This window comes from Oncorhynchus nerka, linkage group LG27, assembly GCF_034236695.1.
Source record: "Oncorhynchus nerka isolate Pitt River linkage group LG27, Oner_Uvic_2.0, whole genome shotgun sequence".
Taxonomy (NCBI): domain Eukaryota; kingdom Metazoa; phylum Chordata; class Actinopteri; order Salmoniformes; family Salmonidae; genus Oncorhynchus; species Oncorhynchus nerka.
In genome coordinates this window covers 40,347,461-40,478,778 of record NC_088422.1, presented here as the reverse complement: position 1 = coordinate 40,478,778, position 131,318 = coordinate 40,347,461, and the positions used below count along the sequence as shown (strand labels likewise).

Genomic DNA, 131,318 nt, shown 5'->3' with positions numbered 1-131,318 from the left:
AACATGGGTCAGCATCCATGTGGAACGCTTTCGACACCATGTAGAGTCCATGCCCTGACAAAATGTGGCTGTTCTGGGGTGCAACTCAATATTAGGAAGGTGATCCTAATGTTTAGTATACTCAAGTGTATACAGGGTTGTCTTGCTAGCAGTCTAGGCCTGAAAGAATATCATAGGTTATATACAGGACTGTCTGCTAGCAGTCTAGACCTGAGAAAATATCACAGGTTATGTACAGGTCTGTCTGCTAGCAGTCTAGACCTGAGAAAATATCACAGGTTATATACAGGTCTGTCTGCTAGCAGTCTAGACCTGAGAGAATATCACAGCCAGTGGTGGAAAAAGTACCCAACTATCATACTTGAGTAAAAGTAAAGATACCTTAATAGAAAATGAAAAAGTAAAAAGTCAAAGTCAAAGTCACCCAGTAAAATTCTACTTGCGTAAAAGTCTAAAAGTATTTGGTTTAAAATATACTTAAGTATCAAACGTAAATGTTATTGCTAAAATGTACTTAAGTATCAAAAGTAAAAGTATAAGTAAATATATTATAAATATAAGTAAATTCCTTACATAAAGTAAACCAGAAACCACCAATTTCTTGTTTAAATTTTTTTTTTACGGATAGCCAGGGGCACACACTATAAGCAAAAACTAAAGCAGGAAGCACCAGTGACTCGGTCAATAAGAACCCATCTCTCTGTTTCAGAGGGGTTGGGTTAAATGCGCAAGACACATTTCAGTTGAAGGCATTCAGTTGTACAACTGACTAGGTATCCCCCTTTTCCTAAGAAAGTGGTCAGATGAAGAAGCTACAGGACTGTTTTGCTTGCACAGACCAGAATATGTTCCAGGATTCTTCCGATGACATTGAGGAGTACACCACATCAGTCACTGGCTTCATCAATAATTGCATCGATGACATCGTCCCCACAGTATACCATACGTACATACCCCAACCAGAAGCCATGGATTACAGGCTACATCCACACTGAGCTAAAGGGTAGAGCTGTCGTTTTCAAGGAACTTATAAGAAATCCCACCTGCCCCCTGACAAACCATGAAACAGGCAAAGCGTCAATACAGGACTAAAATTGAATCATACTACACCGGCTCTGAAGCTCGTTGGATTTGGCATTACAGACTACAAAGGGAAGCACGAGCTGCCCAGTGACACGAGCCTACCAGACGAGCTAAATTACTTCTATGCTCACTTCGAGGCAAGTAACACTGAAACATGCATGATAGCATCAGATGTTCCGGATGACTGTGTGATCACGCTCTCCGTAGCCGATGTGAGTAAGACCTTTAAACAGGTCAACATTCACAAGGCCGCTGGGCCAGACGGATTCCCAGGACGCGTACTCCGAGCATGCGCTGACCAACTTGCAAGTGTCTTCACTGACATTTTCAACCTCTCCCTGACTGACTCTGTAATATCAGCATGTTTCAAGCAGACCACCATAGTCCCTGTGCTCAAGAACCCTAAGGTAACCTGCCTGCCTGAATGACCACCGAACCGTAGCACTCACGTCGGTAGTCGTGAAGTGCTTTGAAAGGCTGATCATGGCTCACATCAACACCATTATCCCAGAAACCCAAGACCCACTCCAATTTGCATACCGCCCCAACAGAGCCACAGATGATGCAATCTATACGACACTCAACACTGCCCTTTCCCACCTGGACAAAAGGAACACCAATGTGAGAATGCTATTCATTGACTACAGCTCAGCGTTCAACACCATAGTGCCCTCAAAGCTCATCACTAAGGTAAGGACCCTGGGACTAAACACCTGCCCCTGCAACTGGATCCTGGACTTTCTGACGGGCCGACCCCAGGTGGTAACAACACATCCACCATAGTGATCCTCAACACAGAGGCCCCTCAGGGGTGCGTGCTCAGTTCCCTCCTGTGCTCCCTGTTCACTCATGGCTGCATGGCCAGGCACGACTCCAACACCATCATCAAGTTAGCCGAAGACACAACAGTGGTAGGCCTGATCACCGACAATGATAAGACAGCCTACAGGGAGGAGGTCAGAGACCTGGCCGTGTGGTGCCAGGACAACAACCTTTCCCTCAACGTGAACAAGACAAAGAAGATGATTGTGGACTACAGGATAATAGAGGACCAAGAACACCCCCATTCTCATTGAAGGGGCTGTAGTGGAGCAGGTTGAGAGCATCAAGTTCCTTGGTGTCCAAAAACATCACCAAAAACTATCAAGGCTTCTAAACAGCTTCTACTGCCAAGCTCCTGAACAGCTAATCAAAGGGCTACACAGACCCCTATTTTACGCTGCTGCTACACTCTGTTAATTATCTATGCATAGACACTTTAACTTTACCTACATGTACATATTACCTCAATTACTTCAACTAACATTTCTCTGTATTGATACCCCCTGTATATAGCCTGCTATTGTTATTTTACTGCTGCTGTTTAATTATTTATTACTTTTATTTTAAATTTTTATCTATTTTATCTATCTAACACTTTTTTTCTTAAAACATCTTAAAGCATTGTTGGTTTAAGGGCTTGTAAGTAAGAATTTCACTGTAAGGTCTAATAAACTTGAAGTATTCAGCCCATGTGACAAGTAAAATTTGATTTGAGAACACAGTGGCCTCCATCATTCTCAAATGGAAGAAGTTTGGAACAACCAAGACTCTTCCTAGAGCTGGCCACCCGGCCTAAATGAGGAATCGAGGGAGAAGGGCTTTAGTCGGGGAGGTGACCAAGAACTCAATGGTTATTCTGACAGAGCTCCAGAGCTCCTCTGTGGAGTTGTGGAGATGGGAGAACCTTCCAGAAGGACAACGACCCTAAGCATACAGCCAAGACAATGCAGGAGTGGCTTCGGGACAAGTCTCTGAATGTCCGTGAGTGGCCCAGCCAGAGCCCGGACTTGAACCCAATCAAACAACTCTGGAGAGACCTGAAAATAGTTGTGGAGCGTGTTGTGGAAATTTTCTGTATTTACCAAATCATGAGAGCAAACCACACACAAGTCAGAGTTAGTTATCACAAAGTCCATCTTTAATTATATGAGCTCCATCACAACCCTGTGACTCTCAGAGAATTCAGTGTATATCAATTAATTCTCTGAGAGTCCCTTACACATTGCAACTGAGATCCTTTATAGCAAAGACACACATAGCCAGACAGCATTAGGCATAATTTATCATTCAGCTTTGTCTCCTAAACTATGCCCTTTTCTCAAACTCAGAACCCAGCAAATCCTCCATCAACAGCCATATATCAAATCCATCCTATCTTGACAAGATCACAGAGACACATTGACTGGCACACAGACATTGTGGAGCCAAGAGATACACGCTTGACCTCTCCCCTCTCTCCGGCCCAAGTAACTTAATCTTGACAGAGACCAGATACTGCAACCCCGCCACAGTATTACAAAAATAAACATTCTGATGAGAAGTGACTTACAAACATATGATGAATATAAAACATCTTACCTATGTTACCAACTAATTCTGATTATTCTCCAACAAGCGACGCTCCCCATTCGACCTGACAGAGCTTAAGAGGATCTGCAGAGAAGAATGGGAGAAACTCCGCAAATACAGATGTGCCAAGCTTGTAGCGTCATTCCCAAGTAGAGTCGAGGCTGTAATTGCTGCCAAAGGTGCTTCAACAAAGTACTGAGTAAAGGTTCTGAATACTTATGTGAATGTGATATTTAAAAAAAAATATATATATATAAATTAGCAAAAATGTCTAAAAACCTGTTTTTGCTTTGTCATTATGGGTTATTGTGTTTAGATTGATGAGGGTGGGAAAACATTTGAATCCATTTTAAAATAAGGCTGTAACATAACAAAATGTGGAAAAAGTCAAGGGGTCTGAATACTTTCTAAATGCACTGTATATGAGCTTGTTTCAGATCTCCATCCCTGACCTAATTCATCAAGTTAGGTCTGACTACTAGGCTACTATTCATTCAACATGCTTTGTTGTCATTGGTGAATGGACTATTATCACATAATTAGCAGCCTACTGTTGACATACAGGCATGTCAAGAGGACAGATGAAGGAATGATTAAGACTGTTAAAGATTAGTAGGCATAACATAACTTTCTGTGAAGGACGGAATTAGCGGAAACAGCTCTCTCTGCCACTTCTATTTCCATCCATTAAGTTTGTAGTGGCAAGTTATAAAATAGTAACCACTTATTTCATTTAAATACACCCTCCAACTGGTTGCTTATTACTGTTCCTCAAAGATGGCAACTCAGCGCAAATGCCCATTAAATCTAAAGGAAACAGTCAGTGGTGGTATTGAATTTATTTTAAAAGTTTGGAATTCAGCAAACAAAGAAAGGCATGCAACTACAGAGGACAAGGTGGGCGTTTAATAATTGTACTTTTAAGTATTGATCGGTGTCGCTCATTCAGCCGACAGAAACTTTCAACCGGTTTTCCCCATTAAGCAGTGAGTCTGAGGCTGAGCCTTCTCTTGTCTCTACTCCTCCCGTTACGGGGTCTGAGACACCGAAGCTTCCCACCATTAGCTCTGACAAATTGAAAACCCTAGTCATTGGCGACTTCATTACCCGCAGTATTAGACTTAAAACGAATCATCCAGCGATCATAAACTGTTTACCAGGGGCAGGGCTACCAACGTTAAGGCTAATCTGAAGATGGTGCTGGCTAAAGCTAAAACTGGCGAGTGTAGAGTATAGAGATATTGTTATCCACATCGGCACCAACGATGTTAGGATGAAACAGTTAGAGGTCACCAAGCGCAACATAGCTTCAGCGTGTAAATCAGCTAGAAAGATGTGTCGGCATCGAGTAATTGTCTCTCTCCCCCTCCCAAATCAAATCAAATCCAATTTTATTTGTCACATACACATGGTTAGCAGATGTTAATGCGAGTGTAGCGAAATGCTTGTGCTTCTAGTTCCGACAATGCAGTAATAACCAACGAGTAATCTAGCTAACAATTCCAAAACTACTACCTTATACACACAAGTGTAAAGGGATAAAGAATATGTACATAAAGATATATGAATGAGTGATGGTACAGAGCGGCATAGGCAAGATCCAGTAGATGGTATCGAGTACAGTATATACATATGAGATGAGTATGTAAACAAAGTGGCATAGTTTAAAGTGGCTAGTGATACATGTATTACATAAAGATGCAGTAGATGATATAGAGTACAGTATATACGTATACATATGAGATAAATAATGCAGGGTATGTAAACATTATATTAAGTAGCATTGTTTAAAGTGGCTAGTGATATATTTTACATCAATTCACATCAATTCCCATTATTAAAGTGGCTGGAGTTGAGTCAGTGTGTTGGCAGCAGCCACTCAATGTTAGTGGTGGCTGTTTAACAGTCTGATGGCCTTGAGATAGAAGCTGCTAGGGGGAGTGATGAGCTCTACAGCAGTCTCACAACTCAATCGCTGGTTGAAAACTGTTTTCTGCCCCTCCCAAAAGATAGAATTTGTAGATAATTGGCCCTCTTTCTGGGACTTTTTCTGGGACTCACCCACAAACAGGACCAAGCCTGGCCTGCTGAGGAGTGACAGACTCCATCCTAGTCTGGAGGGGTGCTCTCATCTTATCTACCAACATAGACAGGGCTCTAACTCCTCTAGCTCCACAATGAAATAGGGCGCAGGCCAGGCAGCAGGCTGTTAGCCAGCCTGCCAGCTTAGTGGAGTCTGCCACTAGCACAGTCAGTGTAGTCAGCTCAGCTATTCCCATTGAGACCGTGTCTGTGCCTCGACCTAGGTTGGGCAAAACTAAACATGGCAGTGTTCGCCTTAGCAATCTCACTAGGATAAAGACCTCCTCCATTCCTGCCATTATTGAAAGAGAACGTGATACCTCACAGCTCAAAATAGGGCTACTTAATGTTAGATCTCTTACTTCAAAGGCAGTTATAGTCAATAACTAATCACTAATCATAATATTGATGTGATTGACCTGACTGAAACATGGCTTAAGCCTGATGAATTTACTGTGTTAAATGAGGCCTCACCTCCTGGTTACACTAGTGACCATATCCCCCGTGCATGCCGCAAAGGCGGAGGTGTTGCTAACATTTACGATACCAAATTTCAATTTACAAAAAATAAATGAAATTTTCGTCTTTTGAGCTTCTAGTCATGAAATCTATGCAGCCTACTCAATCACTTTTTTATAGCTCCTGTTTACAGGCTTCCTGGGCCATATAGCGTTCCTCATTGAAATCCCTGAATTCCTATCGGTGTCATGTTATGTCTTGTCCCTGTGCTTTCCCTTCTCTTCGTTTCCCCCTGCTGGTCGTATTAGGTTACTCTCTCTCTCTCTCGTTCCGTTCCTGCTCCCAGCTGTTCCTCATTCTCCTAACGACCTCGTTTACTCTCTCACACCTGTCCCCTCTTTTGCCCTCTGATTATTGAGGATTATGTTTTCCCTGTTTGGACATTAAAAGACTCTGTTTCTGTTGAATCGCTGTTGGGTCCTCACTCATCTGCATAACAATCGGACCTTGTAGTCATAGCAGATAATATTCACATTTTTGGTGACTTTAATATTCACATGAAAAAGTCCACAGACCCACCCCAAAAGGCTTTCGGAGCCATCATCAGTCAAACGACCACCCCTCATCACTGTCAAACGCTCCCTAAAACACTTCTGTGAGCAGGCCTTTCTAATCGACCTGGCCCGGGTATCCTGGAAGGACATTGACCTCATCCCGTCAGTTGAGGATGCCTGGTCATTCTTTAAAAGTAACTTCCTCACCATTTTAGATAAGCATGCTCCGTTCAAAAAATGCAGAACTAAGAACAGATATAGCCCTTGGTTCACTCCAGACCTGACTGCCCTCGACCAGCACAAAAACATCCTGTGGCGGATTGCAATAGCATCGAACAGTCCCCGCGATATGCAACTGTTCAGGGAAGTCAGGAACCAATACACGCAGTCAGTCAGGAAAGCTAAGACCAGCTTCTTCAGGCAGAAGTTTGCATCCTGTAGCTCCAACTCCAAAAAGTTCTGGGACACTGTGAAGTCCATGGAGAACAAGAGCACCTCCTCCCAGCTGCCCACTGCACTGAGGCTAGGTAACACGGTCACCACCGATAAATCCATGATGATTATCGAAAACTTCAACAAGCATTTCTCAACGGCTGGCCATGTCTTCCTCCTGGCTACTTCAACCTCGGCCAACAGCTCCGCCCCCCCGCAGCTACTCGCCCAAGCCTCTCCAGGTTCTCCTTTACCCAAATCCAGATAGCAGATGTTCTGAAAGAGCTGCAAAACCTGGACCCGTACAAATCAGCTGGGCTTGACAGTCTGGACCCTCTATTTCTGAAACTATCCGCCGCCATTGTCGCAACCCCTATTACCAGCCTGTTCAACCTCTCTTTCATATCGTCTGAGATCCCCAAGGACTGTAAAGCTGCCGCAGTCATCCCCCTCTCCAAAGGGGGAGATACCCTGGACCCAAACTGTTACAGACCTATATCCATCCTGCCCTGCCTATCTAAGGTCTTCGAAAGCCAAGTCAACAAACAGGTCACTGACCATCTCGAATCCCACTGTACCTTCTCCGCTGTGCAATCTGGTTTCCGAGCCGGTCATGGGTGCACCTCAGCCACGCTCAAGGTACTAAACGATATCATAACCGCCATCGATAAAAGACAGTACTGTGCAGCCGTCTTCATCGAACTTGCCAAGGCTTTCGACTCGGTCAATCACCATATTCTTATCGGCAGACTCAGTAGCCTCGGTTTTTCGGATGACTGCCTTGCCTGGTTCACCAATTACTTTGCAGACAGAGTTCAGTGTGTCAAATCGGAGGGCATGCTGTCCGGTCCTCTGGAAGTCTCTATGGGGGTGCCACAGGGTTCAATCCTTGGGCCGACTCTTTTTTTCTGTATATATCAATGATGTTGCTCTTGCTGCGGGCGATTCCCTGATCCACCTCTACGCAGACGACACCATTCTATATACTTCCGGCCGTCGTTGGACACTGTGCTATCTAACCTCCAAACAAGCTTCAATGCCATACAACACTCCTTCCGTGGCCTCCAACTGCTCTTAAACGCTAGTAAAACCAAATGCATGCTTTTCAACCGTTCGCTGCCTGCACCCGCACGCCTGACCAGCATCACCACCCTGGATGGTTCCAACCTTGAATATGTGGACATCTATAAGTACCTAGGTGTCTGGCTAGACTGTAAATTCTCCTTCCAGACTCATATCAAACATCTCCAATCGAAAATCAAATCAAGAGTCGGCTTTCTATTCCGCAACAAAGCCTCCTTCACTCACGCCGCCAAACTTACCCTAGTAAAACTGACTATCCTACCGATCCTCGACTTCGGCGATGTCATCTACAAAATTGCTTCCAACACTCTACTCAGCAAACTGGATGCAGTTTATCACAGTGCCATCCGTTTTGTCACTAAATCACCTTATACCACCCACCACTGCGACTTGTACGCTCTAGTCGGCTGGTCCTCGCTACATATTCGTCGCCAGACCCACTGGCTCCAGGTCATCTACAAGTCCATGCTAGGTAAAGCTCCGCCTTATCTCAGTTCACTGGTCACGATGGCAACACCCATCCGTAGCACGCGCTCCAGCAGGTGTATCTCACTGATCATCCCTAAAGCCAACACCTCATTTGGCCGCCTTTCGTTCCAGTTCTCTGCTGCCTGTGACTGGAACGAATTGCAAAAATCCCTGAAGTTGGAGACTTTTATCTCCCTCACCAACTTCAAACATCTGCTATCTGAGCAGCTAACCGATCGCTGCAGCTGTACATAGTCTATCGGCAAATAGCCCACCCATTTTTACCTACCTCATCCCCATACTGTTTTTATTTATTTACTTTTCTGCTCTTTTGCACACCAATATCTCTACCTGTACATAACCATCTGATCATTTATCACTCCAGTGTTAATCTGCAAAATTGTAATTATTCGCCTACCTCATGCCTTTTGCACACAATGTATATAGACTCTCTTTTTTTTCTACTGTGTTATTGACTTGTTAATTGTTTACTCCATGTGTAACTCTGTGTTGTCTGTTCACACTGCTATGCTTTATCTTGGCCAGGTCGCAGTTGCAAATGAGAACTTGTTCTCAACTAGCCTACCTGGTTAAATAAAGGTGAAATAAAAAAAATATATAAAAAAATCATCGACTCAGTGGGTTTTGTCCAACATGTCTCTGGACCTACTCACTGTCACAGAGTCATACTCTGGACCTAGTTTTGTCCCATGGAATAAATGTTGTGGATCTTAATATTTTTCCTCAAAATCCAGGACTATCGGACCACCATTTTATTACGTTTGCAATTGCTACAAATAATCTGCTCAGACCCCAACCAAGGAGCATCAAAAGTCATGCTATAAATTCACAGACAACACAAAGATTCCTTGATGCCCTTCCAGACACCCTCCTCCTACCCAAGGATGTCAGAGGACAAAAATCAGTTAACCACCTAACTGAGGAACTCAATTTAACCTTGCACAATACCCTAGATGCAGTTGCACCCCTATAAACTAAAAACATTTCTCATAAGAAACTAGCTCCCTGGTATACAGAAAATACCCAAGCTCTGAAGCAAGCTTCCAGACTATTGGAACGGAAATGGCGCCACACCAAACTGGAAGTCTAGCTTGGAAAGACAGTACCATGCAGTATCGAAGAACCCTCACTGCTGCTCGATCATCCTATTTTTCCAACTTAATTGAGGGAAATAAGAACAATCCAAAATGTATGTTTGATACTGTCTCAAAGCTAACTAAAAAGCAGCATTCCCCATGTGAGGATGGCTTTCACTTCAGCAGTAATAAATTCATGAACTTCTTTGAGGAAAATATCATGATTATTAGAAAGCAAATTATGGACTCCTCTTTAAATTGATTTCAAGGTTTTACTGCTAACCTACAAAGCATTACATGAGCTTGCTTCTACCTATCTCTCTGATTTGGTCCTGCCGTACATACCTACACGTACGCTACGGTCACAAGATGCAGGCCTCCTAATTGTCCCTAGAATTTCTAAGCAAACAGCTGGAGGCAGGGCTTTCTCATATAGAGCTCCATTTTTATGGAATGGTCTGCCTACCCATGTGAGAGACGCAGACTCGGTCTCAACCTTTAAGTCTTTACTGAAGACTCATCTCTTCAGTGGGTCCTATGATTGAGTGTAGTCTGGCCCAGGAGTGTGAAGGTGAACGGAAAGGCTCTGGAGCAACGAACCGCCCTTGCTGTCTCTGCCTGGCCGGTTCCCCTCTTTCGACTGGGATTCTCTGCCTCAAACCCTATTACAGGGGCTGAGTCACTGGCTTACTGGTGCTCTTTCATGCCGTCCCTAGGAAGGGTGCGTCACTTGAGTGGATTGAGTCACTGATGTGATCTTCCTGTCTGGGTTGGCGCCCCACCTTTGGTTGTGCCGTGGCGGAGATCTTTGTGGGCTATACTCGGGCCTTGTCTCAGGATGGTAAGTTGGTGGTTGAAGATATCTCTCTACTGGTGTGGGGGCTGTGCTTTGGCAAAGTGAGTGGGGTTATATCCTTCCTGTTTGGTCCCGGGGCTATCATCAGATGGGGCCACAGTGTCTCCTGACCCCTCCTGTCTCAGCCTACAGTATTTATGCTGCAGTAGTTTATGTGTCAGGGGGCTGGGGTCAGTTTGTTATATCTGGAGTACTTCTCCTGTCTTATGCGGTGTCCTGTGTGAATTTAAGTATGCTCTCACTAATTCTCTCTTTCTTTCTCTCTCTCGGAGGACCTGAGCCCTAGGACCATGCCTCAGGACTACCTGGCATGAGGACTCCTTGCTGTCCCCAGTCCACCTGGCCGTGTTGCTGCTCCAGTTTCAACTGTTCTGCCTGCGGCTATGGAATCCTGACCTGTTCACCGGACATGCTACCTGTCCCAGACATGCTGTTTTCAACTCTCTAGAGACAGCAGGAGTGGTAGAGATACTCTTAATGATCGGCTATGAAAAGACAACTGACATTTACTCCTGAGGTGCTGACTTGTTGCACCCTCGACAACTACTGTGATTCTTATTATTTGACCATGCTGGTCATTTATGAACATTTGAACATCTTGGCCATGTTCTGTTATAATCTCCACCCGGCACAGCCAGAAGAGGACTGGCCACCCCTCATAGCCTGGTTCCTCTCTAGGTTTCTTCCTAGGTTTTGGCCTTTCTAGGGAGTTTTTCCTAGCCACTGTGCTTCTACACCTGCATTGCTTGCTGTTTGGGGTTTTAGGCTGGGTTTCTGTACAGCACTTTGAGATATCAGCTAATGTACGAAGGGCTATATAAATAAATTTGATTTGATTTGATGTAGTGTGAATCGATATAGTCGGTGCTAGATTCCACAAAGCCAGGTTTCGGCTCTACGCCGTTGGTTAAGTTCCATCACCATGGAGTGGAGTTTAGTCCGCTAGCCCACAGGTAGAGTTTGTGTGTTGATATTGAGCCTGCAGCTACACTCACTCTCATTTGTTCCTTGGTGTTTACCATTCGTCTTCACAATAACCTTTCTTCACAATTACCTTCCAGTTCTCTGTGTGAACATAAAGTCCTTTGTTTCCTCATCTGAATTTAGCTACGTTAGAGATAATTGGGAGCAAGGACACACCTTTTTCATGTCACCCATCAATTCACGTTCGGGGGTCCTTATTACTCCAGCACTCTCTTCCAAGCTTTTCATAGTGATGTATTTTACGTGTGGTCATATCTGATATGTTACAATGTTACAGTAGATAACACATCCGACTTACAACAGAATGAGGCACTTAAAATAAAAAGTGGTGTAAAGTACTTCAGTAAAAATACTTTAAAGTACTACTTAAGTAGTTTATTTTTTAGGTATCTGTACTTTACTTTACAATTTATATTGTTGACAACTTATAATTTTACTCCACTACATTCCTAAAGAAAATAATTGTACTTTTTACTCCATACATTTTCCCTGACATCCAAAAGTACATTTTCAATGCTTAGCAGGACAGGAAAATGGTTTAATTCACTCACGTATCAAGAGAACATCCCTGGTCATCCCTAATGCCTCTGATCTGGAGGACTGACTAAACACAAATGCTTTGTTTGTAAATGATGTCTGTGTGTTGTAGTGTGCCCCTGGCTATCCGTAAAATATCTGTCTGATATGCTAATTATAAGCAATTTGAAATTATTTATACTTTTACTTTTGATATTTAAGTATATTTAAAACCAAATACTTTTGGACTTTTACTCGAGTAGTATTTTTCTGGGTGACTCACTTTTACTTGAGTCATATTCTATTAAGGTATCTTTACTTTTACTCAAGTATGATAATTGGGTACCTTTTTCATTACTGAAAATAAATTACAATGTGTATCGTTAATTAATTGAATCCCACGTACACATTTTTTTATTTAGCAGACACTCTTATCCAGAGCGATTTAGTGCATTCATCTTAAAGAAAGTTCACCTATGTACCTAACCAAATCGTTGTTAGATATATTTACTTGAGGTTTATGGTCTCAGGTAATGGTTACACAATGCCGTCGGGGGTACGCCAAATAAAAATGTGATTCACATAAAAATAAAAATAAAGTCCAATTATATTTTCCAACGGGGCTATACATTTGGATGAGGTTTTTTTCTTGCCTGAGTAGCCTCGTTTCACTGCCAAAAATCAAATTAAACCATCTAGTGGTCAGCGAAATAACAACACAATGTCAAATACAGGTAGCCTAGTCAAATAATTAACATCCAATCACATGAACCATTACTCTCTCGCGGGAATTCCATTAACAGTCAGTATGTAGCCAAATGTAGCTGCTGCTCATTCCGTTTGCTTGGAAATTGATAAATGGTTTAAAAAATGTAAGGCCCGCATCCATAGAGACACATACCAGCTCTACTGGTAGTACTGCTACTACCAGTAGTACTACACCTCCACCTGTCGACGAAACAAGTTGTTCTGCTTCCACGAGTACATCCAATGTTAGCAAGAGTAATTCTACATGTGTTGTTAGCCCAGCTAGCATGGACACTGACAGTTGTGAATCTGATGCAGCCGAAGAGCTACTGCCCCCTTACCCGGGAAAGCACCGAACAACAGACAGGGATGTTGGTCCATCGAAGAGGTGTAAATATGATGAGAACTACATTGATTTGGTGTTCGCTTATATTGGGAGAGTGCCTTTCCTCAGCCAAAGTGTGTTATATGTGAAAAAGTACTATCTCACAACTCGATGAAACCTTCTCTCTTGTGGAGACATTTAGAAACAAAACATGACAATTTGAAAAATAAGGGAATTAAGAATTAAGACGACTTCTGTGTAGTAAGACTTGTAAAAGCAACAAATACAATGAATAAGAAGGGGCTAGAAGTGTCTTATATGGTGAGCTACCAAGTGGCTAGGACAGGCAAGCCCCATACTATTGTGGAGGACTTAATTCTTCCTGCTGCCGGATGAGTCATACCTGGCACAGCTCCAGGTATATGTCTGTTAAGTTTATGGGGGTGAATTAAGGAAGACATCCTCTTCTGCAAACCACTGGAAACCAGGACAACATGAGAGGATATTTTTAACGTACTGGACAGCTTTGTGATACCAAATGGACTTTGGTGGTCAAGATGTTTTGGTATCTGGTGCAAAAGCCATGACAGGGAGACATAGTGGAGTGGTAACGCGTGTGCAAGCAGTTGCTCCTGACGTCACTTGGGTACACTGCAGAATCCACCAAGAGGCTCTTGCTGCCAAGGGAATGCCTGACGGCTTGAAAGACGTTTTGGATACTACAGTGAAAATGGTTAACTTTGTTAAAGCAAGGCACCTGAACTCTCCTGTATTTTCTGCACTATGCAAAGATTTGGGCAGCGACCATGTAACGCTTTTACAACACACAGTGTGCAGTTTATCAAGGGGCAAAGTATTGACACTTTTTTGTTAATTGAGAGACGAGCTTAAAGTTTTCTTTACTGACCTTAATTTTCACTTGTCTGACCACTCGCATGATGACGAGTTTCTCACACGACTGGCCTATCTGGGTGATGTTTTTTCTCGCCTGAATGATCTGAATCTAGGATTCCAGGGACTCTCCACAACTATATTCAATGTACGGGACAAAATTGAGGCTATGATTAAGAAGTTGGAGCTCTTCTCTGTCTGCATTAACAAGGACAACACACAGGTCTTTCCATCATTTTATGATGTTTTGTGTGCGCAAATGAACTCAAGCTTACGGACAATGTCAAATGTGATATAGCGAAGCACCTGAGTGAGTTGGGTGCACAATTACGCAGGTACTTTTCCAAACAGATGACACAAACAACTGGATTCGTTATCCCTTTCATGCCCTGCCTCCAGTCCACTTACTGATATCTGAACAAGACAGCCTCATTGAAATTGCAACAAGTGGTTCTGTGAAAATTGAATTTAATCAGAAGCCACTGCCAGATTTCTGGATTAGTCTGCGCTCAGCATATCCTGCCTTGGTAAATTGCGCTGTTAAGACACTGATACCCTTTGCAACCACATACCTATGTGAGAGTGGATTCTCAGCCCTCACTAGAATGAAAACTAAATACAGGCACAGACTGTGTGGAAAATGATTTAAGACTGAGACTCTCTCCAATACAACCCAACATTGCAGAGTTATGTGCATCCTTTCAAAGCACACTGTTCTCATTAACTTGTGGTGAGATATTCACAATTGTCAATTAACAAATAAGGTTTTATATGTAAGATGGTGAAATAAAGAGCAGAATTATTGATTATTATTATATTATTGTTTGTGCCCTGGTCCTATAAGAGCTCTTTGTCACTTCCCACGAGTCGAGTTGTGGCAAAAACTCACACTCATTCTTATGTTTAATAAATGTATCGTAGATGCTAGAGGGGGTACGCAGCTGGAGGTTGAATGTTTGAAGGGTTACGGGACTATAAACAGTTTGGGAACCACTGAGCAAGAGCAATTGAGCTTGGCTGAAAACTGTACTAATAATGTTAGCCACTAGAGGTCACGAGTGCTGTAATATATTTTTGGGGAAATAGAAGCTACAGTTATCACATCAGAAAAAGAGTGCATACTTAAAATATGTCCTGGACTAGAGTATACCGTATGTCATGTTTTTTCTCTGGCTGCATTTATATATCCTTTATCTACAGGTCTAACTCAGGTCCACAAAAAAAATAATGTTTGTGTTAAAACAGCATGAAATATGTGTGTTTTGCAATGAAGCACATAAATTACATTTATTTTTTTTCTTGGACATTTAGGCTCTATCATCATTCGTAGTCTCTCTCATAGACTAAAATACAAATGGGAGATAAGTGAGTGGATCGCTGAACGTTAAATTAATGACATAACCCATTTTTGGGGGCTTTGCCAGGAGGAGCCGGTCTGAACCTGATATGAGTTTATCACCGTAAAAGTCACATCATGACTGAGGAATAGGAGACCGTTTATGTATAACACTATAAATATATGGTATAAAAATGTTATTCAACATTATCTCTACATGATAGCTTAGTGTCCTAAACATTTCACACTCTGGCCAACTACACTTGGCTTTAAACTTTGAGTTATAAATAGCTAATCCTTTAATACCTGCATCATGGATTACCTAGTTTATCTTGCCGCTCCTTTTATTCTGTCCTGTCCAAGCAGAAGACAGGGAACACAACCAGAATACCGAGGAGGCTATATCCAAAAGCTGAACCTGGGCCGGTATTAATATAGCTTCTCAGAGTAAGAGTGCTGATCTTAAATCAGTTTAGCCTTTTAGATCATAATGAATAAAATTGCTTTGACAGAGGGGACCTCATCTTAGATCAGCACTCCTACTCTGAGACCCTAAATACAGGCCCTAAAACTCCCAGTCACCCCTTAGTCTGATCAGAGCTAGATCAGATATTTCCCTCTGCCACATGAACATGCGTTTGGAATATGATCATATCGTATAGCATTAGTCGAATGCATGACCTATAAGGCATCATGACAATGTCTATTTGCATTCATGTTTACGTGTACATCTGTGTGCTCAAGACATGCCAAACCGGTTGCTGGTATTTCTGAGTTGCATGAGCAATGCTTTATTAGTAGAAGGGAAAGAGCAATAGAGTCAATTGATATACAAACCTTGAAATATCTAGAAACATCATAATATTTACTGACCTTTTCTACACTCATATAAAAGGCACATTTTATTGAAAGTGTTTGTTTGAATTGTGTCCAATATGAAAAGTGTGAGGGCTGTAATCAGTACCGACGGCCTTTTGCAATGGCTTTGTTTATGTTAATTTAATGGTGATATAATGTGGCACTGTGTGTGTTTGGAAGGAACGCAGTATTGACAAGGGCTGCTTCTGACATGGCACTCTATTCCCTCGTGCACTCCCATAGGGTTTCGACAAGTAGTCATAGGAGGGAAAGTTTCAGATGGATGGAGAGGAATACAATAGATGGATGGAGAGATACAATGATGAGAATTGGCAGAATGACCAGTACACGGCCTGACCACTGCGTAGGTACTGACAAAGAGATACTTCAGCCAGTAGGTTTGAGTTGCTCTGGTGTGACAATAGTGGCTGTTGGTGTGGCATTTCTTCTGGACAATAGCTGCTATGCAGCAGCAGTTTGGAGTTAGATCCCAATGTTCTGACCTTGTGATCTGTTTTATTGTATCCAACTCAGAGATTCTATGAGTAGCACTGTCTGAGTCACACCATTATCTGAAGGTTATGTCTGTAGTCCATGCTGAAATATCAAGATCACAAAAAACTTTCTGAATTGAAATATAACTGACCCCAACACTCATCCTCTGAGACAGTAGCTTACTATTGTTCTAATAGAGAAGAATCCTCAGATCACTGTAATGCCTAGTCATTCAGCATCATGGAACGTGCAGATGTGAACCAGGGTCCTGAGATCTTGTCAGTATGAGTTCAGTTGTTACTTGTTGCAGAAAATGACTGACCTTGACTTGGTGCATATAATACATCAAACACACACACCTGAATGGGCTACATAATTGAATGTGGCACCTGAATGGGCTACAGCATGTGCTAAATTGGATATATTGCTACATTGTTGTTGAAATAATTCTCTCCTCCCTGTCAATTTCCTGCCTTAAATTGTATTCTTCCCCCATACAGTTTTTCTTCCTATGATGAGATTTTTTCCTTCTTCTGGCAGTTCATGAATGTAAGAAATGTGAATTGTCAGTCATTACAGGAACATCATGTCAATAGATGGAACTGCTCCATGAAATCAGTTTAATCTGTATTACAAACCAAACTCACTCCTGTTTTATATACATACGATTATAGATGTATCTCTATGATAAGATATACTCATATTATATATATATATTTTTTTTTAAGTTAAAAGTTGATCTGAGAGATCAAATATGTAAGGACATCTTGTGTTTAATTATAGTATTCATCATTATGATAATTTGCTTATCGTTAGACAAGAAGAGAAGCCCCACCTTCCTCGTGGCCAATCGCCAGCAATGACGCGAAGAATATTAAGAATTACTTGTTCGAAGTAGGTGGAAGTTATCGATGTGACTTCTGCAGCCTTCATCTCTATAAAGTTGTCATTACGAAGGCCAGATAAGATTTTGTTCGACGTTATGATTAGTTGCCGACAACTTTAACGAACAAGCCATATAGGAAATAATTACATTGACATAGCTAGCTAACTAACTAAGAGGTAGAGAAGGACATTTACAACGACGATGATAGCCTCTCATCTTCTGGCTTACTACTTCACGGAGCTCCACCATGACAAAGTTCAACAAGTAAGTGCATCGAAAACATAGCTACATGTCTTTGCTCTTTTTATGTTATAAAGGCACATATTTTCCAAGTGATATTGGCCGTTGACCGGTTAGCTAGCACTCGAAAGAAGAGGCTAGGTTACTTGAAGTACGCCACACGTGTCGTGTGATGACTCGGATCATATTGGCATTGCGTCAGTGGAGCGTCTAGCTAGTTTCCATTGTGTCGAATTTCCTCTAAGGAGTGGTAGTTAATTAGTTTTCTTTTCCGTCAAATGCCCCACAATGTCTATCCAAACGAACTAAATTAAAGTTGAAGACACTGACAAGATATGCCCAAGTATTAACTTTTACTGATTTGTTTAAATTGCAATAATTGCGCATCTTCTTGTTTCCGCATTTCAATGCAATGCCAGAGCGAAAGCCGTCGGCCCTGTCCATGGATGGGCAGGGATTCCAAGATATAACAGCACTGACCTAGCAATGTTTTGAGAAATAGACGGTTGGCATATCGGTTTAGCTTGGCTGAACCTGAAACGTAAGACTGTCTACATCACTGACCTAAACAGGACTATCAACATAATTAGACAGGATGCATGCACACTTATCTTTACATCAGTAGTAGGATAAATGGTTGTGAAAATGAGCCTATCATGAAGTGCTTCTACGTAGGTCCAGCCTGGTCTCATAGACTAGACGTAACATGGTAAACGTAAATCCAGAAAAGATGAGTATATGTTACATTTGGTATGGTTAAATAAGACAGATTGTTACTTATTAAGTAGGTTGGTTGGTCGGTCGGAGTGCGAGTAAGAAACTCATCACGGACAACTTTTGCATTTGAGCTAATTAACAACTTTTCAACTAATTACTACTTTTTAGATCCTTTGCAACTACTTAGCATGTTAGCTAACCATAACCCTTTTAGTGAACCCTTCTCCTAGTCCTAACCCTTTAACCTAACTCCTAAACTTAACCCTAACCCCTAGCTTGGTTAACGTTAGTCAGTTAGCTAGAATTCCAAACATTTATGGTTTCCAAATTCATAACATATTGTAAGTTTTGTTAATATGTATGTATGTGTGTGTGTACATGTGTGTGTATATTATACATATACACACACAAATTGTAATTAATAACATATCATACAAAATGGGTGATGGACATCCACAAATTAATACATACCATATGAAAGGTAACATATACTAATTGCTGGATCGAATCCTCGAACTGACAAGGTAAACATTTGTCATTTTGTCCCCGAGCAAGGCAGTTAACCCACTGCGTCAACGACGTGGATGTCGATTAAGGCAGGCCTCCCCCCGCACTTCTCTGATTCAGAGGCGTTGGGTTAAATGCGGGAGACTCATTTCAGATGAAGGCATTCAGTTGACTGACTAGGTATCCCCCTTTGCCTAAAAGTAATGTCTTGGGTTTACGTACAGAATATTACAAAATGCTTTGAGACCAGGTTGGTAACTTATCTTTTGTTCACCCTTCTCCATCTCACTCACCTTAGGTTTAGGTTCACTACCCCCCACACACACACACACACACACACACACCCTCTTAGCTGTGCTGCATATGTGGCAAGGGCAGCATCTATGAGAGCTTTGTGTTGCTTGAAGCAGGACAGGGCTATTTTGTGTGAAATCTAATATGGGTCGCATACACGTGTTTAGCAGATGTTTTTGAGGGTGTAGCAAAATGCTTATGTTCCTAGCTCCAACAGTGCAGTAATATATAACAATACATTTTAAAAGTAAAGAATGGAATTAAAAAATATAGGAATATTAGGATGAGCAATGTTGTAGTCTGGAGTATAAATAGAGTTGAAGTTGGAAGTTTACATACACCTTAGCCAAATACATTTAAACTTGAGGTCGACCAATTATGTTTTTTCAATGCCGATTCCGAGTATTGGAGGACCAAAATTTTTTTTATTTTTTATTTTATTTGTAATAATGACATTTACAACAATACTGAATGAACCCTTATTTGAATTTAGTACATCAATAAAATCAGTTTAGCCTCAAATAAAATGAAACATGTTCAATTTGGTTTAAATAATGCAAAAACAAAGTGTTGGAGAAGAAAGTAAAAGTGCACTATGTGCCATGTAAAAAACGAACGTTTAAGTTCCTTGCTCAGAACATGAGAACATATGAAAGCTGGTGGTGCCTTTTAACAGGAGTCTTCAATATTCCCAGGTAAGAAATTTTAGGTTGTAGTTATTATAGGAATTATAGGACAATTTCTCTATACGATTTGTATTCCATATACCTTTGACTATTGGATGTTCTTATAGGCACTTTAGTATTGCCAGTGTAACAGTATAGCTTCCATCCCTCTCCTCGCCGCTACCTGGGCTCGAACCAGGAACACATCTACAACAGCCACCCTCGAAGCAGCGTTACCCATGCAGAGCAAGGGGAACAACTACTCCGTCTCAGAGCGAGTGACGTTTGAAACGCTATTAGCGTGCACCCCGCTAACTAGCTAGCCATTTCAAATCGGTTACACCAGCCTAATCTCGGGATTTGATAGGCTTCAAGTCATAAACAGCTCAATGCTTGAAGCATAGCTAAGAGCTGCTGGCAAAACACACGAAAGTGCTGTTTGAATGAATGCTTACGAGCCTGCTGGTGCCTACCATCTGTCAGACTGCTCTATCAAGTCATTTACTTAATTATAACATAATAACACACAGAAATACGAGCCTTAGATGATTAATATGGTCGAATCCTGAAACTATCACCTAGAAAACAAAACGTTTATTCTTTCAGTGAAATACGGAACCGTTCCGTATTTTATCTAATAGATGGCATCCCAAAGTCTAAATATTGCTGTTACATTGCACAACCTTCAATGTTGTGTCATAATTACGTAAAATTTTGGCAAATTAGTTCGCAGTGAGCCAGCCGGCCCAAACTGTTGCATATACCCTGATTGAGAGAAGAGAGAAGTGACACAATTTCACCTGGTTAATATTGCCTGCTAACCTGGATTTCTTTTAGCTAAATATGCAGGTTTAAAAATAAATACTTCTGTGTATTGATTTTAAGAAAGGCATTGATGTTTATGGTTAGGTACACGTTGGAGCAACGACAGTCCTTTTTCGCGAATGCGCACCGCATCGATTAAATGCAACGCAGGACACGCTATATAAACTAGTAGTATCATCAACCATGTGTAGTTATAACTAGTGATTGTTTTTTATAAGATAAGTTTAATGCTAGCTAGCAACATACCTTGGCTTCTTACTGCATTCGCGTAACAGGCAGGCTCCTCGTGAGGCTGGTGGTTAAAGCATTGGACTAGTTAACCGTAAGGTTGCAAGATTGAATCCCTGAGCTGACAAGATAAAAATCTGTCGTTCTGCCCCTGAACAAGGCAGTTAACCCACCGTTCCTAGGCCGTCAATGATAATAAGAATGTGTTCTTAACTGATTAAATAAATCGGCATCCAATAATACCGATTTCCGATTGTCATGAAAACTTGAAATCGGCCCAAATTAATCGGCCATTCCGATTAATCAGTCGACCTCTGTCAACTAAGTGTATGTAAACTTCTGACCCACTGGAATTGTGAAACAGTGAAATAATATGTCTGTAAACAATTGTTGGAAAAATGACTTGTGTCATGCACAAAGTAGATGTCCTAACCGACTTGCCAAAACTATAGTTTGTTAATTAACAAGACATTTGTGGAGTGGTTGAAAAACTATTTTTAATGACTCCAACCTAAGTGTATGTGAACTTTTGTCTTCAACTATGTGTATGTATGTGATGTATAGACATGCACCGAATGTGGATAGAATATATAGTATATCTGAAGAATAAGTGGATAGAATCGTATATGTACAGCAATAGGTTAATAGATGGCCTTGACTAGAATACAGTATACTATTAGATTGCCTGTAGATTTTCATGTCTGTCTGTAATTGAGTATTGACTTGGCTGGGATGCTCTTGAAAAAGAGATTTCAAATCTCAATTAGCCCTTCCTGGTTAAATAAAGGTTAAGAAGAAATGTGTAAAACAGTATGTAAACGTTATTAGTGACCAGCGTTCCATGTCAATGTATTAGAGTAGAGTTAGACCGATTAATCGGAATGGCCGATTAATTAGGGCCGATTTCAAGTTTTCATAACAATCAGACATCGGTATTTTTGGCCACCGATTTGCCGTTTTAAATTTAAATATATTTTTTTTATACCTTTATTTAACTAGGCAAGTCAGTTAAGAACACATTCTTATTTTCAATGACGACCTAGGAACGGTGGGTTAACTGCCTTGTTCAGGGGCAGAATGACAGATTTTCACCTTGTCGGCTCGGGGGATCCAATCTTGCAACCTTACAGTTAACTAGTCCAACGCAATAACGACCTGCCTCTCTCTCGTTGCACTCCACAAGGAGACTTTTTTTTTAAACCAGGAAGGGCTCATTGAGATTAAAATCTCTTTTTCAAGAGCGCCCTGGCCAAGATAGTCAGCACCAAGTCATTACAAAAAAAATAGACAGACAACATGAAAAACTACAAGTAATCTAGTAAAAACCATTGAATTCACAAGAGTATAAAACAGCAAATTAAAAACATTGACAGGTCAGGGAATCAGCCTCAAAATCCTTCATCAGTGACTTAAAAACACCAATCGGGACAAGTTCTTCCAGTTTAAAAGTATTTTGTAAGGTGGTCCAAGACGATGGCGCATAGTACATAAAAACCCTTTTACCAAATTCAGTTCGGACATTTGGAACGAAGAGAGTACCCACCACATTTCTGAACAATAAAAATGCGCAAATAAAACCCAAAATGGCTTTGTAAATAAAAGTATACCAGTGACTGAGCCTACGAGTGACTAGAGAAGGCCAGCCAACCCTGGTATACAAAGGGTTTTGCAGTTTAAAATAATTCTCAAAGTGCCATGGTCGTGTCAATTGATCTCAAACACTGAGCGGAAGCATTCATATATAAAATATCCCCATAGTCTAGTAAAGGCATAAATGTAGCTGATACTAGCCTCCTTCTGGCGTCAAAAGAAAAACAGGCCTTATTCCTAAAATAAAATTCCAATTTCAGCTTCAATTTTTTTGTAAGTTGTTGAATATGCAATTTAAAAGAGGCCGTCATCAATTAAAATTCCAAGATATTTGAGGTTACAACCTCAATCTCCTTGCCCTGACAGGTAGTAATAGGTGAAAGGTTCAGAGGTCTATTTCTTGCATTAGAAAACACCATTAGTTTAGTTTAGTCAGTATTGAGGATAAGCCTTAATTGACACAAGGCATGTTGAACAGTATAAAAAGCAGTTTGCATGTTCTGGAAAGCTTTTGTAAGAGACGAGGCACAACAGTAAATAACAGTATCATCAGCATAAAAATGAAGTTGTGCATTTTGGACATTTTTGTCTAAATCATTTATATAAATAGTGAATAAGAGGACCAAGTACAGCGCCTTGGGGCACACCATTCAAGACAGACAATTTAACAGACATAAGCCCATCAAATTGAGTGCACTGAGGTCTATCAGACAGATAGTTAGCAAACCATGCAACTGCATGCTCCGAAATACCTACACTTGACAATCTCTGCCTTAGCATAGCATGATCAACTGTATCAAAAGCCTTAAAAGATCAATAAAAAGTGAGACGCAGTGCTGTTTTTTGTCAATGGCTTCAGTGATATCATTTAAAACCTTCATGGCTGCTGCAGTAATTGTGCTATGCTTCTTCCTGAAGCCCGATTGATACATTGATAAAATAGTTAGTAAATAAAAACTATTTTAATTGTTCACTTACAAGGGTTTCAAGTATTTTCACCAGGGGTGACAGCTTTGAGATTGGCCTATAATTATTTAAATGAGTTGGATCTCCCCCTTTTAAAAGTGGTAGGACAAATGCTGATTTCCAGATCTTTGGAATTTCATTACATTCCAGGGTTAGATTGAACAGAGACGGCCTGTTACGCGAATGCAGTAAGCCAAGGAAAGTTGCTAGCTAGCATTAAACTTATCTTTATAAAAAATAATGAATCATAATCACTAGTTAACTACACATGGTTAATGATATTACTAGATATTATCTAGCGTGTCCTGTGTTGCATGTAATCTGACAAAACATACAAGTATCTGACTGAGCGGTGGTAGGCAGAAGCAGGCGCGTAAACATGAATTCAAACAGCACTTTTGTGCGTTTTGCCAGCAGCTCTTCGTTGTGCGTCAAGCATTGCGCTGTTTATGACTTCAAGCCTATCAACTCCCGCTGGTGTAACCGAAGTGAAATGGCTAGCTAGTTAGCGCGTGCTAATAGCGTTTCAAACGTCACTCGCTCTGAGGCTTCTAGTAGTTGTTCCCCTTGCTCTGCATGGGTAACGCTGCTTCGATGATGGCTGTTGTCGTTGTGTTGCTGGTCCGAGCCCAGGGAAGAGCGAGGAGAGGGATGGAAGCTATACTGTTACACTGGCAATACTAAAGTGCCTTTAAGAACATCCAATAGTCAAAGGTATATGAAATACAAATGGTATAGAGAGGAATAGTCCAATAATTCCTATAATAACTACAACTTAAAACTTCTTACCTGGGAATATTGAAGACTCATGTTAAAAGGAACCACCAGCTTTCATATGTTCTCATGTTCTGAGCAAGGAACTGAAACGTTAGCTTTCTTACATAGCACACATTGCACTTTTACTTTGTTTTTGCATTATTTAAACCAAATTGAACATGTTTCATTATTTACTTGAGGCTAAATTGATGTATTATATTAAGTTAAAATAAGTGTTCATTCAGTATTGTTGTAATTGTCATTATTACAATATTTTTTTTTAAATCGGCCGATTAATCGGGGTTGGCTTTTTTGGGCCTCCAATAATCGGTATCGGCGTTGAAAAATCATAATCGGTCGACCTCTACAATGTACAATAGCCAGCTAGTGACAGTGGCTAAGTTCAGGGCTGGGTACAAGGTGGAGGCTGGCTAGTGATGGTTATTTTAGTCTGATGGCCTTGAGATCCCAGCATTAATGCACCTGTACTGACCTCACTGTTGAGTCTTCTTCACCACACTGTCTGTGTGGGTGGACCATTTCAGATTGTCAGTGATGTGTACGCAGAGGAACTTGAAGCTTTTCACCTTCTCCACCGTGGGCCCATCGATGTGGATGGGGTGTGCTCTCTCTGCTGTCTCCTGAAGTCCACGATCAGCTCCTATGTTTTGTTAACGTTGAGGGAGAGGTTATTTCCCTGCCACCACTCTGTCAGGGCTCTCGTCTCCTCCCTGTCGGCTCTCTCGTTGTTGGTATTGCACCAGTCCAGACAAACTCACCAGCTGTGAGTTTGACTTGTAAAGTCTGTAAGGTGTGGCCACAGACTATACTACTAGCATCAGACTTAAAACATTTTACATTAGGTCAATAAATGTCACATATTTATCCTTTTTGATCTGCCTGCTCTGTCAATGGCTGCTACATTTGCGCTTTTCACCCTTCTGATCCTTTCTCTCTAGGCTAGTCTGCTTTAACCTTCTTATGCCCTGACAAAATTGATTCCTTTCCATTGCAGTGGGCAGTTGGGGTTCTGAAGGTGCTGCAGCGCCCACTGATAAATTGAAATAATTTTGCCCAAATTATACAATTACTCCTGTCTGAACTCTAACTGCATTTGGGCAGCACTCAAACCAAATAGCAAACAACTCGTGTTGCGGTCATAAGAATATAATCCATAGAAGGATTTTGGAACCTCTCACCTTGGAAATTTGACTGGTAAAACTCATTGGTTTGCTCAAAATGGCTGTCAGTCCTGAATTTAATTTCTCTTTGCGGTGTCGTTGAATAGCAACATTTTAGCCCCTACAGGATTTGCTGATCACATTTTGTTTTTGCAAAATCAACAATTCCCTGCATATTATGCGAGTGCTTGCAAATTTGACAATCACTGCATTATTTCTGCATAAAACAGTAAAATAATTCATATCTAATATAAAATAAACATTATCTCATGATACTGACCCATCACCCCAGTACAAAAAGAGGACTCGCAATTTCAACCAATCAGTGCACAATGTCCACATTATATGGTTCAATTAAGCCACACGTCTACAAAATGTTTCCCTCGTCAGCGCATTTCCGCTACAAATTGCGCAAGACGTGAAAAGCGTTTATTATTTTAAAAATTTTGTGCAACTCACAAAAGTGTACCCAGTTCCGAGTTGGCCTACTACTTCATTGCACAAAGGAATAACGTCAACCAAATTCCAAAGACTGGTGACATCCAGTGGAAGCGGTAGGAACTGAAAACAGGTTCCAAAAAATAAAAAAATAAAAAATCTGATCGGTTAGTCCTTGGGGTTTTGCCTGCTACATAAGTTATGTTATACTCACAGACATGATTCAAACAGTTTTAGAAAAAGAGTGCTGTAGCTTTGAAAATGTGTCTCTCCTCAGTTGCAACACTCATTACTGAGATCCAAACTGCCTCTGGAAGCAATGTCAGCACAATAACTGTTCGTTGGGAGCTTCATGAAATGGATTGTTATGGCCGAGCAGTCGCACACAAGCCTAAGATCACCATGCGCAATGCCAAGCGTCGGCTCTAGTGGCGTAAAGCTCGCCGCCCTTGGCCTCTGGAGCAGTGGAAACGTGTTCTTTGGCGTGATGAATCACTCTTCAGTCGAACGGACAAATCTCGGTGTGGCAGATGCCAGGAGAACGCAACCTGCCCGAATGCGTAGTGTCAACTGTAAAGTTTGGTGTAGGAGGAATAATGGTCTGGGGCTGTTTTTCATGGTTCTGGTTAGGACCCTTAGTCCCAGTGAAGGGAAATCTTAACGCTACAGTATACAATAAAATTCTCGACAATGTGCTTTCCTGTTTCAGCATGACAATGCCCCTGTGCACAAAGCGACATTCCAAACACAAATGGCTTGTCGAGATCGATGTAGAAGAACTTGGCACAGAGCCCTGACCTCAACACCATCAAACACCTTTGGGATGAATTGGAATGCCGAACACCATGCCTAACATCAGTGCCCAACCTCACTAATGCGCTTGTATTTGAATGGAAGCAAGTCCCCGCAGTAATGTTCCAACATCTAGTGGAAAGCCTTCCCAGCAGAGTGGAGGCTGTTATAGCAGAAAGGGGGGAACTCTATTAATGCCCATGATTTTGGAATGAGATGTTCGACGAGCAGGTGTCCACGTACTTTTGGTCTTGTATGTGTTATCTCTACTCCTAATATTCTATAAGTGGTCTTTTATTGTAGTTTTTATTATGTTTGACAGTGTCAGAGTAGTTTTCTGTAATTTGTGTAGTATTAAAAATATACTGAGAATGTGTCATGTAGGCCTTAATAACGTAAAATTTAAGGCCTTCCATTAACTCAAAACATCTTCTCGTGGCTATGGGAGTGTCATAATGTCTCGACCATTCTTCCCTCGCTACTCTCCCCCTTCTTCCTCTACCCCCCCCTTTCCGATGAGGTTCTGCTTTCTAAGTCCATCTCCAGTTTCAGATTGAATGTTGTACGGTCAGTCTGTTCCAGGTTGCTGCTGGAACGTTGTGTCCTGTCTGTATCAGATATTTATTAATCACAGTCTTTTTGCTAGCCAGGACCTTCAGGCCAAGGTGACTTAAAGGGGATGTGTCCCAAATGCCACCCTATTCCCTATGTCGTGCACTACTTTTGACTAGAGCCTTCTGGTCAAACGTTGTGTGTGTTACATACATACATACATACAGTGCCATTCGGAACTCGGCCACTGTACCAGGGTCTTACCTAACTTGGTGGCGCTGGGGCCACATGATTGTGCAAGACAACAGTCTACCACTTAGCCTATACATGCTGATATCATTGATATGTTGCCGTTTGGAGGCTTTTACTGTAAGATCAGCTAGGTCTAGCCATTGAGACAAATACAATAAAGCCATAATGTTTGGTTTGTGGTTTGCTAGACCTTTTCACTCGTCTCGTGTTCCCCCTTCCTCCAGTCACGTGCTCCTTGCTGCCGGACACGTTTTGCAAGTCAGTGAGGTTCCTGGTATTTAGAGTAGTGTGGTTGGGCCATGTGTGAAATCAGCTGCTTGTACAGTACTTATGGCTGCTGCCTAGCAGAGTCATTCAGTTCCTGGAGTTGGAGCCAACCAGTAATGCAGGGGGTGGGGTTAGTTAGCCCTGGGGAAATGTGACTTCCAGTACAATAACATTTTATCGGAGGTTTGAGTTGAGGCCTACAGAGGTAGTCAGATTTGGCTTTGACAGTGAAATGGGTCAAGGACTATTGTAGACGACATGCCAAACAAATAAGATAGATAATAATGATTTTCCATTGTGTTGTCTCTCTGTTGACTGCTTGTCTGTAATGTCACCCAGACTGTGGAAACAATCACTCTGTTCAGATTCGGAACCATTACTATTATCATGACAAAGCGGGCATTACCACATGACTGTTGGCATTTCAGCCAGGGGAGATTGTAGTATGATAAGATGTAATGCCACTGTCCCTACTGGCTCCGTACCATAGCTACACACACACACACACACACACACACCAGGGTTTCCGTTAAGAAAATGTGGCGCCGAACAACGTGACCGGGAAGATTTTAATTTACCGGCCATTTGATAAAATTACCAGACCCATATGCATTGGGTGTGTAACCCATTAGGGCATCCACCCACTGTGCTCAGAATGACAGGAATCACATTTTAGATTATGGTAATTCATCTGAACAGAGCATGCAACTCCTGTAATGAAGCAGCCAAAAATAAATCATTTTCGAAACATTTGCCAAAATGTAATTTGCGGGAAATATATGTGACAGATTCAATTCTCTGTTAGGAACTTAAAGGGTGAATCTAAAGATGCAACCACTAGGATGGGTCGCTAATATGACTAGGATTGTGCTTCTGGTCAAGGAAAGAAAGTTGATATGAAAACCAATGGAACAGGAGAGAAATGGCAAGGCAGCAGGTTCAATAGGCTAGGGAAGTACATTTGAAATACATTAGCCAAAATGATATAATTACTCCTGTTAATACAGAATGAAATCATTCAAGATAATTCACCAAAAAGCATGACTTAGTCAAAGAAGAATTGAGGATCATTATCTTCTTAAAAAAGGATTGTGGATTGTTTCAAATCACAAGCTCAAAGGCCTATGCCTATTCGGGCAGCTGGAGTGGCAATGGGCCTAGCGGTTTTGAGCTGCGGCTGTCAGTGAAAAGCATAATGCGTCTTGGGTATAATTTGAAAATGTTGACATGAAGGGGAGAGGTGTGTGGCGACGCTATTGGCTGGCTGAGTAGTGATGACTGCGATTGAATTTTCATTTTCTAGTATTGTTTTTGTTTGTCAGCTTGATGTATTTTTACTTCGTTGACAATAGAGGTGATAGGCCTGCTTCATTTGTCTATAGGCTATGAGTTCCATGCGCTCATTTCTTAAGCTACCAATAAATCAGTGTATCAATGTGTCCATATGGCAGAAGCTGGTGCTCGCAACAGTTGAATTTCACTTTTTAGATTGTTATCATTTTAATTCAGATTTTTGTTTAACCGCGTAACAATGATTTTGAGAAACTACAATTGTATTATTGAAATGAAACTGTTCCACGAATGGTGAATGGGCACGCTTCAATTACCAGTTGAGAAATAAAATTATATATTTTTAATCACGCATTAAGATTTTTAAACACGAAATTGCATTTAGAATTGTTGGGCAGTGAATGGGCTTAGCAACCAGCTAAGGAGTTGCAGGAGATATGACGCTCAAGATTGGCGCTCTGCCCGTGTGATAGTTTTGTTGGATAAAGATGCGTGAAGACTAACAAATACACGCGTGGTAATTTAATTCTGAATTATGCAAATTAACCTATTCTCTGCTGCCATTGATTGGAACAAATTGCAAAAATCACTGTTGGAGACTTGTATCCCTCTCACTAACTTCAAGCACGGCTGTCAGAGCAGCTTAACGATCACTGCAGCTGTACACAACCCATCTGTAAATAGCCCATCCAACCAACTACCTAATCTCATCCCCATATTTGTTTTTGTTTTTTTCTGCTCTTATGCACAGTAGTATTTCTACTTGCACATCCTCATCTGCAAATCTATCACGCCAGTGTTAATTGCTAAGTTTTAATTACTTCCCAACTATGACCTATTTATTGCCTCACCTCCTTACTTCATTTGCAAACACTGTATACAGATTTTCTATTGTGTTATTGACTATGTTTGTTTATCCCATGTGTAACTCTGGTGTTGTTTTTGTCGCACTGCTTTGCATTATCTTGGCCAGGTCACAGTTGTAAATGAGAACTTGAGAACTGTTTCTGGACAAAATAACCAGGAGGGGAAAAAAACATTGCAAAATAATGCTTTTCATTCATTGCAGGAAATACATTTGACCGTCATGCTTTTATTATTTTATTTCACCTTTTATTTAACCAGGTAGGATATTTAACGATGGATGGCCTACCTTGTGAAATAAAAGCATGACAGTCAAATGTATTTCCTGCAATGAATGAAAAGCATTATTTTGCAAGGGGACTTTTTTTTTGTCCTGGTTATTTTGTCCAGAAACAGTTTAATCAACTAATGGAAATCCTGACACACACTCACAGTAATTGAACACAACATTAACATTAGGCCAACTTCAGTGGTAAAGCAACAAAATGGAGACACAAGCTTATAACCACGTAAGAAAATATCTAGGCCCAAACAAACAGATGATGGTTCCTTTGCAAAGCTACTGATGTCGCTTCATGGCAACCCTCATGAGCATTGGATACTCATGTCAGAATAGAAGTCAGACGTAGTTCGTAATCAATAGGGAATATTGGTTCATATTTATCCTAGCTTGCTGTCCAGGGAGTGCACTGGTACATCAAGCTGCCTCATGCTACAGAATCAGGAGATCTGCTCCTACCCTATGACCCTTTCTGCATCAAACAAGGCTTACTCATCCATCTTCCTCTCTCGCTCGCTCCCTTTCCTAAGGTCAGTTGGATAAATACTTGTAGTTGCTAGCTTACTCTAGCTTACTCTCTTTTTCTCAAGGTGGATAAATACCTGTACCACCTGCGGTTATCAGACGAGAACCTGATGGACGTGTCGGTGAGATTCCGACGGGAGATGGACAAGGGTCTGGGCCGTGACTCCAGCCCCACGGCCGCTGTCAAGATGCTGCCCACGTTTGTGCGTTCCACCCCTGATGGGACAGGTAAGAGCATCGGGGGAGGGGGCTTGACTGACAGCTGTTTTCATTTATTTAGATTGAGTTGTAAACAAAGATGCCAAACCCACCACTGGTGTGCGTTGCCTAAGAGCTCTATTTTCATGTCATCTGACCAAAGCACTGGCTGGAGTTTGAAAAACTGCATTGGGACTTGGATTGGAACTGACACTATGGTCAGATGACGTGAAATAGAGCTCTTCGGTCACGCACACCAATGGTGGGTTTGGTGTTGAAAAACAGAAGCGTATGCAAAAAAGTACCTCGTACCTACGGTAAAATATATGGTGGTGGATCTTTGATGTTATGGGTCAAGGGCATCATGAACTTTACTAAATAACCGGAACCTGTTTGCCTCTGCCAGGAGGCTGACACATGGCGGCCGCAAGTTGATCTTCCAGCAAGACAACCCCAAGCACAAAGAAATGGTTAATTGACCACAAAATCAACCTTTTGCAATGGGCTTCTCAGTATTCAGATTTGAAAACCTGTGGTTTGAATTGAAGAGGGGAGTCCATAAGTGCAGATCAAGGATATCAAGGATCTGGAAAGATTCTGTATGGCGATCCCTCCCAACGTGTTCTCCAATCTCATAAAATATTTTAGAAAAAGGCTCTGTCGTTATCCTCGCAAGGGAAGGTCCTAGAGTTTTGAAAACGGGCTTAACATTAATTTTGACCCCTCTGAGATTTGTTGTATTACTTGTTAAACAATCTCTTTCTCTGAGCAATTGCATTAGTATAAAATAATTTCCCTTTTTTTTTTTTTTTGGCACGTACAATGTAGCAAGGTATTAATATAATTTATTTTAGTCTTATTTTCTTTCTTTTTTTGCTCATATTTATCAAGGGTGCCAATAATTATGGACCACACTCAATTGGTATTGAGTGTATTTGAACTTCTGACTCACTGGGAACGTGATGAAAGAAATAAAAGCTGAAATAAATCTCTCTCCTATTATTCTGACATTTCACATTCTTTAAATAAAGTGATCCAAACTGACCTAAGACAGGGAATTTTTACTAGGATTAAGGTGTATGTAAACTTCCGACTTCAACTGTACATACACCTTAGCCAAATACTTTTAAACTCAGTTTCTCACAATTCCTGACATTTAAGCCTAGTAAAAATTCCCTGTCTTAGGTCAGTGTCACCACTTTTTTTTAAGAATGTGAAATGTCAGAATAATAGTAGAGTGATATATTTCAGCTTTTATTTCTTTCATTTAATTCCCAGTGGGTCAGAAGTTTACATACCCTCAATTAGTATTTTGTAGCATTGCCTTTAAATTGTTTAACTTGGGTCAAACGTTTCAGGTAGCCTTCCACAAGCTTCCCACAATAAATTGGGTGAATTTTGGCCCATTCCTCCTGACAGAGCTGATGTAACGAAGTCAGGTTTGTAGGCCTCCTTGCTCGCACATGCTTTTTCAGTTCTGCCCACAAATATTCTATGGGATTGAGGCCATTCCAATACCTGGACTTTGTTGTCCTTAAGCCATTTTGCCACAACTTTGGAAGTATGCTTGGTCATTGTCCATTTGGAAGACCCATGTGTGACCAAGCTTTAACTTCCTGACTGATGTCTTGAGATGTTGCTTCAATATATCCACATAATTTTTCTTCCTCATGATGCAATCTATTTTGTGAAGTGCACCAGTCCCTCCTGCAGCAAAGCACCCCCACAACATGATGCTGTCACCCCCGTGCTTCAGGTTGGGATGGTGTTCTTGAATTTCTGTTAACGAGAAATTTGTGGAGTGGTTGAAAAATGAGTTTTAATGACTCCAACCTAAGTGTATGTAAACTTCCGACTTCAACTGTATGTATATTTTTTTAATTTCACCTTTATTTAAGCAGGTATGCTTGTTGAGAACAAGTTCTCATTTGCAACTGCGACCTGGCCAAGATAAAGCAAAGCAGTTCGATGCATACAACACAGATATACATTGTCTACGGAAAGTATTCAGACCCCCTTGACTTTTTCCACATTTTGTTATGTTACAGCCATATTCCAAAATATATTACTTTTTTTCTTCATCTGTCTCCACACCATACACCATAATGATGAAGAAAAATTGTTTTTTAGATTTGTTTTTGCTCATTTGTTAAAAAATAAGAAATGAAATCACATTTACGTAAGTATTCAGATCCTTAACTCAGTACTTTGTTGAAGCACCTTTGGCAGCAATTACAGCATCGTGTCTTCTTGGGTATGACGCTACAAGCTTGGCACACCTGCGTTTTGGGGAGATTCTCCAAAAGTATAGTATTGTCCTCTCAAGCTCTCAGGTTGGATGGGGAGTGTTGCTGCACAGTTGTTTTCAAGTCTCTCCAGAGATGTTCGATCGGGTTCAAGTCCGGGCTCAGACGTTGTCTTGGCTGTGTGCTTAGGGTCGGTGTCCTGTTAGAAGGTGAACTTTCTCCCCAGTCTGAAGTCCTAGGTGCTCTGGAGCAGGGTTTCATCAAGGATCTCTCTGTTCATCTTTCCATCTACTGACTATTCTCCCAGTCCCTGACAGTCCCTGCCTCTGAAAAACATCCCCACGGCATCATGCCGACACCTCCATGCTTCACTGTAGGGATGATGCCATGTTTCCTCCAGATGTGATGCTTGCCATTCAGTCTTGGTTTCTTCAGACCAGAGAATCTTGTTTCTCATGGTCTGTGAGTCTTTGGGTGCCTCTCTGCAAATTCCAAGCAGGCTGTCGTACTGAGGACTGGCTTCCGTCTGGCCAGTCTACCATAAGGCGTGATTGATGGAGTGCTGCAGAAATTGTTGTCCTTCTGGAAGGTTCTCCCATCTCCACAGAGGAGCTCTGTCGGTGACCATTGGGTTCTTGGTCACCTCCCTGACCGAGGCCAAGTTTGGCATGGTGGCCAGCTCTAGAAAGAATATTGGTGGTTCCAAACTTCTTCCATTTAAGAATGGAGGCCACTGTGTTCTTGGCGACCTTCAATGCTGCAGAAATGTTTTGGTGCTCTTCCCCAAATCTGTGCCTCAACACAATCCTCTCTCGGAGCTGTACGGACAATTCATTTGACTTCACGGCTTGGTTTTTGGTCTGACATGCACTGTAAACTACGGGACCTTTATATAGACAGGTGGTGCCTTTCCAAATCATGTCCAATCAATTGAATTTACCACAGGTGGACTCCCAAGTTGTAGAAACATCTCAAGGATGATCAGTGGTAACAGGATGCACCTGAGCTCAATTTCGAGTTTCATGGCATAGGGTCTGAATAATTATGTAATTATTTTATTTCTGTTTTCTTTTTTATACATTTGTTTAAATGTCTCATCGGTTTTCATTTGGTCATTATGGGGTATTATGTATAGATTGCTGAGGATCTTCCAAAAAAAATGTCAATGCAGGCAATCCATTTTAGATAAAAGCTATAAAGAGGGAAATGTCAATGGATCTAAATACTTTCCAAAGGCTCTTTATATCTAGCTAGCTCTGGCCCAATCCGAAGTGTTTTTATTTAGCCTGTATTTAACTAGATAGTTCCATTGGTGTCAAAAGACCTGGCCTTCAAGCCTTGGACTTGTAATGCACTGTAATTGGATTATTCAAGGAAATGGCACAACTCATATTTACAATGACCATACCATGGGGAAACACAGGGGAGTTCTCATAGACTGGTTAGCTGACAAAGTCATGAAAAAAATGCACACACTTCAACGGGGTAGAAGGCAGTGTGTTATTGGGATTCTGGATGGTCAGATGGCGGCAACTTGTTTTTGTTGTAGGTGGCTCGTTTCGGCTAGATTTATCTTTTTCTTGATACCATGTCTTGTTTTGACTGGATGTCACGTTTATGCTAATATAGTTAAAATTCACTAGCTAGCTAACCAATAACTGTAACGGTTTGAGAGACAAGTGCTCATTGTACAAACGTATTTGTTTTCAATAAATATTAGATACGAAATATAGTTTACATGTGTCAACAATCTAAGCCAACCCTGTCTGTTGTGCACACGCCGGTTTTGTTGTTAAACAACCAACCCGTCTACAGACCAGCAGCAAAAAAAATCTTACACTCAAAAGCAACATGTAAATGTATTTCAAACACATTTTGGATTATAATTGGATTGAAAGTCTCATGAATGTCCTGCTTAATATGTTTATTGTTGCAAATCAACTGCGTTATACCAAAACAAATAAACACTTCATCCAGTAAAATGGCACTTTGGCTAGCTTTGCTACCAGCCTATATCAATGAGCGTTAGCATTTCAGCAAACAACTGCTGCATCAAAAATAGGAATTTTGCAACCAGCACGACCAAATATAATACAACGTAAGCCTATGGGAACCCCGGGAAGTGTTTTTGTTTGGAAGTAATGACTTTGTAAATCTAGGATAGGTTGAATGGGTGCGGATTGTGAACGTATTTTTTTTCTTTTCACGGTGGCCGTTGTACTTGTTTAGGACACGATTAGTGGCTTGAAGTGTACTTAAACATTTCAACTAGGGACAGTTCTGTAATTTGCCGAGATGAATAGGATGTCTGAGTTTTCTGATTGATTAACCCCTTTTAGATGTTTTATTAGGATGCCGATTAGCTGACGCCATCATGGCATCTAGTCTTCTTGGAGTCCGACTCATAACTAAAAAGACAATACAGACAAAAATACTTTACAAAAATATAATTTACATTCAATGATCAATTTTAGCTAATGAGAATGCTGGTGAAGAATGGCACATATAACATCTGAGCTCTGTTACAATATCCATCCACACTAGTGTACCACTAAGAAGGAAACTGTGAATTGGGCATGCACTCTACCGGTAGGGCTATGCTGCATGAACATTGTAATGTGAATTAGACCGGTGTTAGTGATTTGTGACCGGGGCAGGTGGCATATCCAAAAACACTCTGAGACTGGGGAAGGTGATATATCATTCGTGACTGAAGAGGTGACCAGGCCAAACCTATTTGCCTAGCCTGTTGACTCGGGTCATTATTGGCACGTTAAACCCCAACCTAGCAGATAAGTGTCTATCCAACTGAACCACTTATCTCTCTCTCTCTTGCGCTCAACTCTCTCTCTCTCTGCCCCACTGTCTTTGTTCTCAAGTCATGGTTTTATTTTCTATCTAAAGAAATGTTCCTTAAGTTGAGACTGACCTTTTGATCAAGTATTCCTCAGTTTGAAAATGACATTCAAATTAAAAGGGCATTGAAATGTTAGGCTAGTCACTTAACGAATGTGACAGGATTCAAAACATATAGATTTTATACTTGTTTATTGAGTTGAATAAAACCTCTGTGTGTGATAATTAACATTTAGTTTGTCTGGTTGTTACGCATTAAAGAGGAATGTCAGTCCATTGAAAGATTCACCACTATCTCATGAAAATGTTAAAGATGACACACAGGATTAAACATACATTTTTTTTTTGCATTGTAATTTCAGAATGTATAATATAGCTGCAGTACATTTCAGTAATTTAGCAGACGCTCTTATCCTAAGCGATGTACAGTTTGTGCATTCATCTTAACTTCTTTGAGGGAAAATGTATCTTATCAGCAAAGTCAGAGCTAGTAAGGGGGGGAAAACATCAAGTGCGAGTGGTTCACGAAAGGCATTTTATTTATTTTCTAGAAATGTTTTGGAGAGGCAAGGGGAATGATGATGTAATGAGTGTTTCACAGTAATACCTAACCGCCAGTGTTGTGATTGGCTACGATATTTGCCTATTGATTTCTCCTGCCGGCTTCTGTTGTCAAAATGGGAAAGCTGTTCTGTTTTGACTTTGACTGTGTTGTCTAGTGGAAACCTGGGGTAAGCGGTCAATGTAGAAATCGCTTTGTCACTTCCTGGTTGCTAAAACTCTACACTGTTTGCTCAATGTCAGTTTGTTGAAGAATACAAGCACTGAATAGTGTAGGGAGTCATTGTACCATCTAAACTGTTTTTAAAGCTGGTGGGCCAAAACTGAAAGTAAAAGGCTCAAAATGCAAGTCTCCACTATGTTATGGGGAAGTGGGATGAGGAGGAGATTTTGTAATGATTGCAGCCGTGTGCTGTTGCAATTCACCTAGCTCCCACAGGGGAGAAATTCAGAGAAATTAGTAGCACATTTAAAGGCCATGGGTATGTTATTGGCAATAGGTGAAAGGACCAAACACTTTTCAAAGAGGAATGTGGTGGCAAGGGGTCTACTGCGTCATGGTCAGTCCTCTCAGTGGCTGTAATGAAATTCATTTTAGTCTCACCCGTGATTCCGCCCCCGCCCCAGTTAGTCTAGAGGAGCCAGACCTTGGGTAACGCCACAAGATCTGGATAGGATGTTAACTCCTCCCGGACTTTTAGAAATGGGGGGAGGGGATCTCACAGACAATTCTCCCAACAAATCGAGTTTGGGTAGGTGGGGTTTAAAATGCGGGCGGGAATTGTGCTCATGGAAAAGATTCCCCTCGTAAACAGGTGGACCAAATGCGGATGCAGATGGCTAGCTAGGCTTGGCAGTCTGCTCTGGATGAGGTGAGGAACATCTCCTTGTTATAATTATGGCACATAAATCACCATACCATTTCAAAATGTTAACTAACCTATACTAAAAGGGTCATATTAGATGACTGCAATGTTTTACAGGTTGCATTCTGGTAGCTAGCAACTTAAGCCCATATTCGTCCAGCAAGCTATTAATAGCTTTATCTTGCTTACTAGCCCTTGGTAATGTATGTTTTAGTTATAAATTAGCCAGTTAGCTAGCTCTACTACAGGCTAAACATTTCCCTTCATTGTAGTTATTCATGTTTCTGCTTGAATGCCCTGTTTCCATAAACCAATCACCCATGCATTCAACTGTAGCATGCTAGCAGATACCCAGTTAGATTTGGCTCAGATACCCAGTTAGCATAGACTTCCAGTTAGCATTGGCTCAAGAAAATACTTCTAACTTCCATCTTCCCAGACACAAAATTTGTATCCAAAATCCCAAAGTATGCCTTTAATTGGACACAAATTGAAAGGAACTAACCAAAACCAGCAGACGCATGACCCTCCATGAGTTGAGTGACACCCCTGATCAAATTCAACATTTAGTAATGTAAAGAGAACCGAGCGCATGTACAAAAATCCATACATTTTTGGGTGAAATTGAGTGAAGGTGTTTCTGTTTTCATCCTTTGTCGCCTGGTGCAGTGGAACAATTTATTCAACCTCAGTAGCATAACTAGCATAACTAGTAGCATAGCGTCCCACCTGGCCAACATCCGGTAAAATTGCAGAGCGCCAAATTCAAAATACAGGAATACACAAAATAAGCATTCATAAAATATGCAAATGTTATACATCGGTTTAAAGATTAACTTCTTGTTAATCCAGCTGCTGTGTCAAATTTCAAGAAGGCTTTACGGTGAAAGCATACCATGCGATTTTCTGAGGACAGCAGCCCGTGTACAAAAGCATACAAACATTTATCAGCCAAGTAGAGGAGTCACTAAAGTCAAAAATATTGAAAAAATTAATCACTTACCTTTGATCTTCATATGGTTGCACTCACAAGACTCCCAGTTACACAGTAAATGTTTGTTTTGTTCAATAAAGTCTATGTCCCAAAAACTGTTTTGTTGGCGTGTTTTGTTCAGTAATCCAATGGCTCCAAGGCTGTCACAACAGGCAGAAGAATACATACTAAAAGTACCGATAAAGGTTGTCAACATGTCAAACGATGTTTATAATTAATCCTCAGGTTGCTTGTCTTTTATAATCAATATTGCAACCGGACAATGCCGTTTTCAATAGAAAGGAAAAATAACAAATGGAGCACGCCAAATCAGGTCTGCAAAGTTCCTCTGACCAAAATGGCTGTTTACTTGTCGTTTTTCAAAATAAAAGCCTGAAACCATTTATTTTTTATTTATTGAATTTCACCTTTATTTAACCAAGAAGGCTAGTTGAGAACAAGTTCTCATTTGCAACTGCGACCTGGACAAGATAAAGCATAGCAATTTGACACATACAACAACACAGAGTTACACATGGAATAAACAAAACATACAGTCAATAATAAAGTAGAACAAAAGAAAACAAAAAGTCTATATACAGCGAGTGAAAATTAGGTAAGTTAAGGAAATAAATAGGCCATGGTGGCGAAGTAATTACAATATAGCAATTAAACACTGGAATGGTAGACCGGCAGAAGATGAATGTGCAGGTAGAGATACTGGGGTGCAAAGGAGCAAAATAAATAAATGCATACCAGTATGGGGATGAGGTAAGTAGATAGATGGGCTGTTTCCAGATAGGCTAAGTACAGGTGCAGTGATCTGTAAAATGCTCTGACAGCTGGTGCTTAAAGCTAGTGAGGGAGATGTGAGTCTCCAGCTTCAGAGATTTTTGCAATTCGTTCCAGTCATGGGCAGCAGAGAACTGGAAGGAAAGACAACCAAAGGAGGAATTGGCTTTGGGGGTGACCAGTGAGATATACCTGCTGGAGCGCGTGCTACGAGTGGGTGCTGCTATGGTGACCAGTGAGCTGAGATAAGGCGGGGCTTTACCTAGCAGAGACTTGTAGATAACCTGTAGCCAGTGGGTTTGGCGACGAGTATGAAGCGAGGGCCAACCAACGAGCGCGTACAGGTCGCAATGGTGGGTAGTGTATGGGGCTTCTCCCCCCCCCCCCCTTAAAAGACCTAGATGCACTATTGTAAAGTGGCTGTTCCACTGGATGTCATAAGGTGAAAGCACCAATTTGTAAGTCGCTCTGGATAAGAGCGTCTGCTAAATGACTTAAATGTAAATGTAAATGGATGGCACTGTGATAGACTGCATCCAGTTTGTTGAGTAGAGTGTTGGAGGCTATTTTATAGATGATATCACCGAAGTCGAGGATCGGTAGGGTGGTCAGTTTTACGAGGGTATGTTTGGCAGCATGAGTGAAGGATGCTTTGTTGTGATATAGGAAGCCAATTCTAGATTTAATTTTGGATTGGAGATGCTTAATGTGAGTCTGGAAGGAGAGTTTACAGTCTAACCAGACACCCAGGTATTTGTAGTTGTCCACGTATTCTAAGTCAGAGCCGTCCAGAGTAGTGATGCTGGACGGGCGAGCAGGTGCGGGCAGCGATCGATTGAAAAGCATGCATTTTGTTTTACTTGCGTTTAAGAGCAGTTGGCCACGGAAGGAGAATTGAATGGCATTAAAGCTCGTCTGGAGGTTAGTTAACACAGTGTCCAAGGAGGGGCCAGAAGTATACAGAATGGTGTCGTCTGCATAGAGGTGGATCAGAGAATCACCAGCAGCAAGAGCAACATCATTGATGTATACAGAAAAGAGAGTCGGCCCGAGAATTGAACCCTGTGGCACACCCATAGAGACTGTCAGAGGTCCAGACAACAGGCCCTCCAATTTGAAACACTGAACTCTATCAGAGAAGTAGTTGGTAAACCAGGCGAGGCAATCATTTGAGAAACCAAGGCTGTCGAGTCTGCCAATAAGAATGTCCAGCTCTGAAACCAGATTGCATAGCGGAGAAGGTATGGTGGGATTCGAAATGGTTAGTAATCTGTTTGTTAACTTGGCTTTCGAAGACCTTAGAAAGACAGGGTAGGATAGATATAGGTCTGTAGCAGTTTGGGTCTAGAGTGTCACCCCCTTTGAAGAGGGGGATGACCGCGGCAGCCTTCCAATCTTTGGGAATCTCAGACAATACGAAAGAGAGGTTGAACAGGCTAGTAATAGGGGTTGCAACAATTTCGTCAGATAAGTTTAGAAAGAGAGGGTCCAGATTGTCTAGCCCGGTTGATTTGTAGGGGTCCAGATTTTGCAGCTCTTTCAGAACATTGGCAAACATCTGGATTTGGGTAAAGGAGAAATGGTGGGGGCTTTGGCGGGTTGCTGTGGAGGGTGCTGGGCAATTGACCGGGGTAGGGGTAGCGATGTGGAAAGCATGGCCAGCCGTAGAGAAATGCTTATTGAAATTCTCAATTATAGCTGATTTATCGGTGGTGACAATGTTTCCTAGCCTCAGAGCAGTGGACAGCTGGGAGGAGGTGCTCTTATTCTCCATGGACTTTAGTGTCCAGAACTTCTTTGAGTTGGTACTACAGGATGCAAATTTCTGTTTGAAAAAGCTTGCCTTAGCTTTTCTAACTGCCTGTGTATATTTGTTCCTAACTTCCCTGAAAAGTTGCATATCACGGGGGCTATTCGATGCTAATGCAGAACGCCACAGGATGTTTTTGTGCTGGTCAAGGGCAGACAGGTCTGGCGTGAACCAAGGACTATATCTATTCCTAGTTCTACATTTTTTGAGAGGGGCATGCTTATTTTAGATGGCGAGGAAGGCACTTTTAAAGAATAGCCAGGCATCATCTACTGACGGGATAACGTCAATGTCATTCCAGGATACCCCGGCCAGGTCGATTTAGAAAGGCCTGCTCGCAGAAGTGTTTCGGGGAGCGTTTGACAGTGATGAGGGGTGGTCGTTTGGTCGCAGACCCATTACGGATGCAGGCAATGAGGCAGTGATCGCTGAGATCTTGATTGAAAACAGCAGAGGTGTATTTGGAGGGCGAATTAGTTAGGATGACATCTATGAGGGTGCCCGTCTTTACTGATTTGGGGTTGTACCTGGTAGGTTCCTTGATCATTTGTGTGAGATTGAGGGCATCAAGCTTAGTTTGTAGGATGGCCGGGGTGTTAAGCATGTCCCAGTTTAGGTCACCTAGTAGCACGAGCTCAGAAGATAGATGGGGGGCAATCAGTTCACATATAGTATCGAGGGCACAGCTGGGGGCAGAGGGGGGTCTATAGCAAGCAGGAAACAGTGAGAGACTTGTTTCTGGAAAGGTGAATTTTTAGAACTAGAAGCTCAAATTGTTTGGGTACAGACTTAGCCTGCAGAGTTCTGTATTACTTTCTATCTTTGCAGTAAATTGCAACACCACCCCCTTTGGCAGTTCTATCTTGTCGGAAAACGTTATAGTTAGCAATGGAGATTTCAGGGTTTTTGGTGGTTTTCCTAAGCCAGGATTCAGACACGGCTAAGACATCTGGGTTGGTAGTGTGCTAAAGCAGTGAGTAAAACAGACTTTGGGAGTAGGCTTCTAATGTTAACATGCATGAAACCAAGGCTTTTTTACGTTTACGGAAGTCAACAAATGAGAGCACCTGGGGGGTGGGAGTGGAGCTAGGCACTGCAGGACCTGGATTAACCTCCACATCACCAGAGGAACAGAGGAGAAGTAGGATAAGGGTATGGCTAAAGACTACGAACTGGCCGGAACAGAGAGTAAAAGGAGCAGGTTTCTGGGCACGATAGCATAGATTCAAGGCATAGTGTAAAGACAAAGGTAAGGTAGGATGTGAGTACATTAGAGGTAAACCTAGGCATTGAGTAATGAAGAGCGAGATATAGTCTCTAGAGATGTTTAAACCAGGTGATGTCATCGCATATGTAGGAGGTGGAACAACATGGTTGGTTAAGGCATATTGAGCAGGGCTAGAGGCTCTACAGTGAAATAAGACAGTAATCACTAACCAGGACAGTAATGGACAAGGCATATTGATATTAGAGAGAGGCATGCGTAGCCAAGTGAACATATGGGTCCAGTGGTTGGGCTGGCTGGGGACACGGCGATTCAGACAGTTAGCAGGCTAACAAGCTAACAGTTAGTAGGCCGGAGCTAAACAAGCTAGCAGCTAGTAGACCAGGGCAAGCTAGCAGTTAGCAGGCCGGGTTAGCAAGCAAGCAGTTAGCATGGGCTAGCAGTTAGTAGACCAGGGCAAGCTAGCAGACCGGGTTAGCAAGCAAGCAGTTAGCAAGAGCTAGCAGTTAGCAGACCGGGCAGGGTCTGTTTTTGCCTCTTCGTGCAGGGACGTCGATAGACCAGTCGTGGAATTAGTAGGGTTCCAAGTAGCTCTAGGTAGCTAGCAGGCCGATATTGTAGCCCAGGAGTATGCTTCAGTGGTAGCACTGGAGCCCTGGCCGGGTTAGTTTCAAGCTAAATTGGTGCTTGCTCTGGGATGGAAACGCTAGCCAGGAGTAGTCATCTGGGATTACGGTTAGCTAGTTGTGAAGATCAAGATGAAAATGTTCAGTTTAACCTCTAGTGACACCCCATCCCGTGAACGGGACCGTTGTCATCATCTGAAACTAATTAGCATAACGCAACGGAAATCTTCCTAGAAAATATTCCTATTCATGAAAATCACAAGTGAAATATATTGGAACACAGCTTAGCCTTTTGTTAATCACCCTGTCATCTCAGATTTTCAAAATATGCTTTACAGCCAAAGCTAGACAAGCATTTGTGTAAGTTTATCGATAGACTAGCATAGCATTATGCCTTGCTAGCAGCAGGCAACCTTGTCACGAAAATCAGAAAAGCAATCAAATTAAATTGTTTACCTTTGATGAACTTCGGATGTTTTCAGTCACGAGACTCCCATGTAGATAGTTCATTTTTTCCCCAAATATTATTTTTGTAGGCGAAATAGCTCCGTTTGTTCTTCACGTTTGGCCGAGAAATCGACCGGAAATTGCGGTCACAACAACGCAGAAGAATATTCCAAATTAGCTCCATAATATCGACAGAAACATGGCAAACGTTGTTTAGAATCAATCCTCAATGTGTTTTTCAAATATCTATTCGATAATATATCCACCGGAAACAATTGGTTTCTCAGTTGAAGCGATTGGAATAATGGCTACCTCTTTACGCAAGATTTTCTCCGGGAGCATCATGTGACCACTTGCGCAATGTAGCCCCCTACGGGTATTCTTCAACATAAATGCGTAAAACTACGTCACAATGCTGTAGCACATTCACAGCTCAATGGGGACTCATTGGCACGCAGCGCTTTCAAAATATGGGGCACTTCCGGATTGGATTTTTCTCAGGCTTTCGCCTGCAACATCAGTTCTGTTATACTCGCAGACAATTTACAGTTTTGGAAACGTTAGTGTTTTCTATCCAAAGCTGTCAATTATATGCATATTCTAGCATCTTGTCCTGACAAAATATCCCGTTTAAAACAGGAAAGTTTTTTCCCAAAAATGAAAATACTGCCCCTAGAGTCGCAACAGGTTAAGGTAGAAATCCGGGGATAAAAATAACAGGTCCGTTATACTCTGGTTAGCGTCACGTTGTTCGAACTGGCGAGAGCTTTCCGAGCTGAAGGTTATCGGATGGCCGCTGGCAATGGTTTGCTGACTAATATCTGGTAGTTAGCTGGCTAGCTTCAGTTGAGGGATTCCAGATCCGAAGTAAATATAAATACTTTAAGGGGAAAAAAGCAGATCCACGCCACATTGGGTGAGGCGGGATGCAGGAGAGTATTTAGATGATGAGGTTTAGCTAAATATTTTAAAGGATATGCGACGAAAAATATGTAAAACGATATATACAAGGGGCAGGACAAAGACTTCTTGACTGCTACGCCATCTTGGAATGTCTAAAGTCTGACATCTAGTGGAAGCCATAGGAACTGCAATCTGATTTATAACCCATTGGATTCTCTATAGGCATTGAGTTGAAAAACAGCCACATGAAAATAATTCCACTTCCTGGATGGATTTTTCTCAGGTTTACTCAGACATTATTTGAACAGTTTTGGAAACTTTAGAGTGTTTTCTATCCAAATCTACTAATTATATGCATATCCTAGCTTCTGGGCCTGAGTAACAGGCAGTTTACTTTGGGCACACTTTTCATCTGGAGGTGAAAATACTGCCCCCTACCCTAGAGGTTAAAAACTTCCTTTGCACAATAATACACCCCCACAACCGCCATATTCATATTCAGCATCACACTCTGGTTTGGTGCCTAATCTTCACAAACCAGGCCGGAAAGTAGTGCAGCCTCAACCCAGTAAGCGCCCACATTTTCTGACTTATGAAATTGAGTTAGGAATATGTACTGTAGAGATTGTTTGCACATTGGCAAGATGTTACCTGGATGTAAGAATAACATTTTGATCCTTAGTCAACGTATGCCATTGGAGATCTGTAACATCTCACCCTTGTTGACTTTGTAGAACCATTCAGTTGAGTGCATTTGTGGCACAACTTGGGTGTGAGTGGGGGCCGGCTGACTTGGGTCTGTTGCCTTCCACATTACCATGGATGTAGATGAGTTGTCACAGCGGTGTAGTACTACTGTTATTGATTACTGCGTTGTTGGGAAAGAGTTGGCAAGAAAGGCATTTCACTGTACTTGTGCACATGACAATAACTTCTTGAAAGCTGCCTTCATCTTCTCTGCATCCTACAGCAGTAGAGATGGAGAGGGGAAGAGATTACAATTTACATGCTGTGCTGGGTGCCATGGTGATGATGGGCATCGCCATTGCTCCTCCAGGGGCTTCTGCTGCCACTGTATAGTAAGTGGTCTGTTTTCATTCTCAATCTGTCCCCTGGTGCAGTGGAAGAATTATTGTTCAGCCTCAGTAGCATGATTCTGGATAACTGGTTGTTCTGTAAAACATAAAAGGACATGTAGATGGGACAGTTTTCAGACTGGATCTGTCATTTTGAAATAAATCGTTCTGATTAAACACTGCTTTTGCATACTATAACACCCCCACAACCTCAATCCTCATACTCCAGTGTCTTCCATTAGCGCTGGCTGCCGGCTAATCAGCAGGTTACTTTTTCCACTTCATATTAACTAGGCTACAGTGCATTCGGAAAGTATTCAGAACTGAGTTTTTCCACATTTTGTTACGTTACAGCTTTATGTTAAAATTTATGAGAAAAAAGCAACTATTTAATCAATCGACACACTACGCAATAATGACAAACAAAAACAGATTTGGAGACAAAAAAAAGATTACATTTTATTGGTCACATACATATGGTTAGCAGATGTTATTGCGAGTGTAGCGAAATGCTTGTGCTTCTAAGTAAAGGCCTCGGTGTAACGCTCATTCCTTCGACGATAAATGCGAATCCGACCATCATCCCTGGTGAGACAAAACCGCGACTCCTCAGTGAAGAGCACTTTTTGCTAGTCCTGTCTGGTCCAGCGAAGGAGGGTTTGTGCCCATAGGCAACATTGTTGCCGGTGATGTCTGGTGAGGACCTGCCTTACAACAGACATACAAGCCCTCAGTCCAGCCTCTCAGCCTGTTGCGGACAGTCAGAGCACTGATGGAGGGATTGTGCGTTCCTGGTGTAACTTGGGCAGTTGTTGTTGCCATCCTGTACAGGTGTTGTTACACGTGGTCGGCCACTGCGAGGTCGATCAGCTGTCCGTCCTGTCTCCCTGTAGCACTGTCTTAGGCGTGTCACAGTACGGACATTGCAATGTATTGCCCTGGCCACATCTGCAGTCCTCATGCCTCCTTGCAGCATGCCTAAAGCACGTTCATGCAGATGAGCAGTGACCCTGGGCATCTTTCTTTTGGTGTTTTTCAGAGTCCGTAGAAAGGCCTCTTTAGTGTCCTAAATGTTCAAACTGTGACCTTAATTGCCTACCGTAAGTAGTAGAGGTCGACCAATTAATCGGAATGGCCAATTTATATTGCAATCCACGAGGAGACTGCGTGGCAGGCTTGACCACCTGTTACGCGAGTGCAGACAGCAAGGAGCCATGGTAAGTTGCTAGCTAGCATTAAACGTATCTTGTAAAAAACAATCAATCTTAACTAGTGATTATGTTTTCTATACATGGTTGACGATATTACCAGTTTAACTAGCTTGTCCTGCGTTGCATATAATCAATGCGGTGCCTGAAATTGTCACTTTTCTTGCATTCAGTTTATGCAGAGTCAGGGTACATGCAGCAGTTTGCGTCGCCTGGCTTGTTGCGAACTGTGTTGAAATCAGTGTTCATTCAGTATTGTTGTAATTGTCATTAGATGTCTAGATCTATCTAAATCGGCTGATTAATCAGTACCGGCTTTTTTTGGTCCTCCAATAATTGGTATCGGCGTTGAAAAATCATAATCCGTCAACCTCTAGTCTGTAAGCTGTTAGGGTCTTAATGACTGTTACACAGGTGCATGTTCATGAATGGTTCATTGAACACGCATGGGAAACAGTGTTTAAACCCTTTACAATGAAGGTCTGTGAAGCTATTTGGATTTTTACTAATGATCTTTGAAAGACAGGGTCCCGAAAAGGGACGTTTGTTTTTTTGCCGAGTTTTATCTCACTCACTACTGGTCAAGATTTTTTAGAACACATACTCATTCAAAGGTTTTTTTTTATTTGTTTGGACTATTTTCTACATTGTAGAATAATAGTGAAGACATCAAAGCAATGAAATAGCACATGGAATCATGTAGTTGCCAAAGTGTTAAACAAATCAAAATATATGTTTGAGATTCTTAATGCTGGTGAGTTACTGCTGCTCTGATATCCAAAATGTATTTCTGGCTGTATGTAATAACACAAACGTTCTGTGCTAATAATGTAAGAAATGAAATACAAAAGCAAAATACTGTATTGTTGCTTAGGAGCTAGAAGGAGAGCTGTCATTTCTGTCTGTGCCATCTTACTTCATTATTCAATAATTTCGCTGTGAATTTCTGATGTAATCAAGGCATTCTAATGTACCAGAGGCCGGCTACTCTATGCAATTGTGGAAAACACTGATATTTAGCATAACACTCTGGTCCACAGCCAGTCTGGGGAGCAGAGGTTATAGCATGACATAACCAGGTAACTAGAACAGCATGTACTGGCCCATACTGTTCCTAAACTCTCATCCAGTCTGAGGAGCATACACCACTTACAACAGCCAGTTATTACCCAGAGGTTATAACATGACACAGCCAGTTATTACTGAAACCCTCACCCCCAGGGTGTTGGTGTCAAGCTGACACGCTTACTGCACCGCATCATGAGACGTCCCATCTGTGGGTTCCTGCAGTATTGGGCATTATGCCTTCACCCCCTAGAAAACGCCAGCAGAGCGAGCCTGGGAGACAGTCAGGGAGGGGGTCTGGGGTTAGATATGACCACACCAAATGGGTGTAGTAGTATGTGTATATTGAACCTAAGGAGTAGCTAATGGTGTATTCTGTTTGCAACGTCACTGGTCTGCTTTGCCATTTGATTCATTGCTCCTTTTTGGTCAGATTGTTGTAGAAGAGAAAGTGATCTCAATGACTTGTCCATTTTAAATAAAGGCAAAAAAAATGATCACCTTCCGTGAAACGTGAAGTAACTGTCACCCTGTCTGTAATTTTCCTCTTTGAAACGCTTGACTAACATAAGTAGAATTAATTTATTCTGGGACCTCCTATATCCGTGCCTAAACATTTTATCTGCCTAAATCATATAGTTACATATAGAATTCCTATTACTTGAATAGGATCTCTCTGGGCCTAGTCGTAAAGATTTGTCATTTCACTTTTTAATAACCTCTTAGAACCACCCATCCCGGATCCGGTATATTTGTCATCAGCAACGCTGAATAGCATAGCGCAACAGTCAAATAATATTACTAGAAAATATTCATATTCATGAAATCACAAGTGAAATATAGCGAAACACAGCTTAGCCTTTTGTTAATCACCCTGTCGTCTCAGATTGTGAAATTATGCTTTACAGCGAAAGCAATACAAGCGTTTGTAAATTTATCGATAGCCTAACAAAACAATAAGTACACCTAGCATCAGGTAACTTGGTCACAAAAATCAGAAAAGCAATCAAATGAATCATTTACCTTTGATCTTCAGATGTTTTCACTCACGAGACTCCCAGTTAGACAACAAATGTTCCTTTTGTTCCATAAAGATATTTTTTATATCCAAATACCTCTGTTAGTTTGGTGCGTTATGCCCAGGAATCCACCGGAAAGAGCGGTTACGACAACGCAGACAAAAATTCCAAATTATATCCATAATGTCGACAGAAACATGTCAAACGTTTTTTTATAATCAATCCTCAAGGTGTTTTTCAAATATCTATTCGATAATATATCAACCCGGGACAGTTGGCTTTTCACTAGGACCGGGAGTAACAATGGCCGCCTCTCTCTTTTGCGCAAAAATCACTGAGAGCCCCCACCTGTCCACTTACGCAATGTGGTTGTTCTTCGCTCATTCTTCAAAATAAAAGCCTGAAACTATGTCTAAAAGCTGATGACACCTTAGGGAAGTCATAGAAAAAGGAATCTGGTTGATATCCCTTTCAATGGGCAATAGGGATGCATAGGAACACAGGCGTTTCAAAATATCAGTTCTGTTATACGCACAGACAGTATTTTTACAGTTTTGGAAACTTTAGAGTGTTTTCTATCCTAAGCTGTCAATTATATGCATATTCTAGCATCTGGTCCTGAGAAATAGGCTGTTTACTTTGGGAACTTTATTTTTCCAAACATAAAAATAGTGCCCCCTTGCTTCAAGAGGTTGTTAATGCCTCTGACATGCGATAATGATACACAATGATGTAGTAGCCTACAGTTTTCTTGACGTTTTAATTATTGTGACGGGCTCATGTTTTACTGGTACGGTGTACTCCACTATTTATTTTGCCGTACCGGACCGCTTTACTTTCACCCCTGGAGAGAGGGATTAGTTTACCTGACTGTGTTGTGATGCAGCTGGTCCCAGATGAGGCCAGCTTAGGCTTCAGCTCCACCAGACACGGAGCCATAGTGCCAGACACATCCAACTGTGCCCCAAACACATGCTTGCTACCTTGGGGGAGAGGGAAGAGCCAGAGACTAGGGTTACTTCAACCTTCAATGGGGCATTCAAAGATATTTGGCTATTTTGGTACCATAGAATTAGAATGAATAGAACAGACATTACATTTCAAAGCCGATGTCTGGTGAGGGCTCTTGGGACTCGTATTGTTGAGAGGGAGGGAGATAGAGAGAAACGCCAGCAGCCATTGCAGCCTTGTTTGTTTGTTTGTTTGTACCACTGCAGGAGTCTGAGTCGGGTACTGTTATAACACCTACTGTACCTAGAACTGAGGGGGTCACTTTTTTTTTTTTTTTTTTTACAGGTGTTAAGTGTTTTTTGCTAAACCACCTGTGCAACTACTTGTTGAACACAGATTGTTTTCATAAACCTTTCTGTAGACATTCCTTATCATTTCACTGTATTCCCTTCCCTGCTGTTTGTAAACCTACCTGAGGATGGCATGCTTTTAGACAGGGGACATGCAGGGGAACTTTGATCGGGCTCCAGACAGTGTCATCTCAAGCAGCCTGCCTCTCTGGCTTGTCAGGCTGGTGGGAAACCAGGGGCTGGAGCGGAGGCAAGAGAGCAGGGTTCGCCTCATCTTCACCCCACCTACTTTGTTCTAAGTATTGAAAATGATACAAAACTGTAAATGCTAGATAACCTTGGCACTGGTTGGTTTCAAATACTACTAGTGTTAAAACTACTCTTCACAAAATAGTCATTAAATGCAGTCATTAAGAACAACCGCCTATATCCATCTTGCTAGCTACTAGTTCCTCTGTTGTTGTTAAGGGGATGTTTATGGTAGGGCAATAAGCAGAAAAAGCAGCGATGTCAGAAAGCCTGTATTTCTAAAATTGTGTAAGTCTGGCTCGAGAGACTTGGCTTCAATCACATTCTTGCTGCTTGCGGTCATATCTGTTTGCAGCTATGTAGCTTTGATAGGCTGTGTTAGAAACACACACGCTTTTTATAAAAGAGCCCTATTTCATTAAAAATACTATTAGGGCTAGTTGTGGTACAGGCTATTTGGAGAACTTGTAGTATATTTAACTAGACAAACAACATTCCCACTTAAATCTTTGATAGCATATATTTGTATTCTTTACCATCTCTATTGCAATTAACACTGTAGTGTGTGTGGTGTGAGTTTGCATTTTTTTTGTATTGCTTTTACAGCAAGTTGTGAAAAATACATGTTTTAGGGGCCAACCTTCAGTGTTTGTTTTTTTTATCCACCAGAAAAGGGAGACTTCCTGGCTCTAGATCTGGGTGGGACCAACTTCCGGGTCCTGCTGGTGAAAGTGTCTGACAATGGGAAGCAGAAGGTGGAGATGGAGAACCAGATCTATGCTATTCCTGAGGAGCTGATGAGGGGCAGCGGCTCAGAGGTGAGTGGGGGGGGAGTGGAGTGGACCATGTCCCTGACCAAAAAAAAATAATAGATTGGCCAACATTGTTAACGGATTTTTTTCCATTCCATGTTTTAAATAAAATCAACTACAGTACCAGTCAAAAGCTTGGACACCTCTCCTCATTCATTTTTATACAAAAGATAGCCCTATTTGGTAAAAGACTAAGTCTATATTATGGCAAGAACAGTTCAAAGAAGAGAAAAAGAAATGCAAGTCTATCATTACTTTAAGACATGACCCAATTGAGATGGTTTGGGATGAGTTGGACCGCAGAGTGAAGGAAAAGCAACAATAAGCGCTCAGTATATGTGCAAACTCCTTCAAGACTGTTGGAAAATAATTCCAGGTGAAGCTGGTTGAGAATGCAAGGGTCCTCATTCAACATTGACTGGAGTGTTTCAAACAAAAGACAATAAATTGACAAAACTGATAAATGGAATGAAATAAACTTGTTTACCAGACATCTTCTCTACCAGAAAATACATGATCTAAGACAATTGATAGTTGGTATTCAGCATTCATTAAAGTAGGCCTTAATTTACTTTTGAAGAACTACTAAAATAGTGATTTTTGTCAGAGCATAGACAGCAGCTCTATAGAGATGAGTTGACTTGGAATTAAATGTCATCAAATAAAACAAATGTAATAAACACAACAGAATATGTTATTCAAATAATGTGAATAATAGTTGTGATAAGCAGTAATGGGCAGTCACTACCATCATGGGACTTTTTAATACTGGTTTAATTCTGTGTTACCCACATAATGCATAGTGCATTTCATGTTTTACACACAAAAAAATCATCAATATCATGATAATTTTAAAATAATCGAACCAAAACTGAACCGACCTCAAAAAGCACTAATCGCTCACCACTACTAGGGATGTATGCATGCAGGGTTGTGTTCAGTAGGCACAGAATTGAGAGAACTGAAAATAAAACAAATGTTTTGATATTCGACAAGCACGATATTCATTTTGATATTCGACAAGCATGTTTTGATATTCGACAAGCAAACCGTTTTCTCCTGTTTCGTGCCTGTTTTGATGCTCTTAAGGTTGTCAGATTTATCTCAGGGTGTTCAATAAGGGTTGTGATTGGTAAGGGCTATAAAGTCATATTTGTAATATTTTACCGTAACATTATCATTTTGCTATTATACAAGATAAATGGGGTTGGATGAGCTGAAGGGTTTTCTAGCACATTGACCAGTTTGCTGCTTTATGTTAAAACAGAACACCCCTCTGTTTCTCCCTAAGCTCTTCGATCACATTGCTGAGTGTCTAGCTAACTTCCTGGAAAAGCTGGGAATAAAGAATCAGAAGCTTCCTCTGGGCTTTACCTTCTCCTTCCCCTGCCAGCAAACCAAACTGGATGAGGTGAGGAATAAGAAGGGTGACTATTTTTGAAGACCGCATTGGAAAGTTAACGGGAAAAAAGTCACTGATTTTTCAGAATGCTCCAGAAGTTTTCATTGCCTGTGTGTGTGGCCGTTTGTGTGCGTCTACATGCAGAGTATTCTGGTGTCATGGACCAAGGGCTTCAAGTCACACGGGGTGGAAGGGAGAGACGTGGTCAGCCTTCTGAGGAAAGCCATCAAAAAGAGAGGGGTGAGTCCGTAGAAAGTTCATAGGCCAAGGTTATGCACTGAGTAGCCATTGCAGTAGCAGATCAAATCATTTCTGGACTTCTAGGAGCTTTCTAGATATTATGCGCTACACAAATCATTTGACCCACTAAGGTTAAGCGGAAAGTGTTGCATGAAGTCGTCAGACCTGCACTATTATGGCTAACTGTGAAACAGTGTTTATTCAAGTTTAGAAAGATGCCATTGTACTCAACCCACTTGGGGGTTTAGAAGTTATTCATTGGTGCCTAAAACCGGTCCCAATAAGAGATGCACCCACACAAATTATTTTTATAACACAATAGGCAAATAACCCAAGGTTCTTCTGTGTGATTTAAAAACAATTATATATTTATATTTAATAACAACAGGCAGGGGAACCACATTACACACAGAATGTGAGTTTGTCTGTTCCCATGCTTGCTGTTTTCACAAAGAAAATCCATAAATGTTTTTACCCATTTTTGTATGCGACCATTAAGTTTAACTCTTCATATTGAGCTTTAGTTCTCCTGAGGGTGTATTCAAAACAAGTAGTTGTAGCCCACTTTTTTGCTTTATCGATGTAATCTGTTTTGTGTGCCTCACAATAAACCACAGTGGGAGCATACAATACAGGAGTTACACAACACTCATTCCTTTACAATGTTTTCTTTGGATGTGCATATCTTTTATTTTTGTCCTTGTGTACAAAAGTCTGAATGTGTGACAAAAGCTGTTGTTCAGAGCCAGTCTGCTTAGTCATACATGAAGGGGCATTAAATGGGCTGGTCTCAAGTATCCTTGGTAAACACTCAATACTGTAAGAAAATTGGGGGGGGGGGGGGGTGTACATTTACAGTAACATTTTGGAAATGTACATTTTCATGAAAAATTATGGGAATGCACCTGGAGTGTATAGAGAGCTGTTTGAGGCCCTAGAGATGCAGAGTGTGCTATTTGTCAGCCAAGCTATTCAGTAAACATTTCTATGTATTTGTTGTTTGTCTGATGATGAACAAGTCGTCACTTGCTGAATGCAGGGCATGCACCATCCACATGTTTTATTTTTTTATTTTACCTTTATTTAACTAGGCAAGTCAGTTAAGAACAAATTCTTATTTTCAATGACGACCTAGGAACAGTGGGTTAACTGCCTGTTCAGGGGCAGAATGACAGATTTGTACCTTGTCAGCTCAGGGGTTTGAACTTGCAACCTTCCGGTTACTAGTCCAACGCTCTAACCACTAGGCTACCCTGCCGCCCCTTGCTTAGTCTACACTATGCTTGGCGGGGTAAATAGGATTGGAGTGTTCTTGTGCTTTGCTCTTGTCCTGACCGCTGCCCTGATCTATAATGGAATTACTGTGTTTTCGTCCTTCCAAGGAAAGCACCAAATTATATTTGAATAGGTCATCATTATATTGTGTACTGTCAGCCATGGATTTCGAAACTAACACAAGTTGATTTCTTAAGCAATATTTGCTGAAACACAGCTGCTTTCCCAGCATGTAGCAGAAGGACCAGCTCTGTCAGAGACCTCTGGGCTGAACTAGCTAGCTGCTCACTCTCAAATGCAACCCAGAGGTTCACATTGTGTTGCTTTGACAACATGTTGTGCCACCGTTTTCATTTAGATTTCAGTGTCAATTCAGGGCAGAGGCTAGTTTCCCCTGCTCTGCAAGGGCTATGGAACATTAATGCTGCTTTGTGACGGTGTTGTTGGGATTAGAGAGTTGCTGGACAGGGTCCGGACCTATTCTGTTGCACTTGTAACTTTTCTTCATTAATGTATGAAGTGAAACTCTTGAGAGATGCTTTTTTGTTAACTAAATCAAGTGTTAAATGAGGTGAAAAGGAGACTAGGAAGCCACCCCAAAATATAAAACAGATTATATTGGCTGCTTATAACATCGGAGTAGGACTGCAGATTTTTTTAGGATCAATTTAGCCTTTTAGGTCATAATGAATAAGATTACATGGACAGAAAGGACCTGATCCTAGAGCAGCACTACTACTCTGAGACTCTTTCTGAATACGGGCCCTGATCACACCCTGCATCTTGACTTGTTTCTCATAGGAGTTGCATCATGCGTAATGGTTTCAGTCACGGCATGCTGGCCAAGGGAGTCACTTGTTAATTACGACATGTTTCTATCTTTCCTAAGGACTTTGACATTGACATTGTGGCTGTAATCAACGACACTGTGGGCACAATGATGACCTGTGGATACGACGACCATCATTGTGAAATAGGCCTCATTGTCGGTGAGTCCCTCTCCATCCTAACCTATATGGGGATTAGTTGGAGTTTCTGTGATTTGTGTAATCCAACACAATGCTCTCGATCTAAGTGTTTTGAGCGAGGTACTGAGCACTCCATCATGAATGCAATCCATACACAATCAATAGGACTGACTTCCAATGTTCTGGCTCCCTATTTCCTCACCATAGAATTACATACAGAACACATAATTATTATAGGATCTCTTGGTGCTCACTTTCACAATGTTTTGATGTTTATGAAAATGTATTTGCTCAGAGGCCTCCATTGTGTGAATACAGTCCATACATGCACTCTCCTCCATATGTATTTGGATAGTGAAGCACTTTGGAGGGGGGGGCTCTATATTTCAGAATTTTGGATTTCAGATCAAATATTTCATGAGGCAACAGTACATAATGTGGATGGATTATCTTGGCAAAGGAGGAATGCTCACTAACAGGGATGTAAACCCTTTTATTTGAGGGTATTTTCATACAAATGTTTTACTGTTTAGAAATGAAAGTCCTCTGTAGCTCAGTTTGTAGCCCATGACTCTTGCAATGCCAGAATAGTGGTTTTGATTCCTGGGACCCCTCCCCTCCCCCCAAATACGTAAAGAATGTATGCACGCATGACTGTAAGTCGCTTTTGCGAAATGGCTATTATATTATTTATATCAGTCGCCTCCATGTGAAGTATTTTGAAAAATGTACTTTTACAGTATTAATGCACAAAATTACTACATAATAGAGGTCGACCGATTATGATTTTCAACGCCGATGCCGATTATTGGAGGACCAAAAAGGCCGATACCGATTAATCGGCCGATTTAAATATATAAAAAATATATACATATATATTTTACTATATATATTTTATATATACATATATATTTTTTATTTAAATTTATTTGTAATAATGACAATTACAACAATACTGAATGAACACTTATTTTAACTTAATATAATACATCAATCAAATCAATTTAGCCTCAAATAAATAATGAAACATGTTCAATTTGGTTTAAATAATGCTAAAACAAAGTGTTGGAGAAGAATGTAAAAGTGCATTATGTGCCATGTAAGAAAGCTAACGTTTAAGTTCCTTGCTCAGAACATGAGAACATATGAAATCTGGTGGTTCCTTTTAACTTGAGTCTTCAATATTCCCAGGTAAGAAGTTTTAGGTTGTAGTTATTATAGTAATTATAGGACTCCTCGCCCCTACCTGGGCTCGAACCAGGAACACGTCAACAACAGCCACCCTCGAAGCAGCGTTACCCATGCAGAGCAAGGGGAACAACTACTCCAAGTCTCAGAGCGAGTGACATTTTAAACGCGAATAGCGCGCACCCCGCTAACTAGCTAGCTATTTCACATCGGTTACACCAGCCTAATCTCGGGAGTTGATAGGCTTGAAGTCATAAACAGCGCAATGCTTGAAGCATTGCGAAGAGCTGCTGGCAAAACGCACAAAAGTGCTGTTTGAATGAATTCTTACGAGCCTGCTGGCGCCTACCACCGCTCAGTCAGACTGCTCTATCAAAAATCAACACACAGAAATACGAGCCTTTGGTCATTAATATGGTCGAATCCGGAAACTATCATCTCGAAAACAAAACTTTATTCTTTCAGTGAAATACGGAACCGTTCCGTATTTTATCTAACGGGTGGCATCCATAAGTCTAAATATTTGTGTTACATTGCACAACCTTCAATGTTATGTCATAATTACTTAAAATGTTGGCAAATTAGTTTGCAATGAGCCAGGCTGCCCAAACTGTTGCATATACCCTGACTCTGCGTGCAATGAACGCAAGAGAAGTGGCACAATTTCACCTGGTTAATATTGCCTGCTAACCTGGATTTCTTTTAGCTAAATATGCAGGTTTAAAAATATATACTTCTGTGTGTATTGATTTTAAGAAAGGCATTGATGTTTATGGTTAGGTACACGTTGGCACTACGATAGTCCTTTTTCGCGAATGCGCACCGCATCGATTATATGCAACGCAGGACACGCTAGATAAACTAGTAATATCATCAACCATGTGTAGTTAATTAAAACTAGTGATTATGATTGATTGTTTTTTACAAGATAAGTTTGATGCTAGCTAGCAACTTACCTTGGCTTCTTACTGCATTTGTGTAACAGGCAGGCTCCTTTTGAGGCTGCAATATTGAATCCCTCAGCTGACAAGGTAAAACTCTGTCGTTCTGCCCCTGAACAAGGCAGTAACCCATCGTTCCTAGGCCGTCATTGAAAATAAGAATGTGTTCTTAACTTCTTATGGTATAGAGAACGCTTACGTCCCACTTGGAAAAAACCCCAGGGAAAATGCAGCGCGGCAAATTCAAATAATGATATCAAATCAAACATTCATTAAATCACACATGTAAGATACTCAATTAAAGCTACACTCGTTGTGAATCCAGCCAACATGGCAGATTTTAAAAAGCTTTTCGGCGAAAGCATTAAGAAGCTATTATCTGTTGATGGCACAATGTCAATAAAGCTGCAAGCAACAAACCTGCAAGCGCTACACAAAACGCTGAAATAAAATATAAAACATGCATTACCTTTGACAAGCTTCTTTTGTTGGCACTCCAATATGTCCCATAAACATCACAATTGGTCCTTTTTTTTTTATTAATTCCGTCCATATATACCCAAAATTTACATTTATAAAGCGAGTTTGATCCAGAAAAAAAACAGCTTACAAAATCACAATATCACTACAAAACATTTCAAAAGTTGCCTATAAACTTTTCCAAAATATTTCAAACTACTTTTGTAATACAACTTTAGGTATTTTTAAACGTTAATAATCGATCAAATTGTAGACGAGGCAATCTTTATTCAATACAGCAAGTAAACAAACCATGCTCCTTTTTACGTCTTGCGCAACTCTCAATAGTGTAACGTTGTTCCAGGATGTGCTTCTTCTTCGTTGCACAAATGAATAACCTCAACCAAATTCCAAAGACTGGTGACATCCAGTGGAAGTGGTTCCTATCAAATATCCCTTGGCAATGACAACTTAGGGAGTAGTCAGAGGCAAAAAAACAAAACAAAATCTGAACAGTTAGTCCTCGGGGTTTTGCCTGCTACATAAGTTCTGTTATACTCAGACATGATTCAAACCGTTTTAGAAACTTCAGAGTGTTTTCTATCCACATCTACTAATAATATGCATATCTTATATTCCTGGCATGAGTAGCAGGAAGTTGAAATTGGGCACGCCATTTATCCAAAAGTGAAAATGCCGCCCCCTATACCTCAATCACACATGTAAGATACTCAATTAAAGCTACACTCTTTGTGAATCCAGCCAACATGTCAGATTTTTAAAAGGCTTTTCGGCGAAAGTATAAGAAGCTATTATCTGATGATAGCACAACAGCAAACAAAGACGGTAGCATATTTCAACGCTGCAGGGGCTACACAAAATGCAGAAATAAAATATAAAACATGCCTTACCTTTAACAAGCTTCTTTTGTTGGCACTCCAATATGTCCCATAAACATCACAATTGGTCCTTTTGTTCAATTAATTCCGTCCATATATATCCAAAATGTCAATTTATTTGGCGCGTTTGATCCAGAAAAAAACAGCTTCCAAAATGCGCAACGTCACTGCCAAAATATTTCATAGGCAACTTTTGAAATATTTTGTAAAGTTTAAACTACTTTTGTAATACAACTTTAGGTAGTTTTAAACGTTAATAATCGATCAAATTGAAGACGGGTCTGTGTTCAATGCAGGAAGACAACAAACCAAACTACTTTTCAAGTCTTGCGCAACTCTGTGTTACGCAGTTCCTAGTTGGCCCTACTTCTTCATTGCACAAATGAATAACCTCAACCAAATTCCAAAGACTGGTGACATCCAGTGGAAGCGGTAGGAACTGAAAACAAGTTCCTAAGAAATATCGTTTGCCAATGAGAACTTATATTCTTGGCACGAGTAGCAGGAAGTTGAAATTGGGCACGCTATTTATCCAAAAGTGACAATTCTGCCCCTTATACCAAAAGTGAAAATGCTGCCCCCTATACCTTAAGAAGTTAACTGACTTGCCTAGTTAAATAAAGGTGTTTAAAAATAAATAAATAAACCATTTAAATCTGCAAAATCGGCGTCCAAAAATACCGATTTCCAATTGTTATGAAAACCTGAAATCGACCCTAATTAATCGGTCGACCTCTACTACATAAAGCTTGTGACTCTTCAAACTCGTTGGAAGCATTTGCAGTTTGTTTTTGTTGTGTTTTGGGTTTTTCCCAATAGTAACTGAATGGCGACGAGTAATTGTCTGACTTTCTAAATGAGTAGATATGATGTTTCTGAACACGAAAGGCTACAATAAAACATGCTAACCTCTTACCATTACACATAACAGGGGAGGTTAGCATTTGGGGGGTGATCATGATAGCATCCATATGAATGTAGAAGTGTTCAGAAACATCTTCTAATCTTACAATAAAAGTGACTCCAAAATGACACAATTCATTATTGACTTTCCTATTGGACAAAACATCTGAAACACAACCTAAACAAACAGCAAAAGCATCCAATGAGTTTGTAGTCTCATAAGCTTGATGTTGTCATTGCATGCTAGGAATATGGGACCAAATATTAAACTTTTGACTACATTAATACACTAAAGTAACTTCTTCACATGGGGGATTAGATAAAGTGCTTTCATGTCTAAACAGTAAAGCAGTAAACAGTAAACTTGTCACTGTATCTCTGTGCATTATAATTGTCATTGATAAAATGCAATTTTGTTCATTGTCCATAGCTTAACCCTGCCCATACCATGACCCCACCACCAACACAACGATGACATCCGCAAACCGCTCACCCACCACATACACGTGGTCTATGGTTGAGGCCGGTTGTATATACCGCCAAATTCTCTAAAATGTTTTACACAGCTTCTGGTAGAGAAATTAACATTATCTCTGGTAACCGCTCTGATGGAAATTCCTGCAGTCAGTATGCCAATTGCACGCGCCCTCAAAACATCTGTTGCATTGTGTTGCGTGGCAAAAATACACATTTTAGAGTGGCCTTTCAATTGTCCCAAGCACAAGGTGCGGCTTTAATGATTATGCTGTTTAGATCATGCTGTTTAATCAGCTTCTTGATATGCCTCACCTGTCAGGTGGATGGATGATCTTGGCAAAGGAGAAATGCTCATTGACAAGGATGTAACCAAATTTGTCCACAGAATTTGAGAGATGTTTTTTGTGTGTATAGAACATTTCTGGGATCTTTTATTTAATCTCATGAAACCAACACGTTGCATTTATATGGTTGTATATGTATGAAAATACCCTCACATAAAAGCTGACATTCTGTACTTTCGCCTCATATGAAACAAAATGTCCACTGTTCAAATACATATGGAGGGGAGTATAATCAGTATGTAAATAATACACCTACTGTGGGTTTATTGCGACATATTCAATTGTGCTTTTGGTGTAAGAAAGGCTTAGCATTGAAACCTCTGTACAAGTCTAAACCTGAATTAGATTTTGAAGCGTGATTGTTGATGAGTCAATATCCACATATCTGCTCCAGAGGTTGATTTTCTTTGTCATCAGATTAGTCAGTCCTTATGTCCCTGTTGCCAACAGTATGACCTTTTTGTCTGTCGCTGCCCCCCTAGGTACCGGCACTAACGCCTGCTACATGGAGGAGATGCGTCACCTGGAGCTGGTGGAGGGGGACGAGGGGAGGATGTGTGTCAACATGGAGTGGGGGGCATTCGGTGACGACGGCGCTCTGGATGACCTCCGTACAGACTTCGACCGGGAGATCGACGCCGGCTCCCTCAACCCCGGCAAACAGCTGTGAGTGAGAGGGCAGACGCATGGCCCGCTCTCTACTTCTACTATACTGTCTATTACGCTAGTATTCTTTGTCTATTGCCCAAGGCCACCTGGAAAAGATATCAACCTCCAGCTGCCAAGTGCATCTGTCTTGTTGTGGAAACTGTAATTTTCACCTTGTTAACCTGTCTAGGAACTGTGTTCCGCCCCGTTCCGCTAGCGGAACCCCTCGCCAACAGCCAATGAAATTGTAGGGCGCCAAATTCAATCATCAGAAATCTCATAATTCAAATTTCTCAAACATACAAGTATTAGACACCATTTTAAATATAACATTCTCGTTAATCCAACCACAGTGTCTGATTTCAAAAAAGCTTTTCGGCAAAAGCAGAACATATCATGTTAGGTCAGCAACTAGTCACAGAAAGCATACAGCGATTTTCCAATCAAAGAGAGGAGTCGCAAAAAGCAGAAATAGAGATAAAATTCATCACTAACCTTTGATATTCTTCATCAGATGACACTCCTGGGACAACATGTTACGCAATACATGTATGTTGTGTTCGCTCAAGTTCATATTTATATCCAAAAACCTCTGTTTACATTTGGCTTTGCCTCCAAAACATCCCATGAATTTGCACAGAGCCACATCAATTTACAGAAAAACTCATAATAAACAGTGACAAACGATACAAGCGTTATTCACAGAATTAAAGATATACTTCTCCTTCATGCAACCGTTGTGTCGGATTTCAAAAAAACTTTACGGAAAAAGCAAACCCTGCAATAATCTGAGTACGGCGCTCAGAGACCAACACAACCCAAAAAGATATCCTCCATGTTTAAGTCAACAGAAGTCAGAAATAGTGTTATAAATATTCACATACCTTTGATCTTCATCAGAATGCACTCCCAGGAATCCCAGTTCCACAATAAATGTTTGATTTGTTCCATAAAGTCCATTTATGTCCAAATAACTCCTTTTAATTTGCGCGTTCAGTACACAATCTAAACTCACGACACGCGGGCAGGTCCAGGCAAAAGTTCAGACAAAAAGTCATATTACAGTTCGTAGAAACATGTCAAACGATGTATAGAATCAATCTTTAGGATGTTTTTATCATAAATGTTCAATAATGTTCCAACCGGAGAATTCCTTTGTCTGTAGAAAAGCAATGGAACGCGAGGTAACATTCACATGAACGCGCATCACGAGCTCGTGGCTCTCTGCCAGACCTCTGACTCATTCCCCCCTCCTTTACAGTAGAAGCATCAAACCAGGTTCTAAAGACTGTTGACATCTAGTGGAAGCCTTAGGAAGTGCAACATGACCAATATCCCACCGTATGTTCAATAGGGAATGAGCTGAAAAACGACCAACCTCAGATTGCCCACTTCCTGGTTGGATTTTTCTCTCATGGTTTTCGCCTGCCACATGAGTTCTGTTATACTCAGACATCATTCAAACAGTTTTAGAAACTTCAGAGTGTTTTCTATCCAAATCTACTAATAATATGCATATTTTAGCAACTGGGACTGAGTAGCAGGCAGTTTACTCTGGGAACGCTTTTCATCCAAATGTGAAAATGCTGCCCCCTAGCCCAAACAGGTTAACTCTTTGGACCCTGGTATCAAAACGTTGACCGGAGGACACTATTCAGAAATGATTTCAAAACCCACTCTCCCACTCTTTGCCCTGCATCCACTCCAGATGCACACCACACACCCTTTCCTGTGCCCTCTCATAATTTTGTCCTGCTTTCAAATTATGAGTTACAAATCGGTCCACACCCCCTGGTGCCACACTCTTGGCTCTTCGCTTCCTGCCACTGTATCCATCACAAAGCCAATTTGCATTTTGAATGCCTTCAGGGACAGGTGCCTGCGGTTTCTGGGAAGGGGTCTTTGCAGGGTCCCCACACAATGTAAGCATTAATAATAGCAATTTTGAGCATCCCTCAACACATACTTCCACCATTTTCCTGCCTGTCCATACAACATTCTAGTAGCTCCTGAGCTGGTTGATGTTTTTTTTTATTTCACCCTTTTATTTAACCAGGTAGGCCATTGGAGAACAAGTTCTTCTTTACAACTGCGACCTGGCCAAGATAAAGCAAAGCAGTGCGACACAAACATCAGTTACACATGGGATAAACAAATGTACAGTCAATAACACAATAGAAAAATATATATACAGTGTATGCAAATGTAGTAAGATTAGGGCGGTAAGGCAATAAATAGGCCATAGTGGTGAAATAATTACAATTTAGCAATTACACACTGGAGTGATAGATGTGCAGAAGATGAATGTGCAGGTAGAGATACTGGGGTGCAAAGGAGCAACAAAAAAATAACAATATGGTGATGAGGTATTTGGATGGGCTGTTTACAGATGCAATGATCGGTAAGCTGCTCTGACAGCTGATGCTTAAAGTTAGAGAGGAAGATATGACTCCAGCTTCAGTGATAAAAAAAAGAAGTAATTGGCAGCAGAGAACTGGAAGGGAAGGTGGCCAATGGAGGAGTTGGCTTTGGGAATGACAGGTGAAATATATTTGCTGGAGTGTGTGCTACGGGTGGGTGCTGCTATGGTGACCAGTGAGCTAAGGTGAGGCTTTACCTAGCAAAGACTTATCGATGACCTGGAGCCAGTGGGTTTGGCAATTAATATGAAGCCAGGGCCAGCCAACAAGAGCATGCAGGTCGCAGTGGTGGGTAGTATATGGGGCTTTGGTGACAAAACGGATGGCACTGTGATAGACTACATGCAATTTGCTGAGTAGAGTGTTGGAGGCTATTTTGTAAATGACATCGCCGAAGTCCAGGATCGGTAGGATAGTCAGTTTTACGAGGGTATGTTTGGCAGCATGAGTGAAGGAGGCTTTGTTGCGAAATAAGAAGCTGATTCTAGATTTTATTTTGGATTGGAGATGTTTAATGCGAGTCTGGAAGGAGAGTTTACAGTCTAACCAGACACCTAGGTATTTGTAGTTGTCCACATATTCTAAGTCAGAACCGTCCAGAGTAGTGATGCTAGATGGGCGGGCAGGTGCGGGCAGCGATCATTTGAAGAGCATGCATTTAGTTTTGCATGCATTGAAGAGCCGTTGGAGGCCACGGAAGGAGTGTTGTATGGCATTGAAGCTCGTCTGGAGGTTTGTTAACACAAACCTGTGGAGGTCGACCGATTTCATCTGCATGGCCGATTTTAATTAGGGCCGATTTCAAGTTTTCACACCAATCAGCATTTTTTGACACCGATTATGGCCGATTACATTGCATTCCACGAGGAAACTGCGTGGCAGGCTGACCACCTGCAGCAATGAGCCACGGTAAGTTGCTAGCTAGCATTAAACGTATAGGGAAAAAAATCTATCATCACGTAATCATTAATTAACTACACATGGTTGATGATATTACTAGTTTAATTAGCTTGTCCTGCGTTGCATATAATCAGTGCTGTGCCGGTTAATTGATCATCGAATCACAACCTACTTCGCCAAACGGGGGATGATTTAACAAAAGCGCAATCGTTGCACGAATGTACCCAACCATCAACATCAATGCCGTTCTTAAAATCAATACACAGAAGTATATTTTTTAACCTGCATTCTTTAGTTAAAATAAATATTGACTGCTAACATGAACTAACTAGGGAAATTGTCACTTCTCTTGTATTCATTGCACGCAGAGTCAGAGTATGTGCAACAGTTTGGGCCGCCTGGCTCTTTGCGAACTAATTTGCCTGAATTTTACATAATTATGACATAACATTGAAGGTTGTGCAATGTAACAGCAATATTTAGACTTGGTTGCCACCCGTTCGATAAAATACGGAACGGTTCCGTATTTCACTGAAAGAATAAACGTTTTGTTTTCGAGATGATAGTTTCCGGATTCGACCACATTAATGATCTACGGCTCGTATTTCTGCGTTTATTATATTATAAATTAAGTCTATGATTTGATTTCATAGAGCAGTCTGACTGAGCGGTGGTAGGCAGCAGCAGGCTCGAAAACATTCAAACTTTACTGCGTTTGCCAGCAGCTTTTATTTTATTTATTTATTTCACCTTTTCACCCTTTAACCAGGTAGGCAAGTTGAGAACAAGTTCTCATTTACAATTGCGACCTGGCCAAGATAAAGCAAAGCAGTTCGACACATAAAACTACAGAGTTACACATGGAGTAAAACAAACATACAGTAGAAACAAGTCTATATACGATGTGACCAAATGAGGTGAGATAAGGGAGGTAAAGGCAAAAAAAGGCCATGGTGGCAAAGTAAATACAATATAGCAAGTAAAACACTGGAATGGTAGATTTGCAGTGGAAGAATGTGCAAAGTAGAAATAAAAATAATGGGGTGAAAAGGAGCTAAATTAAATACAGTAGGGAAAGAGGTAGTTGTTTGGGCTAGCTCTTAGCAATGCTTGATTTACAGAGTTGTTCACGCCTATCAACTCCTGAGATTAGGCTGGCAATACTATAGTGCCTATTAGAATATCCAATAGTCAAAGGTATATGAAATACAAATGGTTTAGAGCTAAATAGTCGACGTGTCATAATTCCTATAATAATTACAACTTAAAACTTCTTAACTGGGAATATTGAACCACCAGCTTTCATGTGTTCTGAGCAAGGAATTTAGAACGTTGCTTTTTTACATGGCACATATTGCACTTTTACTTTTCTTCTCCAACACTGCGTTTTTGCACTATTTAAACCAAATTAAGCATGTTTCATTATTTATTTGAGACTAAATAGATTTTATTTATGTATTATATTAAGTTAAAGGAAAAGGGTGTTTTGTTCATTCAGTATTGTTGTAATTGTCATTATTACAAATATATATAAAAATCGTCCGATTTTAATCGGTATCGGCTCTTTTTGGTCCCCAAAATAATCGGTATTGGCGTTGAAAAATCATAATTGGTCTCCCTCTAGCCAGAAGTATACAGAATGGTATCGTCTACGTAGAGGTGGATCAGAGAATCACCAGCAGAGTTGCGACGTCATTGATGTATACAGAGAAAATAGTCAGCCCAAGAATTGAACCATGTGGCACACCCATAGACTGCCAGAGGTCCGGACAACAGGCCCTCCGATTTGACGCACAGCACTCTATCTGAGAAGTAGTTGGTGAACCAGGCGAGGCAGTCGTTTGAGAAACCAAGGCTGTTGAGTCTGCCGATAAGAATGCGGAGATTGACAGTCGAAAGCCTTGGCCAGATCGATAAAGACTGCTGCACGGTATTGTCTTTTATCGATGGCGGTTATATATCGTTTAGGACCTTGAGCGTGGCTGAGGTGCACCCATGACCAGCTCGGAAACCAGATTGCATAGCGGAGAAGGTACGGTGGGATTTGAAATGGTCGGTGTTCTGTTTGTTAACTTGGCTTTCGAAGACTTCAGAAAGGTAGGATAGATATAGGTCTGTAACTGTTTGGGTCTAGAGTGTCTCCCCCTTTGAAGAAGGGGATGACCGCGGCAGCTTTCCAATCTTTAGGGATCTCAGACGATACGAAAGAGGTTGAACAGGCTAGTAGGGGTTGCAACAATTGTGGCAGCTAATTTTAGAAAGAGAGGGTCCATATTGTCTAGCACAGCTGATTTGAAGGCGTACAGATTTTGCAGCTCTTTTAGAACGTCAGCTATCTGGATTTGGGTGAAGGAGAAATGGGGAGGCTTGGGTAAGTTGCAGTGGGGGGCGCAGGGCTGTTGACCAGGGTATGGATAGCCAGGTGGAAAGCATGGCCAGCTGTTGAAAAATGCTTATTGAAATTCTCAATTATCGTAGATTTATCAGTGATGACAGTGTTTCCTAGCCTCAGTGCAGTGGGCAGCTGGGAGGTGGTGTTCTTATACTACATGGAATTCCTTATCAACCCGGCTCATTTAAAAAAAAAAATGTAATCCAGGACCAGCTCTGGATCGCATGAGTACATTCTGCCCGTGTTTTGATACTGGTTTTAGGGTGTCATTCCCTGAGCTGTTAGGACATAGAAAGTACACATCTCGTTTGTCCCTACAGTAGCACACTTTACTATTATCTGCAGACACCCCGCTCCTCCGCTCTCTCCACTGGCTTCCAGTTGAAGCTCGCATCCGCTACAAGACCATGGTGCTTGCCTACGGAGCTGTGAGGGGAACGGCACCTCAGTACCTCCAGGCTCTGATCAGGCCCTACACCCAAACAAGGGCACTGCGTTCATCCACCTCTGGCCTGCTCGCCTCCCTACCACTGAGGAAGTACAGTTCCCGCGCAGCCCAGTCAAAACTGTTCGCTGCTCTGGCCCCCCAATGGTGGAACAAACTCCCTCACGACGCCAGGACAGTGGAGTCAATCACCACCTTCCGGAGACACCTGAAACCCCACCTCTTTCAGGAATACCTAGGATAGGATAAAGTAATCCTTCTCACCCCCTCCCCCCTTAAAAGATTTAGATGCACTATTGTAAAGTGGCTGTTCCACTGGATGTCTTAAGGTGAACGCACCAATTTGTAAGTCGCTCTGGATAAGAGCGTCTGCTAAATTACTTAAATGTAAATGTAAATGCAGACCATTTTAGACTGACCTGTATGGAGCTTGCCTTCATTATGGCCTTGGGTCAATTCTTTCTATTGGGCCTTGCTGTGCCACAAAAGTATGTCGACATCAAGAAGATATCTCACCAGAGGTATGGCTGAAAAGTTGTCATCAGCATAGACATAGTGTTGTGACGAGAGAGCTCCTCATGCGCTCCATGACAACTCTGCAGGCTAAGCCAAGTTCAATTGCTTGATCCCCCCGACCTATGTACACACTGAAAGCTAGGCAGTAGCCAGTCCAGGAGTCAGCGACACAATATTTTACCCCCCACTTACTGTTTTTTGGGGGGCCTATGCTGCTTCCACAGTAGTCTACTGTCAAGTTGTATCATAGCTTCATCCACTGAGAGGTCTTGCCATGGGTGAAGTAGTTTGGGGAAATTCTCTTGCAGTATTTTGATAATAGTCCTGACTTTGACTCCCTATCCATCTTCACACTCCTCTTCCCCTCGCCCTCCATTCTCCTCTTCCCCTCGCCCTCCATTCTCCTCTTCCCCTCTCCCTCCATTCCCCTCGTCACACTCTTCCCCTCTCCCTCCATTCCCCTCTTCACACTCCTCTTCCCCTCTCCCTCCATTCCCCTCTTCACACTCATCTTACCCTCTTTATCCTCGCTCTATCCCTCCAATCATCTCCAACTCCTCCTCCCTGCCTGGTGCTGAGCCATGTCTCTCCCAATCACTTCCCTCACTCCTGTCATGAACCTAGAGTAACGGGGGGAGGGAGGAAGGAGAGGGGCAGCAACAAATAGGAGACTATTGTGGTCTGGAATATCTTTCTGTCCCTCTCACACTTGTCTTGCTCTCCCTTCCTCTCTTTTTTTCCCCTCAACTATACACATACTTTCTTCCTGATAATCAACTGTTAGGGTTTTCCATAATATTTTATGTGGTACTGTTACACACCTCCCATTCCCATCTCACAGTAAACAGTATCATCATGATGTCATACAGCGCTTTCAGTCAATCAAAATGATTTCATGAAAAGCTTAGTGTCCAGAATTTCCCAGTTCATGGTGTGCATACAGTACCAGTCAAAAGTTTGGACACAGACTCATTCAAGGGTTTGTCTTTATTTTGACTATTTTATACATTGTAGAATAATAGTGAAGACATCAACAATATGAAATAACACATTATGGAATCATGTAGTAACTAAAAAAAGTGTTAAACAAATCAAAATATATTTGAAATTCTTCAAAGTAACCACCCTTTGCCTTGATGACAGCTTTGCAATTCTCTCAACCAGCTTCAACTGGAATGCTTTTCCAACCGTCTTGAAGGAGTCCCCACATGCTGAGCACTTGTTGGCTGATTTTCCTTCACTCTGCGGTCCAACTCATCCCAAACCCTCTCAATTGGGTTGAGATCGGGTGATTGTGGAGGCCAGGTCATCTGATGCAGCACTCACAGCCTGGAGTTGTGTTGGGTCGTTGTCCTGTTGAAAAACAAATGATGGTCCCACTAAGCATACACACTTAATATGGTCATGGAGGATCAGCGGGGTTAGATTACAACCATAAAGGCTATATAGGGTACTCACACGTCAAGACCCATGGTCAGATTACTTTTCATAGATGGTAAGAAATCAAAGAATGTGGTAGAACTGTTTACAGATTAAATAAGTTACAAAGCTGGGGCAGTTTCCAAATGAATAGCATCTGTAGAAACAGGACAAAACAAGCAACTTGTTAGCTGGCTCTGCAAACAAATATCACTGCAAATCGATATCATATGAGCTCCACTGTGCGGGCTTCTACCCTAACACGACAGCTAAGGTGTCAAATTTTAGGATAACAGTGAATATCTGTACCTAGCAAACATGACAAACCATAACCTACACCTAACAGATAAACAACATTACTCTGATCTCCATTTTGGCAGCTAGTTAGCTGGTTGTCTGCATGGCTAACTAGTGAAAGTGACAGCTGAAGTTGACACACCAAGTCAGGCCAAATTTACTACCAAACAACTTTTCTGGCCAGACAGATCAGCAAGCTATAGCAAACAGCTTGGGCTGTTTTCCGTATGAATTACATCGGTAGAAACAAGATTGAACAACCAACTAGTTAGCTGAATATATACAGCTAAACACAAACTATTTCCATGAGACAGAGAGCAATCATTCGAGCTCCACCTCTGATGTGCTCGCCTGTACCAACCATGTAATCATGACAGGATTTGCGTGCCTGTGTGTGCGTGTGTAGGTTTGAGAAAATGATCAGTGGGATGTACATGGGGGAGCTGGTGCGTCTGATCCTGGTAAAGATGGCCAAGGAGGACCTGGTGTTCAAGGGTCACACCACTCCTGACCTCCTCACCACAGGACACTTCCAGACCAGCTTCGTCTCCGCCATCGAAAACGACAAGTCAGTAGTATGAGTGTACAATATGTGTGAGACTGTGGGCCTATTTAATCAAGGTATAAAATAATAGATGGCATGGCTCTTTCATTGACTCTGTCTTGTATCTTGATATAACTTGGTTGATGATCATGAATATGATGCTGCTGCTAATGATGAATATGATGATAATGAGTGTGATGATGATAATGATGAGCAAGTACCACACCTAATGTTATACTTTTTAAGCCCGTATGTAACTGAGGTGGTGCTCTCTTTCTGACAGAGACCAGGAGGGTCTGGTGAGTGCGGAGAAGGTGCTGAGGGGGCTGGGCCTGGACCCCTCTGGGGAGGACTGCGTGGCCACTCAGAGGGTGTGTCAGGTTGTGTCGACACGGGCCGCCCACCTGTGTGCTGCCACGCTAGTCTCTGTTTTGAGACAGATCAGAGACAACAAGGCTGCGGAGAGGCTGAGGACAACCATAGGAGTGGACGGCTCTGTCTACAAGAACCACCCACAGTGAGTGGAGCAGTCTTTGTGTGTTTTGGCCCAAGTGTGTGTGAGCTTTGTGATGCTGTACTCTGGGGTTATCTCTAACAGAGTGGGGATCAATGACATTGTCATTGTGGCTCCCGCCAATTCAGGATAGAACAGGTGAAGTGTTGTACTTGAAATGGCACTTAACATATTTTACTAGATACTCAGGTAATCTACATCTTCTCTGTGACACACCACTCGGGGTTCCTACTCACTGAAGTATAGAAGTGCTCTTACTTCTAAGGCATTAGAATGAACTAAACTAGACTGCACAGTGTAATTACAGTGGAACTGACCCTCATCTCAAATGCCAGTCATGAATTTGGTTGGCTTACAGTTCATCCTGCTCTACAGATGTTGGATTTGAATTTGATCACCCTGTTGTTTCAGGAAATTTCCTGCAGCATACTTTTAGTGTATTCGTTTAAAAAGGCTTTGTAATTTCCATTGACTTGATTTGCCCTTACAAAAATGTATCCATCCCCCCAAAAATGTTTATTAATTATAATTCACACACTAATTCAGATTTCCTGTTTCTGCAGGGTTATTTTCCTGCTGTGAGAAACTGGTCAAATTTAAGATTCTACGCCATGTAAAATAAGACCTTCAAATCAAGTGCTACCATTTCTCTCATATCCTCTATCCCTTGTGGACACTGTAGATCTCAAGCAGTGCAAGGCTCAAATACACTACTACTCCAGTCCTTTCACCACATCAAAAATTAAATGCAATTGCACAATATCCCATTTCATTCAAATGTATTCAGGCTCAATTTGACACTCAACCCACAACTCTGAGTTTCACACCAGAGCCATTGACTCGCTGTGAAGGTATAGGAATCCTATAATAAACTATTATTGTGACTTTACTTTCATTAATCTGACTGTTATTTATCTAATCAACTAAAGATGTTTAATTGTTACCGATTTTTAAATTAACCTCTTGCTCCTACCTGACACGCAGGCGTCCCATCTGGAAATGCGCTACGCTAAATGCTAATAGCACTCGTTAAAACTCAAACGTTCATTAAAATACACATGCAGGGTACTGAATTAAAGCTACACTCGTTGTGAATCCAGGCAACAAGTCAGATTTTTAAAATGCTTTTCGGCGAAAGCATGAGAAGCTATTATCTGATAGCATGTAACACCCCAAAAGACCCGCAGGGGACGTAAACAAAATAATTAGCATAGTCGGCGCTACACAAAACGCACAAATAAAATATAAAACATTCATTACCTTTGACCATCTTCTTTGTTGGCACTCCTAGATGTCCCATAAACATCACTATTGGGTCTTTTTTTCGATTAAATCGGTCCATATATAGCCTAGATATCGATCTATGAAGACTGTGTGATCAAGGAAAAAAATAGCGTTTTATAACGTAACGTCATTTTTTTAAATTAAAAAAGTCGACGATAAACTTTCACAAAACACTTCGAAATACTTTTGTAATGCAACTTTAGGTATTAGTAAACGTTAATAAGCGATCAATTTGATCACGAGGCGATGTATATTCTATAGCTGTACGTCTGGAAATAATGTCCGGGTAAATCTCAACCAAAATATCCGGTCGGAGACCGGAAGAACTGCGCTGCCTCGTGTCCGTTTGACCAAGAAACAGATCGTAGGCAAATGACAAGACTGTTGACATTGTGTGGAAGCTGTAGGTATTGCAACCTCGGCCCCATTTAATGTGGGTCACGTTTAACAATGGGTTGAAGTGGCGCATGGATATATTTTCCCATTTTCAGTGATCAGATTTTCCTGCACTTTTTGATGAAACGCACGTTCTGTTATAGTCACAGCCGTGATTTAACCAGTTTTATAAACGTCTGAGTGTTTTCTATCCACACATACTAATCATATGCATATACTATATTCCTGGCATGAGTAGCAGGGCGCTGAAATGTTGCGCGATTTTTAACAGAATGTTCGAAAAAGTAGGGGGTAGGAGTAACAGGTTAATCATGCAACAATTCACTCATTAGGAATTGGGGCATCATGAGCGGTATATTTTTATTTGTTTATTTAACTTTAACTATCTCCCGAATTAAACTCTAAAGGTTATATATATTATATCCATAAACATTGAACTCGTTAATCATAATATCATCATTCTGAACACTCGTAACCTCCTGCATCTGCAAAACCCCATCCTTATGATTCAGTACTAAACAAATTGGTTTAATTATTTGTTTACTAGCTAACTAAATGATAACACAGGATAAATATACACACTTAATACATTAGAAACAGGTCCCTAGCAGACTGACACAATATTGCGGCTTGTTACGAGAGAATGAGAGAATACTTTGGTACATTTAGAAACTACTCTCACGGTAATCATATACTTTGCACACGAACCGCCGCCCGTTTGAAGACCCCATGAATGTATTTCTCTACCATAAGCCACCTCCAACATAATTTTAGGAAAATGTGGCACTATGTCCAACCGGCGTCACAATCACAGACCATGTGTATGGCGTCGTGTAGGCGAGCAGTTTGCTGATGTCAATGTTGTGAACAGAGTGCCCCATGGTGGTGAGGGGTTATGGTATGTGCAGGCATAAGATACAGACAGCGAACACAATTGCATTTTATCGTTGGCAATTTGAATGCTCAGAAATACAGTGATGAAATCCTGAGGCCTATTGTGTGGCCCTTCTTTTTTGATAAAGTTATCTGTGGCCAACAGCTGCATATCTGTATTACCAGTCATGTGGAATCCATATATTAGGACCTAATGAATTGATTTCAATTGACTGACTGATTTCCTAATATGAACTGTAACTCCAGTAAAGTCTTTGAAATTGTTGCATGTTGCGTTTTTATATTTTTGTCCTGTATAAATTACACCGGATAAGGGGAATTACAATGGAAATTAACCTTAAATCTCAAGTGCCAATTAAATTTACAAGACCAAGTAAGGAATAGTTTATACACATGTATTCACTAATAAGAAACATGAACAAATTGTAATTAATTTACCAACAGTTTACAAATAGCTAATTAAACCTTTTTAACATTTTAATACGCTTAAAAGTAAAGTTGTGCCTCTCCTCGCCCAGGTTTGCGCGGCGGCTCCACAAGATGGTACGGCGTTTGGTGCCGGACTGCGACGTGCGTTTCCTGCGCTCAGAGGACGGCAGCGGGAAGGGGGCGGCCATGGTGACGGCGGTGGCCTACAGGCTGGCTACCCAACATGCTGAGCGGCAGCGTGTTCTGGACGCCCTGCGTCTGAGCCGGGAGCAGCTTCTGGAGGTGAAGAGGAGGATGGGAGAGGAGATTAATAGGGGCCTGGCCAAGGAGAGTCATGACCAGGCCACTGTCAAGATGCTGCCCACCTACGTCCGCTCCACACCCGACGGAACAGGTATAAGAAGGGGTGGTATCTGCGGAAGAATCTCAATTGCAGTTCCTCGTGTCCTCTCGGCTCATTCTCAAAAAACATTGGATTAGAAGGTCAGAGGGGAGGGAGATGGGAGGAATGTGTGTGACTGGGAGGAGATGGAGCCATAAGATGTTAATTGAAGGGTACCCACCATGGACCTTGAAAATACTTAAGATTTAGAATTTCAGAAAGCCCTTGATTGAACATCCTGGAAAATAGACAGATGTCCTTGGAAGGACTATAGCAGGAGAATGAGGAGTAGGAAACCTTAAGCTGTTACATGTAGTTAAGAATTTACCAAATCAATACACCAAATTCACTTAGGAACAGTCCACCTGTGCCTAGCATGTGTGGGTGGGTGTGTTTGGGTGGGTGGTCAGCCAGCAATCAGCGGGTTCCCCGTTGGAAATGCAGAGATGACAAAAAAGTTTGTCAGGATGTGAACACCTACTTCTGTTATTAAACAAGGCACATAACCCTCTAGCTGCTAAATGTAAAAAATAAATAAAAATGTAAGTGTTAAGTTATCGCTCTTGCTTAGCTACCTTCCCTATTGTCTGACTCATTGAACTTATCAGAGCACGGTGACTTCTTGGCCCTTGACCTGGGTGGGACCAACTTCCGAGTTCTGCTGGTTCGCGTGCGGGGCGGGAAGAGACGCAGCGTGGAGATGCACAACAAGATCTACGCCATCCCCCAGGAGGCTATGCAGGGCACTGGAGAGGAGGTAAACCTGAAATGTCCGTCTCAATGTCTGTTATGTCACAGTCCCAGTCCACTGCATTGGTCATTTGACACCTCTCTCGGTCTGTTCTCTGTCAGCTGTTTGACCACATAGTGCACTGCATCGCTGACTTCCTGGAGTACATGGGTATGAAAGGAGCTTCCTTGCCCCTCGGCTTCACCTTCTCCTTCCCCTGCCATCAGAATAAACTGGACCAGGTAACAAAGCGAACACGCACACGCAAAACTCGTTTTAAACATTGTTTTTGGATGGCTTGAACCACTGCTGAACCTCTCACAGACAGAACGTTGAAAACACTTGAGAACAGTCGGTGCTCTGTCTGCACCTGTTCATTCAAATGGCAAGGCTTGGAAGGACAAGTGCTGACAGGAGTGGACGAAGTGCATCACATGGTCTATTCACACATTGTATAGGCGTCTGTAGGAGAGGTCGACCAATTATGATTTTCAACTCTGATACCGATTTATTGGAGGACACACAAAAAGCCGATGCCAATTTAATCTGCCTTTTTTTTAAGTATATATGTATGTGTAATAATGACAATTACAACAATACTGAATGAACAATGACCACTTTTTTATTTTAACTTAATATAATACATTAATAAAATCTATTTAGTCTCAAATAAATAATGAAACATGCTCAATTTGGTTTAAACAATGCAAAAACACAGAAGAAAGTAAAAGTTCAATATGTGCCATGTAAACCAACACTCTGCTCAGGGCCAGGTAAAGATGCCTATCCCCCGCCCTCCTAATGTGATGTCCATTCCCTTTCCTCCTCAGGGTATCTTGCTAAAGTGGACCAAGGGTTTCAAAGCTACCGGCTGCGAGGGAGAGGATGTTGTGTCTCTACTGAAGGATGCTATCCACCGCAGAGAGGTTAGAGGTCACACCCACCCACTGGGCTTAGTCACAATCCTACACTGCCCAGAATCAAAATGCTGTTACACATTACAGTACCTGTAGGATATCAAATCCATTTAAAATTGAATGTGATACCATGAAAGTACACCAACCGTAACTTTGATATTATAGTATACCAATCTGAAATCCTTTGGTTATGAAAACGGGTTCCATTTTGGTGATCCATAAGTCCATGTGTTGATGTTTTTGTAGGAGTTTGACCTGGACGTGGTTGCCGTGGTTAATGACACTGTGGGCACCATGATGACCTGTGGCTACGAAGATCCACTGTGTGAGGTGGGCCTCATCGTAGGTGAGTCTCCAATAGCCTACTGTATGTTCCTTCTGGATCAAAGCACAGTCTGTAAGAAATCAATAACTGCCTTCCTTTTTCTTTGAGTGTCTGTTGCTCTCTTTTTCTCTCACACACACACATTTCCCCTCTCTCCAGGTACTGGCACCAATGCCTGCTACATGGAGGAAATGCAGAATGTGGAGCTGGTGGAGGGGGACGAGGGGAGGATGTGTGTTAACATGGAGTGGGGGGCCTTTGGGGACCACGGGGAGCTGGACGACTTCAGCACAGAATTCGATAGAGCCGTGGACGACTGTGCCACCAACCCTGGCAAACAGAGGTAGCCTATTACTGTTTGTTTACAACGGTGTTGAAAGAAAAATAAAGAGTACACCTTTAGTTGGGGTGCTGATTTACGGAGGCTCAATTAAACAAATTAAATCTCCTTTCTGTGGATTTATTGGACTGTTTGTTAAAGTTGATTTATGCGTCTTTGGAGGCTGGGATTAGGTTTGCAAAGGGAGGGTATATTAAAGGAAACTTTCTAAATTTACCAGTAAACTACCAGAATTTGTGTAATCTAACACAGAACATCTAGTGACCATTTTGGGTACTTCAGATTATCACAGGTGTCTTTATCAATGTGAAATATATTAAATTAGATTATTATTTTTTTTAAATACAAAATAATGACTAAGCTGTAAAAAATGATTCTAACATATAAACCAACTTAGTGAATACAATTGGTGTTTAATATGAGGGTTTTAGCATGAAATATCCTTCATTTATTTACTTTGCTAGGTCAATGTATTTGTTAATGTTTTGGAGTTAAACTGGTGGCATTTGTGAAAAAAGTAAATAGTTGGAAGAGTTGCGGTGTTAATAGAAAATAAAGACATAGTTTTTTTAGATTTTTTTAAATTTTCATTTATCATGCTATTTTCTCGATCATATAGGCTATCGACTAGACGGAGATAATAAATGAATAATACACTGAAAAAATATGAATGCAACATGTAAAGTGTTGGTCCCATGTTTCATGAGTTGAAATTAAAGATCCCAGAAATATTCCATACACACAAAAATCTTATTTCTCTCAAATTTTCATCCCTTTTAGTGAGCATTTCTCCTTTGCCAAGATAATCCATCCACATGACCAGGTGTCATATCAAGAAGCTGATTAAACGGCATGATCATTACTCAGGTGTACCTTGCACCGGGACCAGTACAAGGGTCTCTAAAATGTGCCGTTTTTTCACAACACAACAGTCTTGAAGGAGCGTGCAATTGGCATGCTGACTGCAGAAATGTCCACCAGAGCTCTTGCCAGAGAATGTAATGTTAATTTCTCTACCATAAGCAGACTTCAAAGTTGTTTTAGTGAATTTGGCAGTACTGGCCTCAGAACCGCAGACCACTTGTATTGCGTCTTGCGGGCATTTTGTCTTTGACAATTTGAATGCACAGCGACCGTGACAAGAACCTGAGGCCCATTGTCGTGCCATTCATCCGTCGCCATCACCTCATGTTTCAGCATGATAATTCATGGCCCCGTGTCGCATGGATCTGTACACAATTCCTGGAAGCTGAAAATGTCTGTTTCGATGGCCTGCATACCCACCAAACATGTTACCCATTGCCATTGAGCTTGTTTGGGATGCTCTGGATCGAAGTGTAGTACAGCGTGTTCGAGTTCCTGCCAATATCAAGCAACTTCACACAGCTATTGAAGAGTGAGACAACATTCCACAGACCACAATCAACAGCCTGATGAACTATGCGAAGGTTATGTGTCGCTCTGCATGAGGCAATGGTGATCACACCAGATACAGACTGGTATTCTGATCCACACCACTACCTTTTTTTTAAAAGGTATCTGTATTCCCAGTCTTGTGAAATCCATAGATTAGGGCCTACTGAATTTATTTAATTTGACTGATTTCCTTATATGAACTGTAACTCAGTAAAATCTTTGAAATTGTTGCGTTATACATTTTTGTACAGTGCGTTTGGAAACTATTCAGATTTTTTGCAAATCTATCACATTTACATAAGTATTCAGACCCTTTACTCAGTACTTTGTTGAAGCACCTTCGGCAGTGATTACAGCCTTAAATCTTCTTGGGTATGAAGCTATAAGCTTGGCACATCTGTATTTGTGGAGTTTCTCCCATTCTCTGCAGATCTTCTCAAACTCTGTCAGGTTGGATGGGGCACTGCACAGCTATTTTCAGGTCTCTCCAGAGATGTTAGATTGGGTTCAAGTCTGGGCTCTGGCTGGGCCACTCAAGGACATTCAGAGATCTGTCCCGAAGCCACTCCTGAATTGTCTTGGCTGTTTGCTTACGGTCGTTGTCCGCTGGAAGGTGAACCTTCACCCCAGTCTGAGCGCTCTGGAGTAGGTTTTCATCAAGGATCTCTCTACTTTACTCTGTTCATCTTTCCCCCGATCCTGACTAGTCTCCCAGTCCTTGCCATGGGAATACATCCCTACAGCATGGTGCTGCTACCACCATGCTTCACCGTAGGGATGGTGCCATCCCTGGCATTCAGGCATGGTGCTAGTTTCTCATGGTCAGAGTCCTTTTAGGTGCCTTTTAGCAAACTCCAAGCGGTCTGTCATTTGCTTTTCACTGAGGAGTTGCTTCCGTCTGGCCACTCTACCACAAAGGCCTGATTGGTGGAGTGCTGCAGAGATGGTTGTCCTTCTGGAAGGTTCTCCCATCTCCACAGAGGAGATTATCTTTCAAAGATAATTTGTAAAAATCCAAATAACTTCACAGATCTTCATTGTAAAGTTTTAAACATTGTTTCCCATGCTTGTTCAATGAACCATAAACAATTCATGAACATTCCCCTGTGGAATGGTCATTAAGACACTAACAGCACACTACACTACAGCCGGTAGGCAATTAAGATCACAGTTATGAGAACTTAGGACACTAAAGAGGCCTTTCTACTGACTCTGGAAAAACACCAAAAGAAACATGCCCAGGGTCTCTGCTCATCTGTGTGAACGTGCCTTGCTGCAAGAAGGCATGAGGACTGCGGCCAGGGCAATACATTGCAATGTCCGTACTGTGAGACGCCTAAGACCGCGCTACAGGGAGAAAGGACGGACAGCTTATCGTCCTTGCAGTGGCAGACCACGTGTAACCACACATGCACAGGATTGGTACATTCAAACATCACACCTGCGGGACAGGTACAGGATGGCAACAACTGCCCGAGATACAACAGGAACGTTCAATCCCTCCATCGGTGCGCAGACTGTCTGCAATAGACAGAGAGGCTGGACTGAGGGCTTGTAGGCCTTGTTGTAAGGCAGGTCCTCACCAGATATCACCGGCAACAATGTTGCCTATGGGCACAAACCCTCTGTCGCTGGACCAGACAGGACTGGCAAAATGTGCTCTTCACTGAGGAGTTGCGGTTTTGTCTCATCAGGGGTGATGGTCAGATTTGCGTTTATCGTCGAAGGAATGAGCGTTACACCGAGGCCTGTACTCTGGAGCGGAATCGATTTGTAGGTGGAGGATCCGTCATGGTCTGGGGCGGTGTGTTACAGCATCATCGGATTGAGCTTGTTGTCATTGCAGGCAATCTCAACGCTGTGTGCTACAGGGAAGAAATCCTCCTCCCTCGTGGTACCCTTCCTGCAGGCTCATCCTGACATGACCCTCCAGCATGACAATGCCACCAGCCATACTGCTCGTTCTGTGCGTAATTTCCTGCAAGACAGGAATATCAGTGTTCTGCCATGGCCAGCGAAGAGCCCGGATCTCAATCCCATTGAGCACGCCTGGGACCTGTTTGATCGGAGGGTGAGGGCTAGGGCCATTCCCCCAGAAATGTCCGGAAACTTGCAGGTGCCTTGGTGGTGGAAGAGTGGGGTAACATCTCACAGCAAGAAATGTCAGATCTGGTGTAGTCCATGAGGAGGAGATTCACTGTAGTACTTAATGTGTCTTGTGGCCACACCAGATACTGACTTTTGATTCCCTCCCCCCCCTTTGTTCAGGGACACATGTGACTAACAGAAATGGAATAATGTCTGTGGAACTTGTTCAGTTTGTCCCAGTTGTTGAATCTTATATTTACACATGTTAAGTTTGCTGTAAATAAACGTTGACAGTGAGGACGTTTCTTTTTTTGGGGGCGAGTTTATTTTAGATTCTTCAAAGTAGCCTTGATGACAGCTTTGTATATCTTTTGATTTCACACTTTTCTGGTTACTACATGATTCCACATGTTATTTCATAGTTTTGATGTCTTCACACAATGTAGAAAATAGTCAAAAATAAAGAAAACCGCTAGGTGTGTCCAAACTTTTGACTGGTAATGTTTGTGTGTATATATAACAAAATAGTTATTAAAGTATAAAATACCAACATATATTTTATGTTAATTCCCGAAATAGCATAAAATTGCAGTCATTTCTTTGTAATTTACCAGTAGCTTTGCGACCCTAGCTGGGACAACTACACGCTCCAGTGCAATAACGCTTTCATCCATAAAACCTGAAGTGTGTTTTTCCACAGTGGGATTCTGTCAACAAAACTGTGTAGCAGTAAGCCTCAGGATTCAAGTCTCTCTCGGTCTCTCTATCAGGTATGAGAAGATGATCAGTGGGATGTACCTTGGGGAGATAGTGAGGAACATACTGCTGGAGTTCACTGCAAAGGGACTTCTGTTCCGAGGCAAACTCTCTGAGAGGCTCAAGACCAGAGGCATCTTTGAAACCAAGTTCCTCTCCCAGATCGAGAGGTGAGTCGGTGTCAGAGTTTGCTTGTCTGGGAATGTTTGTGGCAATTACGCTTTCAGTCACTATCTAGTGTTGATGTCTGATGAGCCAAAGGAAGATTTGGAAAAGTGTCACTAAAAAGGTTAACAGCCATGGTGGGAGCAACGTGTGCGTCCCCTTTTCAGGGTATCAAAGCTATTGGATTTCAATACTATGTCCCCCTAGACACCAAAATGTTGAGCGTATGATAGAGAACAATGTTGTGTGCACTTCATGTTCACAAAAATGATTTGACTGTTGTCTGTGCCTGCCTGTCTCTCATCCCCCTTGTCAGTGACCGTCTGGCCCTGAGGCAGGTGCGCTCCATCCTGCAGCACCTGGGTCTGACCAGTTCTACGTGTGACGACAGTATCCTGGTGAAGGAGGTGTGCAGCGTGGTGGCTCGTCGCGCTGCCCAACTCTGTGGTGCCGGCCTGGCCGCTGTGGTCGATAAGATCCGGCAGAACCGCAACCTCTCCGAGCTCAAAATCACAGTGGGTGTCGATGGAACGCTCTACAAACTACATCCACAGTGAGTGGTTATTAGATAGTATTATCACAAAAAGAGAGTCCGGTTAAAGCTATACTCCAGGTGCGGGATTCATGAATCGTCCCAGAGTACGAGTGCTGATTTAGGATTTTGCCTTTTCGATGACAATGACAAACATATGGACTGGGTGTACTCTACTCCTAGATCAGCACTGTTTTTCGTACATTTTTTTAATACGGGCGCAGACGTTAATTGCACATTTAACTGTAGGCAGCTGGTAGTTTCAGTTTATAGCCTTTACTTTGCTCTTACTTTTCCCTTTATTATCTTACTGAATCTAAGAATAAAATTAGTGGGTGCAAAAAGGATAAACATTGAGAAACTCTAACATAAGTTTTTCTTCGGGGCTCTGTTTCCGTGGTTACGTAGGTAAAATGCAAACATCAATCTAGTTCATTAAAATGTTACGCATGGTTTCTTTATGCATTTACAAACCTAATCTGCTTTCAATAATTATAAGAATTTGAGTTTAATTGGTGTGAGATACAGATAGATTATTTATATATATATATATATATATCAAACACACATACACACAAACTCCATTCGGAAAATATTCGGACCCTGTGACTTTTTCCACATTTTGTTACTTTACAGCCTTGTTTTAAAATTGATTTAAATACAAAATAACCTCATCAATCTACACACAATACCACATAATGACAAAGCGAAAACCGGTATTTGACCAAGAACCCGATGGTCACTCTGACAGAGCTCCGTAGTTCCTCTGTGGAGATGGTTGTCCTGGAAGGTTCTCCCATCTCTGCAACACTCCACCAATCAGGCCTTTATGGTAGAGTGGCCAGATGGAAGCCACGCCTCAGTAAAAAGGCATATGACAGCCCCCTTGGAGTTTGCCAAAAGGCACCTAAAGGACTCTCAGACCATAAGAAACAAGATTCTCTGGTCTGATGAAACCATGATTGAACTCTTTGGCCTGAATGCCAAGCATCACATCTGGAGGAAACCTGGCACCATCCCTACGGTGAAACATGGGGGTGGCAGCATCATGCTGTGGGCATGTTTTTCAGCGGCAGGGACTGGGAGACTAGTCAGGATCGAGGGAAAGATGAATGGAGCAAAATACAGAGATCCTTGATAACGCGCTCAGGACCTCAAACTTTTTAGCTAAGGTTCACCTTCCAACAGGACGACGACCCTAAGCACACAACCAAGACAACGTAGGAGTGGCTTCGGGACAAGTCTCAATGTCCTTGTTTGATCGGGTTCAAGTCCAGCCAGAGCCCGGACTTGAACCCGATCAAACATCTCTGTAGAGACCTGAAAATAGCTGTGCAGCGACGCTCCCCATCCAACCTGACAGAGCTTTAGAGGATCTTCAGAGAAGAATGGGAGAAACTCCCCAAATACAGGTGTGCCAAGCTTGTAGCATCATACCCAAGAAGAGTCAAGGCTGTAATCACTGTCAAAGGTGATTCAACAAAGCACTGAGTAAAAGGGTCTGAATACTTATGTAAATGTGATATTTCAGTTGAACATTTTGCTAAAATGTATAACCTGTTTTTGCTTTGTCATTGTGTGTATATGTTGATATATACAATTTAATCCATTTAAGAATAAGGATGTAACATGATATAAATGTTTAATTCTAGCCTCATACCTTTTAACAGCACCTTTTTACAGTGCCTGCATGTACATCTGCCTATGAGTTTCCCTCATTCTCTTGTCCCTTGCCATATGAACTCACTTCCCCTTCATACCCTGCAGATTCTGGTCCATTGTCTATTCTCAGTAAGAACATTCTAACCTGCTTCTGATCTCTCTCCTTATCTCTCCTCTTCACAGCTTCTCCAGCATCATGCATGAGACTGTCAGGGACCTGGCGCCTCAGTGCGAGGTCACTTTCCTCCAATCAGAGGATGGAAGTGGAAAGGGGGCGGCTCTCATCACGGCGGTGGCCTGTCGCATCCGAGACGCCGGACAGCGCTGAGCGAGGGGCTCTGGGGACACCGAGAACAAGGGTTACATCCCAATTGGCACCCTATTTCCTAAATAGTGCACTACCTTTGACCAGTGCCCTATGCTCAAAAGTAGTGTACTGAATAGGGGGGGCATTTGGGACACAGCCATGGGCGGGGTCACAACAGGGACAGCACAGGATGACAAAGGGATACTGGAAAAGGAGCACAACGGACTTCTTACTTAGAGATTTGCTGTGCCTCATCGCATCTGTTAATCAAAAGGATCTGTTAATCAAAAGTAGTGATGTTCACAACAGCCTGCGTTGTTTTTTTTACAGTTTTTTGATTCTGGTGTGTGTTTGTAATAGAAAGTACTTGGCCGGTGGGCCACATTGAAAAGGGACTTACAGAGAATTAAATATTTTTGTTATGAATATGTTTGTTTCCTAACAGAAGCAGAGATTCTGTTTTCTTATGTGAAATGTGACAGTGATATTGATGACCTTAGCTGTGTTCGATTACTCATACTAACCACACTAACTATACTTTTGTGACATAAATTGAGTATGTAGTATGCTTATTGGTCATAGTATGGATGGAGTTATTATGCCAAAAGTTCCCAGATGTCGTACTAAATTCGCCAAAATATAAAGTATACAAGCAGTGAACACTATTTCCTTGCTTTTAGGGCCCCATAATGCAATTCTTCAGAAAATGTGCATGGCTTCACAACGTTTTCAGATTTGAAGAGAATGGTGGAAAATATGCAGCCGAAGACGGACGAGAGCAGATACAAATGCATTGCTTTAACTAATGATGACAAATGTTAAAATGTTGATCAATGTAATAAAGTCATGGCTTTTCAAATAAGTGTTGGCTGACAATTTGTTAGCCACGCTATCCTTACAAACCGCATAGCATTACAGCAGTACCGGTATGTTAGCTAGTTACCGAACATTAGTTGGCTACAAATACATCGAACTTGCCAGGCAGTATATTAACTATATGCTGTCTATCTACCCAACATTATTGACTTGGTTATTCACATCATTCTTAGCTAAGTAGTATAGTCATTGTTAATTCTGGCTATCTACTCTGATTTCAGAGCACTCTCCTCTGAGTGTACCAGAGCACAGAATAACAGGTGAATTTATGAATGCTCAACACCCGTTGAATAATGTGTCAGTAAACGTCGGCAAAAAAAAGCCTAATTAAATAGTTGCCAACAGCGCAGTTGGAGTCACCAACGCTCTGGATAACATGAAAACAGCCTAACCAACTCTGCTAGGATGAGTAAAATGGTCAGTGAGGTGGTCTCATTTGTGTTCGGGAAGTAGTTAGCCAGTTAGCTTGGGTGCTTGATTGTCGTTGTGAGGTCCGAACGCTCGGATCAACCCTACTCCTTGAATGCTCCGAGATCGAAACGCTCAGAATTTACAAACAGACAATGGACAATCTGACAACAAATTGAATTTACGAACACACCCGAAATCGTAAAATGTCTAGCTAGTCATTTGTTATGCTAGCAAGAGGTTGCATAGCAACAGCATCAACTTCAGGTAGACAGGCGAAGCACTAGTACGCTCAACTAAAAGGATACTGTTTGTTTACAGTATACTAAAATTAACTAGTAGTGTGTGTGTGTGTGTGTGTGTATATACTCATTAAATATATAGTATGTTCGTATGGGTATTCGAACACAGCTCATGTCTTCAGAATGGTGACTGCTGTACTAGGAATGAAACCACACCTGGGTTCAGAATCTGATATATTTGAAATATTTCAAATACTTTAGAGCATTCGCTCTATTCTACCTGGAGTGCCAGGCGGGTTAAGTTGGGACTTTTCTATTGGGTCCATTGCAACAGGCAAGCTCAGTCAAGCACAGCTAAAGTATTTTAACAGATTTCCAATAGTACTTCAACCCATTAACATAACAGAATATGTACCAAGTCCATTAATGCCTAGAACACTTTGTTAGAACTAGAACGGTACATTAATTTATTTAAGAAATGTGTTGTGTTTCATAAAATGTCTAACTAATGAAAAGTGGGAGTCTAGAAGTGAGGCTAAATTGTGAATTCAAACACTGACAAATCGATTGGAATACACCTTATTTTAGAGTATGTCCTGGTTTGTCTGCAAGTGAAATAGAAATTAAATAATGATTGTCCATGGCTCTAATCTACATTTTTCTGCTTTTCCTAGCATTATACAGTATCTTCTTGCCATATTATCAACTGTATTGGAGGAGAAGATGGACCTGAGGGGACCTTTGACTTTTTGAGAAGGAGTCGAGAGAGGATGCGAGGAATGGAGTAAAGGGGAATAGAGAAAGTGCACATGGTAGATTTCCAGTTGGTTTAACGACTGCTCGCATCCTCCTCACCTCCTTTTGAAAAAGGACAAAGGTAAGTAAGAAAGGGTAACTTTGAAATAAATGTGCTTGTATGAATTGACTCCTCTCTGCTAGTGTGTCAAACGTTTAGAGCAGGTATTCTGTCAGGGCTACGCCAAATAAAAATGATTCTCTTTTTTTTCACATTTTCAAACAGTACATTTTATATTTTCCGACGGGGCTATACATTTGGGTGAGTTTTTTTTCTCTCACCTGAGTAGCCTCAGGCAAAAATAAAATTAAACCATCTAGTCAAATAATTAACATCCAGTCACATGAACCGTTACTCTCTCGCGGGAAACCATTCTTGTGCAGGCATTTAAAAATGAAACATGACAATTTCAAAAATAAGCCATGAGAGCTTTGAGCGAGAATAAAGATGACTTTCGAGTAGTAAAAAATTATACAGGTAATGACTTCATCAAACAACACTGTTTCACAACGCATCAGTGACATGGCAGGAGATGTTTTAAAACAAAACAATTACTGTTTTGCATACTAGCCATTGAATTATATGTGTTACAGCTGGATGAATCAACAGACGTGGCAGGCCTGGAAAAGCTCTGTTATGTTCATGGGGGGTCAATTAGGGAACACCAGCACAACATGAGGGGATATTTTTCAAGTATTGGACAGCTTTGGTGGTCAAGATGTTGGTATCTGTACTGATGGTGCAAAAGCCATGACAGGGAGACATAGTGGAGTGGTAACGCGCGTGCAAGCAGTTGCTCCTGACGCCACTTGGGTACACTGCAGAATCCACCAAGAGGCTCTTGCTGCCAAGGGAATGCCTGACGGCTTGAAAGACGTTTTGGATACTACAGTGAAAATGGTTAACTTTGTTAAAGCAAGGCCCCTGAACTCTCGTGTATTTTCTGCATTATGCAATGAAGTGCGCTGGTTATCAAAGGGTAAAGTGTTGACTTTATAAAAATAAAATTAAAATAATTGAGAGACTAGCTTAAAGTTCTCTTTTACTGACCATAATTTTCACGTCTGACGACGAGTTTCTCACACGCCTGGCCTGTCTGGGTGATCTGAGTCTAGGATTACAGGGACTCTGCAACTATATTCAACTATATTCAAAATTGAGGCTATGATTAAGAAGTTGGAGCTCTTCTCTGTCTGCATTAACAAGGACAACCCACTGGTCTTTCCATCATTGTATGATTTTTTTTGTGTGCAAATGAACTCTAGCTTACATTGTATTATGTGATATAGCGAAGCACCTGAGTGAGCTGGGTGCGCAATTACGCAGCTACTTTCCCAAAACAGACGACACACACAACTGGATTCGTTATCCCTTTCATGCCCTGCCTCCAGTCCACTTACCGATATCTGAACAAGAGAGCCCCATCGAAATTGCAGCAAGCGGTTCTGTGAAAATTTAATTTAATCAGAAGCCACTGCCAGATTTCTGGATTGGGCTGCACTCAGAGTATCTTGCCTTCCAACGACCCGGGTTGTGATAAACTTACACTCATTCTTATGTTTAATAAATGTATAGTATAGTGTGTGTGGCAGGCTTACAATGATGACAAAAAAAAACATTTGAGAGTGCACTGATCGGTTCAGGGCCAGCATGTCCTGCAGTTACCACCGTTTGTATTGTACAGCTGTGGCTCTCTAGGCCCTTATTCACACATACTTTTGGGGCTAAGTGGCCTAGCCGGAACCATTACTTTTCTTCCACCGAACATTATAGTTGGCACTATGCATTCTGGCAGGTAGCGTTCTCTTGGCTTCTGCCAAACTCTGATTCGTCTTATTTTAAGATGAAGGCAGGTTGGAACTCTGTAGTGAATGTTGCAACTGAGGACAGACTATTTACGCGCTTCAGCACTCGACGGTCACGTTCTTTTAGCATGTGTGGCCTACCAGTTCACAGTTGTGGTTGTTACTCCTAGACGTTTCCACTTCACAATAACAACACTTACAGTTGACTGGGACAGCTCTAGCGGGACAGAAATTTGAAGAACCGACTTGTTGGATGACAGTGCCACGTTGAAAGTAACTGAGCTCTTCAGTAAGGCCATTCTGCTGCCAATGTTTGTAAATGGAGATTGCGTGGCTGTGTGCTCGGTTTGATACACCTGTCAGCAACTGGTGTGGCTGAAATGGCTGAATCCACTAATTTGAAGGAGTGTCCACATACTTTTGTGTATAAAAAGTACTACTTAATTTTCAAGAGTGCTTGCACTGTCTGGCATGTAGAGTATGTTTTAAAATTTGGGCATAGAAATGTTTGTGGGAGAGATGCCATTTGGAGCAGTAATATACTCTTGGCATTGTCCTTGACTGTTAGGACATTACATTCTTGAAAGAACATTACAAATTCACCTTTTTAACAAACTTTTTAAGAGACAACAGTCGGAATGAATGGTCGACCCTTTCTATTCTGTTGCAGAATGGAATCTATGGTATTGGTATCCTGAATAGTAAATATTTTATGATGGTCCGGGGTAAACGAGACACCATCGTAACAAAAGGTTTACCATTCAGTATACCAATACCATCGATTCCATTCTGCAACAGAATGGCAAAAGGACTGAAGGGTATACAATCCCCAAGTTCACTGTGATGTGTTGAGAAACAGTGTAGACAATGGATAGGGCTGTATGAGTCCCAATCTCAGTGATAACCGTGAAAGGAATCGTTACAAAGCAGTATCTCGTGGTATAACCTGACATTGTTAAATGACCAACCTTTTATACTGTGTGCCATATTGAGAGTGGACTTAATCATGTTTTCCTCTTACAAATGAGCTACTTGCAGTATACCTCATTTAAGAGGAACTACCCTACCAGGCATTTTGGGGGTTGGAATGATATGTTTTCTAATCAACTGTGATCTCTGGCATTAATTGTTACATCTTTAGAAGATTTGTGTGGAGTAGATTGTTACCCTGGAGTCCGGGAATGTTTTAATGGTCACTTACTCAATGAAGACCAATGGCCACACTCAATATGCACAGAAGCTCAGGGCCACACTCAAATATAATGAGGGTCGTACTGTAATAAATGTATTGCTTGTGAGTTGCAAGAGCGAGCATGTTTTGTAATGATATGACATTGGTAGGTTTGAGCTGTTTAGCCTTGGCTAGGTTTGTGTTTTGTGCATCTATTACAAACTGTTCTTATACAATATGGTTTCATCAAATTCTTGACGAGAATGTATTCCCTTCTGCTCACGATTTGACTACGTATGTCCTTGTCTAAATGTTTCTATAAAATCTTTTGTGACATGCACCCAGTTTGAAACACCATTGTTACAGGATTAATTGTACAAAGATTCCCATTGAACCTTTGGCAGGAAAACCTTTTAAGATGAAAAAGCTATCACACCTGTGCTCTTCTTTCAGCCAAGCATTATTCAGCTATTGCTGGCTGCATTTGGCTCCTTCAAAGAATGTGAAGACACGGATGCACATAACTTGCATCTTGGCTAGTTTTTTTGGGCATTGCTTACAACTACCTATGCTGCTGCTAAAATAATTATTTATTTGATTTATTACTACTACTACTCTACTGTTCATTGTTTGCCGTTACCATTAGTACCTAACAATATATCCTGCTACTGGTCAATATTACTCCTGTTTACATGTATACATTACCACTAGAATATTACTATTCGTATTTATATATTCCTGCTACCAGTCACTTTTCATCCCTGTTTAAAGAATCAGCATATCACGGCTACACTGACACTCTTGCACTCACATGAACACTTACGCGCACACTCACCACCACACACACACCCACCCACCACTTATGTTGCTGCTGTACTGCTTACTATTATTATTTATCCTGAAACCAGTCACTTTCTCCTAATCCCCGCCTACAGGTACATATTATTCAGACCCCTTGACTTTTTCCACATTTTATTACGTTACAGCCTTATATAAAATTGATTTAAATTGTTTTTTCCCCCTCAATCTGCACACAGTACCCCATAATGACAAAGCAAAACAGGTTGTTTAAAAAAATATATTCTTATCACATTTACGTAAGTATTCAGACCCTTTACTCAGTACTTTGATGAAGCACCTTTGGCAGCGATTACAGCCTTAAGTCTTGGGTATGACGGTACAAGCTTGGCACACCATTATTTGGGAAGTTTCTCCCATCCCATCAAGCTCTGTCAAGTTGGATGGGGAGTGTCGATGCACAGCTATTTTCAGGTCTCTACAGAGATGTTTAATCGGGTTCAAGTGCGGCCTCTGGCTGGGCCACTCAAGGACATTGAGACTTGTCACAAAGCAACTCCTACGTTGTCTTGGCTGTGTGTTTAGGGTCGTTGTCCTGTTGGAAGGTGAACCTTCGCCCCAGTCTGAGCACTCTGGAGCAGGTTTTCATCAAGCATCTCTCTGTACTTTGCTCTGTTCATCTTTCCCTCGATCCTGACTAGTCTCGCAGTCCCTGCCGCTGAAAAACATCCCTACAGTATGATGCTGCCACCACCATGCTTCACCGTAGGGATGGTGCCAGGTTTCCTCCAGACGTAACGCTTGGCATTCAGGCCAAAGAGTCAAAATTTGTTTCATCAGACCAGAACCTCTTGTTTCTCATAATCAGATTCCTTTAGGTGCTTTTTGGCAAACTCCAAAGGAGTTGTCATGTGCTTTTTTTACTGATGAGGGGCTTCCATCTGGCCACTCTACCATAAAGGTGTGATTGGTGGAGTGCTGCAGAGATGGTTGTCCTTTAGGAACAGCTCTAGGAAGAGTCTTGGTGGTTCCAAACTTCTTCCATTTAAGGCCACTGAGTTCTTGGGGAACTTCAATGCTGCAGATTTTTTTTAGTTCCCTTCACCAGATCTGTGCCTCGACACAATCCTTCGTCGGGAGATTCCTTTGACTTCATGGCTTGGTTTTTGCTCTGGCATGCATTGTCTACTGTGGGACCTTATATAGACAGGTGTGTGCCTTTCCAAATGTCCAATCAATTGAATACGTATTTACATAAGTTATGTTTATTTTTAATGCATTTCCCAACATTTTGAAAAACCTGTTTTTGTTTCATCATTACGGGCTATTGTGTGTAGATTGAGGAAAAAATTGTAATTCATCAATTTTAGAATAAGGCTGTGAGGTAACAAAAGGGGTCTGAATGCTTTCCGAATGTCCTATCTACCTCACACTCCAGTATCTGCCATTGTACATTTGGTATTGGCACTGACCCTGTTTATAGCATTTATGTGTCGTATATATTTTGATATTGATTACTGCACTGTTGGGTAGAGCTTGGAGGTTGAATGTATTCACATCCCTGTTAGTGAGCATTTCTCCTTTGTCTAGATAATCCACACTCACCTAACAGGTGTGGCATATCAAAAAGCAGATTAAACAGCATGATTATTGCACAGGTTACTTTGTGCTGGGGAAAATAAAAGGCCACTCTAAAATGTGCAGATTTGTCACACAACATAAGCCACAGATGTCTCATCTTCTGAGGGAGTGTGCAATTGGCACGTCTAACGTCACCTGTGGAATCGTAGTCCAGCCACCTGGGCAGCTGATGAAACTGAGGAGTATTTCTGTCTAATAAAGCCCTTTCGTGGGGAAAAATGTGTTCTTATTGGCTAGGTCTGGCTCCCAAGTGCCCAGTCGTGTGAAATCAATAGATTAAGGCCTAATTAATTATTTTCAATTGACTGATTTCCTTATGAACTCAGTAAAATAGTTAATTGTTGCATTTATATTTTTGTATAGTATCGTCGTTAAAACATCTGCATGAGTCATCAAGACACCTACTCCTTTACATCGGTCTATAGAGAAGATTATTCAGAAATATATTTTGCTGCATATTTACATTTATTCTTTTCTGTTATAGCTTACTGCTGTATACGCCTAACATTTCTTGTACAGCTAATGGACTGCCCTACGGCAACATGAGTTCATTTGTACAGATCTGTTTTTGCATATTTCTGATTGCGGTAGCAACTTATTAAATCCTTTTATAGAAAAGCTGCATACCATTGACCTTTTTTAGTATTTATAAAAACTCATCTTTCACCGAAGATGTCTCTCCATAATGTAGATAAAGTTAGTATCATTGTAAGCAGAGAATAGATGTAATGTAGTTAAAGACATACACCCTGATAAAGCTCGTTAAAAAAAAAATATATATATATATTTAACAATACTAAGAAGCTATTTTAATTTATTCAACAAAGCAAAAAGCATAAATCTTATTGGATAATTCTGTGTGTACCACTCATCTGTCTCTTAAACACAGGAATAACTATACAGGTGAATACTTCAACGTTTTAGTTATTTTATTCCAGCTGTTACAGCAGAAAGCCATCCAAATCTGTCAAGCAAACTGATTACCAGCTATACTTTGGCATGGGTTCTCAAAAGGTTCCTCAGCTACACCATCGAGCATCCTGACTGGTTGCATCACTGCCTGGTATGGCAACTGCTCGGCCTCCAGCCGCAAGGCACTACAGAGTTTAGTGCGTACGGCCCAGTACATGACTGGGGCTAAGCTTCCTGCCACCTAGGACCTCTACCAGGTGGTGTCAGAGGAAGCCCCTAAAAATGGTCAGACTCCAGCCACCCTAGTCAGACTGTTCTCTCTGCTACCGCATGGAAAGCGGTACCGGAGCGCCCAGTCTAGGTCCAAGAGGCTTCTACCCCCAAGCCATAAGATTCCTGAATATCTAATCAAATGGTTACCCAGACTATTTGCATTGCCCCCCCCCCCCCTTTTACACTGTTGCTACTCTGTTATTATTTATGCATAAGTCGCTTTAATAACTCTACCCACATGTATATATTACCTCAGTTACCTCGACTAACCGGTGCCCCCGCACATTGACTCTACCGGTACCCCCTGTATATAGATAGCCCCGCTATTGTTATTTTACTGCCGCTCTTTCATCATTTACTACTTTTATTTTTTATTCTTAAATTCAAAATGAGTTGGACAAATAATTTGGCACACATGACATGGGCAAAAGCCAGTCAAACACCACCCTCTGGATCCATCTATATGCCAAATCACCTTCTCCTATAAGTACTTCACAGGTAATTACTGTATACAGGAATAATAGAGTACAAACCATTAAACAATTTAGGGTCCCCAACGCCCCAACCTCTACATTAGGACCCTCTTAACATGAATTTTCTCGTAAACGGTTCAAGTTAGGAGCCATTAGGGATAATTACAGTGCGATATACTGTGTCCAGTATGTTGCAGTGGCTGGGGTATTTTAACCAATGCAGAGGATTTTAAACAGACAGACTGTGGACTTTCTGGGAGGGTCTGGGGACAGAGGTGTTAAGAGGGATAAATAAATATAAAATGAGGCAAAACTGATTTCCAGTAAGCAATTTATAAAAGCATAGAATAAATGAATTCACTCAATTGTAGCCTCAGTTATTCCATGCATCACCACAACTGTGTACCCTATTAAAGTAGCTGAGGAGAAGATGTCCCTACGCCAAGAGGCTCTCAAAACAATAGATTAAATGAGTAGAAGCTCTTCTGTCATTATCTAATCAGTCGGGTTTGATTTGTGCAATCATTGTAATTGGGGCATTTGTTCTTGACAGGAGACTTAATCCATCAAGTCCATTGTCGTTGCTGCTGCTCTAATCTATCCATTGAAAATGACTGATTTCCAGTAGTTTGGTTTGCTCAAATTATCAAACCATGTGAATCCTCTGTCAAGTGTATTCTGTAGGGAACCGGGCTATCATCCATGTACTGCAATGGAGGACAAGGTGAGGAATGACTACTGCAATTTATTTTTGTATTATTTGTTTGGCAGCATGTGTAGATGTACTGCAGAGGGAGACCAGAGTACTACAATTGTGTTTGCTTTACTCTATTTTTATCCAAATCTACAGTAAATGAAAGTACAAACAGTTGAACAATATTCTTTAAAAATATGAGATGTAAGGGATACAGGATGAAGATATTGTATCAACTGGTTCCGTGATGATTTTTTTGTGTTGACTTTAATGTCAGTCTTGAAATTTGGATCCATTTGAATCCCTATTGGCTTCCATGACCTTTTACACCCCAATTAAATTAACAACTGCAGTCTATCACGTACAGTGCATCCTGACCGGTTGCATCACCACCTGGTATGGCAACTGCTCGTCATCTGACTGTAAGGTGCTACAGAGGGTAGTGCGTACGGCCCAGTATATCCTTGGGGCCAAGCTTCCTGACATCCAGGACATACAGTTGAAGTCAAACGTTTTATATACACCTTAGCCAAATACATTTGAACTGTTTTTCAAAATTCCTGACATTTAATCCTAGTAAAAATGCTCTGTTTTAGGTCAGTTAGGATCACCACTTTATTGTAAGAATGTGAAATGTCAGAATAATAGTAGAGTGGTTTAGTTCAGCTTTTATTTCTTTCATCACATTCCCAGTGAGTCAGAAGTTGACATACACTCAATTAGTATTTGGTAGCATTGCCTTACAATTGTTTAACTTGGGGCAATTGTTTTGGGTAGCCTTCCACAAGCTTTCCACAATAAGGGGTGAATTTTGGTCCATTCTTCCTGATGGAGCTGATGTAACTGAGTCAGGTTTGTAAGCCTCCTTACTCGCACACACTTTGTCAGTTCTGCCCACAAATGTTCTATAGGATTGAGGTCAGGGCTTTGATGGCCACTCTAATACCTGGACTTTGTTGTCCTTAAGACACTTTGCCACAACTTTGGAAGTATGCTTGGGGTCATTGTCCATTTGGAAGACCCATTTGCAATCAAGCTTTAACTTCCTGACTGATGTCTTGAGATGTTGCTTCAATATATCCACATAATTCTCCCTCATGATTTGTGAAGTGCACCAGTCCCTCCTGCAATAAATCACCCCCACAACATGATGCTGCCACCCCCGTGCTTCACGGTTGGGATGGTGTTCTTCGGCTTACAAGCCTCCTCCTTTTCCTTCAAACATAACAATGGTCATTACGGCCAAACAGTTCTATTTTTGTTTCATCAGACCAGAGGACATTTCACCAAAAAGTATGATCTTTGTCCCAGTGTGCAGTTGCAAACCGTAGTCTGGCTTTTTTTATGGCGGTTTTGGAGCAGTGGCTTCTTCCTTGCTGAGCGGCCTTTCAGGTTATGTCGATATATGACTCGTTTTACTGTGGATACCCGTTTCCTCCAGCATCTTAACAAATCAAATCAGAGTTTGTCACGTGCGCCGAATACAACCGGTGTAGACCTTACAGTGAAATGCTTACTTACAGGCTCTAACCAATAGTGCAAAAAAGGTGTTAGGTGAACAATGGGTAAGTAAAGAAATAAAACGACAGTAAAAAGACTAGCTATATACAGTAGCGAGGCTATAAAAGTAGCAAGGCTACATACAGACACCGGTTAGTCAGGCTGATTGAGGTGGTATGTATATGTAGATATGGTTCAAATGTGACTATGCATATATGATGAACAGAGAGTAGCGTAAAAGAGGGGTTGGTGGGTGGCGGGACACAATGCAGATAGCCCGGTTAGCCAATGTGTGGGAGCACTGGTTGGTCGGCCCAATTGAGGTAGTATGTACATGAATGTATAGTTAAAGTGACTATGCATATATGATAAACGGAGAGTAGCAGCAGTGTAAAAAGAGGGGTTGGGGGGCGGCACACAATGCAAATAGTCTGGGTAGCCATTTGATTACCTGTTCAGGAGTCTTATGGCTTGGGGGTAAAAACTGAAAAGCCTTTTTGTCCTAGACTTGGCATTCCGGTATGCGGTAGTAGAGAGAACATTCTATGATTGGGGTGGCTGGGGTCTTTGACAATTTTTAGCACCTTCCTCTGACACCGCCTGGTGTAGAGGTCCTGGATGGCAAGCAGCTTGGCTTTAGTGATGTACTGGGCCGTATGCACTACCCTCTGTAGTGCCTTGCGGTCAGATGCCGAGCACTTGCTCGGCCTCTGTTTCCCCCTCAGTTTCCTGAGGCTTTGTCGTACCTGTCTTGGTGTGTTTGGACCATTCTAGTTTGACTTGTCACCCAAGTCATAGAATGTCCTATCTGCTACCGCACAGCAAGTGGTATCCGGCCCCCGCTTGTTTTTACGCTGCTGCTTGAGATGTAGTAAAATCAGAATTATGTTTTTCGAGGTTTATACAAATTACACTTAACATCCGGCTTCTTCACCAGTGGAATCATCCGAGACCAGCCATCCGGACAGCTGATGAAACTGTGGGTTTGCACAACCGAAGAATTTCTGCACGAACTGTCAGAAACCGTGTCAGGGAAGTGCATCTGTGTGCTCGTCGTCCTCACCAGGGTCTTGACCTGATTGCATTTCAGCGTTGCAACTGACTTCAGTGGGAAAATGCGCACCTTCGATAGCCACTTGCACGCTGGAGAAGTGTGCTCTTCACGGATGAATCCTGGCTTCAACTGTACCGGGCAGATGGTAGACTGTGTGTGTGTGGTGTTGTGTGGGTGGGTGGACAACGAACACAATTGCATTTTATCGATGCCAATTTCAATCCCCAGAGATACTGTGACAAGATCCTGAGGCCCATTGTCGTGCCATTCATTCGCCGCTATCACCTCGTGTTAGAACATGATAATTCACGGCCTCATTTCGCAAGGATCTGTACACAATTCCTGGAAGCTGAAAATGTCTCTGGAGTAATGAATCACGCTTCAACATCTGGCAGTCTGATGGACGAATCTGGGTTTGGGAGATGCCAAGAGAATGCTACCTGCCCGAATACATAGTGCCAACTGTAACATTTGGCGGAGGAGGAATAATGGTCCAGGGTGGTTTTTCATAGTTCGGGCTAGGCCCCTTTTAGTTCCAGTGATGAGAAATCGTAACACTACAGCATACAATGACATTCTAGTCAATTCTGCACTGCCAACTTTGTGGCAACAGTATGGGGAAGGCCCTTTCCTGTTTCAACATGACAATGCCCCCGTGCACAAATCAAAGTCCATACAGAAAGGGTTTGTTGAGATCGGTGTGGAAGAACTTGACTGGCATGCACAGAGCCCTGCCCTCAACCCCATCGAACACCTTTGAGATGAATTGGAATGCCGACTGCAAGCCATGCCTAATCGCCCGACCTCACTAAAACTCTTGTGGCTGAATGGAAGTAAGTCCCCACAGCAATGATCCAACATCTAGTGGAAAGCTTTCCCAGAAGAGACCAACTCCATATTCTTGCCCATGATTTTGGAATGATGTTCAACCAGCAGGTGTCCACATACCTTTGGTCATGTAGTGTAGCTGGTCTTTACATGCCCATTAGATATTCATTTAGTATCCTCTAAATTCACAGAAAACAAAAACATGTTTTACATACGCTCCACAAATATCTTGTTAACAAACTATAGTTTTGGCAAGTTGGTTAGGACATCTACTTTGTACACGACAAGTCATTTTTCCAACAATTGTTTACAGATTATTTCACTTATAATTCACTATCAGATTTCCAGTGGGTCAGAAGTTCACTGTGCATTTAAACAGCTTGGAAAATTCCAGAAAATGTCATGGCTTTAGAAGCTTCTGATTGGCTAATTGACATCATTTGAGTCAATTGGAGGTGTACCTGTGGATGTATTTCAAGGCCTACCTTCAAACTCAGTGCCTCTTTGCTTGACATCATGGGAAAATCTTTTAAAAATCTGCCAAGACCTCAGAAAAAAAATTGTAGACCTCCACAGGTCTGGCTCATCCTTGGGAGCAATTTTCAAATGCCTGAAGGTACCACGTTCATCTGTACAAACAATAGTATGCAAGTATAAACACCATGGGACCATGCAGCCGTCATACCGCTCAGGAAGGAGACGCATTCTGTCTCCTAGAGATGAACGTAGTTTGGTGTGAAAAGTGCAAATCAATCCCAGAACAACAGCAACGGACCTTGTGAAGATGCAGGACGAAACAGGTACCAAAGTATCTATATCCACAGTAAAACGAGTCATATATCGACCATAACTTGAAAGGCCGTTCAGCATGGAAGAAGCCACTGCTCCAAAACCGCCAGACTACGGTTTGCAACTGCACATGGGGACAAAGATCATACTTTTTGGAGAAATGTCCTCTGGTCTGATGAAACAAAAATAGAACTGTTTGGCCATAATGTCCATCGTTATGTTTGGAGGATAAAGGGGGATGCTTGCAAGCCGCAGAACACCATCCCAACTGAAGCACGGGAGTGGCAGCATCATGTTATGGGGGTGATTTGCTGCATGAGGGATTGGTGCACTTCACAAAATAGATGGCATTGTGAGGAAGAAAAATGTTGTGTATATATTGAAGCAACATCTCAAGACATCAGTCAGGAAGTTAAAGCTGGATTGCAAATGGGTCTTCCAAATGGACAATGACCCCAAACATACTTCCAAAGTTGTGGCAAAATGGCTTAAGGACAACAAAGTCAAGATATTGGAGTGGCCATCAAAGCCCTGACCTCAATCCTATAGAACATTTGTGGGCAGAACTGAAAAAGTGAGTGCCAGCAAGGAGCCCTACAAACCTGGCTGTTACACCAGCTCTTCAGGAGGAATGGGCCAAAATTCACCCAACTTATTGTGGGAAGCTTATGGAAGGCTACCTGAAACATTTGACCCAAGTTAAACCATTTAAAGACACACTCAATTAGTATTTGGCAGGTTTATGTAAACATTCTGATCCACTGGGAATGTGATGAAAGAAGTAAAAGCGGAATTAAATCATTCTCTCTACTATTATTCTGACATTTCACATTCTTAAAATAAAGTGGTGATCCTAACTGACCTAAGACAGCAGATTTTTACTAGGATTAAATGTCAGGAATTGTGAAAAAATGAGTTTAAATGTATTTGGCGAAGGTGTATGTAAACTTCCGACTTCAACTGTACACTGTAGGCCTACCATAGGCGACATGAGTCACTAGTGCTGAGTAATGTGCTGTTAAAAGTGGTCTAAGTCTTATTTAAGTTAGAAGCAATAGGATTTGAAACAATAGCCTACCGCAGTGGTCAACTATTTCAGAACTGTTTCGCGCTGCTCTGAGATAAGCATTGGGACTGGTCTTGATAAATCAATGAGGTTTTTATTTTCACTGAATCTCCTTTTGGGTATTGGTTAGATTGCAATTAGGGTGTGAAAATGTTATGTTCTTAGTACTGTAGCCTACTCCTGACCGTCACATTTTCCTGATTAAAACCCTGAGGGTTTTGTTTTTTATTTTTCTTGGAATAGAAACGTCATATTAATCAAATTCAGCTACATTTCTTAAATCAATCCCACGTACTATGTTCTTCTTCTAAAAAAAAAAAAGGTAAAAATGATCTGATACAGCCAATATTGAAGACTATCAAATTGTTCTCAAAGATGCCCTCTGGTGGTCAAACTAGCATTAATGGCAACAACGGCAGACAATTTAAATAACGTGGCATAGAATTCTGCGGGAGCCCGCAAGGTGTGCTGCAGTATGACGCAACTTTTACAGGAGGAACCACTAGGTTCTAGTTCATGTGGTTTTAGATGATTCATAGCACAGCTGGCATACACTAAGTACAATTAAAGCCAGCTCTGCATAAACAACTGCACATATACCATGCTGTTAAGGTAAGTCATACCATGCTGTTCCTACAAACATTTTAAAAACCAAGGGTTAGACAATTCAGCCACACAGCACTCAGCGGATTGCATGTCCCTACAGGTAGCTAACTGTAAGCCTGTGGTGCATTTAACAGCTTGTTATGCAGCCTTCAGCATTTCCTGTATATTTTACATTTCTGAAGACCTCCCAACACTGAGAACTGTATCCATAGATAAGGAATATTACTTCAGAGGTGTGTTGCTCAGTATATACGAGTTTAACACTGGTAACATCAATGCATCACCATGGATTCAATTCCCGCAGCGATCACATACATCTAACATTCATTTTTTTTTATTTGGCATAGCAACTTGTACATAAAAAGTCAAAAGCAGACAAAGAAACTAGGTCTCAAACTGCAATTGCTCAGTTTGTAATACGCAGGCACTCACACGAAGTTGACAAAGTATACTACTAAACATCTTAGCAAATTGACCTTGAAAGATACACTGCCCTACCAAGCAAAAATGCAGTAACTGCTCATAGTGTGGAACTGAGAAAAATTACTTTTATTTACCTTGGTTTCACAGTACATTTATGCAGTTACTTCTAACATGACCTCCATTTTCTCCAAAACACAATACAAGGCAGGATACTTGTCCACATGATTAAGCATGTATTTAATGTAGCAAAAATGACTAACTCATTTTTGACCAAATGAGCAGTTACTGCCTTCTTGCTTGCTTGGTAGGGCAGTACAGATTACACAGATTTAGACTTAATTAACCCAGCATGCCTTGTGGTGCATTATGACCATTGGCCACCCTGCTGCAATATAAATCAAACAACATTAGAACACAATAGTTTAATTTACCTGTTGCCCAAAGATAAGTATAATTAGAAAACGTTTAACTTAAGTGCAGATCATTTAAAAAAATACAATAAATAATTCAATATTCCTCCACCCACTTTAGACAATTTAATGCAAGGCACCATTTTAAAACTCATGGTGGAGTATCAATTTACATGTAGCAAAAGAACAAGTAAGCCCCTTTACTTCCATTTATCATGTTCCAATACAGATTCAATTAATGTAACTGATGACTTTCAGTTTGATTTGATGTGATTAAAACATGTAATGAGTCATTTTGACTCTCTCTCATTGCAACATGAACGCAGGTTTAACATTTATGATAAAACAATTACTCCCATAACACCAATAATATCAGGATACATAAACATGAAATTACAAATACCACTCCCACTACAAATAGATATACACACACATACAGTAGTTTGACAATCACTAGTCTGAAAATCATTTGAAGCAGTGGTTCGATCATGCATTGCAGTATTTACAAAGTGGCTCTAAAATACAATGGCATTTGGTTATTGTAAAAACCTATTACAACATGGTAGGCTTCCAGTTGTCAGAATAATACATACCTGTGTCTGCAGGCAAGTACTGTCTGTGTCAAATTACATGCTTGCACAAACACTGCTATCACAATTGGAGTCAAATATATTTCCGTTTAAATTTTGAAGGTAAACTGAAAATCCAATTTTCCTCAAGGTTTACAAGTGCGGTATGATCTCCAAAGTGCACAGGGAATGAGGGCTTACTTAAGGTTGACATTGGATTGGCCAGAGTTTCTGGTGCCGTCCGTTTCCAGCCCTGCCTTTTGTTTCCTTCTGTTTATATCGCAGATCGCTTGCTACGGCCCACCACCTGTCTGCTTTAGTTTGAGACGATCAATCTCTGTCGAAGGAGATGTTTTTTTTAAACTTATTGTGTATATGTATTTATTCTGAACACATCTCCGTTTGTTGGCAATGTCAATTCTTGCAAATGTAATAATAATAATAATAAAATAAAAAAATCGGTTAGCTAGCTGGACATGCAAAACGCCGCCCAGTACTAAACTGTAAAACCTGTGTTCTATCTCTGCTGATCATGTTATCTGTATCTAAGGTAGTAGACAGCTGGTGACAAACTGCTATCATTTTTTAATTTGTTTTTATTTGTAAGCTATCTATTTAGTTATAGAAATGTGATACAATCAATGCAAGCTGTAAAATGACTCCCAACAGAACACAGCAAATCTAGCAATGTGGCTAGCTAGTCACAAGTACTGTAGATCTGTTGCTAGCTAGCAGGAGCAGATAGCTTTATCACAAGCTAGCATGTCATTCTGGGACAAGGAGTTTAAGCTATCAGTTTATTCAAAGTAATAATTTAAGACTACAAAAATCTATAGCACAAGTAGTGTAAATGTAATAGTCATCAAGGCACCACCCACTATTTTCATTCATACTAACAAATAAAGAATGCCAAATTATCCCTGTCTATATTTGGAGTAGGATGATTCCAGAGCACTCTGCCTCAGACTGTCGGGATGTTCATTTTCTAGCACTCAAACTACATTCCTTTGATGTGATTTATTCAGCACTCCTGCGTCCTGCTCACAGAGATCAACCAAGTGCTATTCACCAAGCATGGGTTGACTCACTCATCTGTGAGAACTATCCTACTACAGTTTGAATGAGCCCTGCCGTCACTATTTATACATCAGAATGCAGAAGAAAAAGGCCCAGTGCACCACTTTTTAAATTTTTAAATTTAAGTAAACTAAACATATGAGTGTTTACTAGCATTTGTAACTTGAGTCTGATAATTATCTGTACAAAAGTTAATCTGATCATAATTGTGGAATATAAAATGTTTTCCAGTTTCTTGAAATACTTTGCAAATGCAACTGATTTCTATGTTCCCATTTTCCCAATGGGAATTGAACCCACAACCGTAGCATTGCAAGCGTCATGCTCTACCAAATGAGCCACATCATCACAAATCACTTGATGCCTCAACTTACTCAATTAATGTATTGTGCATAGTTTTTCTTCATGGTGATCGAAAGTCTACAGGTACAAACCTAGATGACCAGACTATGCAAAATACAGTAATGTACATTAAGTAAATCAATACTGCACAAAGTGGTTTTCTATGTTATTTGATTTGATATGGATATTGTGTCTTTGCCCATAACCTTGAGCATTTTGAGGACAGGGTTTTGTTCTTTACTGGATTCCATTGGAATAAAAATCACACTGAATGGGACAGGGCAACAACTCTTACAACTCCAACTATTGAATCCTGAAAGACACTATTCTTTACAACTCTCCAAAGTGGAGATGCTGGAAAAAAATGTGTACCTGTGCTACAGACATCTGTCCACTAACACTAAAAGCCCAATGCACTACTTTTGTGTAGATTTTTTTATTCTAATTTCTCAGGTCAGCAACCCTACCTCCCGTGGCTATGGCAATTGAATTCATTGACAGTGCAATAGCTAATTAAACACTAAAGCCCCTTTTCCACTAGCACCTAATTGCCAGCTGCAGTCACATATTGTCTACCTAGCAACATGACATGATTTCTAATATCTGGAAGCAGTGGAAATGCAAATTGAGCAAGCCCACTAAGGCCAGCCCAACCTGGGTTAACTTCTAAGTGCCAAAAAAACGGGGCTTAATAAATGGTCAACGGAGTTACCTTTTTCATACGATCAAGACAATTCGTATTGCATGCTGCATATTTCAAATGCACTCAAACATATATTTATCTTAATTCATTCTTTGGGAGCAAGTTACAGTGTATTCAGACCTAGACTTTTCCACATTTTGTTATGCTACAGCCTTATTCTAAAACTGATTACATTTCCCCCCCTCAATCTATGCACCATACCTGATAATGACAATACGAATAACAGGTTTAGACATTTTTGCAAATCTATTAAAAATGAAAAACATACCTTATTTACATAAGTATTCAGACCCTGCCATGAGACTCAAAATTGAGCTCAGCTGCATCCTGTTTCCATTGATCATCCGTGAAATGTTTCTCTAACTTGATTGAAGTCCACCTGTAGTAAATTTAATTGAGTGGTCCGTAGAGCTCTGAGACAGGATTGTGTTGCAGCATAGATCTGGGGAAGGATACCAAACAATTTATGCAACATTGAAAGTCCCCAAGAACACAGTGTTCTTAAATGGAAGAAGTTTGGAACCACCAAAACCCTTCCTATAATTGGCCGGCCAGGCAAACTGCGATCGGGGGAGAAGGGCCTTGGTCAGGGAGGTGACCAAGAACCCGATGGTCACTCTGACAGAGCTCCAGAGTTGCTCTGTGGAGATGGGAGAACCTTCCAGAAGGACAACCATCTCTGCAGCACTTCACCAATCAGGCCTTTATGGTAGACGGAAGACACTCGGTAAAAGGCACATACATGAAGCATGGTGGTGGCAGCGTCATGCTGTGGAGATGTGTTTCAGCGGCAGGGACTGGGAGACTAGTCAGTATCGAGGGAAAGATTAAAGGAGAAAAGTACGGAGAAATTCTTAATGAAAATCTGCTCCAAAGCGCTTAGGACCTCAAACTGGGGCACAGATTCACCCTCCAACAGGACGACCCTAAACACACAGTCAAGACAACGCAGAAGTTTCTTCGGGAAAAGTCACAATTTCCTTGAGTGGGCTAGCCAGAGCCTGGACTTGAACCCGATCGAACATCTCTGGAGAGAAAATAGCTTTGCAGCGATGCTCCCCATCCAATCTGACAGAATTTGAGAGAATCTGCAGAGAAGAATGGGAGAAACTCCCCAAATACAGGTATGCCAAGCTTGTAGTGTCATACCCAAGAAGACTTGAGGCTGTAATCACTTCCAAAGGTGTTTCAACAAAGTACAGGGTCTGAAAATGTATGTAAATGTAATATTTAGGTTTTAAAAAATTAAGTGTAAAAATCTGTTTGATTTGTCATTATGGGGTATTGTGTGTAGATTGAGGGGGGAAAATAAATTAATCAATGTTAGAATAAGGCTGTAACAAAATGTGGAAAAAGTCAAGGGGTCTGAACACTTTCCGACTGCACTGCATATCTGAATGCAGTTCGTATTTTCACAAGAGGCTGTGTTTACATCGTAGATAGAAGCAGGCCATTGGCTGCCTTCATCAGGAGGGGTATGTACGGGAGATCTGATTTGGTTTAGCAGTTCGGCAAATTTGCCTGAGTAGACAGTGTTAAAATATGCTTTTTATGAGAACATTTTATAGTAATAAGAATGTTTGAGCGTCATACAATAAATCCCCACACATCGCCTCCTGAGGAAAATAGGAATTTCATTTTTCATTAGCATGTATGAGTTTCGACACTAACCGTCTCACTCAATTCATTCAGGATTATCTGTAGTCATGGTAGCATCCACATGAATGTAGAAGTAGAAGTATTTAGAAACATTCTATTCTTATTTACAATGTAGATGACTCCAAAATGACAATACATTATTTACCCTTAATATCTATTGGGCACAAAATAATCTGGAAAAACAACCAAAAACTTTAAATGCATCCAACAATTTGTAGAGTCACAAGCTTGATGTCATTGCGTGCTAGGAATATGAGACCAAGTTCTAAACTTTTTACTACTTTATTTATAAAAATCCTTAGGAATACCAATTTTCTTGTTGTACAATTGCTCAGAGAAATATTAAGTATATATATATATATTTTTTTTTTAAATACAGCATAGCTCAATATCAATATATTCATTATTGCTAATCTTTATCAAGGGCGTCAATAATTTTGTACCCCACTGTATATACTTAACACATATGGAGGCTTTAAGTGCACCAATGCAGTATCATGCCATTGCAACTGTCAATACAACCATTGTAACACTTGAACATGATTCAGCAGATCTTATTGCAAGCAAATTTGATCTTTAAACAGTTGCAAATGAGTTACCGTTTGTTCAATTGTATCTTATCAGCTTACGGTTTGTGATCTTGTATTCAATGAAATATTAGCTAGATTTAGTCTTGTAAGTGTTTACATACCCCAATAAGAAACTAAAAATCGTTGCTCAACAGGTAGGTAATTAACAAATGAGCCATGGAAATCCAAAAAACAAAACGCATTGGGTCCCAAACATGGGTTCCGAATGGCATCCATGGGAGAGCTGGACAAGCAACTCCAGTTGAGTCCTAAAAGATCCCCGCAATGGACACCTACTGGACTTGCCTGAGATCCGACAAAAACCAAAAGAAAAAACCCAAACCAATTTAGGATAGGGAGCGAAAACAAAAGTGGCGCAAACTCAAATATGGGAAGGCAAAGGCTCTGTTCAACAACCTAAAGCCAAGTGGAAGCGCTAAACAGAGGAGTAGCTCTTCCAACAACCTTTCGGTTACTGTCCCAACGCTCTAAACGCAACATCTAGTTGGTCTACAAATAAATGCTTGATATGTTCTAAAAATAGTTCTAAATCAAACTTTATTTGAAGTGCATTTAAAGTTTTTGATTTGATTTAGTGCTATTCTTTTACTTAGATTTTTGGTTGAGATAGAAACGTGAATCTAACATATCAAGCATTTATTTGTAGACAAACCAAATGTTGCGTTTAGAGCGTTGTGCCAGTAACCGAAAGGTTGTTGGTTCAAACGCCAGAGCCAACAAGGTGAAAAATGTTGATGTGCCCTTGAGCAAGGCAGTTAACCCTAATTTGCTCCAGGGGTGCCGTACTACTATGACTGACCCTGTAAAACTGCACCTAGCTGGTGTATGTGGCAAAAAAAGATGACGATTAACAAGTAATACTTTTTTCTCTAAGGTAGGGGTAAAAATTGACACCCTAAAAGATTCTTATGAATAAAGTAGTCAAAACTTTAGTATTTGGTCCCATTATTTCTAGCACGCAATGACTACATCAAGCTTGTGACTACAAACTTCTTGGATGCATTTGCAATTAGTTTTGGCTGTGTTTCAGACTATTTTGTACCCAATAGCAATGAATGGTAAATAATGTATTGCCATTTTGGAGTCATTTGTATTATAATTAAGAATAGAATATGTTTCTAAACACTAGTACATTAATGTGGATGCTCATAGCAGCGGGAAGTAGGGAAGCTGAGAGCGCTGCAACACCCACCCCTTGTGGAAAAAAATATATACAGTACCAGTCAAGTTTGGACACACATACTCATTCAAGGGTTTTTCTTTATTTTGGACTATTTTCTATATTGTCTTTACACAAACTATGAAATGACACACATGAAATCATGTAGTAACCATTTAAACATTTTTTTTTTAACAAATCAAAATATATTTTATATTTGAGATTCTTCAAATGGCCACCCTTTGCCTTGACAGCTTTGCACACTCTTGGCATTCTCTCAACCAGCTTCATGAGGTAGTCAGCGGGAATGCATTTCAACAAACAGGTGTTCCTAGTTCATTTGTGGAACTGCTTTCCTTCTTAATACGTTTTTTCTCCCCAATTTTCATGGTATCCAATTGTTAGTAGTTACTATCTTGTCTCATCGCTACAACTCCCATACGGGCTCGGGAGAGATGAAGGTCGAAAGCCATGCGTCCTCCGAAACACACCCCAACCAGGCTGCACTGCTTCTTAACACAGCGCGCATCCAACCCGGGTTAAGAAGCAGTGTGGCTTGGTTGGGTTGTGTTTTGGAGGACGCATGGCTTTCGACCTTCGTCTCTCCCGAGCCTGTACGGGAGTTGTAGCGATGAAACAAGATAGTACCTACTAACAATTGGATACCATGAAAATTGGGGAGCCGCACCAATGTGTCGAAGGAAACACCGTGCACCTGGCGACCTGGTAAGCGCGCACTGCGCCAGGCCTGCCACAGGAGTCGCTAGTGCACGATGAGACAAGGATATCCCTACCGGCCAAACCCTCCCTAACCCGGACGACGCTAGGCCAATTGTGCGTCGCCCCACGGATCTCTCGGTCGCGGCCGGCTGCGACAGAGCCTGGGCGCAAATCCAGAGTCTCTGGTGGCACAGCTAGCACTGCGATGCAGTGCCCTAGACCACTGCGCCATCCGGGAGGCTTCCTTCTTAATACGTTTGAGCCAATCAGTTGTGTTGTGACAAGTAAGGGGTGGTATAAAGAAGATAGCTCTATTTAGTAAAAGACCAAGTCCATATTATGGCAAGAACAGCTCTAATAATCAAAGAGAAACAACAGTTCATTACTTTAAGACATGAAGGTCAGTCAATCCGGAACATTTCAAGAACTTTGAAAGTTTCTTCAAGTGCAGTCGTAAAAACCATCAAGCGCTATTATGAAACTGGCTCTCATGAGGACCGCCACAGGAAAGGAAGACCTCTGCTACAGAGAATAAGTTCATTAGAGTTACCAGCCTCAGAAATGGCAGCCCAAATAAATGCTTCACAGAGTTCATGTAACAGACACTTCTCAACATCAACTGTTCAGAGGAGACTGTTCAGCGTGAATCAACCTTTGTGGTCAAATTGCTGCAAAGAAACCACTACTAAAGGACACCAATAAGAAGAGACTTGCATGGGCCAAGAAACACGAGCAATGGACATTAGACCGGTGGAAATCTGTCCTTCTGATGAGTGCAAACTGGAGATCTTTGTGAGACACAGAGTATGTGAACGGATGATCTCTGCATGTGTGATTCCCACTGTGAAGCATGGAGGAGGTGTGGGGGTGCTTTGCTGGTGACACTGCGTGATTTATTTAGAATTCAAGGCACACTTAACCAACATGGCTACCACAGAATTCTGCAGAGATACTCCATCCCATCTGGTTTGCACTTAGTGGGACTACCATTTGTTTTCAACAGGACAATGACCCAACACACCTCCAGGCTGTGCAAGGGCTATTTGACCAAGGAGAGTGGTGTGCTGCATCAGACGACCTGACCTCCACAATCACCCGACCACAACCCAATTGAGATGGTTTGGGATGAGTTGGTCCACAGAGTGAAGGAAAAGCAGCCAACAAGTGCTCAGCATATGTGGGAACTCCTTCAAGACTGTTGGAAAAGCATTCCAGGTGAAGCTCGTTGAGAGAATGCCAAGAGTGTGCAAAGCTGTCAAGGCAAAGGGTTGGCTACTTTGAAGAATCTCAAATAAACAAATCCAACTATTTTTACAACACTTTGTTGGTTATTTCAGAGTTTTGATGTCTTCACTATTATTCTACAATATAGAAAATAGTAAAAAAATAAAAACCTTGGAATGAGTAGGTGTGTCAACTTTTGACTAGTACTGTATATCACCTTAAAAATAGTTTATTTACAACCTCTGGGATTTAACATGTTGGGCAAAGTGGTAAAGGAGAGCCTGACCTATAACCCCTAACTTGAGTTCAGTCTTCGACAATGAGAACCAAGAGGGGCCTACTTCGTCCTTCCTGACAGGGAAAGGACTCGATTCTAGGCCGTAGAAAAATCCTACTTCCATCTCATTAGATCAGACCAGGATGGAACAACAGTGGTTTGCATCCTAAAAAAATAGTTGTTTTTTCTTGCATAACACACCATTATTTGTCTACCCATATGATGTAGATCATTGTCAGGTTATTAGATATTCACGCTCCAGTAACAAAACACCACCATGGTTGTAATAACACTTTAAACAGGTAGTTAGTAAATGTGTAGAATGTGTTTTTGTTTTGGGTCCACACTGGTAAGTTAACTTATGTAAATTAGACAGTCACAGAGGATTTCCTTCTGAATAACTGGTCAGGGCAGAGCACTTTCCATTCAGCTTCAGGCAACTTTGATGTAATGCTTGATTACACCTGTAGTGGCTACTTCCCTCCATCACGGTCCGCTTGTGGAATACAACATTGTTGCTTATCCATTGTTCACTAGATATATCATCGTAATTACACCCAACACACTGTTGAAAAACAGAATGCTTCCCACCACTAGATCACATAATTAGACGCAAGCTGTATATGATCCCAACGCTGCCACCAATGTAGTGGAAGAGTGAAAGCTGCAACAGGGACTCTAACCACGGCTCATACCTAGGAAAAAAAGTCTGCTCTAACGGCCGTTGCCATGGAAGCATAGTAGGTCCTCTGGACAAAGCCAGTAGGCCTACAATGCTGGCATATACCTTGTTACAATAGCCTAAGTACATAACATGATTGACACGACCGTAATAATCATTATGAAACGGCCTTGGAAGTGCCATAAGTGACAGCCAACATAATTCATTATTTTCCATGAACCTGTTTAACTGCATTTATAGCTTGATCATAGCCCAGACTCGTTATAGTTGCAAACATAGCACCGGTATCCCAAAGTATTAAGCAAAAACAAACATAGAAGACAGCATAGGCATTAATCAAAACGATTCCAAAAGTATTTCGGTGACAACCTGGTTGATTAACAATATTGGGTTGTCAACAGTTTTTATATGAATAAATGTGGGACACAAAAGGCAGTGTAGAACAGCATTTGTCAAAATGCATTGCTCCAATAACTTTCAAAGATTGTTCCTCAGTTTGCCCCCGACAAAATGTATTTTCCTCTGAATGAAGTTGCACAAAAATGTATTTTCACACAAATTAAGCCTCACGAAAACGCACAATCTGCGAAAATACTTTTTGTACATATTTGCATGAATTTAGTGTGAGATTTCATTGGTATTGTACATAGGCTCTTCATCTAGGTTTGTACCTGTAGACTTTCCATAGCCAAGAAGAATAACTATGCACAATACAGTAATTGAGTACATTGAGACATGAAGTGGTTTGTGAAGAAATGATGTGGCTCAGTTGGTAGAGCATGGTGCTTGCAATGCTATGGTTGTGGGTTCAATTCCCACGAGGGACCAGTATGAAAATGTATGCACTCACTAAGTAGCCCTGGATAAGTGTGTATGCTAAAATGGAATAGGAATGAATAGACCATGTCAGGTTTTACATAGAAACAAGTTGCATTTGCAAAGTATTTCAAGAAACTGTAGTATTTTTATATTCCACAAGTATTATCAGATTAACTATTTTGTACACAATTATCAGACTCAAGTTACAAATGCTGGTAAACACTCATACGTTTAGTTGACTTTTTTTTCCATAAAAGTAGTGCACTGGGCCTTTACTAATTCTGTATTAGCGGATCGATATAGACTTCTTCAGCTCCGGCAATTGTTCTTTTCTGCCTCCCTCTTTTCTACAAGTTATGGAGTCAAGGGTGTGAATACTTCTGTAAATGAGATTCCTGTATTCCATTTTCAATAAATGTGCAAAGAAATACTTGTAATGATGGGGTACTGTGTGTAGACGGGTGAGAAAAATGTATTTAATCCAGGCTCGAACACAACTAAATGTGGAATAAGTCTAGGGGTATGAGTACTTTCTGAATGCACTGTATGTCTAATCAAATATGAAATTCAACATAATTCCAACCACCCAAAACAATGTATATTGAATATAGGATGAAAAAGATTAACATTTCTATGTAGAATTTAACCCAGTTTAAAGTAGACATGATTATTATGTTGGAATTAGATTAACAGGTTGTTTAATCTATGTATTTAAGTTTGTTTTATTCTAATTTCAATGTTTACAACGCTGGTTGAAATATGATAAACGGCACTGGTTGATGACTTAAAAAAAGAAAATCTAAACGCATTTCCTACGTTGATTCCACGGCACACCGCGTTGACATATTACGTTGAAACAACGTTGATTCAACCAGTGTGCACCCAGTGGGATGTCTCTATTCTCAGCACTTATTATGACCAATTTTCTATTCAGACACTTTGTGGATACGGGCCCAGGTCTTTTTTTAGTGGTTGGAGGGATCTTAGAATGACTCCAAGATCAAAGTTTGTCATGTGGTCTAATTCAATGTTGACTTGAGTCCACATACCACATCATCTGAAAGAAAATGAAATAAGACTGTGCCTATCTTTTCTATTCATAAGGGATGCTGAAATCACCTCCATGGTTTCAATCCCCACTAATGATCCCAGGCCTGACACACTCCCATTGGGCTGGTGGGCTCCTCAACATGAATCCCCTTTTTGTTCATCACATAGCCAATCCCCATTCCTCCACTCGCCCCAGTCCCCCTGCCCTCAATATGGACCGTGTTGCTTCCCACCTTAGAATTCTTCTTCAACTCCAGCTCAAGGAGCACAGAGTCTGCCACATTACCGTCGGTGTATACTTTGTTTCTTGCCCCAAACAAGAGAGGATTGGGGTTGCTTGTGGGATCCCTCAGTCCGCCTCCATCCAGTCCACCATTACCCCCATCTCTTGCTCTACCTTCCCTAGTTCCCCTTCCCGTTACCTCACCCCTATTCCCTGTGGGGCAGCAAGAGTTGGTCTGGCAGACGGCCTGGAAGCCCCTCTTGAAGTTCTCGTTGAAGTATCCGTAGATGATGGGGTTGACAGAAGAGTTGGAAAAGGCTAGCCAGTGGGCGAAGGGAAAGATGTATCCAGTGAGGAGCTCCAGCTGTTCCTCTCCCAGCCCTCCGTAGTCCGTCAGCAGCATCAGAGTCCACAGCGGCAGCCAGGACAGCATGAACAGCAGGGCCACCACGATCAGCATCTTGATCACCTTGATCTTCTTCTGGGAGATCTGTGGCCTTCCCCCCTCATGCCTTGCTGGGGGGAGAGGAGGTGCTGCATCCTGAGGTTCTCTGCTTGACACCACAGAGGTGTAGAGCTTCACCCCGATGCGCCCGTACATGACGGTGATGAGAGTCAGGGGCACCAAGTAGATGTGGGCGAACAGAACCGTGGTGTAGACCTTCCTCATCTTCGGGTCAGCAAAGTTCTCATAGCAGGAGTACAGGGGGTAGGTCATGTTGTAGTTCTGGCTGTAAACCATGTAGTGATCAGCCACCTCCTCCACGGTCAGGGCAGCTGCTGAGGGACACATGATTACCACGGCCAGAACCCAGATCATCGCTATGGTCGCCTTGGCAACTAAGAGGGTGAGTTTGGGCTGAAAAGGGTACACAATGCAGCGGAACCTGTGGAGAGTGGAAATAGAGAGAGGAAAAGGAAGAATGCTTGCTGTTTTTTTTGTGCCAAGGCACTATACAAATGTGGTCAAATATATTGGCACCCCTTGCACTTAGTGCAATGTTCTGTTTTTTTACATTCAAAACAGGTTGAATGGCTGTTTCTACACTGTAGAGCACCCTCAATCACAGGTGAGATAAATTACACAGTAAACAAGAATCATTGCCTGCAACCAAATTCCCTCCATCATACCAACCTGTCCACTGCGATGGCCACCAGGGTGAAGACTGAGGCAGCCACAGACATCCCCTGCACCAGACCACTCAGTTTACACACAGTGTTGGTAAACGGCCAGCCTGTTGACAAAATCAATGACAATGACCAACAACTACAAAGAGACAGCAGCCATATAGTTCAATTTACTTGTTAAAATAAGGACAAATTCAAATATATAGACTTTCCCAGCTGCAATTCCCTAGGCCTTGTACACAGTTGTCATATGCACTAACAAGTTGATGGCAAAATATATACATTTACACAGACACAAATCACTCAACCCACAGATGGAGATATAAACACTGGTTAAACATCTATTCTGTTTCTTTTGAAGGACTTTATGAATAAGGCATAAGATGGTAATGAAAACCAATTTGAATGAGTCTATAGAATGGGGAATCATAAGTATAATTTGCTATTTGGCTGTAATTTGCTATCTTGTAGTTATACAACTATAGATGAGCCATTCTTTATATGTATAACAGTTATACAACTAGTCTGTAAATTATCAATTTACACCCCCCCCCCACATTTTCCATCAGTAGAAAGTGCATAATGACAGTCTGAAATGAACATGATGAAATATGCATTAAATAAAACTCAAACAGTGTCTAAGATTTCTAAGTTATGTTTGAACAGAGCTCTTCATCACACCAAGCTCAGCAGGGTATAGGCACAATTTATATCCCGTTGCCAGGATAAATTGCAGAAAATGTATATCAACAAGATACCCAAAGCAATGATTTTCTGTCCATTAGATTGCTTTCTACAAAACACTTTAGTTCAATAGTAATTTAATTTCCTCAAATGAATGGGCATGCAAAATATTAACATTATGAATAATGAGGACAAGAGGATATGTACACCCATTATAGGGATAGTTTCTCGACAGAGAATGTAGAGAATCAGGATCTGATCTTTGTCCACGAGGTGCTACTCTTACCCATCATTAATATGAATTAAATCTCATTATGACTCTACATTGTCTCGGAGGAAAAGGGGGTTATGTGCTCAAACAACTGGAGTAGTGGTACTACTCTGTCTTATGAAGGTCGTTGACCGAAATGTCACGCTATGTTTCTAACTTTGGATACATTTTTCATATATTTTTACAGGGGTGCAACTTTCACTGGGGACGTGGGGTCATGCAAAGCTTCTGGAAGGCTGGCTGGACCAGCACGCAAGAGTTGAGCATAGTTCAGTGTGTGTGTGGACCTCTTTCACCGAGTTGTAAACGCAAGTAGAGCAGAAACTGGCTACTCTTTAGTTGACTGATATAGCTGGCCAGGTAACTGCTGTTTAACTTTATAGAAAAAAACTAAACTAGTTTTTATTCGCAGTTCTGAGCTGGTATTGTAACTGACATGTAACGTTAGCTAATGTTTCATCCCCTCTCGACTGAGGTGGATGAATTAGCTATGCTAGCTAGTAGCTACCACAGCCAGGTCAGCTCTAGCCTCTAGCTATCTGTCAGATAGCGATATGAGGTGGCTATTATTAATATCTAACAGCAGTTGTTTGTATGGAAATGTTTTGTAGCCTTTGTTTTGTCCCATTTCAACAGAAGTAAATTCACTTGGCTAGCTTTCACCAGTTGATGTACCATTAGAGAAAGAGAGAGCTTGCCAAAAGTTGGCTAACTTTAGCTATTATTTTGCCTCAATCACACTAGACCTGAATCAAATGATGAAACCATCAGCCAAACAATTGAAGATTTCATATTCTGACGTTTTTTTTCAGTGCAATGTCAGTTTTTATTAGTCTGTATGTCGACGTAACATTATTGATCTGTCAGTTTCCCTAGCTAATTCCCTACTTTTCACACTGAGACAGTAATAAACAGCACTAGTGTTACAGGCATTAGAGTCATGGTGCAAGGTAGAGGTCTGCACCGCACATCCACAGCTTTTCATATCGCATTCCAGCCGCACCTGCTGGTTTTCTGCCTGACTCCCTGGTCCCAAACTCAACTGCAGTGCCGCAATGTTATTTTAGGCGTATGTCACACAGCTCACTTGCCAGCCATGGTTCCAGCAATTTTGTGCCCTATAGGCAATATCAAATGCGTATCGAATCTGGTTGAGAGAATGCCAAGCGTGTGCAAAGCTGTCATCAAGGCAAAGGGTGGCTACTTTGAAGAATCTCAAATATAACATATATTTTGATTTGTTTAACACTTTGTTGGTTACTACATGATTCCATGTGTTATTTCATAGTTTTGATGTGTTCCCTATTATTCTACAATGTAGAAAATAGTAAAAATAAAGAAAAACCCTGGAATGAGTAGGTGTGTGTTTTGACTGGTAATGTATGTCCACTGGCAGGGTTTAGCCTTCACATTGGGTCTTGGGGGTGACGAAAAGATAGTGGGGTGGACCAAGGTTAAAATGTTCAATGCTTATGGGCATACATGGGTCCCTCCAATATCCAAACCCAGTGATAAAATATGAATTCTTATGTAAATTGAGGTCTGAAGTAGCCAAGTTTCCTTTTTTTTTTGTCCTGCTTTTGGACGATAAGGAGACCATGGCCAGTGGTGGAAATAAACTCATGAAAAGTAGTCAGCAGGAAGGATCTCTGACAATATTCCCCACTCTGTTATGTCTCCTCTGATCATTTAATGTTGCCTGCAGCAACACTTTGTTTATATTCATTATAACAATGTTTCTGTTCTTTGTTTTTGATGAGTCATTCAGTCAATTCACAAATTACTAAAGACATGCTCCGGAACTTTGCTATTAAGTCTATTTTTTTACCTCCCGCTGTGGGCTGGATGTGTCAATGTGTAGTTCATACATGCATAATCTATGAGCAGACTGTTTTACCTCAATTAGCAACAAAATCCCTAGTTTAAAATCAACCATTTTTTTGGAAGCTGTGCTGCACCATTTCCCCCCACATTGGCCAGCCCCCTAACAATTTGAGTTCCTGCCAATGAGCTTCAGCCCCTTCCATTTGCATGACAGTTAGCAAGATGCACACACAGCAGAGCGAGACAGAGACCAATGACATGGTGCACATACAGTGCATTCAGAAAATATTTAGACCCCTTCACTTTTTCCACATTTTGATACGTTACAGCCTTATTCTAAAATCGATTAAATAGTTTCCCCCCCACATCAATCTACACACAATACCTCATAATAGTAGACCAAAAACAGGTTTTTAGAAATGTTTGCAAATGTATTACAAATAAAAAATTGATATCACATTCACACAAGTATTCAGACCCTTTACTCACTACTTTGTTGAAGCACCTTTGGCAGCAATTATAGCCTTGAGTCTTCTTGGGTATGACGCTACAAGCTTGGCACACCTATATTTGGGGAGTTTCACGCATTCTTCTCTGCAGATCCTCTCAAGCTGTGTCAGGTTGGATGGGGAGTGTTGCTGCACAGCTATTTTCAGGTCTCTCCAGAGATGTTCGATCGGGTTCAAGTCCGGGCTCTGGCTGGGCCAATCAAGGACATTCAGAGACTTGTCCAGAAGCCACCCCTGTGTTGTCTTGGCTGAGTGCTTCCCTAGCTAGGGTCATTGTCCTGTTGGAAGGTAAACCTTTCTTCCAGTCTGAGCACTCTGGAGCAGGTTTTCATCAAGGATCTCAATATACTTTGCTCTGTTCATCTTTCCCTCGATCCTGACTAGTCTCCCAGTCCCTGATGCTGAAAAACATCCCCACAACATGATGCTGCCACCACCATGCTTCACTGTAGCGGCTACCGTCTGGCCACTCTATGATAAAGGCCTGATTGGTGGAGTGCAGCAGAGATGGTTGTCCTTCTGGAAGGTTCTTCCATCTCCATAGAGGAACTCTGGAGCTTAGTCAGAGTGACCATTTGGTTCTTGGTCACCTCCCTGACCAAGGTCCTTCTCCCCCGATTGCTCAGTTTGGCCGGGCATCCAGCTCTAGGAGGAGTCTTGGTGGTTCCAAACTTCTTCCATTTAAGAATGATTGAGGCCACTGTATTCTTGGGGACCTTCAATGCTGCAGACATTTTTGTTGCCCTTCCCCAGATCTGTACCGTGACACTATCCTGTCTGGGAGCTCTAAGGACAATTCTTTTGACCTCATGTCTTGGTTTTTATTTTTACATGCACTGTCAACTGTTGGACTTTATATTGGCAAGTGTGTGCCTTTCCAAATCATCTCCAATCAATTGAATTTACCACAGGTAAACTCCAATCAAATTGAAGAAACATCTCAAGGATGATCAATGGAAACAGGATGCACCTGAGCTCAATTTCGAGTCTCATAGCAAAGGGTCTCAATACTTACGTGAATAAGATATCTTTTTTTGTTTTATACATTTGCAAAAATGTCTAAACCCGTTTTTGCGTTGCCATTATGGGGTATTGTGTGTAGATTGATGAGGAACATTTTGTATTTAATACATTTTAGAACAACACTTAACGAAACAAGATGTGGAAAAAGTGAAGGGGTCCGGGTGCACTGTTGCATTCACCAGGTCAGTCAAACCGTTGCCTACCTGTGATGAGGTTGTCCACCAGCGTTGTGGGGATGCAGAAAATGCCCACCAACAGGTCGCTGACCGCCAGGTTGAGGATGAAAAGGTTGGTGACGGTTCTCATGCGGCGGTTCCCCAGCACGATCAGACACACCAGCACATTACCCACCATGCACAGCAAGAAGATGAACAGGTAGGCCAGGATGAAGCTAGCAGCCACAGGGAGGGAGTGCTGGTAGTAAGGGAAATAGGTGATGTTGTTGGTGGTGGTGGTGTAGTTGGTGTGGTTAGCAGCATCATAGTAGAGGAGGAGGTGGCTGGAGGAGTTCAAGGCTATCATGGTGCCTGTCGAGCCCTCCAGTTCAGTCAGACCCTTCTCTTCTTCGCTGCTCCACACCTCCATCACTCCTCTCTTCTTCAGGGTGGGGCACGCAGCCACTCACACGCCGCTCTGCACCTTGGGACACAGACAAAAAGAAGCAAATAATTTCCTTATAAAATTCTAGCAGATTCATACAGTGCATCTCCAGACGTTCTAATTATTCAGTCATTTGAATTTCATAGCAAATACACTTCATACTTGGTAGCACACAAGTTTGGATATTGGTACAAAGACACTGTAATAGACCTTCGATCTGACTTGAGGACATTGCTTTCAGAATAAATAACAAGGATCTCATATCATCAATTTGTCATTGTAGTAATTTACGCTTACCTCAGACACACTGAGATTAATCACATTGACATGAAGCACAATTCTTAGTAATAGATAGTTAGCTCACAAGCAGCTCCCATTGATGAGAGCTAAAATTACATGCCAGTTAGCCCTGTCGTTGACCTCAAAAAAATTCCAGCAACTTAGATCACCTCCTGAATCAAATACTAATCAGGTTCTACACAGTTCTATATTTGAACCAGTTACTGTAATACAATTATGTGCACATGATACCCAAATCCACGACAAACGTCTACTATATGAAATAAGCCATGCTAACCAATTGCTTATTCTGAGTTGAGTGGACTTTAAATGAACAAGAATTTGGGCCAATGTGTTAGTTTGTTCGATCAACAAACTGCTAGAAGTGTGCTGAATTTGTAAAAGCTTGTTGAGTAAAATGACAAATTCATGTTTGCCTTTGGGAGGCAGTAGAAAAGTAAATTAATCTTTAGTTGTAGGTTAAATCTCAAGATGTTCTCCAATTAAAGGACACATTCAATCTTATTCAGTCTAATTATTTTAAGTATTTAATTATATACTGTACATAAAATGTTCTGATATGGCATTTATTCTGCATCTATAATTCTATTCCAAAAATGTAATGTCTGTCAATGTCTGTTTCTTCATACAATATTGGTACACTTAGACATGTAGGATCTTTATTTTAAGAGAAAATCAAGTCTGAAATCTCAAAGTGGCTATTAAACTTCAATAGCGTGGGGCGGAGCTAGCATGTTGGAGTGAACGGCTGTGCGTGAGAGGCTCCTGCAACTTTTTTGCGAAATAATCTAATTTAACCTAATTTATGGCACTTTTTACAACAAACGTTTCTTTCTAATACAAGATTGTAACTTTTTATATGAAAATGCCGAGTAATAAGCGACCAAAGGACAATAAATCCACAGCGGAGGCCTACTCCCCACTAAACAACGAGACAGACATGGCGGGAGGCACATGCAACAACGTGACACTTACAGAACTTACCCGGGCTTTGGGGGAGCTACGTGTTGCTATAGCTGAGGATCTTAAGGCCACTATTGCTGAGCTGGACACCAAAATCGAGAGCGTCATTCGAACGGTCGCTTCGCATGGCCAGAGTATTGTGGACCTTGAGAAAGCTTCTGAATTCAACGCTGGTAGGATCGACGAGTTAGAGAAGCTATGCACGTCATTGCAGGATACTGTGCAGAGGCTTTCTGTGAAAGTGGTGGACCTGGAGGGCCGATCCAGACGTAATAACCTTTGCGTTGTTGGTCTGGCAGAGGGGATAGAGGCGGGCTCTCGCCCTACTGACTTCTTCGCCAAGCTATTGAAGGATGCAATGGGATCGGATGTTTTGGATTCGGATCCCCAGCTGGACCGCGCACATCGCTCCCTTGTCCCAGTGCCTGGACCGGGCCAACGTCCTCGCCCAGTAATAATCTGTTGTCACAGTTTCAAGACCAATGATCTTATCCTGCGTGAAGCTCGAATGAGGGGCAACCTGTCACATAAAGGGCATCCATTCCGTGTCTATGAGGATTATGCGCCCGATGTGGCAAAGCATCGCGCCGACTACAGAGATGTCATGACCAAACTCTACAAACTCCATCTTCGCCCAGCCTTACTCTTCCCTGCAAGACTAAGAATTACCCCGCCTTCCGGTGAGAAGATTTGGCTCTCCTCGGTTTTGGACGCAGAGAAGTTTATCCGGGGATATACACCAATCCCCCGTACAGGTTATAGAGTGCCTTGTTATCGCGTGTTAGGGTTTGCTCATGGACTCGAATCCATACTATACCATATTGGGTGAAAACGTATTAAACGGGCTCAACAAGGGCTACCGAGCATGTAAGACGCTGAGCAGACCAATGGATGGCGGTCAGAGCTCTCATTTAAGGTTAAATTCACTTTCATCCCGGCTGTGCTCAGCGATGCATATTTTTTACTTCCAGGTTTGATCACTGACACCTTCGGACGGATATACTTATATTCCCCCACTTTTGTTTTGTTTCATTATTTATTTTACAATCCTTACATCACTCTTACTACCATACCATGTATTTATTGCTTGCAGGGGACTGGGGGTGATGGTTGGGAGGGGGCAGACGCCTGGTTAGCAAGTTGATGTTTTGTGCCGTTCTGCCTTTGTCTGGCCGTGGGCCTCTCTCCCGACTAGAGTCCCACCAGCCCTCTGTAATGCTTATGTATGTGTAGGTGCAATGGTGCTTGCCTACGGAGCTGTGAGGGGAACGGCACCTTAGTACCTCCAGGCTCTGATCAGGCCCTACACCCAAACAAGGGCACTGCGTTCATCCACCTCTGGCCTGCTCGCCTCCCTACCACTGAGGAAGTACAGTTCCCGCGCAGCCCAGTCAAAACTGTTCGCTGCTCTGGCCCCCCAATGGTGGAACAAACTCCCTCACGACGCCAGGACAGCGGAGTCAATCACCACCTTCCGGAGACACCTGAAACCCCACCTCTTTCAGGAATACCTAGGATAGGATAAAGTAATCCTTCTCACCCCCTCCCCCCTTAAAAGATTTAGATGCACTATTGTAAAGTGGCTGTTCCACTGGATGTCTTAAGGTGAATGCACCAATTTGTAAGTCGCTCTGGATAAGAGCGTCTGCTAAATGACTTAAATGTAAATGTAAATGTAGGTGTGCGTACATATAATTACTATTTGTACTATATTACTATTTTCTCTTAGCATTTTAGTATTATGTATGTGTATATTTTAAATCAGTGTAGATTGTTATTCTGGGGTATGAATGTTTGTATGTGTATGTGTGCATATGGATGTATATACATATTCTTTAAATATATATTTTTATATATGATTTTTTTGTGTGGGTATGTATACATACATGTATATGTATGTATGGGTGTGTATGTATATATATATATATGTATATATAGGTATGTGTATGTGTGTGTATGTATGTATATATGTGTGTGTGTGTGTGTATATGTATGTGTGTATGTGTGTGTATGTATATATATGTATATATAGGTATGTGTATGTGTGTGTATGTATGTATATATATGTGTGTGTGTGTGTGTATGTATGTATGTGTATATATATATGTATGTGTGTATGTGTATGTATGTGTATATATATATATATAAGGTATATATTTTTATTTATTTTTTATTAAACTTTTTTTTTATGGGGGGAGTGTTTAATTTAACAAATCCTTGTTCCGATCTCCTGACCCACAGTATGTAAAGGTACGGCTGACTATGTCGGTTGCGGATGGTTTATTTTTTGACCGGCAGTGCTTAGCAATATTATCTTGAGGCTATATCTTGCTTATCTCTGGGATTGACCCAGGATGACGCTTAAATGCGCAATATGTTTAAGTTGCAACTTATTCGGTTTAGGTTTATTAGATGCTAACTGAACACTTAACTCGCGGGAGCCTCCTCAGTTCATATGTTAGTAGAAGTTCTAGGATAGTGAGAGGTGAACGTATAGTTGGGATTTTATTTTTGTTTTACCTCTTGTTCGAGGTCGCGCCGTGCTTTTTTGGCATCGGCCAGACAATGTGTTTATTATTTTTATTTTTCCTTTTTTTCTCTCCTGTTTGTACATGCCTGTTAAATGTGGGTTGATGGGGGGGGGGGGTAAGTGTTGGGGAAATTAGGGGAACAGGGTGGGAAGTAAAGGTGCTTGCAGGGGGGGAGGGGTGGGTTGGATACTGCTCGGGTGTAGGTGCTACATATGCTGATCGTGATGGTTTGGTGCGCTTTCTTACCTTTTTATCAAGTTACATGGAATGCAGGCCACCATAGGAACTACAAATGAGAGGAGGGCGGGGCTTACATTCACTTCCTGGAATGTCAAGGGTTTAAACGAACCAATTAAGAGGGGCAAGGTCCTAGCCCACTTGAAAGCACTCTCGTCTGATATTATATTTTTGCAAGAAACCCATCTGAAGATTAACTCTCATAGCAGACTTAAGGGTAGGTGGGTGGGGCAAGTGTATCACTCTAACTTCTCTGCCAAACCGAGAGGCACAGCGATTCTGGTACGGAAAGGAATCCCCTTTCTACATAAAACCACTATTGCGGATAAAGAGGGTCGGTATGTGATCGCAATAGGCGAAATCCACTCTACCTCAGTAACTCTACTAAATATCTATGGGCCAAACATTGACAACCCCTCTTTTTTCAAAAGAGTCCTTGCCCTGATTCCAGATATCTCCCATACTAACCTGGTCATTGGAGGGGACCTTAACTGTGTGCTAGACCAATATTTGGATAGATCCTCTACCCGGCGAACCCCTACCTCCTATTCAAGCGAATTCTTGAATACCTACATAAAAAAGTCAAACTTATTTGATATATGTAGGATCGCTAACCCTGCGGGTAGGGAATACTCCTTTTACTCTCATGTTCACAAGGTTTACACTCGAATTGACTACTTTTTGTTGGATGCTAGACTACTCCCCTATACCTGTAATGTGAGGTATCATGATATTATAATCTCGGACCACAGTCCACTCACCTTCTCCCTGAGATTGGGTGACATTGTACCAAACGAGAGGGTCTGGAGGTTGAATCCTCAGCTCCTCACAGAACCAACATTCTGTGAATATCTTAAAGACCAAATTAAATTTTTCTTTGATACCAACGACAACACAGAGACCTCCCCAGCATTATTGTGGGAAACACTGAAGGCTTATCTGAGAGGCTGTATCATCTCCTTTCAGGCTGCCAGGAGTAGGCAAAACAGAGGAAAACTGGAAGAACTAGAGGGACAAATTCACTTACTGGATAGGGAGAATGCTAGCCACCCATCTATGGAGAAACATAAAAAAAATTACCTCTTTAAAATTTGAATATAATCAGATTCTCTCAGCTAAAATTGCTAAATCTTTTCTCTATGCCAAGCAAAAATATTTTGAGTTTGGTGACAAACCACACAAATTACTCACCAGACAACTTCGAAAAAATGAGTGACCGAATGATTCACAGGGTTAAATCTGCATCTGGGGAATTACTCTCTTCCCCCAAAGACATCAATGACAGATTCCGTCAGTTTTATGAGACTCTATATTCATCTAAAGCGGATCCTAACCCCTTAATTATGCAAACATTTTTGGAGGACTGTAATCTTCCTGCCCTGAACCAGGAAGATTCTAACTTCCTGAATAAGGAAATATCTCTTGATGAAAGTCGAGAAACAATTAAATCTCTAAAGAGTGGCAAGACCCCGGGCCCAGATGGATACCCTGGTGAATTCTATAAAACATTCAGCAACATGCTCTCCCCCTATCTGCACAAAATGTTGATTCAGGCCAATGAGGATGGAGCTCTCCCTTCTACTTTGGACGAAGCGTTCATTACAGTCATACATAAGAAGGGTAAAGATCCAGAAGAGGTAGGGTCATACAGACCAATATCTCTCCTTAATACAGACCAAAAGATTTTAGCAAAAACTCTGGCTAACAGGCTTAGCACTTTAATTGGCAAATTGGTCCATTCGGATCAGACCGGCTTTATCCCTAACAGAAACTCATTCTTCAATCTCAGGCGCCTCTTCAATATTATGTATTCTCAGAGGTTACCCAACGTGGACCTTGCCGTCATATGTCTTGACGCCGAAAAGGCCTTTGACCAAGTTGAGTGGCCCTATCTATTCAAGGTCCTACAGAAATGTAATATTGGAGATAGGGGTTCCTATATAAAAGCTGGATCCAATTTATGAACCTGTGCCAGAATACTCACTAACCAATCATTGTCGCCCCGATTTAACCTCAACAGGGGGACAAGGCAGGGTTGTGCGCTGTCGCCTATGCTCTTCGCCCTAATTATTGAACCGCTCGCTCAGACGATTAGATCTCATGCAGCAATACACGGCTATAATACTAAAGATACTCTAAATAAGATCTCCCTATACGCAGATGACATCCTCCTCTGTAACAGAACCCCAGGCTAGTATCCCAGCTATTCTTGATGTGATCAATTTGTTTGGTACCTTCTCGGGATACAGAATAAATTGGAACAAGAGTGAATTAATGCCCATACGGTCGCAAAATACCTCCTGGCTAGAACATCTCCCATTTAAGTTATCTTCAGAAAAATGTACCTACCTAGGAATTGTAGTTACCAAACAATACTCCTTACTATTTAAAGAGAATTTCCCCTCTCTGATACAAAAACTCAAAGCAAACATACTATTTTGGAGAACTCTCCCAATCTCTCTGCTCGGAAGAATTAATGCCATTAAAATGGTCTTCCTCCCACAACTGCTCTACCTAGATCAGAACATCCCAGTATTCATACCTAAATCCTTTCATAAACAACTGGACTCAATTATCAATCCTTTCATCTGGGATTATAAAACACACAGGATAGGTAAAAAACACCTCTGTAAATCCAAGATGGAAGGAGGATTGTCTCTCCCAAATTTTATATTTTATTACTGGGCCGCTAACCTCCGCATTGTTACGTTTCTGTTGGATGACGTACTCCCGGCATCCAGCTGGCTTAGTATGGAGCGTGAGGAGTGTCACCCCTTCTCTATTGGCGCTGTGATTTTGTCGCCTGTCAATCTGGAGATGTCACTTTATTGTAACAATCCTATAATACATAGCACAGTTCGAATCTGGAATCAAATTAAAGTCCACTTTGAGCTTAGACCAATGTCATTCATGCTCCCTGTCGCCAGGAATCCCTCCTTTGCCCCTTCTAACCTTGATAACACCTTTGAGCGATGGGGAGAGTTGGGGATAAGTACCATAGGGGATTTATACATAGAAGGGACCTTTGCTTCCTTTGAGCTGCTGAGGGAAACTTATAATCTTCCCAGAAGTAATTTTTTCAGATACCTACAAATTAGAGACTACGTTAGAAAACACCTGGGAATGCTAAACCTTCCATGTTTGACGGATGCATAAAAATATGCCCCACCTCAGATAAACTGATATCGCGTCTATATGATGCTTTTCAATCTGTTAGCACACCTTCTACTGATGCCATCAAGGCAAAATGGGAGGAAGAACTAGGGACTGACATCTCAGTGGCAGACTGGGAAGAGAGCTTGGAGTATATCCACACATGCTCCATTAACTCCAGACATCGTCTCATACAATTCAAGGTATTACACAGATTACACTATTCCAAAACTAAACTGCATAGGATATTTCCTGACACATCCCCTACATGTGATAAAGGTACACTACTCCACTGCTTTGCCCTATGCTCTAGCTTGCATGGTTATTGGTGTGGAATTTTTAGGATCCTCTCTGAAGTTTTGGAGAATAGATCCAGACCCGCTTCTGATAATCCTGGGAGTATCTGAGTCCCTAAACGGATTAACCAACCCCCAAAAAAACTAATCTTGTTGTTTTGGAAAAGGAGGGAAGCGCCCTCTACCAAATTATGGCTCAGTGAATTGGCAAACACTGTACATTTAGAAAGAATTAGATATATTCTGAACAATAAATTATCAACATTTGATCAAATCTGGCAGCCTTTCCTCTCCTACTTGGACGAGTCGGCGCTGTGAATTTGTACTTATTAACGCACTCTCAATTGTAATATTTTAATCTACCTTTGGGCGTGTGCTGGCCCTACCACCCGAGCAGTTGGGAGGGATGGGGGGGACGACATCTTCCCTCTTTCTTTCTACGTGTCCTTGTTTTGTATGTCGTGTTTTATATTATTTGTTCTGCACCCAGAACTCTGGGTCTTGTTGTTCCTGTATGCTCTTTTATGTTTAGATAAGAATTGTATACCTGTCATGTATACCTATACACCATTCTTGTGTGTGTTTAATAAAAATATTTGAAACATAAAAATTTAAAAAATAAAAACTTCAATAGCGTTTTTAATCATCAAAGATTTAAATCTTCTGCATTGCAGGAAACTTGTCCTGCAACAGGGTGATCAAATTAAGATCCTACACCTGTTAATGTTTTCATGCCATCTACTGAAAACCTTTTTATTTTACTTGGTACTCATTTTCGAATGTTTTTAAATGTTTTCCAAGACTCCAATCACTTCCCACTATTCCACGTTGTTTTTACGTAATAGCGTTGATCCAACCAGTGTGTGCCCAGTGGGTTCCCCTTAGAGACTCACTGTCACTAATCATTTATCTTACATTGCATCTTTGACAGAGTCACGTACAAGGATCATTGTATGCACTCAGTGAATCGTACAATGAGAGACCTTTACAATAAGTGGCATTAACCTGAAAATTGTTCTTGTTAATTTCTTTCTTTCACAGACGCCTTCTTGAAACAGCATACTGTAGGCCAGGAAGTCATTATGTGTGTTATAATTCTAATCTATGAACAAGGCCCTACGATAATAAGAGCCTGAGAACAAAGAGAGACATTTACAAAAAGTAACCTTATCTTGAACCTTTTTCTTAATAACTGCCTTTCTTTCACAGATACAGTACATACTGGAAATGTGTTTTATAGTAATTATGTTATAAAACAATGAACCAGGCCTTAACTATCATGTGTGCAAGAAGGAAAAAAAATCACACTGCCTTGCAAAAATATTCAGGACCCTTGGATTTCTTCACATTTTGTGTTACAAAGTGGGATTTAAATTGATTGAATTGTACTTTTTCGTCAACAAGCTACACAAAATAAAAATAATTTAAGATAATAAAAAAAATATATAATTTAAATATAGTCATTGCATAAGTTGGCCTATTCAGCCTCTTCAGCTAAATTAGTTCAGGAGTCGAATTTGTCTTAACAAATCACATAATAAGTTCCATGGACTAATAGGGAATTAATAGGGGTTGACATGATTTTTGACTGACTAACCCTTCCTCTGTCCCCCATACATACAACATCTGTAAGGTTCCTCAGTCAAGTATTGAATTTCAAAACACAGATTTAACTATAGGGAGCTTTTTGAAAGCCTCATAACGAATGGCAGTGACATTGACAATCTCTTTAAGTCGACTCTTTAAGCCGCCTCTCTTGAAGCCGCCTCTCCTTCCAGTTCTCTGCTGGCAATGACTGGAACGAACTACAAAAATCTCTGAAACTGGAAACACATCTCCCTCACTAGCTTTAAGCACCAGCTGTCAGAGCAGCTCATAGATTACTGCACCTGTACATAGCCCATCTATAATTTAGCCCAAACAACTACCTCTCCCCCTACTGTATTTATTTATTTTGCTCTTTTGCACCCCATTATTTATATCTCTACTTTGCACATTCTTCCACTGCAAATCTACCATTCCAGTGTTTTACTTGCTATATTATATTTACTTCGCCACCATGGCCTTTTTTTGCCTTTACCTCTCTTATCTCACCTCATTTGCTCACATTGTATAGAGACTTATTTTTCTACTGTATTATTGACTGTATGTTTGTCCATGTGTAACTGTGTTGTTGTATGTGTCGAACTGCTTTGCTTTATCTTGGCCAGGTCGCAATTGTAAATGAGAACTCGTTCTCAACTTGTCTACCTGGTTAAATAAAGGTGAGAAAAAAAAGTATTTTCAAATGAATAATTATGATGTGGATTATGTATTAAACCACCCAGACACAAAGACAGTCTTCTTTCTGAATTGAGCTGCAGGACAGGAATGAAACTACTCAGGGATGTTGCAATGAGGCCAAAAACTGGGGAGTTTATCAGGATAAAAAGAAACAGGATGTAGCTAAGCACAGGCAAAATCCTAGAGAAAAACCTGATCCACTCTGCATTACACTGGAGACTGGGAGAGGAATTCACCTTTCAGCAGGACAATAACCTATAACACAAGCCTAAATCTACACTGGAGTTGCTTACCAATAAGTGACTGTGAATGTTACGGAATGGTCAAGTTACAGCTTTGACTGAAATCTGCTTGAACATCTATGGAAAGACTTGAAAATTGCTGGCTAACCATAATCCCCAACATCTTGAAGAATTTAGAAAATAATAAATGGGAAAATATTGCACAATCCAGGTGTGCAAAGCTCTTATAGACTTACCCAAGAAGACTCACAGCTGTAATCGATGCCAAAGGTGTTTCTAACATGTATTACCTCAGGAATGAGACAGAGATGGCCGCCTCGCTTCGTGTTCTTAGGAAACTATGCAGTATTTTGTTTTTTTAATGTATTATTTCTTACATTGTTACCCCAGGAAATCTGAAGTTTTATTACATACAGCCGTGAGGAACTATTGGATATAAGAGCAATGTCAACTTACCAACATTACGACCAGGACAATGGATCGGATCCCAGCCGGCGACCCAAAACAACGGCACCGCAGAAGGGGCAGACGGAGCGGTCTTATAGTCAGGCTCCATAGACGGGAGCGGTGCACGATGTGCCCGAATATACTACTCGCCAATGTCCAGTCTCTTGACAACAAGGTAGATGAAATCTGAGCAAGGGTTGCCTTCCAGAGAGACATCAGAGATTGTAACGTTCTCTGTTTCACGGAAACATGGCTCACGTTATCAGAGTCGGTACAGCCACCCGGTTTCTTCACGCATCGCGCCGACAGAAACAAACATCTCTCTGGTAAGAAGAAGGGCGGGGGTGTATGCCTTATGATTATCGAGACGTGGTGAGATCATAACAACATATAGGAACTCAAGTCCTTTTGATCACCTGACCTAGAATTCCTTACAATCAAATGTCGACCGCATTATCTACCAAGAGAATTCTCTTAGATTATAATCACAGTAGTGTATATCCCCCCCAAGCAGACACCTCGACGACCGTGAAAGAACTTCATTGGACTTTATGTAAACTGGAAACCACATATCCATAGGCTGCATTTATTGTAGCTGGGGATTTTAACAAGGCTAATCTGAAAACAAGGCTCCCTAAATTTAATCAGCATATCGAATGCGCGACCCGGGCTGGCAAAACCCTGGATCAGTGTTACTCTAACTTCCGCGATGCATACTAAGCCCTCCCTCGCACTCCTTTCTGAAAATCTGACCACAACTCCATTTGATTGCTCCCAGCCAATAAACAGAAACTAAAACAAGAAACACCCGTGCTCAGGTCTGCCCAATGCTAGTCCGACCAATCTGATTCCACGCTTCAAGATTACTTCGATCACGTGGACTGGGATATTTTCCGCATAGTGTCGGACAACAACATTGATGAATACGCTGATTCATTGAGCGAGTTTATTAGCAAGTGCATTGGTTATGTTGTACCCACAGCGACTATTAAAACCTTGCCCAACCAGAAACCATGGATTGATGGCAGCATTCGCGCAAAACTGAAAGCGCGAACCACTGCTTTTAATCAGGGCAAGGGGACCAGAAACATGACCGAATACAAACAGTGCAGCTATTCCCTCCGCAAGGCAATCAAACAAGCTAAGTGTCAATATAGAGACAAAGTAGAGTCGCAATTCAACGGCTCAGACACAAGAGGTATGTGGCAGGGTCTACAGTCAATCACGGACTACAAAAAGAAAACCAGCCCCGTCGCAGACCACGATGTCTTGCTACCAAACTAAACAACTTCTTTGCTCGCTTTGAAAACAATACAGTGCCACCGACATGGTCCGCTACCAAAACCTGCGTGCTCTCCTTCAATGCAGCCAACGTGAATAAAACATTGAAACGTGTTAACCCTCGCAGGGCTGCTGGCCCAGACGGCATCCCTAGTCGCGTCCTCAGAGCATGCGCAGACCAGCTGGCTGGTGTGTTTACGGACATATTCAATCAATCAAACAATCCTTATCCCAGTCTGACCCCTCCTGTCTCAGCCTCCAGTATTTATGCTGCAGTAGTTTATGTGTCGGGGGGCAAGGGTCAGTTTGTTATATCTGGAGTACTTCTCCTGTCCTATTTGGTGTCCTGTGTGAATTTAAGTGTGCTCTCTCTAATTCTCTCTTTCTCTCTCTCGGAGGACCTGAGCCCTAGGACCATGCCCCAGGACTACCTGACATGATGACTCCTTGCTGTCCCCAGTCCACCTGGCCGTGCTGCTGCTCCAGTTTCAACTGATCTGCCTTATTATTATTCGACCATGCTGGTCATTTATGAACATTTGAACATCTTGGCCATGTTCTGTTATAATCTCCACCCGGCACAGCCAGAAGAGGACTGGCCACCCCACATAGCCTGGTTCCTCTCTAGGTTTCTTCCTAGGTTTTGGCCTTTCTAGGGAGTTTTTCCTAGCCACCGTGCTTCTACACCTGCATTGCTTGCTTTTTGGGGTTTTAGGCTGGGTTTCTATACAGCACTTTGAGATATCAGCTGATGTACGAAGGGCTATATAAATTGATTTGATTTGATGTTCCCACATGCTTCAAGAGGGACATCATTGTTCCTGTTCCCAAAAAAGCTATGGTAACTGAGCTAAATGACTATCGCCCCGTAGCACTCACTTCCGTCATCATGAAGTGCTTTGAGAGACTAGTCAAGGACCATATCACCTCCACCCTACCGCACACCCTAGACACACTCAAATTTGCTTACTGCCCCAATAAATCAAATCAAAATCAAATCAAATGTATTTGTCACATACACATGGTTAGCAGATCTTAATGCGAATGTAGCGAAATGCTTGTGCTTTTAGTTCCGACAGTGCAGTAATAACCAACGAGTAATCTAACCTAACAATTCCAAAACTACTACCTTATACACACACAAGTATAAAGGGATAAATAATATGTATATAAAGATATATGAATGAGTGATAGTACAAAACGGCATAGGCAAGATGCAGTAGATGGTATCGAGTACAGCATATACATATGAGATGAGTAATGTAGGGTATGTAAACAAAGTGGCATAGTTTAAAGTGGCTAGTGATACATGTTTTACATAAAGATGGAGTAGATGATATAGAGTACAGTATACACATATACATATGAGAAGAGTAATGTAGGGTATGTAAACATTATATTAAGTAGCATTGTTTAAAGTGGCTAGTGATATATTTTACATCAATTCCCATTATTAAAGTGGCTGGAGTTGAGTCAGTGTGATTGCAGCAGCCACTCAATGTTAGTGGTGGCTGTTTAACAGTCTGATGGCCTTGAGATAGAGACTGAAAAACAGCTTCTCGGTCCCTGCTTTGATGCACCTGTACTGACCTCGCCTTCTGGATGACAGCGGGGTGAACAGGCAGTGGCTCGGGTGGTTGTTGTCCTTGATGATCTTTATGGCCTTCCTGTGACATCGGGTGGTGTAGGTGACCTGGAGGGCAGATAGTTTGTCCCCGGTGATGTGTTGTGCAGACCTCACTACCCTTTGGAGAGCCTTACGGTTGTGGGCGGAGCAGTTGCCGTACCAGGCGGTGATACAGCCCGACAGGATGCTCTCGATTGTGCATCTGTAGAAGTTTGTGAGTGCTTTTGGTGACAAGCCAAATTTCTTCGACCTCCTGCCTTCTCCACGACGCTGTCTGTGTGGGTGGACCAATTCAGTTTGTCCGTGATGTGTACGCCGAGGAACTTAACTTACTACCCTCTCCACTACTGTCCCATCGATGTGGATAGGGGGGTGCTCCCTCTGCTGTTTCCTGAAGTCCACAATCATCTCCTTTGTTTTGTTGATGTTGAGTGTGAGGTTATTTTCCTGACACCACACTCCGAGGGCCCTCACCTCCTCCCTGTAGGCCGTCTCGTCGTTGTTGGTAATCAAGCCTACCACTGTAGTGTGATTGAGTTGGAGGCGTGCATGGCCATGCAGTCGTGGGTGAACAGGGAGTACAGGAGAGGGCTCAGAACGCACCCATGCTGAGCTGTAGTCGATCAACAGCATTCTTACATAGGTATTCTTCTTGTAAAGATGGGTTAGGGCAGTGTGCAGTGTGATTGCGATTGCGTCGTCTGTGGACCAGCAATCCCAGTCTGCTGTTCCCACATGCTTCAAGAGGGCCATCATTGTCCCAGTTCCCAAGAAAGCTAAGGTACAGAAACTGAGCTAAACGACTACCGCTCCGTAGCACTCACTTCCGTCATCATGAAGTGCTTGAGAGACTAGTCAAGGACCATATCACCTCCACCCTACCTGACACCCTAGACCCACTCCAATTTGTTTACATACCCTACATTACTCATGTATATACTGTACTCTATACCATCTACTGCATCTGGCCCATGCCGTTCGGCCATCGCTCATCCATATATTTTTATGTACATATTCATTCCTTTACACTTGTGTGTATAAGGTAGTTGTTGTGGAATTGTTAGATTACTTGTTAAATATTACTGCATGGTCGGAACTAGAAGCACACGCATTTCGCTACACTCGCATTAACATCTGCTAACCATGTGTATGTGACAAATAAAATTTGATTTGAAGGTGAAAACTTACAACAACTATATTTTAGTCCACTTTGACATTAGAGTATTCTGCCTGGAAGGCCA

General features: G+C 41.5%; 2 protein-coding genes across 2 annotated transcripts; one reads left to right on the top strand and one right to left on the bottom strand.

Annotated features, from left to right (window-relative positions):
- The first annotated feature begins 17,510 nt into the window (after positions 1 to 17,510).
- Positions 17,511 to 85,270, top strand: LOC115111772 (hexokinase-2-like). Its single transcript, XM_029638183.2, has 18 exons — positions 17,511 to 17,807; positions 30,838 to 31,000; positions 50,863 to 51,011; positions 52,297 to 52,416; positions 52,552 to 52,647; positions 54,812 to 54,911; positions 60,584 to 60,767; positions 69,545 to 69,706; positions 69,966 to 70,199; positions 73,289 to 73,593; positions 74,190 to 74,338; positions 74,434 to 74,553; positions 75,142 to 75,237; positions 75,475 to 75,574; positions 75,713 to 75,896; positions 80,168 to 80,323; positions 80,635 to 80,871; positions 82,696 to 85,270. The coding sequence occupies exons 1-18, from the start codon at positions 17,745 to 17,747 to the stop codon at positions 82,838 to 82,840; spliced, it is 2,763 nt and encodes a 920-aa protein (XP_029494043.1). The 5' UTR covers positions 17,511 to 17,744; the 3' UTR covers positions 82,841 to 85,270.
- A 25,274-nt stretch (positions 85,271 to 110,544) lies between these two features.
- On the bottom strand, positions 110,545 to 116,702 carry LOC115111219 (neuropeptide FF receptor 1-like). Its single transcript, XM_029637077.1, has 3 exons — positions 116,321 to 116,702; positions 111,814 to 111,913; positions 110,545 to 111,565 (listed from the first exon to the last, which is right to left on the bottom strand). The coding sequence occupies exons 1-3, from the start codon at positions 116,700 to 116,702 to the stop codon at positions 110,545 to 110,547; spliced, it is 1,503 nt and encodes a 500-aa protein (XP_029492937.1).
- Positions 116,703 to 131,318: the final 14,616 nt, after the last annotated feature.

What these genes read in the sequence shown, in the direction of transcription:
- LOC115111219 (XM_029637077.1), bottom strand. Translation starts at nt 116,702, where the DNA reads ATGGAGGTGTGGAGCAGCGAAGAAGAGAAGGGTCTGACTGAACTGGAG. An exon ending in GGTGGACAACCTCATCACAG is followed by an intron (nt 111,914 to 116,320) that starts GTAGGCAACGGT and finishes TTTTGTCAACAG; the next exon opens with GCTGGCCGTTTACCAACACT. An exon ending in GTGGCCATCGCAGTGGACAG is followed by an intron (nt 111,566 to 111,813) that starts GTTGGTATGATG and finishes CACTCTCCACAG; the next exon opens with GTTCCGCTGCATTGTGTACC.
- LOC115111772 (XM_029638183.2), top strand. Translation starts at nt 17,745, where the DNA reads ATGATAGCCTCTCATCTTCTGGCTTACTACTTCACGGAGCTCCACCAT. An exon ending in ATGCTATCCACCGCAGAGAG is followed by an intron (nt 75,238 to 75,474) that starts GTTAGAGGTCAC and finishes ATGTTTTTGTAG; the next exon opens with GAGTTTGACCTGGACGTGGT. An exon ending in TTCCTCTCCCAGATCGAGAG is followed by an intron (nt 80,324 to 80,634) that starts GTGAGTCGGTGT and finishes CCCCCTTGTCAG; the next exon opens with TGACCGTCTGGCCCTGAGGC.